Source organism: Phodopus roborovskii, unplaced genomic scaffold (genome assembly GCF_943737965.1).
Source record: "Phodopus roborovskii unplaced genomic scaffold, PHOROB, whole genome shotgun sequence".
Taxonomy (NCBI): Eukaryota; Metazoa; Chordata; class Mammalia; order Rodentia; family Cricetidae; genus Phodopus; species Phodopus roborovskii.
In genome coordinates this window covers 16,023,286-16,145,181 of record NW_026126541.1, presented here as the reverse complement: position 1 = coordinate 16,145,181, position 121,896 = coordinate 16,023,286, and the positions used below count along the sequence as shown (strand labels likewise).

The window sequence follows — 121,896 nt, the reverse complement described above, 5'->3', positions numbered from 1 at the left end:
GGATTAAAGGTGTATACCACCATTGCCCAGCTTACTTTATTTTTAAGGTTTTTATTTATTATGTATACAGTGTTCTGTATACATGTATGCCTGTATACTAGAAAAGAAGGCAGCAGATCTCATTACAGATAACTGTGAGCCACCATGTGGTTACTGGGAATTGAACTCAGGACCTCTGGAAGAGTAGCCAGTGCTCTAACCCTCTGAGCCATCTCTCCAGCCCCTATTTATTAATTTTAAGCTTATTTTTCTATACCCATTTTTCCAGTCTGAACTGCTTAATACACACCTGTAGCCTTCTCTGACTAAGTGAGCCAAGCCTTAAACTTTCCCTGTGATGTGGCTGTGCCCTAGCAGCTGGCTCAGTCCTACTTAGGTCTCTGAGAGCTGAGAGTTATGCCTATGGTACAGGCTGGGAGCATCATTTATGTGCCCCAGCTCTGCAAATTTGCTGAGCCTGCACTGTTTCTATATAGCGCATATATATATATATATATATATATATATATATATATATATATATCATTAGGTTACTAGGAATATATATATATATATATATATATATATATAAAAAGCATTAGGTTACTAGGAAGCAGTGTTTGTTTTTTGTTGTTGGGGTTTTCTTTCTTTTCTTCCTTCCTTCCTTTTTTTTTTTTTTTTTTTTTTAGAGATTTTTTAAGGCCCTAATGTGGAAATACATGCCTGGAGGCTAGGTACCATATCCCACCAGCCAGCTCCCAAATAATGACATGGAAACTTATTATTAATTGTAAAAGCTTGGCTTTTAGCTTATGCTTGTCTCAAATAGCTCTTATAACTTAGATTAACCTAGATTTTTAAATCTATGCTCTTCCACATGGTGTTATCTCTCTTCCATCTTGAACATCCTGTTTCCTTTCCATGTCTGGCTAGCAACTGCCTTTCTTTTTCCCAGAGTCCTCTCTGGCTCCAGAAGTCCCACTCTAATCTCTTCCTGCATAGCTACTGGACATTCAGCTCTTTATTAAACCAATCAGAAGGCACCTTGGCAAAGGCATATCTTCACAGTGTAAATACATATTCTGCAACATGGTGGTCAGCACCTGTAATTGCAACAGTGGGCAGGCAAAGACAAGTGCATACCGGTGGCTCATAGCCCACTCAACCTAGCTTAATTGATAAGCTCCGGGTCAATGACAAACTCTCTCAAAAAGTGGGACAGTATTCCTGAAAATTACACCTCTGGTTCCACACACACGTGCACATGCATGTGCTCACACACAAAGTAACTTCTTCGTGCTCCTATCGTACCATATACCCTTTTATATTTTCTCAATTCATATTAGCCTGTGGTACTACAATCTGCTTTTTAGTAATAAGTAGAGATTCAAAAAACAATTTTAAAATCATTTAATATACAAAGTGAAAAACTAGAATATAAAAGCATTTCACATTTTTTAAAACAAAATAATACCTTCAACATTATTTAACAGAAGGCAGAAATCCACAATCTTTTATCTGAAACCCCTAAGTCCAGATGTTTCAGAATTATGAAATTTTCAGATTTTAGAAAGGTAATTCAGTGCATATACCAACTACATTAACCCTCAAAAGAGTTTGTGGCAGCACCCCCCAATAATCAAACACATTAATATTTATGCAGCAAAATAAATGAATATTCACACTAAGTGGGATAAACAGATTCAGTGTCAGGTCAAAATAGATCCAGAAGAAAATGAATTTTGTTGTCAAGTTTCAGGCGTAACTACCAAATACCTTCTGGCAGCAGAGGATCCGTCTGATCCGGGTTCTGCCCAGAAGTGTTAAGAAAACCGTGTTTTCAGGACTTCTTGGATTTTGAGACTATAATTACAGATAAAGGAATGAATGCAGACCTTTTGAAACTTGTATAAGACACAAAAGATTGTTTAAACAAGTGACCCATTTTTACAAATGCAAAAAAATACAATCTTCAAATACATTATAAATTAACAGGCAGCTCATCTTTGATATTATTAAATGTACACCTTAAATAATATACATATAGCACACAACACAATTCATTATGGTCAGTTGATATCAAAGGCACATGTGCAATCCCTTATGTAAGAAAAGGACACTATTACATGTGTGGTTAAAGATGGGATTCATCTGTCTCCTTGCGGTGCCAGCTAGAGTATCTGCTGAGAGCAACACAAGGGGGCAGCTTAGTCTTCAGGAAGCACAATTTTACTGGTGAGTAATCTCTTTCAGAGACAGGTGGACAGCTTTTACTTAAAATGAACATTGGATCTGGCAGTGGTGGCACACACCTTTAATCTCAGCACTCAGGAGGCAGAGGCAGGTGCATCTCTGAGTTCCAGGACAGCCAGAGCTACAGAGAAACCCTGTCCTGTCTTGGGAGAGCGGAAACACAAACACACACACACACACACACACACACATTAAATATATATATTTCATCAGTTGAACAAGTAGTATTTTGTCAATTTTAAAGATAAGCAGGTCACTAATGATCTCCCTAGATAGCTGCAGTGTAAAAAATAATTAACCACTAATTTGTAATAAAATTCTATCTATGCAGAGGGCGAAATCATTATGTAAAGTCAAGATACTGCTCTTGTAAAGTCATTCGTAGTTTCTGATCACAGCCATTTCTTCCAGTGATGGTATGTGAAGAATAGCATCAGAGAACAAAGATGAATTTCGAAAATGTGCAGGAACAATATTCATAGCTTTGAGGACAATGAACAGCAGGTCATTCTGTTAACCAACTCCAATCAAGACTCTAAAAGCAGGCACAAAAAGTGACAATTAGAAGCTGTCTGAATGTAAAGTTCACTTTTTAGAGTTGTTTTAATATTTGGACATTTTAAAATCAAAATTTGAAAAGTTAAAAACTAGAGAAGTTATAGTTTGAAAATACCTCACCTTATCTTCTGGTAATCTCAAAAGTATTTCAAAGTTCTCATGAAAATTTGAGTAAAAATATTTACTCATAAGTGGAAAGAGTTGATATCAAGATTAAATGCAGCAATGACTTTGCTAATATTTTACAGTAACTTCTTCCAGTTTATACAAATCAATAATTCATAGCAACTACATCTTGATACAATCAATTTTTACTAAGTATTAGCACAAGTGATCTTATACGCATTAAATAAACAATTATAGAGTAAAAAGGTACATTCACTCCATTTCAGTAGTCACATTGTGAAGAAAACTTAATCTGACCAAAACTACTACTATATATCACTGATGATATGATGCTGCAATGTAACAAATAAAGTTAGTTTTGTGGATTTGGCACAACTTAGAATGGCCTGGGAAGAGACTCCCAATGTCACTCAGGATCAGTCTGGCACATCGGTATGTATGCACAGCACCAGTCAAGAGCTGGGCCCTGTGCTGTATAAATATGAAAAAAAGTGAGCTGAGTACTCTCAGGAATGTAGATGTTTATTCCTCTCTGCTCTTGACTGTAGACATTATGTCTAGCTAGTTCTAGTTCCTGCTTTGAATTCTCTACAGTGGTGGTGTGTAGCCTGTAATTTTAAGGTGCATAAACTCCTCACCCCTAAGTGGCTTTTTGTAAGGCTAAGTTATTACAGCAACAAGGATGAAAGCAGGATAACCATCCTTGTACAACAAAGAAGGAAAATTGAGGTTCAAAATATTTCTCAAATATTCTTTCCTTTGAGTTTTATTCCATACACACACACACACACACACACACACACACACACACACACACACATACAATGCCAGACACAGCCAACATGGAAAATTAAACCTTTTGTATCCAGCATACCTAAAACACACACCCATATTCACAAAAAACTTACCATCATACTATGGCTTTGTTCCTCATTTGCTTCACGAATAATAGTACTTAAATGGCCAAGACAGTTCAGATTTTCTTCTATCATTTGTGGTAACGTCTCTCTAATGGAGGAAAGAACAAAACCATTTCAAGTTCAGCAAAGGAGCACCTGAGTGTTGCTTGCCTATGTTCTGGTCTTTTAGGTCAGGATGACCACTTTCTGCAAGCTAGAACCCAGGAAAACTGACTGCTTCCATCTTCAGTTTCTTCATCCCGCCCACTCTTGCTTCTGCTTCATCCAAGCCACCAATTCTGCCTACTCTAGTAAGTCGACTTTACCTCTATCAGATTTTCTTTTGAAACAAGTGGCAATCCTAACTCCTCATTCCTCCCTGAAGAAATGACAGTTGGGAAAGATCCCCTTGGTACAGACAAATGAAATAGCATTCTTGTTTTGTTTGTTATGTTTCTGGATTGTTTTCTTTTCCTTTTACAAACAGTAAAACACTAGCATGCTCACTTCACACACAAAAGAGGGGGGGGGGTTCCCAAAGTGTAGCTTGGTCTGCAGAGTTCCAGGAAAGAGAAATTGATTGGAAACCACAGACAGTAGCAATGCAAAAAGCAAGCTGACTACTGAGAATAACAGAAGAAACCCTGAACCACAAAGTACCCCTGCATACTTGTACGTGAAGAAGGCCCTGATTCCAGTTTCCCCCTCATGCATTCCTCTTCCATGTGTCCTGTCACCCTCCTTCACCCTCAATCCCTCTTCTAACACTGAGGCCGTGGTTAATAGCCACTGCTAGCTTAGAACTAAACATGATTCAGGTATTATCCTGATAGATAACTACATGCTAACAACTTCCTAGTCCTTGGTAATTAAGTGCCACAGGTACATTATAATTAACATTAGTTTTCCTTTATCAGAAAATATATTTTTAAGATACATTACACTGTTGGAAACAGCTACACACTCAAATTGGAAGTCATCTACAGAGGTGATACTTGGAATTATCACCCCTACCAAGCCTAAATGCCTTTAATGAAAACAAAGGGTTAGGATGTGGTAAATTTTACTTCTTTAGTTCTAATAGAGTATTTCCTAAAGTCTACAAGTCACAACCTCTGCTATACTTGTATATGTATTCATATTGGGCCACATATATAATGACCCCAAGATATACGCTAGAACTTGCTTTCTTTATACAATAAAATACCTGATATCAGCTTGCCTTCCTGCCATGTGCTTTTTCTTTCATAAAAGCAGAGTACAGAATGTGCAACTGCATGACCTCCTGAGCAGTGATGTAACATGGGTGCACTTCTGCAAAACTAATTATGGGCAGACTTCCAGGAAATGCTTGGTGCTGTGGAGGTCTCCATGAGTTGTGAGAAAAGCGACAATACACAAGCTAGCAAAGAGCCACTTGAACACGGCACACCTTATGCTGAGAAAATAACAGAGATGGACAGTCATTCAGCTTTTAGCAGAAGAGTAGGAACTAAAGACAAAATGCAGGATGCAAATCTGAGTTCTTATTTGCAGAATGATTTAAAAGAACTGAAAATAACAGATTTAAGAATTACTAAATTATAAAATAGATCTCACTACTTCATTAAAAAGAACTCAGGTACCGAAAAAATGGAAACTGCAAAAAAAGCATAATTTCTCATAGAGATAAATGGTTAAGGAAGGGATATGGTTTGGGTAAAGGAAACTGATAAGCCAGGAATAGAAATGGCTTAGAACTTGAATTGAGCTAATAGTTGTCAGTACCACTTACTGCAATTTAATACCCAAGCATTTTATATACATTGTCCAACTGAAATTTTCACATCAATCCTGTGAGACATCCTCATTTTAAAGTGAAAATAAATATATGAACATTAAAAACAAGAACTAAATTACTCAGCATTATACTGAGTTAATCAAAACTGACCCTGGTCTGAAGGCACTACTAACCACCATGCTCTACTGTCTCGCTCCTATCCCACTCTGAAATATAACTATCTATTGTTACAAAATGAACCCACCCATCTTGAGGAGTTACCACACGTGTCAGAGGATGTTCACGGTCTGCTAACATAGGGGGCAGCCATGCTGATGCTGGAGGGGTTACTGTGCCTTCTAGACTGGATCCTACAAGAGAGCGGGCAGAACTCTGTGTCTGAAGAAAAAAAAAAAGCACATACTCTCAATAAATTGCAGGCAAGCACTTCTTGACTCATACCATTTAAAAAAAATAAACATACTTAAAATTCATAATTCAATCATTATTCATCTGTACAACTGACTATTTGAGAACAAAACTACTCACACCACTACTAACTAACTATATCATTATTGGCCCTTTTCTTCACTGACTAAAACTGAGTGTATCTAACACTGACTAAAACTGAATGGATCTAATTCCTCTAACCTAGCTTTGGTTTGGAGGAAGGCAACAGCTGAATGAAGGCTGACTTAACAAGTCAGATGCATTTACCCCAAATTGGGTTGGGCAACCACAGCAACCCAGGGCAGAGAAAACTATAAAAAAGAGGGACTGAGCTGGATATGGTGGCTCATACTTGTAATCGCAGCACTTGAGGAGCAGAAAAATTGCAGTAAGGTGCAGTCCAGCTCCCAGCCTAGACTGAAGTGAACACTCTTATTTCAAAAGGAACAAATAAAAAAAACCACACACACACCACCAGTACCACCAGGACTGGAAAGGAGAATCAGAATACAGAAGTCCTAGCTGTAAAACAATCTTTGTACACTGTAAGTGTGTATTATTCTCATTGGTTAATATAGGAGATGACTGGTTGGGGGGACGCACACAAAGAGAACATGAAGAAAAAGAGAGGAGGAGTCATAGGAGTCAAGAGAGACATGGAGAGAAGATGAACTTGCCCTGTTAAAAAAAAGGTATGGCCACATGGCAGAAGGTAGATAAGAAATGAGTTAATTTAAAATGTAAGAGCAAGTTAGTAACAAGTCTGAGCTCTTGGCCAAGGATTTCTAATGAATAATAATTCTCTATATGGTTATTTGGGAACTGGATGGTAGGACAGAAAGTCCGCCTACAAGTCCTACCTCTATAATCACTCAGATACCAAACAAGGAACGTGCACCCAATATAAAATACCAATATTCAAAGGACGCACCCAATATAAAATACCAATATTCAAAGGACACAGCTCAAAGCAATAAAAACCCTTGTAACAGAAAGTAACAGCTGCTCGGTATTATATTCACTAATGATTACTTACACAGGCAATTTTAAGGAGGTGCCATATTTCTTTCTGCCTCTTTCCCTGCATAAACATGATGGTATTGTCAGCTTCTTTGATGTTACTGAGAGCCACTTCCACCTTAGGGAGTAGATCAATAATCTTCTGCTTACAGCCCAACAACTTGCTGCAGAAAGTAAGTCAGTGTCAGATACTTGTGACATCCCTCAAGACTGTGTAATACTCCCAAACCCAGTGGAAATGAACCACAACCGCATCATATTTATGACTGATCTCAAAAGCAATGAATATAGGGGCTGAAGAGACAGCTTGGTGGTTAAAGGCATTGGCTGCTCTTCCAAAGGACCTGAGTTCAGTTTCCAGCACCCACATGGCAGCTCCCAACCATCTGTAACCAGTTCTAGATCAGATGCCCTCTTCTGACCTCACTCACATAGGACAAACATGTAATCAAAACACCCATGCACATAAATAAAGTAAAAAGTAATGCATACACTTAGGGCTTATAAATGGCTATGTTTCCCAAGATATTGACAGAACTATTGTTTACCAAAGAAGAGCATATTTGAAAAGGAGCACGAATGTGCTAGTAAGAGGAGATGAAGCAATGTCTCTACCTCAAGTGACCAAACAGCTCCTTGAGAACGCGGTCCTGACTCTGCACAGTGTGCACAATGATCTTCACCATCTCCGTGCTATCACTGTATGAGTGATCTGCAAGAGACTTCAGTTAGTGCATTTCTAACCTCTCGTCAAGAAAACAGCAACTCCCAAACAAAAGTTCCTTAAAAAACTGCAAGTAGCGTAAAAAACATCCCTGTTTGTAATAGAATGCTGTTCTTGAGGTGTGACACTGCTGTTGCCTTGAGGAGAAGCTGTGAGATCCAATAAGACTAATGCTTCTGTCATGGTGCAGAAAGTGGCTCCTGAGGCATTCCCACGACTTATCCTTCAATACTCCCCAAAGGGGGGTGGTGGGGAAGGAGGCAATTAGGAGGCCTTATTCCCCCAGAAGAATCTAAAACAGGTTATCAGTTGCAGAGAGACAGAGAAGAGAGGGGAGACTCATTTTCTTCAGAAAAAAAAGCAACTTAAGCTTCTGTAAGTAATCCTAATGAAACTCAGATTCACCAAACAAGACTAGGGTTGAATCATTACTTTGTCACTGGTACCCCGTCTAATGTTAACAGACTGTTCACATCTCCCCATGAAAACTTTATAACACCATCCAAATTAAAACAGATTTTAAAAAACTTAAGATTATCAGAACTGGAGAAATGGCTCAGAGGTTAAGAACAATGACTGTTCTTCCTGAGGTTCTGAGTTCAATTCCCAGCAACCATATGGTGGCTCACAACCATTTATAATGAGATCTGGTGCCCTCAATGCAGGTAGAACACTGTATTCTAAATGAATAAAACCTTTAAAAAAATTTTAAAGTTACCTATAAATAAAGTCTAAGGGGTTGGAGGTATAGTTCAATGATACTTGTACACAAAACATAAAGTTACGGGGCTGGGTATAACTGTCAAGAGCCCTTATTGCTCTTCTAAAGGACAGATTTGCACCCACATTACAGCTCACAAATGCCTATAACTCCATCTCCAGGAGGGCCTCTGTGGGTACCACCATGATGGTGATGTCCTTCTGCATACTGTGAATATATGTTTCTCTTATTGGCTGATGAATAAAACTGTTTCAGCCAATGGAGAAACAGGATTTAGCCAGACAGGAAATCCAAACAGGGAACAGGGATAGAGAAAAGTAGTAGGAGAGTCAGGGAGACACCATGTAGCTACCGGGAACGTAGGATTCTCACGTAAGTCAAGACCATGTGGAGACACACAGATTAATAGAAATGGGTTAATAATTAAGAGAAAGCAAGTCCAAGCCATTGGCCAAACAGTTTATAACTAATATAAACCTCTGTGTGTTTATTTGGAACTAAACAGCTGTGGGACTGGGCGAGACAGAAACTTCCATCCATACCACCACACATATAGCATACACCACACCCTCAGACATCTTTTCTAAAAAGTAAATTTATGCATGGTTGAGGGCATTTAATCTTTAGAGACGTACGTTGCTGTGTTTTAGATGAATAGTCCGGTTGATCTTTAACCTGTACAAACCCAAACTCAGACACAGATGCAACCTTTGGTCAAGACTGACTTTCTTACATGATTGACACTGCTTACTTAGAACAGTAGGACAATCAGGCTTTCACTGCCCCAACCAGGTTGCTTGGAATTTCATGCTAATCCATCTGTTTACAACTCACAAAAACTTCACCTGAAAAAAAGCTGACTTAAAACAAACCTAATATAGTAATAAAAGAGATCAGTGGACACCTGGTAATTTCCCCTAAAATGAACTGGCACCTGGCAGATGTTCTCAAATAGGATGGTTGGTTGTTAATTACACTGAGTTCCATGGTTTATAAGTGATGCCATCTCAGTTTTTAAAACAAGTAGCATTAATTTTTGTATTTCAGAATGTGGCGATTTAAGTTTAAAAGAGCAAAAAACTGCACATGCATCATCATTCTGGCAATTTCTTGGGTAATAAGCCTGAAAGCAAAAATACCACTATTGCTAATACTTGCTATTTACTGCACAGTTAATGTTTTTCTGTGTTACTCCCAAAAAAGAAAACTATGGAAGAAGTTTTAAAAGAGGTTTGAAAGGCTGTGGGAATGGAGCTTAGAGATAACGATAGTGCCTGCTAAGCATATACAAGGCATATATATGAGATCTCCAGTACATCAAGAGAAGGAAAAAAAAAAAATCTGTCTTCTGTAAAAATCATTCCATGAAGCCTCTCCCAAAGCCCAGCTACATTCCCAGAATTTCTGTCTCTCTTGCTCTGCCTCCCTGACACCCTCACCCAAGCAGATACAAAGCTCCAAAAACACTTTCCTCCAAACAGTAGTCCTTCATAAATTCCACAAACCAAACCCAAGAGGTTTCCCATAGAACTAGCTCTTTTAATGGTAAAGGCCTCAGAACTTCAGCCTTTGCCACAAGAGGGCAAAAAAAGTCAGTGTCCACTGTTTTCAGGTTTTACCTCCTGCAGGGACCACTTCTAAACAACCTGACCACCAATAAAGTTAAGTGCCTATCTGACATGTATGTCATGATATTTATAGCAATAAACTGATCAAATTCTACTGCAATAAAAACCAGCATATGGAGTTGGAGAGATGGCTCAGCAGTTAAGAGCTCTGGCTGCTTTTCCACAGGTTCAGAACACCCACATGTCTACCTGTAACACCAGGTACAGTTATCCAATACCCTCTTCTGGCCTCTGCAGGCACTGCATATACATGGATACTGATATACATGTAAAACACCCACACATATAAATTAAAAATAAATCTCAAAGAAAAAATTTAAAAAACAGTGTTTGAGAACAGGCTTTTATTTTATTTTAAAGATCATAAATATTATATAAAGTTCCATATGTTGCTATATGCTTATAAATTTTCAAGTATAAAACTTGAAAACTTTATGGAAGTTATAGAAAACATTTTGGCCAGGCAGTGGTGGCGCACGCCTTTAATCCCAGGGAGGCAGAGACAGGTGGGTCTCTGTGAATTCGAGGCCTGCCTGGTCAGCCTTCAAAAGCTACAAAGAAACCCTCTCTCAAAACAAACAAGCAAGCAATAAATAAATAAATAAATCTTTTTAAAATACTATATATTCAGGAGCACAGATACCCCTTTATTATTTATGTAATCCTTTAAAATAAACATATTTTAAGTAAAATAAAAGTGTTTTGCATATATATATATATACTAACTTACTGTTTTCAAAGCATTTCATAAGCACTCTCTCAAATATACTACCAAAGCTTACTGAGTTTAGAAGGCTAGGTTTCGACTTGTTTTACAAAAAAAAGGAAATATGAATAGGGAGAAGTGTTGGAGATTATTTGAACAGTAAAATACCCAATTTAGAATACAAATCTTCTGGTTTTCAACCAGCATTCCTTCCAGGAGACAATGCTCTCTGTATCTGCCAGATGTTCAGTACAAATTGTTGCCCCAAGGACCTATGAGCAGTGAGTGACCTGTGCTGGTGCAGGCATGTTTTTTTAAGACAGATTGCTTCTGAACAGACTATGGACTCATTCCATCCAGAACCCATTGCATTGAATTCTTTCCAACCTCTTTAACTTAAGCAGTATTTCCCCCCAACCTTTTACACTTTTTTTTTTTTCCTCTTTGGCTCTTTTTTCTTGGGGAGGGTATGTATGTATGCACAGAGATCCAAGGTCACCTTCAGGTATCTTCCTTGATGGCTCTCCTCCTTATTTGTTGAGCTAGGGTATCTCACTGCACCCAAAGCTTGCTATTTCAGCTGGACTGGCACTGAGTCCCAGGGTTCCCTCTGCCTCCACTTCCCCAGGACTACTGCTGTCACAGGAGTATGCTGCTGTCTGTGGCTTTTATGTGAATGGTGGAGTCTAAACTTAGCATCTCATGTTGTTGTAGAAAGCATTTTACCACTGAGCCTCTTTCCCCATTCCTTCCTTTTTTTCTTTGAGTTTTTTTCTCCTTTACTTTCCCTCACTTCACTTTAAAAACTTTTCTACTTCAATATCCTCATTACATTCCCTTTCTATTCTCTTAAATTCTTATAAATTTAAAGTTATTATGACATAAACATTTACTTTGTTAAGTTAGGGAGTGTCCTAAAATACCTCTAAATATTGTGATAGAAGTGTCTTACCTGTAGGTCTGTGCTTTAACTGCTTATAGAGATCAATGGCACGCTGTTCCCTACAAAAGAGAAAAACAAAAACTTCTCTGTATGTAGAAGTAACTTAAATCAGCAATAATACACAACTTAAATAATATTGATTATTGGGACAAGATCTGATTTTTATGCAAGAACAGATCATCAATGCATATTTTACAGAACATTTCACTGAATAATAATACAAGTCCTTAAGCCAGGTGATGGTGGCACACGCCTTTAATCCCAGGAGGTGGAAGGCAGAGGCAAATGCATGCCTTTGAGTCTGAGGTCAGCCTGGTCTATAGAGCAAGTTCCAGGACAGCCAAGGATACACAGAGAAACCTCGTCTTGAAAAACAAAAAAGTCCTTAAAATGTGGAGCTTTAAAAAAACAAAAACCAACTGTGCCTGTGTGTTTGTGTGAGAGGCATGCTTGCATGTCCTGTGTGAGGTGGTCAGAAGCTAATATGGGTGTCAGTCCTTACTGTCAAATGAGACAGTTCTGTTGTGTGCTGCTGCCTGTGCTACGTCAACTAGCCTGCATGCTTCTGCTTCTGTCTCCTTCTTGCTGTAGGCGCACTGGGATTGCAGACAAACTACCACACCTAACATTACATGTGGGTCCTGGGGAGTCAAAGCTCAGGTCCTCAAGCTTGGGCAGTGAATGCTTTGCCACCTCCTTAGTCTCCAAAACATGAAGTTTTTATAGACTGTGTATCTGCTCTGGTCTTCCACCACAAATGTACTAGAAACAGTGAAATGGGAAAAAATTATGGCTCATGATTAGAGAAAAAATTTGAAGTTTGTAATCTAGACACTTAGGAAATTAACCTCAATAGAATTAAGAGATTATACCTTGGACCAAAACAGGAGTAAATGGCAAATCATTTGTAATTTAAATATTCTTTAAATAAATACATGAAAGAGAAACTTTTTTTAATAGTAAAGAACAATCCAAATTGTTATTTTCCAAACTCACTATTACTAAGAAATAGTTTCCTTTTAAGATATTGTAAGGGCTGTAGAGATGGCTCAGTGGTTAAAGGCACTTGCTGGCAAGCCTAACAATCTGAGTTCAATTCCTGGGCCCACCACAGTGGAAGGAGAGAACCATCTCACAATTTTGTCCTTTGATCTCTACATGTATACATCGTGATGGTGTACTCCCCACAATGAAATAATGTTAAAAAATCATACCATAGGAATATATTAGGGGTAAGAAAAATCATAAACTAGACCACTCAGAGGCTTAATCCTGCCAGATATAAGTAGAAAGAACACAACAAATTATATAATGAAGGCCAACAGCACAGATACATTCTTACAGAGATTCCATCAAGTCTCCTTGGCGTCTTCCATAGGGGCTCTTCTGAAGCTCCATGATTTCAGTGTGCAAAGACATAATTTGATCCTCAAGGTATCCAATGACACCAACCTGAAATATGATACAAGGAAAATGACAGGCTTACCACCATATAAAACAAGGCTCAATGGTGCCAACCCTCACCACAGGTGTGGGAGAGCTGGCCCCGATGGCACGGACCTAGCTGGCTTTGTCCCTTGCCTGAGGGGGTGGTACCAATGGCCCAGACCAAACAGCTCAGTTACCACCCAGATCCACATCCTGGGCCTTGGATTGGCCCACCTTAACAGCTGCCCCATTTAGGCCTGCTGGAGTATGCACACCATCACAACACAATACCCAAGAGGATTTCAGAGAGGGTCCAGTGATGACAGGCCAGAGGCCTTGAACCAGACCAATGACTCATTGCAATGAACATTTTGCTGGTGGGTCTGTTTGGACAAAAGGGGTATACTGTGTGACACACTGCAGCTCCCAATGCCACCAGGATGAATGAAGATGTGCTGGAGGAGCAAAGTAGGTTTTTGTTTGTTTTATCTTATTTTCAATTAATTTTGGGGAGGGGCCACTGCAGGGGGATGAGCGGATATGGAGGGGCTGGGAGGTGAGCAGGATTGGGGTACATGATATGAAACTTCCAAAGAATCAATAAAGAACTATGTTTAAAAAATTTTTTTAAAAGGTTTAGATCTTAAAGGTAGAGAATGATCTGTTATGCCAGTGGAACTCAATATTTTACTACTACAAAGTAATTTGTTAAAGCTAATGGTTTGTTTATTTAAAGAGACAGTGGTATTATACATCCTAGGCTATTCTTGAACCTGTAATTCTCCTGTTTTACTTTCCTGAGTGCTGGGATTATAACACCAAACTAGGCTTGTTAAAGCTGTTCAAAAAACAAGACAGGATGATTTTCTTTGACAATTTCATAGTTGCATACAATGCATTTTGTATTTACTTTCCATTACTCCTTCTAACCTTCCCAGACCCAGCCCCCTTTCACCCTCCCAACTTCACATCCTTTTTTCTTTTGTTTTTAAATAACCCACAGGCTCTGGATCTGGGATGCTCATATGCCAATGAATGTGAGGCCAAATAATAGGGCATGCTCAAACTACTTATGGTCACCTCATGAAAGAAAACCAACTCTCCCCACCCCAGCAACCATAACTGTTAATAGCTCCTCAGCTATGGTGGGGACTTTTGTACGTTGCTGACAATCTTTCATAAAAATCACCTTATGCCAGGTACAATGGTGCATACCTTTAATCCCAGCACTCAGGAGGCAAAGGCAAGTGCCTCTCTGTGAGTCAAGTCAGCTTGGTCTACAGAGTGAATTCCAAAACAGCGTTACACTGAGACTCTGTTTCGAACAACAATAATAAATAACAACATTCTTATTCCTGTGTTTCCCTTCTGACCATGGTCAACTAGTACTAGCATTTGCTCTGGCCTCTGGAGAAGCAAACTAGTGTAAGTGCCATTCACAAGACAATTGGCCACTAACCCACTGTCATTTCTTACATATCAGCCCATGATACTAACTGACCTATCCACATGGATTGGTACTAAGGAAAGCAACAGTCTGGGACCATGGACATATAGGATACAGAAGAAATTTGCAACCTAGGGAACAATCTATACGTCCCTCAGAGACTATAATTATGGAACAACATCAGGTATAAATAAAACTGTTCCATTTAAACAGATGTGAAGCCATCTTATCTAAACCAGTCAGAAAAATAATAGTAATAATACATTCCATTTATTATTGATTTCCATTTAATGTTCATAAGCCTATTAGAAAAAACTGCTGCCCCTAATATATATATATATATGGAAACTGGAGTTTGGTGAAGCTAAAACTTGCCCAAAGCCTTTGGTTTTAAAGTCCATACCTTCCTCTCTCTATAAAAAGCATGTACTATTTGTCTGACTTTCAGGAATGACATAAGTATTCTTTATATGCCAAAACCAAAGGTATTTTCTAATGGAGACATTAAATACACAGAATGAGTTCAATGATTTTACCTCAGCATAGTGAATGGCCTTTTCCTCCATTTCTTTCCATGCTTTCAGCATTTTTTCTGAAGCTAAAGAAAAGAAAAATAAAAACTCAAGTCTAAATTGGTTTCCTCTGAAACAACTGTGTCTTTAAACATTAGCCTGGTTATTTCCTGCTCTGTCAACATCAAAGATACATGATGGGTTCAAGCGCGTCTCTCAAATGGATGGATATGCTGTACTCCTAAGCCCCAACACCTTGGAAGGTGACCTCACTGGAAATACGATGACTTATAGAGTTAATCATCTATGTATGTACTCACACTAAACTAAGCTAGGCCCTTACTTTAGTGTGACTCTGTTCCACTGTCCTTAGAGAACAGACTTGGGGGAGAGGGGTATACAGAAACACAAAAGGAGAATGAACAATTATGTGACAATAAAGCTATAAGCAAAAAACTGGCTGGTAGTCTTAGAACGTTAGGAAGGATTCTTTCTCTCAGGTTTCACAGGAATCATGGCTTTGCTAGCATCTTGATTTTAGCCTTGAAAATTCTGAGTTTTTATATCTATGTTGTTTTAAGCCACAAAGTTGTACTGGAAGTTCTAGGAGGACTAGTATATAGTTTTTTTTTCTTTTTGTTTTTTTATCCAAAAATGTTATCTTAAAGCAATACCTAGACATGTTTCAGAAAACTTAAACATGGACTGTAGCTCAGTAGTAGACTTGCTCTACATACACAAGGCTCTGAGTTTGGATACATGTAGTTGTGCACACATTTAATCCCAGCACTTGAGAGGCATAGCAGACAGATCTCTAGAAGTTTGAGGCCAGCCTGGTCTACATAGTGATCATGTTGCAGGCCAGCCAGTGCTACATGAGATCTTGTATCAAAAACAAAAGCAAACCAACAACATAAGAATCGGGGTTCAATCCCCAGTAATGTAAAATTAAACAAATAAAAACTATAAAAGCATATAAAAAAGAAAAGACTCTCCCCTATACTCCAAGTGTTCTCGGTAATATAACTGATCTCTCATAAGTAAGACAGTCTATACATGCTTTCCCCATAACTTAGTATCACCATGGGGTTTAAATGAGAATGGCTCCCACAGGCTCATATATCTGAATGTTTGGCTTGTTGGAACTGTTTAGGACGGATTAGTGGTTATGGCCTTTCTGGAAGAACTGCCAGTGGGGGTGGACTTTGAGTTTTCAAAAGTCCATGCCAAGTCCAGCTTTGCTCTTTCTCTGCCTCCTGTCTATGGATCAAATGTAAGCACTCAGCTACTGCTCTGGAGCCATCCTGCTTGCCTTCCAACCAGTCACTATGCTTCCCACCATGAAGCCCACAGATTCACCCCCTGAAACTGTAAAGAAGCCCCCAATTAAATGTTTTGTTTTGTTTTTATAAGTTGCCATGTTCATGGTGTCACTTTACAGCAACAGAAAAGTAACTAAGACAGTCACTGTCAAATATTCCACGGATATTTTAATATCAGCACACCTAGATCTCTTTCACCATGTTAATGGCTGTATAGTGTGCCTCTGACAAGCCAAAGATGCTCTAATGAAATAATTATGCTTTGTCATTCATCAGACACTAGACAGAAATAACACTAGAGAGTAAACATACTCAGTAACTGACACGTCTGGTCACTTATTCTGAGATATCCAAACTTATGTCAAGTACATATATCAACAGTATCTACTTCCTTTAAAAGATATGTTTCATGAAGTAAACCATCTGTTTATTTAGATTTTAACTCTTTACAAATCCTTAACACATCTGAAGGGAGATAAAGTTGAAATGAAGAGACTGTACAGTAAGAAAATAGTAGCTAGAATTCCACAGCAGATGGATTAGAAAAAAAATTTTGGTGTGTGTGTGTGTGGGGGGTGTGTGTGTGTTTAACTAAAACCAACCAAACAAACAAACAAACAAAAACCAAATTATTTAAGACTCCCCTGGCTGTATTATTCCACTTGAGCTGCTATACTGCAAGAACAAAATCAGAAAACAGAAACGAAAATACCCTAGGTGGCAAATAAACAATGAAAAAACTTAGTTCTCACAGTTTTGAAATCTGAGAAGTTCATGATCAAGTTCTGGTTCATAGATGGCTGCCTTCTGTGTCCCCTTATGGCAGAAAAGGTGGGGGAATCTCACTCAGGCCTCTAGTAAGTTTCCATCATGACTTAATAACTTCTCAAGGGTCTTATCATAATCAAGGATCAGTATTTCAACATACAAACTGCGGGAAGCACACATTTCAGTACAGAGTAATGGCTAAGAAGTCACCTCAATATAGATTCTGTGTGCATTTTAAAATAAGGCTTGAAATTTAGTCTTAAGGTCACTTCTGTATTATTTAGCTTTTCTAGAATTTCTAGAATTACATAACTACAGGATTAAAAGAGCTAACCCTGAAAACAAAAACATATGATAACTTAAGTTATCCTGTGTGTTGTTCTGCTGTGAATTTAAATCCCTGGCTATGTGTCAACAAGATAAAAGAGCAGATGGTTTTGAGAGACCAGACATTCCTTACAAATACATTATAGCCAGACACTTACATATCCCATAAGTCATCTGCTCACTATATCTCTCCAAGTCAAGCTGAATGCTTTTGTGAAAAAACTCCAATTTAGCTTTGAGTTGCTGTGATGCTGAGATCAAAGTATTCTTCATTTTTGTCAAGTTAGCATTATATCTAAGAAGACTTAACCTAAGCCATAGCAAAACAAAATAAAATTATGAACATTCAGAAACACTGAATAACAATTTGCAAACATACAGTATCCAAACTCCAAAACCTACGTTTCTATTATCAAATCCTGACAAACAGCTGACCTATTTCCACACTGTGATGTCTATGATAAACAATCTTCATCAGCTAAGGATCCACTCAGGAATTAGAATTTTCAAGGCATTACAGCTGAATGATTTTAGACCATTAATAAGAAATCTGTAAGTCTGCATTTCAATGGAGTCAGGGTGATGGCCCAGTGGGCAAAGTGCTTGCTTTGCATGCATGAGGACCTCAGTTCAGTACATGGCAGCCTGTGCTTGTCTCGACGGTTCTTGGAGGCATGGGGAAACAGGCAGATAGATCCTTTAAGCTCACAGGCCATTCAGTCTAGCTGAACTAATGAGTTCCAGGTTTAGGAAAAGATCTTGCCTCAAAAATTAGGTGGGAAAACAATAAGGGAAAGATAGCCAACATCAACCTCTGGCTTCCATATGTGCATCCATTCACACGCTCATAAACACATTATTAAAAAATATTATATTTCAAAAAAAGTTCAATATTTTAGCCTTATACACAATTCTGCTCAGTGAAAACTGGCAAGAATAATTCTTTAGTACATGATACAAGTGTTTTGTTAAAAAACAAAACAAAAACAACACAACCCACTTACATTGCTGCTCTTTGTCCCTGAAAGAGCCTGCTGTAGTCTTCTTTTAATCCAGATACATAGTGCACTGCTTCAGCCCATACTTTACGCAGCTGTATAATTGGAAGCTGTATCTTGCTGTCTTGAACTATAAGCAAAATGGTAATAAGGGTGGTAAGCTACTTTCAAAGACATAGTTCATTCTTTGTGACTTCCTTTCCAAAATCTATTCCCACAAATGTTAAAAAGAATCTACTGCCTTGCTCTTGATATAAGGATTGTGTGTTTGAATGACATAACCACTACTCTCAAAGAATTTGAGATTATTCCTGTATGTTTTTCCTTTAAACTTGCTTCTCTCCAGTTAAGAATACTCCTTTTCTCTTGCTAATCCAAATTCTTTACTTCTTTTAAGCTTTGGGTCAAGTTCCTTCTCCTCCACAGTCCACCAGTCTTTGCTACTTCTGAACACCAGCTCAGCTTTAGGAAATTTACAGGCAAAGCCATGTGTAAATATCTGAACACACCGAACAAAGGAACAATTAAAAAGTAGACACAGTGCACAGTGGGCTTTCATTCTCCTCTCTGTAGAGCCCTATCCTCAGGAAGGGAAATCTCCTCCCAATAGAAGGGTCTAGTGGTAATTTAAAATCTACCTTTATACCTTCTAAACTACATTAAGTCCATCTTCATTATATAGAAACCTCAAACAGGAGATACTGAACAAAACCACTAAAAGATCATGTTTACTAATCATGTAATTTCAAGATTCAAGTTCAGCCACTAACCAGACTCTACTTACCAATATAATTTACACAATCAGATAAACTTCTGGATGCAAATGGTCCTTCATATACAGTCTTACTTTTATCAAACAAATAAACCATGTAGCTATCACAGCCTCTCTGAAAAAAGAAACAATTAAAATTCAAAGATTCTTAAAACTCTAGGTTGTACAAATACTTAAGTGCCAGATTTCCTCCTTCTTTGAAATGTACTGAACAAAGTCAATGTGCATTCACATATAATTTATAGACATGGGGCAAAGGGTCAGGAAAAAGTAAAGTGATCAGCACACCCAAAATAAGGAAGAGGGTAATGGGGCTCATGTGACAAGAGAGCAAGAGGGAAGACTGAAGACAAAGACCAGCAAAGAAGGGAAAAAGGAATGAGGTAGAAATAAGAAAAACTATGGTGGATCTGTATGCATAAAAATGCCATAACAAAACCCATCACTTTGTCTGCTAACTTAAAAAATTAGGAAAAGCAGAAAATAAGTTTTCTAATCTTAGCAATTAAAAGCCAAAAAAAAAAAAAAAAACACCAAACAAATACAAAAGGCCATATTGGTGAAAGAAACACTCGTAGTAAACAAAAGGAAAAGACTAGGTACTAGAGTAATCCCAACACACACTGTACGGTGAAGAGTATGCCTGGGCTACACAGAAAGACTCTTTCTCAAAAGGCCCAACAGGAATGAAATACCCTTTAACACTGATAAAACTCAAAAACATAATGCTAGGTTGGGGAAATTGTTTATCAGTAAAATACTTGTTATACAAGCATGGAAACCCAAGAACAATCACCAGAACCCATGTTTAAAAAAAACAGGTGGATTTCGTGATTCCACCAGCTTAGCCTAATCAATAAGTTTCAGGCCAATGGAAGAACCTTTCTCAAAACAAAGGAGATGACTGTTATTGTGGAATGGTGACCAAGGTTAACCTCTGGCCTCCACAGACACATATGTACACCTCATAAACATATGCACTCATACAAGCACAAAGCCATACACATACATGCATGCAAATCTACAGAGACTGAAGTAGATAAATGGAACGGGTAGAATGAAAATTTAAGAGTTAATGAACATGAGGAATAGGAATATTGTATAATGATTAAAATGTATCTTTATAAATTCTTTTTTCTGCTTTTCAAGACGGTTATTTTTGTAAATTCTATGAATTATATTTGAGATGGGTAAATTATATGGCATGTAATATATGCATCTATGATGAGAAGAAAACAAAAGTTATAAAAAACTTCTTTTGTGACAGAAATGCTCTCAAACCAACTATGTAGACCAGGCTGGCCTTGAACTCACAAATGCTGGGAATTAACAGTATGCACCACTATACCCAGCTGTGTATGTTATGCACCACTATACCCAGCTGTTTATGTGTGCACCTAAATTTTTCTATAGACAACAGGGTAACCATAGTCTACATAATAGTTATATATTTTAACATAAGGAAAAAGAATTTGCAAATTTCAACACACAGAAATGGTAATAGTCAAGGGGATGCTTAATTTAGTTTAATCATTACACATGTATTGAATTACTATCCAGTGCTCCATAAGAAAGTACAAATATTAGTCAACTGAAAACAAAACAAAAAACCTGTGCAGGTAGCTTAGGCCTGTGCATCCAGTTCCCTTAGGCAGGAAGATTGTGAGTGAGAGGCCATTATGGGCTATATAGCAAGACCCTGATCCATAGCCCACCCTCCCATTACTACACACACACAAAAAAAAATCTCTTACAACTCCATCTAGAACACATTGAGAGGCTGGTTTCCGAGGATCCAGAGAAATTCCTGTCTCTGACAAAAGTTCTTGAGAACCAGTATTTATTCCTGTTTCACGCTCAATACGAGACTGTAGTGAATGAAAACTTTCATCACATGGTAACAGAAAAGAAATGATTTTTGCAGAAGTCATATTTAGGATGTGTACTATCTGTATAAATAAGAAAAAAAAAGATGTTTATTGACCACTTATTATATAAACAATTCTGTGAACAGATATTAAAGGGGGGAATCTAAGCAACAGGCATTATTTCTGTACTAAATAAGGCTCACTCCTCCAAAGTAATAAATTCTTCTATAATTACAAAATGACATTTTACAAGACAAAGCCTTGAATTTGTTTTTGTAAATATATAAGGTGTTTTTTGTTTGTTTGGTTTTGAGACAGGGTCTCTCCATATAGCCCTGGCTGTCCTGGAACTCACTATGTAGAGCATTCCCCTGCCTCTGCTTCCCAGTGCTGGGATGAAAGGTGTGCATCATCATGCCCACACAGATATTAGTTTATCAAATAAAATGTTGAGTTCTAAAGATGCATAAAAATCAAAAAATAGAAGTTTTAGTTTAAAAAACTTACTTCAAAGCCAGGCATTGGTGGCACAAACCTTTAATCCCAGCACTCAGGAGGCAGAGTAAGGCGGATCTCTGTGAGTTCGAGGCCAGCATGGTCTACAGAGCTAATTCTAGGACAGGCTCCAAAGCCACAGAGAAACCCTGTCTTGGAAAAAAAAAAAAAAAAAAAACCTTACTTCAAGAGAAGGAAACACTCCCATCTATGAAGTTTCTCATAAATGCTAACCACAGAGTAAAGAGCTTTCACACAACACCCCAATACTTATACCTTCTAATCTCCCTTTTAATGGAAGGAAAAACCAGGCTTCTAAGAAGGTGAATAGTTTGTTAGGAATCATTCAGCTGATAAGTGGTAGAGTATGGACCTCAACTTTAACCTCACATTGCCTCATGAAACAATCATCCAAGAGAAATAATGGGTTTTTCTCTTTCTCAACAGGAAAAGGCATTATTATTCTCCCAAAGCAACCAAACCCTAGAGTTGTAGTCTGCCTAAGGGTCCAAGGACAAAAAGAACAGACTCCTGCTCACGTACAGGTGCAGTGAAGAAAATGGATGACAAATTTTGGCATAATTAATGATAGAAAAAAACAGCTGTATGTATGTTTGAAGGATATAAGTGTGTGCAGGTGCACTCAGATGCCAGAAGAGGGCATCAGATCCCATGCATCTGGAGTTACAAGTGGTTTTTGAGCTGTCCAATGTAGATGCTGGGAACTGAACTTGGGTCCTTGCTAAGAGCAACACGCACTCTCAATAGCTGAGTTATCTCCAGCACTGAGGAAGAATGTCTGTTTTGTCATTATTTTTATTTTTATATCATTAATTTTATGTTTAAGCCTTTTCATAATAGTTGGAAAAAATACTTATCTAATTAGACTCTCTGAAGTGTTTTCTTAAAGAAAAATGTTTCAACAACTATTTTGTTGCTATGAAATAAGACAGCATGCCTTCCTGATACCTTGTAGCTGAAGATAACTTAAGAAAATACCCATGTGTTTCATAGTTCATGTTTCTGTGTTTTTGTTCATTGCACCCCTGCCTATGAATCTCTCCTACTCTCCTTCCCCCTATTAACTCCAATTCTACAAAATTCAGTCATAGTTCCAGCCTAAGAAATTATGCTTAAAGCCTCCCAAATTCTACAAATAGTACTCCACAGTTTCCTTATTCTGTACAACCTCTTAAGATTGATGCTTTGAGAAACATCAATTTACTCAAGATAAAGAGAAGGTAAATATTTGCTCAGATTCACTGACAGGTAAATATAGTGGTGCTGCAGTATAACACGAGATGGACTCAGATCATTTCAGGGTAGGGAAGATGATGAACACCAGGAATCATGCAGATATTACAGTCATCTGATCAAGGACGCTCATGCACATAGAATAAAATACCTAAGTCTGAAGATAATTATTTTCAAAAGCAGAGGTAATGCTATGATTACTGTAAGTTGGGTGAATCAATTATGCACAACCAAATATTTTTTAGAGATAACACAGAACTAAGAGGCTCACCAAGCCCTTCATTGCTTACACACCAAGGAATGATTTTTCTTTGGCACAATACAAGAAAACCAAATCAAGAATCCAGTATCAGGTTAGATGTGGTGTGCATAACTATAACCCTAGCACTCTGGAGGCAAAAGCAGGCTGTCTCTGGATTAAGGTAAGCCTGGTCTATAGTTAGTTCCAGGACAGCTTAGGGCTACCCAGAGAAATGACTTAGAAAAACAAAAGAAGAATACAGATCTTTTCAATGTCAGCTAAGAACAGTATCAAAATGCCCTCAAAATCCTACTGAATAGGGCATGTCAAGATTAGTTTCCACACATTTATGAGTTCTCAATCTGATTTTAAATCCTGACTATGAACCTCAGCTCTTTAAACTCCATGTAGGAGCATATAGTTGAATATACAGGTCATGAAGAATTTGGTACCATAAAAGGTTTCTGAATGCACAGCTATTAATTCAAAATCAAATACATAATAACTCCAAAGCATTCTTGGCAGTACCCGCCAGAGTGAGACTTCACTGTAGCCTTCTTCTGAACATGATAACATGCAGTTTGCATTGTGCATGCCCTCCCTGAACATGAAGCCAATGAATGCTTCCTGAAGTAGTTCAGCTGAGATTTAAGATGGCTGAATGCAATGGACTGCAGTGTCTTTTACTGAACATATAATCTTCTGCTCTTATAAAAACACCCAAGGTTAGGCCTGAGTTCCTTGGTCATAGCTTACAGAATTAATCAAGGCTCCAGTATGCACCTTGGAAAAAAAAGTTGTAAAAGGGAATTAAATGACCCTACTGTATGTAAAGAAAAATAGATGGTTACCTAGACCACTTGTTTAAAGTTTGTGGAGTAGGAATAGGTGAGAAAATTACTACACTGAAACTGCTAACAGCTGCCTCTAATACAAAAAGAACTAGCTGAAATATACTTGGCTTTTCAAAACTTTGTTCATCAATTGCAAAAGGATCAATGCTTTGGGGTAAAGATGCTATGGTGGAAAAATTAACACAAATAAAAATGTTTACTTGTGGGCTTCTAAGAAAAACGTGTAACGTGTGAACATAATGTGATTTCTTCCTATGTAAAGATTTTAATTTGTTTTTGGAAAATATGTAACTTGTGGTTGTGAGGAAATATTTTCTTGTATAGAATTTTTTGTCTTAGGAGGTATAAAAGGGATTAAGAGAAAAATAAGAATAGTAGAAGAAAAATACCAGGAAAGATGTAGAAGGAAAACATCAGGGAAGAAACAGAAGGAAAACAACAGGGCAAAAGAACAGAATAGGAACAACAGCGGAGAGAAAAATAAAAAGAAGAATTAAGCTTTGGCCCTTAGAAAAAAAGATTCCTGTGTGTGTATACAGTTCTGATACCACACCTCCTTTCCAGTTTCTCTGACCTGTGAAAGCTGGTCTTTCAGCAGCAAAGTATACAGGCAGGAGGCAAATGGGAGCCTTCCTCACCAAGCCAAACCCAGTACAACTAAATCTAAAAGAGGGAATTGGTAATGACACCAATCAATGTAATAAAAGGAAATCCTTGAAGACACTTTAAAAGACTACTTAGACCATCTGAAGACACCTAAAATCCTGGCCAAAGAAACAAAGAATCCACTCTAATATAATGTTCATTTTTAAGTGGACACCAGGAAAAGATCACTAATATAAATTTATATTCATTTTCAACTTGTTAAGATCAATGCAGGTATTCCGAAATGCACCCCATTAAAACTGACCTTTAAGTTGAGAATGTGATCCATTAATACAAAACATCTTGGCTGCTTCAAAGTAACATCAATAGGTCCCCCTCTCTGCTGTGGGTCCCAATTCAGCATCAATTGTAGCCAGCTTTCCATGGGCTCTACTATTAAACTGAAAAAGTGAATAAAAACTGTGTGAATTATCATTATGTTCCAATTAAATAGGCAACTTCACAGGTCATCCTTGCCCATGACTTATCAGTACCATTTATATCTTACTTTCAAATAATTCATGAATGACAAGGAACAAAATTTCTTCCAAAAAAAAAAAAAAGCCCAAATCCCCATGTCACTTTGTGACTGGCAAATCCAAAAGATGAGTTCAAATCTAATCTTCAAAAACCATTTACTTCTTTATTCCTTGGGTTTTCTTGGCATCTAAGGCAAGATTGGTAATAGTTATCAGTTCCACAACATCTGTGTTATCCCAAAGCATAATCACTAATCACAGTGTTTTTTATAATTATGCTCATTTCAAATTTAGATCCTCAGTCACAATAACCACACTCTTCTGCCAGCCCACGCAGCGCTGAGCAGCAAAAACAACAAGCACGCTAAGCAAACACTGTACCACTGAGCCACATTTCCACACCTAACTACCTTTCACGTGCTCAATAAGCCTCATGTGTCTACTGGATAATGCTACTTGAAACACATAACGGCCTGACCTCCCACACTCACCTACAAAGGCTATTTGGTTGAGGTAAATGGCTACTAAACCGAACTTCTCCGGTCATCTCTTCACATGCAAATATACACTTTGGATCTTTCTTCTTAATTTTCTCATGCCTATAAAAACAAGACACCTTAGTTTACAACCTGATTCTCACAAATACTACCAAGGCCTCTTGCCATTTAATTTCATTCAATTCTGTGCTAAAAGACAATTTTATCACTATAGAAAGAAAAAAGGAAACAATTGAAATTTTTCTATTACTATTGATTATGCCAAAGTTCTCATCACTTCTTACCAGGTAAATGGCTGCAGATGATGCAAAAAAGGCCTATATCCAGCAATACATTCAAACACCATGGTCCCAAAGCTCCAATAATCCACAGTAGCTGTGTATGGTTTATTTTCAAAGAGCTCTGGAGCCTTAAAATAGAAAGTACTTTAAGTTCCAACACTGTAAGAAAAGAGCTACTATTGTTTTAAACTACTATATTCATTGCCTTATGAGTAATCAAATTAAAGAAATGTCTCACCAAATACTGTAATGTTCCCACAAAAGATGTACATAGACTTCCTTGATCAACATCTTTGGCATAACCCAAATCAATTATTTTATGCATTATCTGTGAATATTAAGACATAACATATATTAAGTTGTTGAAAGATTTGCAAAAGAAAGGTAGGTTGGGAGTGTAGCTTAGTAACAGATTGCTCCTATCACATGTATAGGGTCGGTTCAATCCTAAGCACAGCAAAAAATAAAAAGATAGGCCATTGAAATGGCTCAGCTGAAAAAGGTACCTGTCACCAAGCCTGATTACCTGTATTTGATCCCCAGGATCCATAGAAGAACCAACCTCTGCCAAATTGTCCATTACCTGCACACAGGTCACAGCACAGACATGCACTCATGCACGCAAAATAAATAAATAAAATAAATGTAATTTAAAGAAAGCAATAATGTTTTTATAAAATTGGAGAGAAGACGGTAAAGAATCTGGCTCTGAACAACACAAAAGTGTGAACTTTGATAGCCTGATCGATATTTAACTAGCTGTGTTAATCTTTTTTGTTAATCTTTTTGTTGTTGTTAATCTTTGAGACAGGGTCTCCACTGTAACTCACACTGGCATCAAACTATAGCAACCCTCCTGCCATGACCTCCAAAAAGCTGGGATTATAGATGTCAGGGAATAGGCTTGGCTAACTGTATAATGTTGATCAAGTTAACTAATCTCTGGCAGTTTCCTACATAATGAGATCAACATTCCTAATCCAGAGATAAGCAAGACAGATGCTTCTCTAGGAGCCATTGTTCTGCAGAGAAGACAAAAATCTAACCACAAACTACAGTTCAGGCCTGGAGAGTTGGTTAAACAGTTAAGAGCACCTGTTGTTCTTGCAGAGGACCTGAGTTCCATTCTAAGCAACCACACAGTAGCTCACAACGATTTGTAATTCTAGTTCCAGGTAATCAGATGTTCTCTTCTTGAGCCCCCCCCCCCCCAAAGGCACCACATGTGGTATACACATACATAAAATATGACAACAACAATAATAGTTAACAATAACAAATCTAAAATTAAAAAGCTCCTACAATTCCATACAGTGAGGGCTACAATCGAAAAGTTATAAAGTACTATGTCTATAGACTGAATAAGGACATTAAAATCTCTAAAGAATATATCAGGAAGACTATAACAAGCATGAAACAGTCTTCAGGTTCCACCTACCTTCCCACCAACATCTTGAAGAACTATATTTTCAGGTTTTAGATCTCGATGTATGATTTTGTTTTCATGCAAATATCGAATTCCAGATCCTAAATAAAATTTCAAATGTATTATGAAGTAACAGAAAATACTGTTTAGAAAATCATCTCACATTTTGTTTATTGTTAAGTATTTCTGAGACAGAGTCTCATGTAGCCCTGTCTGGCATGGAATTCCCTATGTAGCTGGGGATGGCCTCCACTTCCTAATCCACTTGTTCTACTTCCCACGTGCTGGGACTGCAGATATGTATGCACCAGCACACTCAGCTGTAGTGAGTATTGGCTCTGCCCATGACCTTGGACGATCTGGCCCGATAGAGGCTGTGCTTCTTGTCTGCCCATGTGACCTCTTAAAAGGAAATAAGGGAGGTTGGTTATTTGCTTCTCTCTCATGCGCTGGTCAGAAATCAGACTGCTGGTTCCATTCACCCCAGGGCAGAACAGAAGACCACCGAAGCTATTTACCTAAGTGTATCCTAAGAAATCCTTTATACCCCTTTAAACAGGCTCTAGTGGATTCGCCTACACTCAGCTTTTTTTAGACTGGGTTTCACTATGTAGCCCTGGTTAGCCTGCTAATCTTAAACTCAGAGATCCATCTGCCTCCCCTCCCTAGTGTTAAAATTAAAGGTGGGTGGCAGCATGTCCAGCCACATTCAGTTTTTACCTCATATTTTGCAATGATTACACTGATGCACAAATTTATACGTCCAGAGGCTTGGAGATGGCTCAGTGGGTAAAAGTCAGTGATCTGAAAGCATGAGGACCTGAAAGCAGAACACCTGACAAGCTGCTCTGGCCTCCATGTGCCTGCCCCTGTGAGTGTGCACCAACAATCACATCCATGTACTACACATTTAACAACACACACCCCCACACACTGATATGATCCATCACTGCTACATCAGCAACCCTGGAGTGGTTCAGATTTCCTTCTCCAGATGTGCAGTAACATCAAATAAACACTGAAAAATTTATTCAAATGAACATTAAAAACAATTGAAACAAGTAATCTTTAAGAAATAACTGTAAGCCTATATACAGCCTTTTTCTCCAACCTAAATCACATTCTTAGACTACGCTGCCCCTGACCTAGGAAGAGCAGCAACAGCAGACACACAAGGGGACTCAGGTCAGGCTTTCAAGGTTTCTCAAAGGTCTAATTCACAGTTATTTTAGGAATTTCCAGTAGGATTTCTGATTAAAAAAAGAATTTTAAAAAAAGAATTTCATCCCAGAATAACTTGAGGAACTATCTCCCAAAAGATGTAATTCCACTATAAACAGTGTTGGGGAGAAGTGTTAGAGGTAATGAAATAATTGCTGTAATACCTTTTTTTTTTTTTTTTTTTGTTATCATCAGAACATCTATCAGATAGGGATACATAGCCAAAAAAAAAAAAAAAAAACCAAAACAAAACAACAACAACAACAAAAAAAAAACAAACAAGGAGAAACCCCAAATAAAAACAAATGTCAAAAATGTATTAGTTTTAGTTATATTAGAAATAGATTTTTCTTTTTCTTTTTTTTGGTTTTTTTTTGAGACAGGATTTCTCTGTTGCTTTGGAGCCTGTCCTGAAATAGCTCTGTAGACCAGGCTGGCCTCGAACTCACAGAGATCCGCCTACCTCTGCTTCCCGAGTGCTGGGATTAAAGGTGTGTACCACCAATGAATGCCCAGCTAGAAATGAATGTTTTTCTTTTTCTTTCTTTCCTTTTTTTTTTTTTCTTTTTCTTTTTTTTTTTTTTTTTTTTTTGGTTGGTTTTTTCGAGACAGGGTTTCTCTGTGTACCTGTGGCTATCCTGGAAGTCATTCTGTAGAGCAGGTTGGCCTCGACTCACAGAGATCCTCCTGCCTCTGCCTCCTGAGTTGGGACTAAAGACATGCATCACCATCACCCAGAGTGTTTTTTCCTAATTTTTAATAAATGTTAAAAACACACATGCTCTGTAGAGTATACAGACGGTTCTCCTTAACTTCTAAGCAGTACACAGAAGTTTTTGTGGACCAAAGAAGAATTAATTAAATCACAATGATATTTTAATATTAGTTACATACCTATGTCACACAGTAAAGAAAGTATCTGGCTTTCTTTAAGTCCACAACAATTTTCTGGTTTGTTGAGTAGCTAAAGAAAAATGAAAATAAATAAATAAATCTACAATTTTATACTATTGCCAGGTAGCAATAACAACACACATTATTAATCAATATACTGTCAAAGAATATTCAAATGAAAACAACAAGTCACATTAAAGAAATTATAAGGATTGGGGCATAGTGGTACATGTCTACAAGGGTAGTGCTTGGGAAGATGAGGCAGGAAGACCATGAGTTCAAGGCCAACATGAGCTACACTGAAAAACTCGTTTCAAAAATAGTAACAATGACAAGAGACATCGGGGGAAAAAACTAGTCACCAAATCCATAGTGAGGTCAAGTAAATTTCATGAGAAGGTCATAAAAAGTAAAGACAAGGGCAATTGCACTTGGAATTGAAAAAATGCTGACAAAGATAAATACACTTAAAGTTAAATAGAAAAATAATTATAATAAAAGACAACTCTTTTGTTTTCTTCTCCCCGTCTTTCTGTTTACTTGTTTGTTTGTTCGTTTTTGTTTTTGTTTTGTTTTGTTTTTTGAGGCCAGGTTTCTCTGTGTAACCTTGGCAGTCTTGGAACTCACTCTGTAGACCAGGCTGGCTTCAAACTCACAGAGATCTTCCTGCCTCTACCTCCCGATTAAAGGCATGCACCACCACCACCTGGCAAACGACAATTTTTTAATAAGCCTCACAAATGTTGTATTTTCATTTAAAATGGCCAACATAGTCCCACCTTGGAAACAACAATAAAAAAGCATGTGCTAAGCCAGCCACATTAGCACATGCCTTTAATCTCAGCACTCGGAGGTAGAGGCAGGTGGATCTCTGTGAATTCAAGGCCATCCTGGTCTGCAGAACAGGTTCCAGAACAGCCAGGGCTGTTACACAAAGAAACCCTGCCTCAAAAAAACCAAAGCAAACCAAAAAAAACCAAACAACTGACGTGGTAGGGCACAGACCACTGTGGGAAGGGCCACCTGGGGCAGGTGCTGACCCTGGATTGTGTAAGAAAGCAGACAGCAAGCCATGGAGAGTAAGCCAATAAGCAGTGTTCCTTTGTGTTTCCACATCAGTTCCTGCCTTGGTTTCCCTCAATGATGGGCTGTGATCAGGAAACATATAAGCTTTTATTTCCTAGGTTGCTTTTTTTGGTTGTGGTCTTTACCACAGGAATAAAAAACACTAAGACAAGGGTTAGCAAGTATTTTCTGTAAAGAGTCAAATATTACGTACTTCAAACTATGGAAGCCATGTAATCTGTTACACTACTTAGTTCTGTATGGAAGCAGCCATAAATATGCAGTGCTGTGCTTCAAGAAAAGAGTGTGTGTAGCAGGATTATACCTGTCTTTCCTTATTCCTGATGATCCATGCCACATGATTCAGACACTGCTAATGCTTAGGATTTACAATCTCAGTATCTCAAAACATGTACACTACCTTCCGGAGATCTCCTCCAGAACAGTACTCCATTGCTAGAAGAGGCACGTCATTAATTAAAAAATTCAGTTCCTCAGGAACATCACAGGCCTTTACCACATTTGCATGGTTCAACCTAGTAAGGAGAAAATATTACAATAAAAAAATTTTCCAGTGATGAAGGACTGGATTTGAAATGATAATAAGGGATTAACTAGTGAGATAAGACTGGTTTTATTTGTAAAATTATAAATTCTGATTGTACGGCATTTAAACTTAGATAAAAGCTTAAGAAGCTATTTTTTCTGAATTGTCTGATTAAAATAAACAAGTTTTACAAGGAAAATATACCTAAAAATACCATTGCTGTTCTGTGTGCCATGCAACATGTTCTTTACATGATCAACTAATTTATTTATCATGATAATCTTAATACAAGTACATCTGTTAACAGTGTCATCCTTGAGAAAAATGAAGCACAGATTGGTTAGGTAACTTAAGACCTCATGGCAAGAGGTCATGTCAATGATGATTTAACCCTGACAATCTGGCACCAAAGCCTACATCACACTGCCTCTTCCACAACCATAATGGGCACCCTAAATATCTGGACCTTTCCTTCCAGTTTTAAATATAAATACAGATGTGGTTTTTCTCAATAAATATGCTCACATTATTTACTGACTTCATCTGTTCTTAACTTTTTTTTTTTTTTTAAGGTCAGAAGAAGGCACTAGATTCCCCTGGAAACTGAGTTACAGATGGTTATAAGCCCCAGAGTGGATATTGGAAGCTGAGCCTGAACCTTCTACAATAGCAGTTGCTCTTAACAGCTTATCCCTCTCTCTAGCCCCACATCTTCTTTTTTAAAATGTGACAATCTATTATCATCTTTATGATCATCCTCACAATGTAATAGAACCTAAAAATAGTAGAGTCTCAAGTTCCAGGAACTAAGAGACAAGGGCCTAAGGGTCTGAGAATTTATGTTATTAAGTTTTCCTGGTGATTCGGCTACATAGCCAACTTTGAAAGCCAAAATAAAATGAGTTGAGCACAAACTAAAGTCAGAAAATGCTCCTTTCAAATAGAGTACCAGTTGAATGATTGTGTATTTCATCTTTCTTATCTACAAAACAGGACAATACCCAAATACAATTGTGATGACAACTACAGGAATGAAAGCACACTATGACAATTAAAATATTCCCCATCCCCTCAAAAGTTCATTTCTATTCCCCTTAAGAATACACACTATTCTTAGTGACTCATTTCTAACAGAATGCCAATAGGAAAAAATGAAATATGACTTCTAAGGCAATATGTCGTCCCTAAGAATCTGTTGGCTTTTTTCTTATTCTCTCCATTCAGATCATTGACCTGGGGAAGCTAGCCACCATGCATTTGTGGGTGCCCATAAAGATGGCTGTACTCCATCTTGGCACAAGGACAGAGAGTTCAAAGCTGTCAGCAAGTCATAAGACCAAAGGTCAAAGGTGTGGCTACAGAAGGATGTTTTGGCTGTCATAGTCTAAATAACAACAGACATGAATTTGAGATGTGGCTATGCCTGACTCTCAAGGCTAGGGAAGGAAAAGTTGGAGCTAAGGTGTGGTTACTGAAACCTTAGAATAAGGGTGAGGAAGAAAAGTCTGTTTGTTCTATATACATGATACTGTGTTCCCCTTTTTGGTTATGGTATGTAAGAGTGGTGAAAAATAAACTCGTGGCATTTCAGAATTAACTGTGCCCTCCTGACCTTTACTTTGTCTCTCTGTCTTTCTTTATTGTCTATAGCTAGCCTTTCCCTCGTCCACATTCCCCCACTCAGGTATGAACTTGGAGCTGCTTAGCTGGCTCCGATTGCAGCCCCACAAAGACCGCTCCTGACACATGCCATTAAAGCTTGTGCACATCCCTGTGGAGGTTCCCTTACTGAAGAACTGTGCCTCTGGCCAATAATCACATGAGTGAGCCTGGAAGTTAATACTCAAGTCTTGGCCAAGTCTTCAAATAACTACAGCTCTAAAGTCAACATTTTCAGATGTCTCAGGAGAAGCCCTGAGCTAGAACCACAATTAACTCAGCCATAAACTACAGATACTAAATATTCATAGTTTTCAGCTACAAAATTTTGGAACAATTGTCCACAAAACAATAGATTTACTATTTTTAAAAAAAGTTAAGTACAAAAAGAAATGAAGATGTATATACTAGTCATAAAGTTGCTCAATATTCAGAAGAAAGACTTAAAGAGCCAGGTTGAAAATGTTAGCTAGCTTATTTAAACTATAACTTGTCTTAGCCATATGTGAAAAAAACTATCTAAAGTAAAACACATATGTTCAATGACAAAGTCACATTACCGAAAGGTCTTGAGGAAAGTGGCCCTCGTCTCATTCCCTACTATTGAGAACTGGCTGGGCTGTAGGACTGAAGCAATTGAGTCCCAGCACACTTACTTCTTCATGATCTGGATTTCATGGCACCAACGCTCTCGGTTTTTGGTACTTAACTCTAGGCGACAAGACTTAATTGCTATTTTGATATCATGTTCCTGTCAAAATAGAAAATATAAATAAATTAGGTTCTTGTACAGATTTGCTAAAAATCTAAGAAATGTCAACCCAGGAAAATGATACTCTTTTAGTTTTACTAAGCATATTGTTGGCTCTCTTTAGTTTAGTTAGTTATATAACACTAGTTATATAAAACCATATGACTATTAAACCAATAATGTGAAGCTATCAAACACACCATAGTATATAAGCAAAAAGTGAGACAGAAGATCACATATACTATTAATAATTTAGAACTATTAGAAATATACAAAGATCCCATTTCTCCAACAAGCTCCTATGCCATGCTTAATCAAGACAAGAAACAAGGGCCCCAAACTCTAGTATAACCAGAAAGAAAGTAATTCAGGGTTCCCTAACCTCAAAACAGCAAGAAATAGTTTTCATATGACCAAATCTAATGCAAAACAATAACAAACAAAACCCTCCAAAACTAGAGCCTAATCTTTGCATTTCAAATGACATGGAAAAACATCCAAAAAGAGCCGTACGCCTGCTGGAATATCTATAACACAAACCTAAGACCTCTTGATTGTGATTAGTAATTTCACCAATTCTGCCTGAAAATAAAACTATCCTATGCACATTTCAGGAAACAGCCAGACTTCATCATATTCTGACAACACTACTAATACAGTCAGACCCAAACAGGCTATAGTGCATTAAGAGCTCGAAAGAACGTCACAAATGTGTGGTAAAAGTGGTGAGAGCAGTACCCAGGTGCTGAAGGCAGAAGCAGAGACCAAGACAGGACAGTCTGGGTTAGGAACCAGGAGGAGGAAGGCTAAAGGCAGGACAGTTTCGTGCAGGCGCTGGGGGCTAACAGAGACTAAGAGATTGCTTTACCACAGTGCTCACTCCTTTCAGCTTTCGTTATAGGTAAAAAGGTATCTAATAGTAGCCACAACCTACATAAAATTTTGCCACCATGGTGACTCCAGCACAGCTAAAACGGTAAGCCCTAACTTCTGATATGAATGAGACAGGAAGTTATCTACCTTATACAGGTTCCAACCACAAGAGATCCTTCAATGCTTTGGTTATAGTTCACCTCCTCTGTAAAACTCAATCGTCTCACAGACAATATTCTCTGGGAAGTTTATAGCTAGCTGCCTAACAACAACAAAAAAGCCTGTTTGTTTAAAATGAGACTAAGTTGGGTGTGGTAATATGAGTCTATAGTTCCTGCTATTGGAAGACTGAGTCAGGAAGAAAGTCTGAAAACACTATGTTAATCTCTTTACTTTTTGAAGCTTTTAAGTTGGATACCTAATTTGAATGGTGATTCTTCAGACATTTACCCAATGTATTTGAACTTAGTGAAACTGTCCTCAGTATGCAGATAGCAGCTTCTAGGACCTCCAGAGGCTTCTGAAATCTATAGACAACCAAGTCCATTACAGTATTTGCACATGACTTACACCCATCCTCTCTGTCTGCATGTTTAATAGATGCATTCCCTGTGATCCCAAGTCCTACCCGACCAGACTATTTTCAGTTTGTGGCAGGCTGGATCTATAGTATTGAGAACAGAACGCAGGGCCTTGGGCATGTACTTTACCACTGAGTTACATCTCCTTCTCATACACACTTCTTTAAAAAGGGGTCTCTCTGTGGCCATGATGGCTTTCAAACTGCACGCAATCCTCCGACCCCAGTCTCCCAAGTGTCCCCACCACGCCTGGCTTCTACATTCTTTCTTTAATGTATTCATAGAACTAGGTTTTTCAAACACCCTTTGAGAACTTCTACCCTATTCCCTAGCGAAACACTTTGGCTACTCACACTGCCAGTACTTTCCATGTCTAGGTTTACACCGTATCTAGGTTTATTTCTGAGACAGGCAGGCTGGCCTTGAGCACAGTATGAAGCCCATTCAGGCTGGCCTAAACTCAAAATTCTCTTGCCTCTGGACCCTAGGTGCTAGGATTACAAGTATACGCCACCATGCTCATGTGTCTATGTCCATCTCTCTCTGAAATGGAAATTTCCTTCAGGGTGGAAAAATATTGCTCTTGTTGATTTGGGTGCCATCAGTGCCCAATACAGAAATCAGCTAAATCATTTCATGGACTTTCTCCTGTCCTGAGAGGCACACATGAACTCCTGGAACATTATTCCTACAAATGAATACACTGAAAGCAGTAAATGCAACCACAAGACACTACTAAAATGCTTATTTATTTCTAAATAAACTTAATTCCTCACAGATGGTTTTCCAGAAAACCATCTTTATCTTACAGCTCCTTTTTATAAGCCCAGCTAATGAGGGTGATAATAGCTACAATAAAGCAACCACAGGACAGTGAGAGCTATCAGAGGAAAATTACAGTATCTACTCTAGTACTTACTAAAAATCTCTATTACCATCTCACTTAACTCTCAAACAGACCCAGGACATATGTACACATTCTTTCACATACTTTACAGAGAACAAGTCCTATACTGCAGTGATTACTGTTCAAGATATATACCTTACAACATTCTTCAGGAAAGCAAAACCCTCAATGGTAATGTACTGGTTTGTTTGGATATTAATTTTTCTGGATAGGAGACCTATAGTTTTTATTGAATTATCAAAAGACCCATGACTCCAACACGATTAACTGAGGCTGAAGATGTAACCCAGTGATAAACTATTTGTCTAGCATGTGCAAGGCCTGTGTTCCACTCTGACCATCAACAACACTAAAATAAGGAAGGTGACTGTTAGCTTAAAATCTTTTAGAAGTACAAATAACTGCTGTTGCAATGGCTAAACATTTTTAATTAAATCAAAGCAAATTTCCCAAGCCTGATGTTAGTTGTCTTTTACAGAACAAACCCCAGAGTCTATTTCCTTCTCTTTGAAGCAAGGATCATTTTTACCACCTTACTCTCACACTGTTCCTTGCCTGGAATGCTCCAATTCCAAAGTCTGTCAATGTTTCCAAAGGTTCAACTCTGGACACCAGGAAGGACTTCTCTTGTTTACTCAAGCATGCGCACATGGACGGACTGATGGACAGACACTCAACATTCATACATACTCCTCATCACCACACACACACACTGGACAACACATACATACACACACACACACACACACAAACACTCAACAGTCACACACACACACACAAACACTCGACAGTCACACACACACACTGAACACTCGAAGTCACACACACTCATCACACACACAGTGACACACACACACTCGACAGTCACACATACTCATCTCACACACACACACACACTGACACTCGACAATCACACATACTCATCACACACATAGTGACACACACTCGACAGTCACACATACTCATCACACACACACACACACACACTGACACTCGACAGTCACACATACTCATCACACACACACACTCGACAGTCACACATACTCATCACACACACACACACACACAGACACTCGACAGTCACACATACTCATCACACACACACAGACACTCGACAGTCACGCATACTCATCACACACATAGTGACACACTGACACTCGGCAGTCACACATACTCATCACACACACACACTGACACTCGACAATCACACATACTCATCACACACACACACACTCGGCAGTCACACATACTCATCACACACACACTGACACTCGACAATCACACATACTCATCACACACATAGTGACACACACACTCGACAGTCCCACATACTCATCACACATACACACACACACAGACACTCGACAGTCACACATACTCATCACACACACACACTGACACTCGGCAGTCACACATACTCATCACACATACACACACACACACTCGACAGTCACACATACTCATCACACACACACACTGACACTCGGCAGGCACACATACTCATCACACATACACACACACACACTCGACAGTCCCACATACTCATCACACACACAGTGACACACACACACTCGACAGTCACACACACTCCGTCCGTCACCTCACACACTTGCACCCGCTCCCTCCCTCCCTCCCTCACTCCGTCTCTGTGCGGGGACCTCACACACACCTGGCAGCCGGCCACGCAGGCTCACGAGCACAGCATGGCTCGCACTCGCTCCCTGGTCTCGCACACCGCCCAAGGTCTCAACGGCCACCTCTCCCCCTGGCTGACAGCCGCGGTTCCCGGGCCGCCCAGACAGCCCCGGCGCCGCTCTCCCGCCCCCGCCTCACCCGGTGCTGGTACAGACAGACGTTGCCGAAGCCGCCGGTGCCAAGCCGCTCCCGCATCTCCCAGGGGCCGCCCGCGCCCGGCCGCAGCCCCGGGGGCCGCTCCATGGGGCGGGAGGGCCAGCCGCCTCAAGCTTCGCCGCCGGTCCAAGGCCGGTTCCGGGCCGCCGAGGCTCGCGCGTCCTTCCTCTCGCGAGACCCACGCGTCACTTCCGATAACTTCCGTAGGAAAAGTCCCGCCCCCGCCTCCTCCATCTGATTCAGGCTTGTAGCGCTCCCCCAGGCTGACACTAGGGATGCTAATAACTCAAAAGTGTAAGACTAGGCATGGAATCAAATTCTCAGTGTCTGTGTGCAAGTCGATGTTGGGGGTCACTGATAATGGGTGTTACTGGTCTGATTCTGTTACTTTCATGTATTCCTTGGAATTGGAATACCATACTTGAAGGTAATAGCAAATGAGCCTCTGAGAACCTCATTGGCTGTGTATGACAGGTAGGAGTGCTAGATGTGTGTCCAGTTTCCACAGATGGATGTAATTTCATAATTTGCCCCAGGATAATGTTAACTGGATGATCCAAATTGGTTCCTAGTTAATTCACTTTTTAAATACTCTATTCTTAAAACACACATCAAGGTTTGTTGACATACTTACTTCTGTTTGTTTTTGAGAAAGGGTCTATATAGTCCTGGCCTGGAACTCACTATGTAGGCAGGCCTCAAACTCAGGGATCTGCCTGCTGAATGCTAAGACTAAAAGCCTGGCCTTTTGTTATGTTTATCTATAGAATGGGTTACCACAGGCTCCGCACTCTTCAGAGTTCCAATTTTATATGCAAAAAGGAAGTCAAGAGATTTTTGTGACCCAAGTGAAAATGTATCTGGGCCTGAAGTATCCAATAAAGAGGGAAGAACAGTTCTCTTCTGGCTTCAGAAATACAGGTTTCTCCTGCGGTCACATGGCTCCTGCTCCATGGACTTACTGTTCCCTGGATCACTGTTTCCTTAAGTCATAGCCATCCTTAGGTTGCTCCTTACTGTAATTGCCCTATTTTATTTTGTAATTTCACAATGGTCTATACCCTGGTGATCCCTAAAGTCCTATCACCAACCTAGATCTGAAGAGTCTGAGAATTATTTAACAGCGCTCTGGACACATCCATCAGATAGATAATTGTGTTATCTTAAACACCTAAAATGCATTCAAAGCCCCCATCACCAATCCTGATCTGCATGGGTTTCAGAAGTACCTAATGGCAATCTATTGGAGAACTTCAGTATCTAAAACAACACATTCAATGAAAAACTCATTTCCTTAAATCTGCCACTTTCTTTCCCAATTAGACTATAAACTATAACAACAGACACCATGTTAGGGCACTCACTGGATATACTCTTAGAACTTAGAAAGATCACTAGCATATCAGAGTTAAATATCTGAATGATGGAATGGACTCTTTTATGTGAACATGATACTGAGAAAACATTAGCAAAGGCCATGCATTTCCCTTCCCCAGACTGAATTGCCTGTGTTAATCAGGAATATAAAGAAAGTTCTTATCTCTGTTACACACACACACACACACACACACACACACACAAATTCCATTTCAGTGATGATAAGCAACATAAGACATTTATCAACTTATAAAATTATTCCCTTTTAATCACTTACAAGATTTGGGGTCAGTTATTTTTGGTTTTATGGTGGGATGGGGTGAGGGTGGGATAGGTCTCATAACACAGCCCAGAATGGCCTAGCCTGAAAATCAATTTGTAGATCAGACCATCCTTGAATTCACAGCAATTCTCCTGTCACAACTCCTCAACTTCTGAGATTATACGCATGAGCAACCACACCCAACCTCAAAGGTTTAAATTTGGAAGATGTGGATAAACACTGCTGTTCTTAGAAATATGTAGCAGACACTCTTTTAATACACAATTGCATCTCAGACTGACTTCTTTAAAAAAAAAAAAAAACATTAAAAGTCAATGCTAGGTCTCCTGCTGCAGGCAGTTTCCATGGGAATATATGAAGGCAGGGAAGAAGCCCCAACAGGAGACTCCAGTTTCATTTTAAGAACAGCTGTAACAATTTCCTGTGATGTTCATAAAGTGCCTTTCCCTTTGTCTAGTCATCCAGAGTGAAGTCAAAAGGTTCAAAGTCTTTCCGGAAGCGTCGAGCCAGGGTCTCCTCCTCTTCCTTACTGATTTGACACTGCCTCCAGTCAGCCTTGTCAGGAATATTGAGAATAGCTTCACTGGCCAGTACCTCCCTGCAAAGAGAGTAATCACAAGAGAAAAATGCCAGTCATTAACTGAAACTTGACCATCCTGTTCCTCTGCAGCACCTAAAGAGCATGCAGACTTCTCAACACTCATACTGGTCTCTGACCCTGACTCCCATCTCCCCATCCTATCCATTGAAATCACTGCCACACTAAGTGACCTCTCCCACCCCATTTATTCTCCTTCCCTGGAAAAACTTGGAACCACAATATTAGTACTCAAGAAGGACACCACATGCAAACTAAACAACAGGCCCTGGTGTCAGGAAAATCAGAGGCTGAATTTCATTCTAAGCCCTGATATTTGATGTCTATGACACTTCTTGATTGCAGGCTCACTTACAAGAAAGAGCACCTTCCATATAGGCCATACAACCAAAGCACATTCCCAGCAGCTGTTGATCTTGTCTTACACTATAGCTTTGACATCCGGACTAAACAGGGAGTCTGCTGAGGGCATGGTTCAGTCACATCATACTCACTCTCACTTAAAACTCCTTTGCCCTATCCTTCTACGCAACTCTCACTTGTATGAGTACACGGAGAGGCGTTCAATGTGAAGGAAACAACTCATACAGATACATATACATACAGCTTATAATTCCCAATGGTTTATATTTTTACTTGTAATTTATTTTAATACAGTAGAAACAATTCCATTTGACACATTTCAACTTTGAAGATACAATAAATAAAAAGGTGAAAATGAATCACACTGTCTGCTGAAAGTCAAAGGATCTAAACTCAAAATTTTGGTTTACCTGACAAACCTTGAACATGTTTCTTCACATGTAGAATGAAGATATAACCACTTTAAGTATAACACATATCACTTGTATATTAGGATTATGAAAATGTTCAGTGTTGAAAACATAGGCAAGCACTATGATCACAAACCATTTTGTGAACTGTACATGGTTGTGCCTATGGGCAACATATGCTTATATCCCCACTGTGCCGATCTACATCTCTTGCTAAGGCAATTGACCTACTTGCTTTCTTATCAAACCATATTTACTGAACTTATCCAAGGGGGCAATCTCTTGGAGACTTTCCTAATTAGTCTAGGAATGGCTGAAGGCTCATTCAGAGCCCAGTGGCTGAGAATAGCTGCAATCAGAGATCAGCATGGAATCACCCACCGGGTGCATTTTCTACTTCCCTCCATACAGGTTTTTATAACAATGTAGAATAACAAGGTTAAAGACTTCTCACCCTGGGGTCCAGACTAATGTTTGACCCTTCAACTGTGTGACCATGAGCATGCTACTTAATTCACCTTAAGGCACAATATCCAATAGAGCAGCCACTAGCCAGAAGTGGCTATTTAAATTTAAGCACTAATTAATTAATTAAAATTAAAAATCAGTTTTTAAGTTCCATTTTCAATTTTTTTCTTTTTTTTTTTTTTTTTTTTTTTTACTACACACATATTGATGTGTGAGGATTCATGCAAGCCATGGCACCTGTGTGGCCAGAGAACACATGGGCATCTCCTACCATGTAGGTCCTAAAGATCGAACTAAGTCACTACACTTGGCAGCGAGCCATCTCATCTCACTGGCTCCTCAGCCCCATTTTCAAGTCTCTAACAGCTACACATTAACTTGTGATTATTGTGTCAGTGCAGCCTTATAGAGCATTTGTATGTTTGTATGGAGCTCTGCCGGGCACTGCTGAGAGCGGCCTTCACTCCGGTAACTGGGATAGCAGGGTATAAACAACAGAACTGGAAGGTTACACGAGACGACGTGCCTGACCCAGCACATGCTCAGTGGCAGCACGTTATTTTACCAGGAACGCTCTCATCCCATCTCTCCCCCTTTGGTCTGTCTCTTAAATTCACCTTCAGCCCTTTCTTGGAATCTTACATTTAGTAGAAATGAGCCCTTCCTTCTCTGAGTTTCTAAAGTATAATGTTCAAGATTCAATCATGGTACTGAGTGGCGATATATTATTTATGATTTATTAAAGATTGCCTGAAGACCAGAAAAGCAAAGCAGCCAGCCACTAGCTCCTACCTCTACCTCAGCTCGGACCAAGGGGGTGATCTCAAACTGCTCCTGACTTCACTGCTCCTCAGATTCACTCAGACTGCTACGCTCTCCTCAGCGTGGCTGACTCCTGAAGACCCTGCTCCTATCTTTTCTATCTCTCTAGTGCTGGGATTAAAGGCATGAACTGTTACTCTTTTATACTGACTCAATTTGTGTAACCCTGGGTGGTGTTGAACTCAGACCCATCTGCCTTTGTTTACTGAATCCTGAAATTAAAGGTGTGTGTCACCACTGCCTGATTTCTATAGCCTGAGGCTGACTTTGCTTTTTGATAAATCATAAATATCACCACAATTCCCCTTTTATGTCTAATCCAAAAATAAAAACTACTAACATATATCACCTCAGTACTGTTCAAATTCTACATCACAAGACTGTAGATAACACTGACCTGCTCTAAAACTATAGGCTTCCTGGGGAGAAAACATTCCCTAGTTGGTTTTTCATGGATTATGTGTTTATTATAGGTCTAAAATAGAGTGAAAACATACAAACCTTCCAAACTGCAAAGGAAAATTCTTTTTAATTCTGTGGAAAAGTTTTTCTCCTGTGTCGAGTTCAACATAAAAATAGGCTGTTCCCGGCTGTGCAATCTGAAGTAAACAGAGTTGAATGAGGACAAAGATCACAGTCAAAAAGCTCACTGTCTCCTGTAAACTCTAATTTAGCAAAGAATTTGGTCTAGATTTTAAATTAAAAATATGGGACAGTATAGGAGCTAGAGTTTAAAAAACTAATATATTCCCAGTGGTACCCATCCTTCTAAATTCCCATTTTAGGGTGTGTCTAATTTCTCTATTTATCTAATTCTTGTGTGTTTACATATGTGTGTACCTATTCCCATGTATGTGATTACACACGTAGGTGAATCCACGTGCCTGTGGAGGCCAGATGACATTGGATGACTCTTTCAGTTCTCTCCACCTTATACTTGGAAACTGGGCCTCTCACTGAGCCTGCAGCCTTTCAATTTGTCCAGAGATCGGGATCCTCTGGGCTCTACCCTCTCAGTGCTTGGATCGTAGGCACCTGTCCCAGCACTTGGCTTCACAAAACTGTTGGAGCTCAAACTCTCAAGTCCACACTAAGCCAGCTTCCCATCTATGAAATGTCTAATCCCTTATTCTTCCTAGGAAACCACTACGACTTAATTACAATGCTGTCTTCATCTCTATTCCTATCAACATTCTGTATTCTAGTACCAAACGGCTCACTACTTAGTATTTTTGGAATCGCTTGACAGTACCTCTGATTCACCTTGTTAAAACCCAGATCTTAACCCCTCCCTGAACATCACTACCCCTTCCTGCTTTACCTGCTTGATGTCTGAGTGCTCTGGAATTTCCAACAGCTCTATCTGTTGCTCCTGTGCCTGGGTAATGAAGGCTTCTTTAATATCATCCGTAACACAGCAGCTGAGGGGCACAGGAATGACCTGGGTTGGTGTGGGAGGAACATAAGAAACTCTTTGTCTGATTCCAAAGAAGCTGTCTTTAAAGTCTTAGAGGAGTAGCAAATCCATCACTGGGGTGGAGAACACCCCTCAGCATAGATTCTCCTCAGGCCAAACAGCCTCCATCGGCCTGGCTGTAGGACTTAAACTTATGAGAACCAGTCACTTATGGGAGCCAATCTGTCATCAGGAAACTCCCAAGAGAAACTCTTTGTCTCTAAGACTTTGATGGCTCCTGCATAATGTATGTGGCAGAGTCAGGCCCATCTGAACACTTAACAAATGTGCCAAAAAGACGCTACCACCAAAGACTCAAAGCACTCAACTGCCAAACTAACAGCCTATGCTAGCTGGAAACTGCTCCCTACCTCTAAGCCTTCAATCATGCTAGACCTCCACAGCCTATGTCTTTATCTGCCTTGGAACCATCCTTAACTACCCACTCTTACACCATCCTGCTAGTCACTTACCCCCAGTATGAACTTCCCTATGAAATCTCTGGGATTATCAGCAGCTACTCCTTGCTCTGTAAATAACCACTACTGGAATATTATCATGAAAATAAGATTAAATGCTCTAAGTATTAAATTCAATACTGAGGTCATAATTATTTAAATATGTATCAATCTCAAGGTCCCCGTAGTGATTTCCAAGTTCCTGGGCAGAAAGCACCTACCTGAAGCTGGAGGTGATGGCTTCTATAATTTCTTTCAAACAGAACACAGCGCTTTCCCCGACTCTTAAAGAAGCGTTTCAGAGTGGCCTTGTACTTCTCCACTTCTTCTACCACCTCTGCCGAAAGCTCCACAACCGACTGGTAGTGTCCAATAGGCAGGATGAGGATATGGTCATCAGATAAGCCTCCCTTAGCCAGGGCAAGGTAGCACTAAAGAACACAGAGCAAGATAGCAAGCCGACATATATACTCAATCTTCCAGAGAGACCCACACATCCACAGTGAGCCTGACTCACATGAACAAATGCACAAGATGCATTCCTCTCCCCCAACCACAGAGGATGACAGGGAATTGCTATATTATCCAAGGCAGCCTCAAACTCACAATCCTCCTGACTCAGCATCCCAAGTACTGGTACTATAGCCCTGTACCACTACACCCAATCCAAGATGTTCTTAACAAAAATTACATTTTAAAAGATTTGATTTTAAAGGTGGAACAGGAGCTGGAGACGTGGTTCAGTAGTTAAAAGCACTGGCTGCTCATGGGTGGTACTTTTCAGGTTGTAAATGAATAAAACAGATAGATAGATAGATAGATAGATAGATAGATAGATAGATAGATAGATATTACCAAACACTAAACTGTAGTGTTTAAAGTAAAAATAAATAAAATAAAATTGTAAATCAATGAGTTAGCTCATGCCTCCAATCACAGCAGTCAGAAGGCAGAAGCAAGTGGATCTCTGAGTTCGAGGCTAGCCTAGTCTACTTATCTAGTTTCAAAACAGCCAGGACTACACAGAGAAACCCAGTCTCAAAAAACAAACAAACAAACAAACAAAAAAAAAAAAAAAAAAAAAAAGTAGAAGATTAAAGTCCAGCCTGAATCCAGGCCAAAAAAAAAAAAAAACCCCAATAACAATAAAACAAAACCAAAATCATCAAGAATGCTGTACTGGTCTAACAGCTAGCGTCTGAACAGAAGATACTGTGAATGAGCAAGCAAAGGACCAAGGATTATCAACGCATGCAAATACATAGGTCCTTAAAAATAGACTATACATAAACCAAAGCTTGCTCATCTTCATTTATTCAACAGAACTACACACACCCACAGCTGATTTCCCATATGACTTAAGTTCACTAAAACCTCAAGGAGCAGGGCATGGTGATACACACTGAGTTCAGTTCTACCGAGTTCTACCTACTCAGGAGGCTAAAACTGGAGGATCTCAAACTTAAGGCCAGCCTAAGTAATAGAAGGGTCTCATTTCCAATAACCAAAACACCACCCTCCCTAAATCCTCAGAGGCATTAAAAGTTTTTACTAATACCCACTTTGTATTGCTTTTGTTTAAAAAGGTTGCCCTAGAAGCCTTTGTTTTCTAGCCTTTTCTTTATGTCACAGATCACTACCAGGGAAATCAGCTTTTACGTTGTGATGTATTTAAAGTCTAGACTAAATAGCTACACACACCTATAATTAGTATCTCAAGTTCTTGTGAACCATTTCCCCGTGCTTTGGAGCTCTCTCTTAACTGTTCTATACTTGAGTGATCTCTACCAATGTATAAATATATGTTATATGTATAAATGTATAAATGAATGTTCCTCCTGTAGAATACATGGATTTGCAAAAGTTGTTCCAAACTCAGCAGACTCCCCTTTTCCCTGCCTGTGGCCACACCATCAGCATACTTTATGTACATCCCTGAAGGAAGGAAATCACAGCCAAGTAGAGAGAGCCAAGAGGAACATATAATTAAAGAAGAATGGCTGCAGGGAGATTGCAAACCCTTTGCTAGAGTCTCAGATGTCCGGAAAAAGGACAGTGCAGGGCAATGTAGGTTTGACTACTAGGCAGGTATTAATCTAGGATAAAATGCTCTTGTGGCCTTCTACTTGGGGCTCGGTCAAAAGCACTACTGAAGATGCCTTTTGCTGACTTCAGACAGAGGAAAAGGTTTCCTTCATCATTCCCAGGCCAATTTTCTGGGGAATAAACTGAATAAGAAAAGAAAGGACATTTCTCCCCAAGGTCTGGAAGAACATAAGGCCAAGCTACCCACCCCAACCCTCATCTGCTACTGGGGGCTCTTTAGGCTTCCCAAACAAAAGGCAGTTGAAAGTCTGCCTCACCACAGGCTGTGTGAGAAAGAAGAATGGCATAAAGTAATCCAAAGATGAGAAGGCCCAAAGCTGATCTGAAAGAGCACACCTAAAAATCAAAGCCTCTCAAGCGTGTTCTCAGCACTCATCCACAGGCCCAGGGGCCAACAGTGTGTGTCACAGACCTTGACCCCAGAGCACCTCCCTAGACTGTGTGCCAGCCATTAAGGTACAAAACACAAATAGAAAATTCTGGGCCTCCTCCGTATGAAAAGAAGTAAACAATCAACGTGACACTCTAGCTGTTCTATAGGAGGCCACAAAAATTGTCAGGATGAACTGAGGAATGTCACCTTTAGAAGCCCAAACTGGAAGAAATCAATGAAAACCAGAAGCACTACACGTTAGGCAAGCCCCAGAGAACATCCACTTCTAGTCATGGGGGCTAGAGGGTAACTGTAACGCTGGTGATGAAGCGGGCTTCACAGAACGTAAAAGAAAAAGACAATTATCGTTAAGGAACCTGAATATTTAATGTCTAATTGAGCCCCCCCCCCCAAGGAAAAGTAGCTGAGCAATGTGACACTGATGACTTCCCTAAGACACGTGATGTTCAATAGGGATTTGTCTAGCCCAGTTACCACACTCAGGGTCATTAGCTCCATAGACTGATTCATTTGCTCCAATCATGTGACTATAATCATTATCCTAAAAACATCAGGCATGGTATATGGTTACAAAGCTACATACCCGTGATGGCTTGATTGTCAACTTCACTACATCTGAAATTAACTAAAACCAAAAAATGGAGGGCACACCAGTGAGGGACATTGCTTAATTTTAAGTGGGAAGATCTACTTCTAATACGGATCTTTCAGCTGAGAAGACACACTTATAATCTAGATCTTCAATCCAGATCTTTGGAGCTCAGAAAAGCCATCTCTAATCTGGGTCACACCATCTGCTGGAAGCCTACATAAGGACATGGAAGAAGGAAGCTTTTACTTTTTGTCACCTTGCTCTCCTCTTGCTGGCAAGGAATGCCTTTACCGGCATTAGAGCCTACTGCTTCAGGGTTCTAGTGTACATTGACGATCAGTTGTGACATCCAGCCTTATGTACTGAGCATTTAATGGACTTTCCATTCACAGTCAGCCATTGTTAGATTAGCGGGACAACAGCCTGTAAGTCAGTCTAATAAATACCACACACACACACACACACACACACACACACACACACACACACACACACACGTATATAAATATACAGATAAACAGACAGATCCATTGATGGGAGATGTCATTCTGTATATGTTTCTCATACTCGTTAATGAATGAAGCCCTGTTGGCCAATAGGAAAGGAAAACAGGAGGGCCTAGGAGACAAGGAGGAAAGAGGAAGTAGTAAGGAGGAGTCAACATGGAGAGTCTGGAGAGAACAGGACATAAGCCGGCTCTCCGGTAAGAGCACATGGAAATATTAGATTAACAGAAATGGGTTAATATTTAAGACAGATCTAGCCGATAAGAAACAAGTACCTGGCCAACAGCATTATATCAATACAGAGTCTCAGTGTGTTAATTGGGGCAGGCGCGGCGGTGACGACAGGACAAGACCAGCGGCGGGCGGAAAAACCTTATTCCTTACAATCTATTCTATACGTCCTGTTACTCTAGACAACCCTGACTAGTGATAAGTGAATAGACAAAAAATAGTTTGACTGTATAACACTAATTGTCAATAAAAAGGAATGAAACATTTATATATGAACTACAATATGAATGAACCTTAAGAATATGCTAGTCAAAAAAGCCAGACACAAAAATACATGTATTTTATGATTTCAGTTAAATGAACTGTCTAAACTCCACAAACCTAAAAATACACAAAGTATGTAAGTGGTGGCCAAGGCTGGGGATGGAAACTGAGATCACTGTAAATGTGTCTAAGAAATTTTACTGAACTGATAGAAATGTTCTAACCCTTTATTTTATATATATATATATATATATATATATTTTTTTTTTTTTTTTTTTTCTTTGAGACGGGGTCTCTGTGTGGCCCTGGCTGTCCTGGAACTTGCTATGAACTAGAGCTGATTGGCCTTGAATTCAAGAGATCTACCTACCTTTGCCTCCTGAGTGCTGAAATTAAAGGTGTGCACCATCACACCTGTCGTCTAAACCTCTATTATGTGATGGTTACATAATTTAATAAGGTTACTAAAATATCAAGCAACTGTACGCTTAGAATGGGTAAATGTGGTGGGAATTTGTTTATGATCTAATAAATAAAGCTTGCTGAGGATCAGAGTGCAGAGCTAGCTACACTAGTCAGTCTTAGAGGCCAGGCAGTGGTGGTGCACACCTTTAATTCGGGAGACAGAGGCAGAAAGATCTCTGTGAGTTTGAGGCCAGCCTATTCTATACAGTGAATTCCAGAACAGCCAGAGATATGTAGAGAGACCCTGGGGGAGGGAAGGAAGAAAAGGGGATAAGGGGAAGGGAGGGGAGGGAAGGAAAAAGAAAGGAAGGAGGGAGGGAAGGAGAGGAGAGGGATAGGGAGAGAAAAGAGTAAGTTCCATAAGCAGATCATATACTATGCAGTTAGTAAAAACCAAGTCATAGGCGTTTTCTTCTCTGCTACCTATCTATGGAAGTAACTTACATGTGTGCCAATGTTGACCACCAAATGCTTTTCCACTTCAGGGCTGGCAAGGCAAAACCAACAAGGTCCTGGAGGTTGAGCTTCATATGAAAGAAACAGACATAATCACCCTACAGAATTCATCCTTGTAGCTGGCGAGACGGCTTAGCAAGTAAAAGTGCCGCCACACAAGTCTGACAACTTGAGTTCCATACCCAAACCCTCAGTGGAAGGAGAAAACTCACCCAGAGAGCTATCCCCTGACTCTCACAAACACGCCACAGCAGACATGCATGCACACTCATACACAGCAACAATAACAATAATTACAAACCTGAAGTGGAAAATTCATTGTTGCCTGATCTACACATACTGCAAAGACTGCAAAGGGGAATGGACCTGCGTTTCTAACTCCGAATGCCCAATGCCTGGCACCACTTTCAATGAAGCTAAACCACTATTGAATCCATCTGAATTGACAATCAGTCCACAAATAGATGACATATTGACAAAAGCAGCATGCGCCTGGCAATGGGCTGCAATGAGAGCACTGGTCTGGGTGGGGCTTGTCGGGCACCCCAGTTCCAGTTCCAGCTGTGACATCAGCTGGTCACACAACCATGGCTTTACCTTCCTGAGGGCAGATTCACCGCTTTAAAACAGCAGGGTGGAGAAAGGAGGATCTCAAGGAAAGCTGGCCTGAAAGTCCTTCCTCTCAGCTGATTATTCTATTATTTTATAACTCACATCAGTTTTATACACTCTTACCATGTTTTACAGAGACAAAAGGAGCTTGCTCTATATTCTTATAGGAAGAGTCTCAAACAGCCTGAAAGTCAGACCATTTTCATATTCTATTTTCACTTTGCTCCTAATAGCACCATAAAATTTTTCTTTGCTGGCAGACGCTCTTAGCAATGCTGTTTTCCAAACAATGCCCCCCACCCACCCAAAGTTACCGCTCCCAAAGGTGACCAAGGTACTTACGAGGCTTGCGTGGCTGCTTGGCCTGAGGAGGCTTGTTATCCCTGCCTGTGGATGACCGTTTCCTTCCCTGCTTTTCATTCAAATCGAAGAAGAATTGACAGGCTGGTTCTTCCTGGAATGGCCAGTGGGGAGGAATATGCTATTCAGCTCCTTTACACAGTGACTGAACACCAAGCAAAAGGGAACGTTCCTGTCACTCACATCTACGTGTCCTCTCAGCCCTGCCCTGCCAATTCTAGGGAGGAGAAGTATCTTCTCAACCCTGACGCCTGGACTCCCAGTCCTGTACATCAGCATACCTACCCAACCACTGCCACATTCACCTCTTCTGAAAGATGAGAACCTATAGAGCGATTCTTCCCTGAAGCAGAGCAGCATGAGCGCGGTTACATATTCTCCTCTGTCTCAATAATGACATGGAGTAGCCCTAACATTTCAGAGATGAAACAAGTCTGGTCCAACTTCAACTCAAGAGACGAGAGGGTCAAAGAGCCTTTAGGGGCAACGGTAAAAAGAGGAGGCAGAAGACTGCTTCTAAGTGGACAGAAAGGTCTAAGAAAGCAGACCACGGCCCTAACATTAAAGCATGACTGCCCTTGCTTTAGTGGAGAAAAGTTAACTTCTAAAGGTCTGCTACTAAGAAACTTCTTCAAAGTAAATTTCTCTACTAGAAATCACAAATCTCTGCTACTAATTGACCCTTGCCTAAAAAACTGGAAATAATTCACTTCACACAAGGAAAAACAGTATGAATTGACTTAGGCAAAGACTCAACATTGAACTGCTAACCTCAAAATAAAATTAAAAAATTGAGTTCAATTACAATCTATTAGGATCTTCTTCTAAACATTACCATGATTTGCCAAGAGGAAAAACATTTGAGTCTAAAACTGAACTTGTTTGATGTATGAAACTATGACCAGGAAAAGCATCCCTACAGAGGACAACCTGGCCCTGAATCCCAGTCCACAATCAGAATTCACCTGAGAGACAGGAACACGTTTTCCTACAGCTGCGTCCTTCCCAGACTCTCGGTAAGGGTTCTCAGTGACATCCGGAGGCTGTTTCACCAGCTCTGCTACCGCCATTAGCTTCATGGGGACAATACTGAATGCATAAAGATACTGCAGAGCAGAAGAGCATGCGTAACGTTAGGGAAAATACTGTTGTCGCAGTGGGACCAACCCAGGTTAGGGTGACAATTTCACAGAAAGTGTCTGACGTAAGTAAAATCTGAGAATGCACAGTAGTGGAGCAAATGCTATTGTGGTGGCCTCTGCAATGGCTCATGAGGGCCCACACAGCAGTGAGCACCAAGGCAAAGCCCCGGCCCTTAGACAGACTGGTCCCTCACTTGGGTGACCAGGGAACAGTGACAACCCTCACTCCTAGGCTCCGGGGGACTAGCTTTGTAAGCCTTGAAGACAAACTCTGCTGCTGTCACTGCATCTGTCGTTATGCGACCTTTGTCAGCAGAGTCATGGCATTCCTTTCCCTCTTCTCAAGGAACACTGCGACCAGACAAGGTGGGCTTTCCCTCACTGACACTACACAGTCCCCACACGTGCTGACTCATTTCCCTGGACACTAGGCGCAAACAAGAAAACAATTCATTCGTGGGCTAACGGCACAAGATAGGAAACTTTAGGCATAAATATATCTCTACCTCAACACAATATAGAAATGAAACCTGAAGCTAAAAGGATACACTATTTTCCATTTAACTGTACTAGGAAAAACCGATACTATCCAAAGTACAGAAAAGCAGAAAAGAAACATACACAGCTGTTAAGGATATACATGGGAGGGGCTAGAGAGATGGCTCAGAGTTTAAGAGCACTGGCTGCTCTTCCAGAGGTCCTGAGTTCAATTCCCAGAACCCACACGGTAAACCACAACCATCTGTACTGAGATTCGGTGCCCACTTCTGGCGTATATGCAGGCATGTGTACATAATAAATAAATCTTTTTTTCTTTGTTTTTAAAGGTTATACATTGGAACAAAATTTTTAGATGAATGGTGCTTGTCAAATTAAAACTGCCCACGTGCTTTTTTTGACTAAGACATGAGCTGCACTCACATCTCTGAGACTGGGTAAGAGCCGGAAATCACAGAGCACTGCTCAGCCTAAACAGTCAACTTCAAACATGCCAGTGGGCTTCAAAGCTTAAAACACAGAAAGTGCGTACAAGGGCACTTATCTTTTAAACACTGGCAATAACATGCTATAGAAAACAATCAGCTTAGAGAGGAAGGTTATTCTATTTTCTCACTGAAGCGCTTATTTTGATATTAGCTGTCCCTGCCAACAGTCTAGATTTTAGCACTAACAAAAAACATTCCCAGAGAAGTGAAACATACAACCCACTTTGCTGATTTATTTTCTTTCATCATCTGTACTATTTTCTAGATTCTAGTATAACTAATACTAATACTAAAGCTAAGGAAGGTTTAATATACATACATACATGTTTCATTATGTTTATTGCTGCTGCTGTTGTTTTTGAGACAGAGTCTTATTATGTAACCTTGGTTGGCCTAGAACTCACTACACAGACCAGGCTGGCCTCAAACTCACATTGCTCTGTATGGCATTGCCTGCCGAGTGCCAGGATTTAAGGCGTGTGTCAATGCACCAGACTTTAAGAATATTCCTGAGAGGATTTTATTATTTCAGCTCAATGAAGCTGCTGGAAGCAAGCAAGCATTCCACCTGAGGGCAAACCCATATAACACCAGTGGCAACCACGTGATGCGGGCGGAAGGACACCATTTCCTTTGTCACATCCCACTGAACCGTTCTCTAAGGCCTCCACCAAAAGCACTCGAGGAAACCTGTCTTTACAGAGGAGTCCCTGAAGCTGCTGGAAACTTCCAGTTGGAGACCAGAAGGTCTAAATGCCAAGCAGACAATAAAGAGTAATAAACACTCAAATCTTTACCTTTTTCTTTTCTGCATTCCCAACATTCGCCAGTGCTATAAAGCGGGTGGCATGCTGTGCACTTTCTTGTAGAACAACATGGTTTCTAAAATATATGTGAAAGATAACAGATCTCAGTCACTTTATTGCATTTTACAGAACAATGGGTCTCACCATGGCACTTTCATACTTTAACTCATGACCCTACCCTTGCCACCTGCCCTGCTTCTCTTTCTTCTCTCAAATAGTTCTTTCACATGGTCCTAATCGGGACTAAAGATGGTGGCGAGGGTGGGACAGTGGAATCCTTACATGCTGCTGGTACAGCACTAGGGGCCTCTCTCACACCAAGTCTATCAGAGCCACCATACGACCCTGATGTGCCACTCAGTTTCCACTCAAACAATGAGTACATCCATGGTTACGGCTACACTCTGCACTTGGAATAGTGGACTACCTAACTGTGCATCACATGAACAACAAAACAGAACCTAATGATCTACAATGACCACCCAGCATTGTAATGGTAGACCCTAAAATTTTAAGGATTCTTATAGTCAGTCAACTGATTCTATTTCAAGTTAGGACATAAGTGCAGATAAAATCATTGACTCATGAGTCTGGTGTCTCAGTGGGAAGTGTCCTCCAGAGGCTCAGTGCTTTTTTGATGGTAATTTTGGGGGAACCTGGGGAGGTAGAGCCTTGTTGGAGGAAGTATGTCATGGGCTTTAAAGGTTTATAGTCTTGGCTCACTTCTTTCTTTCTCTGCTTCCTATGTATAGATCACATGTGATCAGCCAGCTTCCTGCTCCTGTTACCATGCTATGCCCCCCCCCCCATGATGAATTCTCCTGGAATTATAAGCTTCTTTTCTAACTTGAAATTGCTTTTGGCCTTGATATGTTAGTTACCACAGCAACAAAAACGAAGCTAAAACAGTCAATCACTTGTTTTGGTGCCTTAGCATTAGAAGGAAACAAGATAAATGGCTGAAAGTGAGTAAGAAGATGGAAAATGTGTAGAGAAGAGTCCTGAGATGTTACTCACCGGTACGGAAGTCTCTCGTAATAGGACTTTTCCAAAGCAGCAAAATGATACCTTGGTTTCAAGCTTGAGGCAAGACTGGAGACCAAAGCTGAACCACAATTTTTGGTATCCACTTCTCCCTAGTAAATGGGAACTTGGTTATCCACACAGACTCAGGAATTATGAACAAATGCAAAGAAACAAGAAAGCCTTTTTGAAATATCTTTCAAACTGGATTTGTAGTGAACTGCATACCTAGGACAAACAAACACATAAAAACACTGGAATATTACAATTACAGAAACAGCACAATTGTCGGAAACCAGCAGGTACGAGATGAGACAACCCCTCCTATAATGACCTCTAAAACACACATTAAGAGCTCTTTTGAAGACAGGTCTCTCCCTACAACTTATAAATTGCGTCCCCATAAATATGCTTCACAGTGTACCTATATATCATGGTCAGTGTAGAAAATGAACTTAAATACTAGCATTCAGAGCTCCCAGCGTCCAGCAAACATTCAAGGGCCTCATAGGCATATAAGCCTTTCTTTTGTTTGAGTCAAGGAAGTGTATAACCATGCTTTTGTTAAAAAAACTTTAACCCCAGCACTAAGGAGGCAGAGGCAGGCAGATCTCTGAGAGTTCAAGGCCAACCTGGAGTGAGTTCCAGGACAGCCATAGCTATTAGTTACACAGAGAAACCCTGTCTTGAAAAACTAACCAACCTACCAAACAAACAAAACCTTTTATGGTTATTTATAAACTCTGACTCAAGTTTCCACCCCTACAGCCCCATGGTAACTTTTAGCTCTCTCCAGAATAAGGGGCTTCCTTTCTAGAAGTGGAGTGACCATGGGTCGGCAGATGGAGACATCAGTTGCTCTTCCTTTTGGCATCCTCCTGAGTGTGACTGACATCTTGCTGACTTTTGTGGTCATGACACTTAGTGCTGAGTCAGCAAGGACACGGAGACACACACACACACACACACACACACACACACACACACACACAGAGGACACACTCTGGAACATCTTTCACAGTTCTATTGGGAGAGGTTTATTCTCCAATTCAGTCTTATCTTTCCCCTCACTGAGGCTCAACTGAGGCTTCTGCCCTTAAATAATCTTTCCAGGGTCTCCCTTAGGCCATGTCTATCTGTCATAGTTTACTTGTAGCAGCCCCTCCTCAAGACTATTTATAATGGTTAGATGGGTTCTAGGGCATCCATGTTAGTGTTGCAAACAGAGACTTAATATTTAGCAGCCTGTTCCCATCTGTAAATATTTACATTACTAGGCTCAGTCTTACAATGGCCCAATTTTAAGATGCATTTTGATGGCCAAAAAAACAATACTCTGGAATGGAGAAAGGGGAAAATGAATGCAACAGGAGAGATGCCAATAGCTGTAAATCTTTTCACTGAGAATTAATAAACTTGCAAAATATACAAAGAAATAGGGAAAGGGACGATACTTATAGAGGAATAATTTCAGGAACCATTCATTTATAATTAAGATTCAACAATATCATTTTAAAGTTATATTTTTATGAGATCAACTTCTGTTTTTGTCAGTAGATGTAGCTTTCACATCTTGAAAGTTTTCACAAAACATTTCTAGTAAAAGGTACTAAGAGTTAAAACATTCAAAATAAAGAGAAAAATGTTAAAAGCCCAACTTAAACCAGTATAATCTGCTTTAAAATTTTCAACTGAACAAGCACTACTCACAGAGGAATTCCCAAAGCTCCCCACATACTTGGGCCACGGGGACGTGAGCAAGATGTCAACACCCTTAAACTGGGATGCCGAACACAGCATTGTTCTCAGGGAAGACACATCCTTGGAACTAAAACTGTAACTCGGGGCTGGTTCATCCAAGGACTCTGTCCCACTGAGATAGGCAATCTGCAGCCCCGAGCTTCCAGTGAAGACACCTTTTCGACCTGGGTTCAGAGAAGGAATGAGCTTTAGTCAAAACTGTACAAGGAAATGTGCCACTTACATTGCTTGCCCATACCTCCTGGCTCTCTGCCTTTCTACACACCTGAAGGGCTGTAACTCCGACAGCCCCTCCTGGCTGCCGTGGATCCAGACTGCCTGGTTTTGACATTATTCCTGTCCCTTAAGTATGAACAGCTATTCTGTGGTGGCCGCTGGTCACTGACTGAAATTGCCAGAGGCCTCGTACCCTTCTCTCAGATTCTACCAAGCTGGTGCCAGCTCACTGAACTGTCCTCAAGCACCTGTTTCCCTGACTCCGATGACAACCTCTTACCAACTAATAAAGATGAAAAATTTTAAAACAATAAACACAGGGACTATAGAGATAGTTCAATGGCAGATCATACACTTAGCAAATGTGTGAGACTCTGGGTTTAATCACTAGTAACACGTAATAATATAATAATAAATTTTAAATCAGATAAAAAATGTTTTCCTCAACAATTTGCCTAAAGAAGTTTCGTATGATTGGAGAAGGCTGAAATTGCTTCTGTGAGGGCCACACTGCACAGAGGACTAAAGGCAATGGCAAAGTATGGTGGCAGGGGAGAAGCAGGGCACTTCTAACAAAGGAAATACAGAAGCTTTCACGAGATATGAGACCACAAAGAAGTGTGAAGCAACCATCTTAGACTATAACAATTTGTACCGGCGTTGGTGGCGCACACCTTTAACCCCAGCACTCGGGAGGCAGAGGCCGGTGGATCTCTATGAGTTTGAGGTCAGCCTGGTCTATGACTTCCAGGACAGATTCCAAAGCTACAGAGAAACCCTGTTTCAAAACAAAACAAAAAAGAATATAAGGATCTGAATGATCTGGGACAGTAAACTAACAGCAAAACTTGGCAATTGCTTTTATTATGACACTGAAGAAATTCAAGGGACTATGAAAAGTTTTAGCCCTGAATCAGAGCGGCCCTAAAATAGGAAAAAAGACAAAAGCAACGAAAAAGCCCAAAGATGAACGCTAAACATTTGAGTTGCCAAGTCTTAGACTGAAGCCTACAATAAAGCTGGTTGGCCAAATTAGCAAGAAAGGTATATGTATACAGCAAGACCTACAATAAGGACGGAATTTCTTTCATTTGAACGTAATGAATACGTTAAGTTCTCCATACATTGTGGGCAAGGCACTGGTCACTCTAGCTGGCTGAAAAGTGCGTACAGAGCTGTAGGAACGCAAGGAGACTGGGGGAAGAGAGAAACACTGAAGAAGGACCACTGTCCAAAGGGTAGAGATGCAGACCTTGAGGGGAAAACTTCTCCAGAGGGAAAAACCAAAATCCTTACTTGCTCAAGCAGCAATGGCAGAACACACAATCCTCCTAAGAGACTGATCCCTGGGAATCTTTTACTAAATTCATTACAAACAGCAAATATTAACTCACCCAGGTAAGTTATGTTTTCAGCTAATTCACACCCATCAGCATCCTGGAAATACTTTACTGTTTCCGGGTTGTTGGCACCAAGCACATATGTCTGAATAGGAGCTAATGAGGGAAGAGACATAACACCATATGGTTACTGGATCTGCTCTGAAATTCCAGAAATATTTTCTCATAGGTAAAATAGTCAGAGCAAGAGTAAAGAGCCTGTGAGTTCCTTCCACAGCCATCCTAAATGTAGAACATGCTCAATACTAAGGATTCTTAATCCAACCCTGTGGCTTGTACTAAATGATATTGAGGCCAATGAATTACCATCTTAAAGTAGATGGTCAATGTACACATAAGAAAACAGAGCCTAAAATAAAAGCACTGGTAGAGATGGTTCAGCAGTGCCAGGCAGCGGTGGCACACGCCTTTAATCCCAGCACTCGGGAGGCAGAGGTAGGCAAATCTCTGAGTTCGAGGGCAACCTGGTCTACAATGCTACCTGTCCCCAAAAAACAAAAAACAAAACAACAACAACAAAAATAGTATTATCTGCTCTCCTTCCAGAGGCCATGGGTTCAATTCCCAGCACCCATATGGTAGCTTACAACTGTCTGTAACTCTAGTTCCAGAAGATCTCGTACCTTCACACAGACACACAGACAAAACATCAATACACATAAAAATAGTCTTTTTTTTTTTTTTTTTTTTTTTTTTTTTAAGTAAGCTAGGAAATCGGCTCTCTGGAAATAAAGGAAATGAAGTAATTTTTTTAAAGCACCCTGCAAACAATGCTTGGCTGCACTTACTCCATTCTTGCCTGTTTAAATGAGTGTCCTTTTGGATTAGAATGAGACTCAATGAAATTCAAAATGTGAAAAAAAAAAAAAAAAATGGATTACACCATAGGCAGTCTTCAGCTCAATGCAGAGCTCAAGAGGGACATACCACTCTTCATTATCTTGTTTTGTCTTAGGCAGTCTAGCCATGTAGCCCAATACGACTAGTTATGGATTTATGATACTCCCACCTTGGTCTTTAAAGTGTTAGCACCACAGGCAAATACCAACAGGGGCAAGAGAGAAACTCTCAGAGAGCATCCATGCTCACCAATGCACGAGAGAAATCTTCAGCAACTAATGTGTGAAAAGCAACCCAACAAACACAGCCCCTGACATTTTGTTAGAGTACATTAAATAATAGTGTCTGTACCTTGCTTTTTGCCAGTCTTATACTCCTCCCACTCAGCATCTTGGGCAGAGCCAAAGAAATTTCCTACACACAACAGCAGCTAAAATGAGTTTTTTAAAGATATATGAGATTAAAACAAACAAACAAACAATTAAATATTACATTATGGACTATCATATTCAGTTAATTACTCTATTTAGTCGTCTCAAACCAAGCACTTATTCTTTGTTAACTTGTAGAATTTCAAAGTATCTTTATGAAAAGTTAATTAACTGACAATTCATCGAACTATTAAACTCTGATGCACTGACAATCAAATCTCAGTTGGGGTGGGGAGAGAGGGGAGGGTGTGAACTTCGGGAAGGCAGAATTTAAGTGCTTTCCAAAGACTTCCAGGGCCTCTTTATCCTTCTCCTTCCTTTCCTTGGAATACACAGTGGTGTTGAAACAGACACTTAAAGAATCCTGCTGTGAAATACAAAACTTAGATATTAGACTTCAGAGATATGGAGCATGAGAACACCACATTTGCTACCCACTATTTTTACTAACCTTTAACACAATGAACAAATTCTCCCCGAATCCACCATACTCTTCTGTATTCTATGGACTTAATCCACTTGGCAACCATATACAACACTCATTTCCAGCTCTTTCTTTTGTGAAGCATTTGCACGTTACCTGATTTAATTCCTAGCACACACTCAGGAAGTAGATCTGTGCTTACCAAACCTAGGTGTCACAACTGCCCAGCTGTGTTCAGTTCGTTTGGTTTGATTTGGGTTTTGATACAGAAAGAAAGACTGAAATTCATACAGTGTAAAGAAGTGGACAGTAAAAAGCTCTCCCCTCTATCGGTTCAGAGATTTCATATTTAAAAAATATTCAACCTAACAACAAAATGGAGGGTCCGTCGTACATTAACAAAGGATCCCACACTTTAACATTTGACGATAGAAGTAAATTATCAGTAAAAATGGTCATCTTACATCAAAGTTCCCACTTTTCTTCTGAATTGTTCGAACTCTGTTGAACAAGACATCAAACTTTCCGTCAACATCTCCACAAGCCAAGCTGCAAACAAGAGATAAAGACAGCAATTCAGGAGACACAAATGAATGTGCTAGGCTTGGTATCCACGTACCTGTCTTCTGGACAAGAGATATGACGCGGGCTCTGCAGCATCTTCTACCCTTGGTGCGTTTTAACGATTCCTGAAGATCTCAGCAACACCTCCAACTACCCATTACTAAAATTTAGCTTTTCCTGTCTTCAAAACTGAGCCACCTCCTTCTCATTCCCAAGATTTGTAGACAGGTTTATCACCAACATAGCCATGAGGAATCAACAAGTCCTTTATTAAATTGGAATCCAAGTAAATCTCCAAACATTTCTGTAACCTTTCTCTCCTTCCTTCCGCCTACTACACAGCTCCAGCCATACTCCAGCAGACACAGACTGAACAGCTATGCTGTGCAAAAGCTCAATATGCTAAATGCTATTCTAAGGACATGTTAGAATTGTAACAGGAGGAAGGCTTTTTTAAAGTGGCAGAGAGTTTACAATAAGGGATTCTCTGATCATAAATGCACATGGAAGATGCTATGATGGGAGAAGACCATAGCGTTACAGAGCTGGAAGGAGAAAATGACAAGGGCTGAGGTTGATTAGGTGAACTACCGCAAGCTGGGAAGTGATGCCCTGACATCTAATTTCTGACTTTCAAATTCTGGTTTTCATGTTGGGGGAGGTATTTTACTGGGGATGGCACATATGTGCCACAGTGCTCATGAGGAGGTCAGGGGACAGCCAGAGAGTTAGTTCTCTCCCCTGCCACCATGTCTGTCACCAGGGATTGTACTCAGGTCATCAGGCTTGGCAGTAAGTGCCTCTACCCACTGGGCTGTCTCACCAGCCCTTACTTATTTTCTTAACGTCTTTTACCTCAAAATACCAGAGTTTCTATGGTTTTGTCAGTGTGTCTCTCTGGTGTTCTTTTATTGTTCCTACCACTAACATTTCCAAGCAGCACAATGATATGACTATACATGCTTCATCAATGCTTTTAATAACAGTGAATGATGGTCTGGAGGAACTACAACCCAAAAAAAAAAAAAAAAAAAAAAAAAAAAAAATGCAAACATGGGCAATGGCCAATGGGAACAGGGAAGAGAAAAACAGATGAGAGACTTAAGAGTCTGAACACAAATTGAAAAGAGAAGCAGGAATGGAGGAGAACAAGGCTGAGCAACTGAGAGTTACGATGCGGCAGAGGCAGAGGCAGGGTCAGACAAACCTAGTTATCTTGGCTGGGATACAGGGTAGACTTTGCAGATCCTCCAGTGCCTTCTCCTCTTTCTACTCATTCAATGTACAGCCATCAGCTTAATGTTCCTTCCTCAGAATCATCTCAAGGTGCCCACTTCCTATACAAAGTTTCCCTCAAGCCCTGGCCTGTCTTTCCAGTGCTTTCTCTTAGTTTTCCTAACTGAGCCACCCCCAAACTGCCAAAGGATCACTCTCTGTCTCTGCTCTTCTCTAGGGAGGGTCTCTCTAACAGCCCCACTTACCCATCCTCAAAGCTTTCCCCAGCCATCAAGGCCTAGTAAATCTCTGAAGCCTTCCTGGTGAGCTGTGAAAGCCACACTTCCTAAAAGTCTCCAAAACCTATGTACCACTCCAGAACCAACTGTCATAACCATTAAGTAACCTGATTTATTCTCCAAACGTCTCTAGGAATCTTTCCAGCCCCCACTGATTATCAATTTCTGGGAGACACATTCACTATTATCTGGTGTGGTCCTTTTACAGCGTTTTCTGGTCCCAGTGACTAAGACTGAAGCCTGTGACCTTACAGTGGGAGTTCCTCACAACCAAACATCTCCCTACTGATCACACCTGTTTTAACAAGCCATCAGTTCCTGAACGTCCCTCTGCCATGGCTCTAACTAATCCTACCTTCCTTCTACTTCCTATTTCCTCCTACCGATTTGTTTACCACCTTTCAACAGGATCACTTTCCACAACGAAAACTGGATCACGCTAAGGAGTTTTTAAACATTTCAATGACTTCTCTGGGTTGAAGACAATAATATTTACCAGAGTTAAATCCTCACTTTCTCAGGACGGCCTTAACTCCTTCCCTCTAAGCTAGATATCATTATATATCCTCCAGAACCGTCGACCTTTTCTCTACATTTCTGCATTCGTTGACACCTGTTCTTCTGGTCGAGACCATCAGCTATCAAGACAGGCGCCCGTCTGTGCAACGCTTGGCGCCATGAAAGACACTGCCGCTACTCAGTAGCCTTTCTAAATGAAGTCTCGTCTTCGCTAACCGGCCACACCACAAAGGTACGCCGGGGCAAAGGCAATGGTTATCCTCACTGCCAATACCCACCAGTGCAGCCGATGTCTGCAACTATTTGGCTAATTAATAAATGCCATGAGGGGAGAAATGAAATGGAGGTGATGTGTAGCGGGCCTTAAAAAAGAAGAGAAAAAAAAAAAAAAAAGGAGGGGGGAATGTGGCTCCGCAAGCTTTTTATCTCTCCGAGAGACCCTGAAGACACTAGGGTGGAAAAACAACAGGAGAGCAGGAAGACTCGACTCCAGCTCCCAGCAGCCCCGCGACCTCCCCTCCGTCTTCCCCTTCCGGTCTGGAGAACGACCCCAGCTTCTACGCCCGCCTCTCTCCCCTTTTCCTTTCCCCACTAGGTTCCTGAGTCTTCCGATGCAAGGTAACTCACAGACGCAGCGGCTGCTGAGCCATCGGTGATTACAGCCTGTGCTGGGCCAGTCACCCAAGGCTGGAAACAGGGACACGCGCTCCAGGTTAGAACGCCAGAGCGCGGAAATATGACGTCACTCGTGTCGGCCAATGAGAAACCTCCCGCCTACAGGGCGTGCAGAGGGACAAAATCTTTACTACGAGGTTTTTTGCTTTGAAAGGCAAACTATAAAATTGAAAGGGGTGGAGAAATGAAAACATTTGGAGCCTGGTGGCGTTAGCTCATGCCTTTAATTCCAGCACTCGGGAGGCAGAAGCAGGGGGATCTCTGAGATCGAGCCACACAGAAAAGCCCTGTCTAGAAAAAAAAAAAAAAAAAAAAAAAAAACCTCAAGTCTGTTCCCATACACTTTATTTCTGCAATGCTTTTTGGGGGACGGGGAGATATCAAATTATTTGCTTCATACATACTAATACCTCTGCTTTATTGGCAACGTAAACCTTTTACTTTTTGGATAATACAGCACTATCCTAAGAGTGACTTTCAAGACTAAATCTTGAAGATTGGATAATTTATCAAAATGAACAGCTAACAATTTCAGAGATGATAAAACAATAGTAAAATGTTTTACTATTGTTTTAACTTGTCTATGAAATTCTGTATTATTGTTGCAATTGTTTCTGTAGGTTCAAATCTATTCTCAAAGTGAACATTCATCCATAGGAATGAAAGGTAGCTAAAAATGGCTTAACACAGTCTAAGTGTAGGAATAATACGAAAGAGATTTTTTTCTTAAGTGGGGCCCTTGTATACATATGGATTGTAATTTGTGGGGCTGGAGAGACGGCTCCATGGTTAACAGCACTTTTGCTTTTGCAGAGGAGCTGGGTTCCATTCCCAGCACTCACATGATAGTTCATAACCACGGGTAACTCAGATTCAACACTCTTCTCTGACCTCCATAGGCACCAGGTATACATATGGTACACATACATACATGCAAACAAAACATACATATACAAAAAAAAATCTTTTATTAAATAAGGATAAATGGTGATAGTCTGTAGCAGTCAGGAGAGGTAGAAAGAGAAACAATAATGTCTTTTAGTGCCGTAGTCAATGTTCGGTTGCTGTGAGGAGACACCATGACCAAGGCAACTCTTGTAAGAGAAAGCATTTAGCTGGGGCTGGCTTACAGTTCCAGGGGTTTGGCCCATTATCATCATGGTGGGGAGCAGGCAGCAGGCATGGCAGACATGTGCTGGAGAAGTAGTTAGAACGGTACCCTGATCCGCAGGCAGAGACTTGCAATGGGCTTTTGAAACCTCAAAGCCTACCCCCATGACATACTTCCTCCAGGAAGGCCACACCCACTCAAACAAGGCCACACCTCCTAATAGTGCCACTGCCTATGGGCCAAGCATTCACACATATGAGTCTATGGGGGCCCGTACCTATTCAAACCACCACAGGTATATCACATTTCCAAATTAGAACAGATGTTAAGAGCGTCATCTTACCACCACACATCTGAATCAAGTAAAAAATGGAGCCTTGCTTAAAGGCCAAAGAGCTCAGCTTCTGGGGAGACTGAAACAGGAGGGTCAAAACTTTAAGGCCTATTGTATACCTCACAACAGGGGTTCTCAGCCTTCCTAATGCTGAGACCCTTCACTACAGCTCCTCATGCTGTGGTGACCCCCAACCATACAATTATTTCATTTCTCCTTCATAACTGTAATTTTGTTGCTATTATGAATTTTAATATAAATATCTGATATGCAGGATAGCTGATATTTGACCCCAGAGGGAGCCAACGACCCACAGGTTGAGAACCACTGCCTTAGAAGAGACCCAACCTTAAAATGAAAATGACTGGGGAAATAGTTCCCTGGTTGAGCACTTGAGTAGGAATACTCAAGGTCTAGGCTAGCTCCCTAACTGGGGTGGAGGAAGCTCTCACATCCTAAGTTATGAAAACACTCCTTCATGCCCTCTGCTCAGTCTTTAGGACTGGGCTTGGAGTTAGTTTAGGAGTTTCTGTTATTGGCAGTGTTATGGAAAAAGCAAATTACTGACACACACATTTGTTTTGTTTTCCTTTTTAATTTAGAATCTTGTTAACAATACATTAGCATCATCAATAGAAAACAAAATAGAACAAAACAAAAAGCCCCTGGCCATTTAGAAAATAATGTGCTACCTGACCACTTCCAGGGAAAGCACTTTCACTTGACTCTGGTGGCAAGCCCAGGTACACTCTGGTTTCCCTCTTGAATGGATGACCAGGCATTCAAGCAAAGGGGGAGGAGGAGTTCTGGTCTGAGTTTGTGAGGTGCCGCATTGGAAGAGACTCGGGAGCGGCCACAGCCCTCCAGTTCATCCAGCATTACATGGCTTTGGGATTAACCCCCACAGAGTTCTTTTGAGGAGTTGTGATGATTCGTCAGCCTCAAAAATTAGTGGTTATAAAACATTCTTCCATATTAAAACAAACAGACAGACAGACCACCTGATCCATACGAACATGTTTTCATCGCCTCTCCAACTTCTTGTACTTGGCTTCTGTTTGGGGAAGAAGAGGATTGCATCTTTCAACACTAGCTCTCACAAAAAAGATACTTTTTAGTTAGATTTTTAACCAAGTTCAGATCTACCTACTATACTCCTAAGAAGGCAGCAGCTCCCATCTCATCATCTACTCAAATGGAGTAGATCTTAGTCCTGCACAACTTGGAGGAGTCGATTGTATACACCCTGACTGAGTACCCAAACCAGTCACTAGGTCTAAGTCTATCAATAACACATGCTTAGATAGCTCAGACAGAATGAAGCAAGATCTACTACACTTGCCCTGTTGGGAGCCTTACAAAATTTGGGAAACTTCCCTTCCAGGAACAAACGCGAAAACTGAGTGGAAGTATAAATACATGTTTTGTTTTGGTATTTTTTTTTTAATGTCTATTTCTTTACTCTTCTCCCTACCCCTCAACCCCACATCAACCTAGCCTAGACAGGTCTCACAAATCTCAAGCTGAGCTGGGTGGTGGTGGTGCACACTTTTAATCCCAGCACTTGGGAGGCAGAGGCAAATGGATCTCCAGGTTGGAGGCCAGCCTGGTCTATAGATAGAGTCCTGGAGGACAGCCAGGGCCACAAAGAGAAACCCTGTCTTGAAAAACCAAAACCAAACCAACAAAAGGACGAGAACAACTCTAAAGCTGGCCTCAGACTTGCAATGCAGCCAAGGCTGACCTTGGACTTGTGAATTTCCTGCCTCCACGTCCTGAGTGTTCCAGTTACAGGCACACACCCCAGTGCCCTGTTTGTCCAGTGCTGGGTCAGCACTTAGCATCCCTAGTGTTCCAGTGGTTACGAGGTGGTGCTCTTAAACCTAGGACTTCATACCCAGCAAGCAGGCACTGTACCAACTGAGCTGCATGCCCAGTCCTTCTACGTCCATCTTACATCTCACTTTAGGAAAGCAATTTGGAAAAATACAAAAATCTAAAGATACAGAGATTTAAAATGTCATCGAATAAGCCTTTACAGTGCGTTTCTATTCTTTTTCTTTTTTCTTTTTTTTTTTTGACAAATTTTCAAACAGCCTGAGGTAGGGGGAGGGGGGTTGTCCTGAATTCCTGATCCTCCTGATCACCTCCCAAGGAATTAACGGCATACATCACTACACCCAACCCTTTTCTTGGCTTTTAAAATCTCAGTAGCACTTGGTATGATACCTTTTATGCAGTGAGGTTCACAGCAAATATTTACTAAATGTAACAACTGTGCATAGTAAAATTGACTGTTGATCTCTACTCCTATTAAACGGCCACTGACGATCTACTCTCTTGACACAACCAACAAGTATCAATGGTAGAAATAAAAGAACTTGGGGTAAAGACATGTTCATTACTCTTTACCAAGTAGATAACAGCCAGGGCCAGCAAGCAAGCACTAGCCTTCCCCTGAAAGAAAAAGCAGTTCTCTGGGAAACACATAGCCAGCAATTTCATTTTAAAAGGCATGTGCATCTACATTACTAAGGATAATTCAGCATGTTGAACCACAGTCAAGACCTTGGTACTAGGAACTAGAGAGATGGCTCAGTGGTTAAGAGCACTGACTGCTCTTCCAGAAGACCCGGGTTCAATTCCAAGCACCCACATGGCAGCTCAGAACTATCTGTAACTCCAGTTCCTGCATAGGTACTGCATGCACGTGGTGCACATACATACGTGCAGGCCAAACACATAAAATAAACCCTAAGTGATCACAATAGAAGTAAAAATAATTACCCAGTTTCTTTGAATAAGCATCCAGCTTGTAGGCTGCTTGCTCCAGAGCTGCCACCTGTTCCTCAATCATATTGATCTGGTCCAGATAGGGTTGTAATCCAGCATCTTGAAAAGCAAACCAAATGTCCATATATCGTCAGCAAGTATAGAGAAAGAGTAGAAAGTAAGAAAGCTGGAGTTTCTCCTGCTATGCCCAACAACGACCGGGGTGGGTGACATGAGTGTCGCTGGCAGATGCTCTGGGAAGACGCAGCTGGCTTATCGGGCACATCATTGACGCAGCTCGCGTTAAAGTTGTTCTTCTCAGATTTCCTTCCCTGGAAAGTTCTTACTCCTTAAGCAATGTTCCTGCTACTGACTCAGCATCTTGGGCACGCCCATACCAAGGATGTCCTAGTGACAAAGGGCATTTTTCAGTGGAAAAATTAGTCAGACCACTCTAAATTAACATTTCCAATCTATAGATTTTCTGCTTCTAGAGCAGTCCTTTGGGGGTTTCACTGTTAAATCAATTCACTAGACTCCTACCTGCCCACTCTCCTTCTAGGAATGTACTGACTAAAATCCAGGTTTAGAAACAGAAAGAACCATCCCACCAAAGAATGAAGAAATAGCCCTTGGTTGGTAATGCTTTCTGGAACTCAGGCTCCCAGGAAGCAGGGACTCCCTGTTCCCCGAGCACTGGAAACAAACAGTATTTATTCAAGTGATGAGTATTAGTACTCACATTTCTGGTTTAAGTCCTTTAGGTTTCTGCTGATGTTTATAGCAATATCTTTCATTTCAAGGTACTTCAAGCTTGTTAGCTTATTCATATTTTCCAGGAGTTTATAGTCTTCACTGGTAGCTGTAAAATAACAGAGAATGGGATGCCTCTAGGGTTTGCCTGAAGTTACTGGGATACAGACTTTTAAGTCAAAGGAGTCCAGGGAGAGAATACAGAAGTTCAAGGGACGACCCCCAGGTTACTTTTAATCTGTGACATTTATACTTAGCTTATACCCTGAATTTAATCTGTGACATTTATACTTAGCTATATCCTGAATGTCTAAGTAGAAACTCAGGCAGCAATCAGCAAACTAAACTAAGCAAGGTCTAGAAGAGTTTGTATTATAGTCTGTAGTGAGACAGTCCTTCTGTAGCACTGACCACGCCCACTGGGGGGTGGAGCCATGGGCGGAAGTGACCTGTGGAAGGAGGTCGGAGGGGGCCAGGAAGGCGCTCTTTCTGGCGTGACAGGAAAGGATCGGGTTGAATTTCCTGGTGTTCATCTGTCTAGGTTGTAAGTTATTTCTCCCTGAATAAACATCTATTCGGCCTATTTGTTTATCCTGATCCTTATTTACCGCAATAATAGTCAGAAAAGGAAAATGGCAAACTCTTGTCAAAGAAGAGAGAGGTGAAACAGTCTTGGTACGTCTGTAGAATAAAAAAAATTATGTGGGTGGTGGTGGCACACACCTTTAATTCCAGCACTTGGGAGGCAGAGGCAGACAAATCTCTGAGTGAGTTCCAGGACAGCCAGTGCTACACACGGAAACATGTCTGGAATACATATGTTAAATATATTTCATATATATATTAATATATCATAATATAATATATTAATTAGAGGATTTCATCATATTATATATCAACTAGAGATATAAACCTTCTATGTACATATGTGTATGAGTATATTGGGTATCAACTTGTGTGTGTTTGTGTACATAGGTGTGTACAGGCTAGAGGTCTTTGCTATCTGCCTTATTTCTTTCTGCCTTGCTATCTGCCCTATTTCTCTCATATAAGATTTCACTGAAACTGGAGTTCACCAATTTAGCTAGACGTGCCAGCAAGTTCTAGAAAACCTCCCCAGAATTCAGGTTCTCATTCTTGTGAAGCGATCAATCCAGATGGTGAAAGGTGAGAACTAACCCCCAAAAGCCATCCTACAACCTCCACACATGAACTATGGCACATGGCTATGTACACATGCATGCGGATGCACACACATGTGCACACACACACACACACACATTAGTAAATTAAAAATTTTCTTTTCAAAAAGTATTTGTACAAGAAAGAATGACCAGAGTGGAAAAATAACACTGGCTTAACATAGTTTTATAATCACTTAGAAACTTTGGAGTAATTATCTACAAATAATTATCTACAAAAGTTATTTAAAGCTTCGAATGTAGCTCACTGGGCAAAGCAATGGCTTTGTATATGCAAAGCCCTGGGTTCAGTCCCTAGCAATTCACAATGAACTGCTCCATCTCCTGAGATGTCAGTCTAGGCCCTAAAGAGGTCCATCTGTAAGCTCTTCCTTGGCAATCCTGTTTGGCATAGCCTCCACCCCTACACCCGATGCCTCCCCTCCCATCAGACCATGCCTCTCCTGCAATGATCACTCTCTGCGCTCTGAACTTCTATACACGAGGCACCTGAGTGTCCTCAGAAAACCCACCCAAGAGTGTCAGTAACAGCTAAAAACGGGCAAGCCAAACTGAAACAGTTCCCCACATAAACACGGTTCCTCTTTTCAGCTTCCCTATTTTGGTTGATGGTCCTACCCACCCTTAAAACCTCACAAGTGTCTTAGGATGCTCAATACCCACCTCAACAAATCCTGGGAGGTCTACTTCTGTCCTGTGTTCACACCCATACTCTCCATTTCGTCCTTTTTATCTCTTGACTGTTCTCAGACTCCCATTACTCTCTGAAAACTGCTCCCCCGTCCCTGTCCTCCTCCACACTTGCTCTTACACTGCTATCAAATCATAATCTCTCTAAAACAAGGGCCACACACTCGGAAGCCAGCAACGGAATGTGAACGCAGGAACGCAAGGGTTCATATAATAAACACAAGGAAGGCATTCGCTTCACAGAGCAGTATCTCCCCCCACTCAGCCCAGCACCCTGCTAACTAATTGTACAGCGCTGATAACAGAAAAACCAACCCAAAAAGCAACAAATGAAAAACCCCAGCAAAGAATGGTGCTAAACCACAAAGGACGCTCAGTCTCACTAAAGGAGAGGGACAGGCCAGTGGTGAAAGCAAACCACAGTCTTTGTAAGCGTCCACGACCCCCCCCCCCAACTTCTCTATTAAGCCTTTCCTAGTAGATTCTGGTTCAAAAACTGGGATCCCAGGCAATTGGGGGTGGGGGCTACAAATGGCTCAGCTGGGAAAAGCACTTGCTACCAAGCAAATGTGAGAAATGTGTGATAATCACGACCTCGCAAGCAGTCCTATGACCGTATGTGTGTCCTCTCTCTCCTCCCTCACTCCTCTCTCTCTCCCTCTCTCTCTCTTTTTCTCCTCTCTGTCTCGCAGTACATGTAATTAAAAAAAAAATCTGAATAAGTGAAACAGTGTAAGTTCTTCTGACAGTGCAAATGACCCACACGGTGCAGGCACACTGAATTAAATCTAACTATGTCCCAAGGGTGGATCTCCAAGCCTTCAGACGAGCCTTCTGGTCTAATCAAATTGCTTGCGGATTCCAGCTCTTTTACTAATTGTACCGTTTCCCCCTTTCGATTTCCTTCAACAATCACGCTTAAAACACACCTCCCGTAGGGAGGCACTTCTTAACTAAAATAGAGCGGGATTTTTGTTGTTAGCTATCGTTACTACATTAGAAGAGGCCTGCGATTTGTGTTTCTAAAGTGGGTCCTGAGTTCCCCTAGGGAAAGGGGTGGGGAGCTCTTCTTCCCCCACCCAAGCACTGACAGCGGCTGCTAAAGCACCTCTCAGGTTTCCGCCAAGCCAAACGCAACTCCACAACCGGATCAGCCAGGTCGGCGTCTCACCTGTCAGTTCCCCAGTCAAGTATGTGGCCATTTTGGAGAACATGTCTCGGCAGAGCTCATTGATGTCAGCTTCGGCGGGCTCCTTTGCTTCCTCAGCTGTCTCCACCGCAGCATCATCTGGCCGAGCCGGCGCGATGGGGTAGGGTGGAGCGGGTTGGGGTGGGAGTGTGTGTGTGAGCAAATATTCTATACCCAGACCTAACCCAGCCAAAGCGGCCTCTCCCTACGACCCTCCCGACCTGTGCTCATGCGGCCAGCAGCCTTTGTTCCCCACCTGCCACGATCTCAAGCTCCCCACTTGGCACTCGCCCGCCCGAAACGCCTACTCCTCCATTCCCTTGCTCAGGGGCCAGACCTTCATCTCAGTGCCCTGACGCGGCAGGCAGGTGCACCCGCTCCTGCATCCGGACCCAGCCCCCGAACTAGCCGCTTCGTCTCCATCCACGCCGGGTAGTACCTCTAGCCGGCTCCTCGCGTCGCGTCGCAGGGACGCCGTCCGCAGCCGCCGCCATGCCCGGCCCAACGCTGCTTCCGGTTCTGAAGCGTCTGCGCGTGCGCAGCGCGAGTGCCCCGCCCCGCCGCGCGCTTGCACCCTCCTCGCTTTGCTCATTTTGATCGAGTCACGCCTCAAAAAATAACTTTTTATCAAAGTGCAAGCATGAAAGCGAAACTGAAGCCATGACATGATTGTGAATCAACCCGCTGCTGAGAATCACAACCTGGTGTTGAAGAAGTGTTCATTTCTGCAGCCATACCCTACAACTGTCTCTTAGCTTGTACCAGCACAGCCACCTGTCCTGGGTGGTGACCCCACAGTGAACTTGTCAGCTGAAGTTACTGGAGACAGGTCTTCTTCCCAGACACTAGCACACTGACATGTTTTACTCACCAAAGAATAGCGGCAGGGAATGGTGGCTTTTGTAAGTTGTCTCCCACAAGCCTTCAGCCTGGATTCTTGACCATAAATATTCTCTCCTTTCCCCTGCCCACAAGCCTTGAATTAATATCTTATCAACTCTCTGGGTCGTGCTTCTTAAACTGCAGGCTAACCCCTAATGCGGTTTAACTGAAAGCACGTTGCTTGAAGGAAGCGTCCATCATAGCTGACACATTGGTTACCTCGATTGCATTTAGTTGTTACACAAGTCTCACATACTTAACAGGATGTGAGAGCAAGTGAGAGCGAAGGCATTGAATGAGAAGGTATACTGGGGAGCAACGGAAGGTGTAGAATGTAGGGGAATGGGGTCACAGGGGAGGACGCAGAGGTATAGGAGAATTTTCAGGATGCAGGCTCCCGAGCATCCGAAATCTTGGTGTAAGAGTTTCTTGTCTTATTCTTGGTTATCCTCCACCCACCCGTGCTTATGCACATTTACACACACACACACACACACACACACACACACACACACACCACAGTTCCCCCTCCCTCCCTCCTCTCCTCCCACACCTGCTCCCTCTCATCTATCCCTGTACTCAGTCCACTCCTCGGTCTGCACTCAGAAAGGGGCAGGCCTCCCATGGGCTTTAGCAAATCATGGCACATCAAGTTGGGGCAGAACTGAGCTCCTCCTCTAGCATCAAGACTAGGAAACATAATCCAGCAAAGGGAACAGGTTCCCAAAAGCCAGCTAAGCACCAGGGACAGGTCCTGCCAAAAAGCCCTACAAAGAGGTCAAGCTACACAACTATCATGCACAACTATCTGTTGGTCTGGAGTCCTTTAGCTCCACAAGCTCAGGTCAGCTGTCTCTGTTGGTTTCCCCAGCATGGCCCCCTGAGCTAGGGTTTCTTACTTCAGGGCTCCTGGGACAGCCAAGATCCTTGACATTGGGATGGCTCCCACTCCGGTACCTTCCAGAGCATGCACATGAACATGAATGTCCTACATTCATAACCTCCTGACTTCTCTCTAACCCCAGAAGCAAATACAAAGACCTGTTTCTCTAAAGAGTTTTATTGATAGTCACCGTGGAACCCCAATAAGAGAAACATATTCACCACATACAGGACATCCCCCATCACAGAAGAGTAAGATTTACTGTGAAGTAGGAAGACATATCTATTGCCTACTCTTTGGGCTTCTATCTTTTGACCAATCGTGGCTGTCTGAGTTCTTTAGGAAAGTCATAGTGGCCTCTTCCTTTTTCTTATTTGTTATTGATGTTACTCACTAAATAGCAGAGGTAAATGCACAGGAAGTGAGAAGCCAGGAAGGAAATGCTACTTTATGGAGCTGTGTGACTACATAGAGAAACACCAAAGGACAAGTCTAAATATGCTACCCAGTCACACACAAAAACATTGGCTCAAAAGGCCAGCCACAAGGTGGAACTACACAGCAGCTATCATGAGACATGCTGCCCTAGAAGGTGGGGGGGGGAGCATATGGAGAAGAGACTTCTGGGAAGGCATAGAGAGAGGAACTTGATGTCTCATGTTTTAGGATCCCTGTTCCATTCTCCTTACTAGTCTGGACTCAGGGACTCCCCCAAGAGGCCTGGAGTGATAACTAGGACTGGTTACAGGTTCTTCCAAACAGCTAGCTCCTCCTGTTGGAAGAAAAAGGAATAGCTCATTTGAAGGAGTCGTTTATTTTTCTCTGAATCTAACTACAGAGAACCTAGATTGCTATAGACTAATGTTTGTGTCTCCCCCAGTCTCTTGCTGACATGCTAATCCCCGGTGTGACAGTACTAGGAAACGGAGCCTTTGTGGGTGATGAGGTCATGAGTGTGGAGCCTGTTGCCATATGAGAACATAGCAAGAATTGAACAGTCTATGAAGCAAGAAGGCTTTCAGCAGGTCCTGAACCTGCTAGTTCCTCGGTCTCAGACTCTCCCCATCCTCACAAACTGTGAAAAGTGTATTTCTGTTGTCTATAAGCAGTCTGATGTAACGTGTATGGTTTTTCTGCCTGCCACCGCTGGTCTTGTAAGGCGTTTGGTTTTTCCTCCCACCACCTGGTATTGTCCTGCCACCGTGCCAGCCCCAAATAATACACAGAGACTATGTATTAAATATTATACTGTTGGCCAGTAACTACTTTCTTATCGGCTAGCTCTGTCTTAAGTATTAACCCATTTCTGTTGATCTATGTATTTCTCTTACCGGGGAGCCGGCGGCATACTGCTTTCTCCAGACTCTCCATCTTGACTCCTCCTTACCACTTTCTATTTCCTCCTTGTCTCCTAGTCCCTCCTATCTTCCTTTTCTATTGGCCAACAGTGCTTTATTATTAACCAGTATGAGAAACATATATACATAATGGCATCTCCCATCATCCTGATCTTTGATAGTTTATTATAACAACTCAAAGAAACTAAAACAAAGGCTCCCCTAAAAGATCAAGGAACTCTATAGGCCGACTTCAGCAACTTCCGGGTCTGCTCTCCACCTCTACTGATCTATGACCACTGTGAGCATGACTCCCCAGGTCTTTCCAGAATGTCCTCACTAACTGGGAAATAAGATGGATTCCAACTGTAAAGAACTCAGAGGACCTGGCCCTCACCATTCCTGGGGAGGGAGCCAGGTCCCCTCTCCTTTCCAGCATCTTCAGCTTTGAGCCCACAGCATCAACCTGGGACACGACTCCTTCCAGAACACTCTCCAGCTGCAGAACCCTCTTTGTGAGCCTGTAAGAGACAAAGAAAGCAGAAATATATGTCCGGGTGTGGGCAGGGGCTATTGTACTAGAGATAATACAGTGGTGCTTGTCTGGTTGGGAATGAGGAAGATGAGGCCCAACCTTGTAGGTAGAGTCACAGAGGACTGGAAATGGGACTAGCAAAGGGAATTTGGAAGGTGTGGAAAGATTCTCAAGAGAAGATATCACAGCCAGCCCTGGACCCCCGCCTCCACATACGTGTAGAATTCTTCTCCAGAAACCCAGCCTCCTCCTCCTCTGCCACCTCCTCTGACAGCTTCTGTGCCCAATTCACCTGGTGGGCTATAGCCAATGGACTGGCCTAGGTTCTCAATCTCAGCACTGAGGGCCACCTGATTAAGAAGATGGATGTTAGAGGGGATAAAATACACTTTATATATCTTTTATTTAAATTTATTTTATGTGTATTGGTGTGAAGGCATCAGATCTCCTAGAACTGGAGTTACAAATAGTTGTGGGTTCTGGGAATTGAACTCAGAACCTCAGGAAGAGCAGTCAATGCTCTTAAATGCTGAGCCACCTCTCCAGCCAGGAAAGCTTCTAATCCATTCTCTACTGGGTTCCCTTTCTCATGGCTGTCCCTCCCTCTCTGATAGCCCTGTCCTTGAATTTTTTTAACCTACACTGAATAGGGGTGGAGCAGGCATAGTAGGGTCCATGTCAAAATTCCAAGAGAACAAGCTCTCCTAGATAATGCCTACAAAGCAATGATTCTGAAGCTTGGCTGTGTGCTGAAATCGCTTTGGAATTTTTAGAAGGCCCCAATGTTTCAACCCTACCACCAAGAGTTTGAGGGCATTTAAAGGCTCTCAGGGGTATTTAATATGCACTGTTCTTGAGAGTTCTTTTCCGCTCATGTTTGAGAAGACATTCGAGGTGGGTTTAGTTTGGATATGCTGGGGAAGGAGCACACACAGGTGAGGGATGCGCTCACCCTGCCTCCCCACCAACTAGCCCTGCTTACCCTCTCCTCTTCCAGACCTTGTCGCTTCTGCGCCTGCTCCTTCTCGTCCAGAACGTGATTCCCTTCCTGATCAAACCTGGTGAAGGCAGCCTTGAGCTCCGAAGTCTCATCCTCTCCGAGTCTAAGGAAGAAGGTGAAGGAGTTACCGTAATCATTTAAATATGCCCCCCTTGCCCTTTTACTAGACTCTCGTTAGAGTCTTGATCTCTGGGTCTTGCTTTCTGGGGAAGAAGAGGATCACACAGACAAGCTAGGATCTTCAGGGTCTGGTGATTCTATCCCCAACAAGTTCTTTCATTTCTTTTTCGTATCCTGAATCTTGCTGGCTGGGTCAGGCCCTCAGGATCTCATTGAGATTATGACTTTTCTTTGCCCCTAGATAACCTGCTGCCACAGTCACAGCTTCCCTTCTACTCCATAATCTTGAAATCCATCCTCTATAAAGAGAATAATCAACATTTTAAAATGCAGGTTTAATACTGAACATGGTGGAAGATGTCTTTAAGTCTCAGGTACTTGGGAGGCTGAGGCTAGAGGAAGATCAAATCAAGTTCAAGGTGAACCAGGGTACTAAAATGAAACCAAACTCAAAAATAATAAAGAAAATGCACATCTAAGAGCACCAATCCCTTGCTATAAAGTCCCCCTAAGCACCCTATTCCTTGGTGATGTTCAAGGTTTTTTCCCAACATGGCCCTTGGCCATGACCTTGATTCTTCCTATAATTCACCATTCATTTGATATCTTAGCAATGCTCAGCTATCACACCTGCCTTCCTCTGCTTGTTCATGTGTAATCTAGACATTCTTTAAAACCCTTTTAGTCTTCACCTCTTACTGGAAGCCTTCCTTTGTCTCAAAGAGGATTGAAAACTCTTTTATTCCATGCCTCCCTCTCTTTAAGTCACTGCTGTTCTTGAATTTAGTCTGTCTTGGCTTGTTTGCTTACACAACTTTGAGCTTCTAGGAGACAAAGACTTTTTTTCTCATTTAATTATGTCATCCCCTGCTCAAGCCTGATCCACAGATGGTCTTCACAATATATTTGTCCAATTTTTTGGGTGGGGCCTATGGAATAGTAGGATAATTATACTGTTACATTAGGTATAAGAGTTGTTCAATAAGGTCCAGAATATGTATAGACTATGGTCAGGGATCTGTAAAGCAAGGCCACAATTCTAAAGGTCAGGATTAGAGACCAATGAGTCAAGGTCAGGAACCCATAAGTCAAGACCACAGGCCCATAGACCAAGGCTTATTAGCAATGGATATATAGTTGAGGGCCACAAATTAGATCAATTTGGAAGAAGGTTGGATTTCCAGTTGCTCACTCCCTCAAGGTGTTGGTGAGATCTTCAAACTGGATCTCAGGTTCCCCACCCTTCAGGACTTTCTGCACATCTGAAACCTGTTCCTTCCTCAGGCGCAGCTTTAGTAGGGTCTTCTTGTAGCTCTGAAAGAGAAAGGGAACAGACAGAAGTCCTCACCACCATCGGCCCCCACCTCCACCTAAAGATCTCAAGCCTCCAGGAACAAGTCAAAGGCACTCAAGAGCACAGATGCCTGCCTGCGCCAATCAAGAACAGACTGCATGGCACAGTGCCCCGGAGCCAAACCCAGAGACACATGCTGCTCAGACTGAGTAGTCACCTGTTTCAGGAGGTCAGAAAGCTGTAACTCATCCTCCTGGCTAGCCAGCTCCTCCTTGACCTCTGAGTATGTGTCATTGATGATGGCCAGGAACATGTTCTAAAGGAAAAAGAAGAGACATGGGTTTTTGTTTTGTTTTGTTTGTTTGTTTGTTTGTTTTTAGCAGGATCTTTCTATGTAGCCCTGGCTATCCTAGAACTTGCTATGTAGACCAGTGTGGCTTCAAAAACAGAGATCTGCCTGACTCTGCCTACCCTGCTGGAATTAAGGGTGTGCACCACCATGCCCAGCTTGTGACCCAGGTTTCTACCTTCAACCCCACTAAAAACACTGAGCCTCCTACACATGTGTTCTAAAAAGACAGGTGCTCTGCACCCACCCATACCTGCTTCTCAAGAGCCTAAAAGTCTTCCTTTTGGCACAATTCTGTTAAGGACAGACAATGGTCCCTTATTGATCTGAGGTTCCTCATTCTCAGATGCTGCAGTGACCTTTCTAAACAACAAGCTATCCCAGCATATGCCATGGATCTCCCGGTATATACCGCAGTCTCCCCTGCACAAAGATCCACCAGTTACTGAAGTCGATGCTTCAGTACAAGTGTGCTCTCTTCTTTACCATCGATGGACCTCAATTCCGTGTCTGTGCCTCCATCAGTTAAACAAGGATGCTTTCTGTTCGAATTCATAACAATCATACTCAGGGGATTTTTGGAGAGATGGCTTGGCATTTAAGAGCATTTGTTGCTCTGTTGTGATATTTTGTGTTCTGACAAATAAAGCTTGCCTGAAGATCAGAGGGTGGAGCTAGCCACTAGAGGTCTGGAGGTCTGTACAGACAGGAGACAGGAAGTGATAAGATGCAGCATAGACTGGATCTTAGCCCTCGGTCTGAGGAATTGGAGAGGTAAGAGGTAGGTGACTGTGACTGCTTCCTTACTTCTCTGATCTTTCAGCTTTTACCCCAATGTCTAACTCCGGATTTTTATTATTAATACTAGGATCAAGCATCATTGCTCTTGCAGATGACCAGAGTTCAGTTCCCAGCACCCACACCATAGCTCACAATCATTTGCAACTCCAGATCTGGAGGGTCCAACTCCCCCCCCCCCCGCTTTTTTTTTTTTAATATAACCTCTGCAGGCACCAGGTACATACACAAGGTGCATATATGCAAGTAAACACACATAGAGTAAAATAAATCTCAGATATTTCCCAGTTGGCAAGAAGAGAGAAAACTACCAGCAAACACTGGCAGTAGAAACCATCATAAACACCTCAGAGGAAGGAACCCAGGGAGAACAGGCACAGAGGCTTCCAGAGGTCTCTAGCCCTCCTCATGAGGTATTTCTACACCCTCTTTCTATCCTTGGAAGAGGAACAGTTGGTTTTCCTGGGATAATGTGCAATTGCCTTTATGTCCCACACGCCACCTGGCCATCTGGTATCATTGCTACATTAACTGACTCTCAGAAAACCCAAAAGAACCCTGCCTCCACACACTTGCCCCCATGTTGTGAGAAACCCCTTATAATCCTAATTGGGAGGCATGTGGGGTCAAAACCCCACTTTGAAGGCCTCTAAGTCACCATCCCTCAGGAGGACCCTCACCAGGAGCACGAAGAAGACGAAGAAGACATAAGTGACGAAGTACACCGGGCCCAGGATTCGGTTGGCATTGTCGATAGCATTGTAGTCAAAATCACCGAGGATTATCCGGAACTGAGTGAAACTGGGAGACCAGATCTGGGTTTCACCCAGAGCCTAGTCAAACATTTGCCCCAATTCATGCCCCATCTCACTTTCCTAACCACGCACGGACCCCTCACTGCACCTAGAGCAATAAATGCAACATAATAGAAGCAGATGGCCTATACATTACTTGAGCACAAACCTGAACTTTAGGAGACTCTCAGACATGTTAAGCATTGACGCACCCACACACATGCCCCTCTACCCCAAGGTGGCACACACCCGGGGCGGGAGGGCTGGAGAGTGAGGGGCCCAGGGTGGGGACAGGACACACACATGCACTTGACGAAAGTGCTAAAGTTCTCCACTTGGGTCCCAAAAATCAGGTAGCCAAGCTGGGCATAAGCGAAGAAGACAATGAAGAACATGACGGCGAAGCCCAGGATGTCCTTGGCACAGCGAGCCAGCGTGGAGGAGAGCTGCGTCATGGTTTTGTTGAAGCTGATGTACTTGAATATCTGCAAGAGCCGTGGTGAGACAAGTGGAAGAAATAGTGGCAAACGTGGAGCACTCCGGGGACCGCTAGGGGCCCTGGGAGGCGCCAAATCAGACCAGGGGGACAAGACCCATGCCAGAGAAGGTGAGCGAGGGCACTGGGGTAGAGGTGGGAGGCAAGTCCCAGGTACCTTGATCCAGGCAAAGAAAACATTCACAGCATTCATATTGTTGTACTGCGTCTGCCAGAAGGCCAGGAACTCAAAGTCTGCATAAGTGTCTGGCTGCTGCAGGAGCTTTCCCATCAGCCGGTTTACTTCCAGGGTCCGGAATATGTGGAAACCCACAGCCACAATGGAGAGCTGTCACATAGGAGTCATGGGGAGTGTCGGAGAAGTCAAGGGAATCTCAAGGCAAGTTCAAAGATGAGCTCCCAGGGAAGAGCCAGGGCAAGAAACATTCCCTGCTGAGATGTTCACTACCTGAGGTTCAGATGGAACAGGGAGGGTGACCAGGGAACACCTTAAATGTCCTATAACCCAAGAGAAGGCTTGGGAGCCATAGGAAAGAAGGTTCTAAAGAACTACATGGAAGTGGTACTCAGGAACATGATGTCTCTCCATCCCTATTATTCCCAAGCTTTGGTCAAAAGAAATACATGTGTGAGCCAGTGAGATGGCTCCCCAGGAAAGGGTACTTGCTGCCAGGCCTGGCCACCTGCGTTTGATTGATCTCTAGGGAAGGAGGGAACCAACTCCCATAAGCTGTCCTCTGACCTCCCCAAGCACACTATTGCATGTGCACAAGCACACATGCGTGCACACACATCCACACAAATAGATGTAAAAATAAAACAAGTGTGTCTTGTTAGTAGGAAGGAGATGACAACGAAAGGACAGAGTATTCAAATAGGAAAGAGAATGGTAGGGTTCTCAAAAGGTCAGGTCATGGAACAGAAGGCAGAAGAGATTCTGAATAGAGTTGCATAAAGGAGAAAGGAGGGCCCACTCACAAGTGAGCAGGAGGGGCAAGTTTTCCCAAGGTCTGAGCCAGTGGGCATCAACCTTTCTCTTGAGGACACTTGGCACAGTGCTTCTACTAAGTCAAAAGGAGGGCTTGAGCCTCAAAGAGGAAGAATTCGGACTCCACCCCCCCATCAAAGCAGAGGTCTCTCCACCCTCCAGTATGTCCCAAGTCCCTCACCAAGATGATCACCAGGTCCAGAATGTTCCAGATGCTATGGAGGTAGTGAAACCGATGCAGGTAGATTTCCAGGATTTCCTCCACCACATAGTAAAAGATGAAGACACAGAAGATGACCTCACAGCCCACGATGAAGAAGTCCCAGTTACTCACATAGCGGATCAACTTAACTGTGCGGATTTGCCAGGATGGGATGCCCCCTCCTGTGGCTGGGAACTCTACCACCAGTCTGTGAGGAGGGTGAGATGGTTAGTGGGGACTTGGCTGGGACAGTTCCTCCTACTTCCCTGGCTCCTCACATCCACCATAGGGCACCAGGCAGGCAAGGAAAGATCTCAAGCACATCAGATGGACCAGGAACCAGAGACAGAGAGGTGCAATGGGGAAAGGGTGCTTACCTCAGAATACAGAAGAGATTGATGTTGGCATTGTAGACTGAGAAGTCAATGAAGACCACCCGAGTGCCCCTGTCTAGCCATAACCCCTCCCGAAGACCTCGGAGGACCTCCGCACTGGCTTGCCGGGACCCTGGAAGGTCTAAGTAGTAGCCACCTCCACTGTAGCTTGTGAGCCTGCCCCAGTGGGAGGAACCCCCCAGCTCATTCTGCGAGTGGTATGTCCACCTGGTGAAGGAAAAAACGCCATCTGAGAAAAGAGGTCAGAACCAGACAGAACCCCTAAGGCAGTTATGAATGCCTGGCCTTACAGGTCCACGTGCATTGTGTATCTCTACATATTTACTACGCTATACGTGACGACTATGTGTGCATATATTATATGTGATACAGAGAAGATATCAATATAGGACTCTGCCTTCCAGGGAGGATGGAAGCATTGCCTATGTGTGAGAACAAATCCAGAGAATGTGTCTTTTCCACTAATCTTCCTCCTCTACACCTGAGCAACACAAACCAAAGAGTCATTGTTGGGATTTAGGGAGCAGTCTCCAAGTCTCCTAAGATGCCCATCTTAAATATTTCTTTTAAGTTTCCCACCCCCTGGACCGATGGCAAGCTCAGAGGGGGTGGCCCTGCGCTTTCGGCAGGGGCTCACTCACGCTGTGCCATTGAGAGGCCCAAAAGGGAGTTGATCTTCCTTGTCTGGAGAGTAGACATCATAGCAGTTCCAAATCTCCTCGCGGAAGTCCTCATGAACAACACAGGAGTCATTGCGCACCCGAAGTTGCCGCAACCTCGGGACCCCCAGCAGCAGGTTCTCATAGTAGATGAAGGAGTGGGAGCCACGCCCCAGGCTCTGGCTGTTGTACCACTTTGACCAGTACAGACTGTCCAGGAGTGGGCCCTGAGCAAACTGTACCAGCATCGGGGCTGAGCCTGGTTCAGCTCCTTCTGACCCCAGTGCATGACCTTTGTCCTCATTCCCTGGCCCTCAACTTGCCTCTGACCTATTTTTTGGACCACCCCCCCCCCACACACACACAGCTGACCTCCAAAACATAATCACAATACAGTTTAAAATATTGTATTTTGAGGTTCAGCTTCCCTTCTGACTCTACTGCTAGTCCTGCTCCTGCCGGTCAACCCCCCACCCCCATCAACCTCCACCTGCATTCTAACCCAAGCTGTTAATTCATCTTTATCCTTTAATTTGCCCTGGTTCCAAACTGACCTCCTTGGACTCTGGCCTGTGTCTCAGACCATTAAGAAGGAGAGGGAGGAGTAAAGGCAGTGTCATACTTACGTCCCAGAAGTCTGCCATGCTGCTGATGGTCTGAAAGGAGACTCCAGAGTCTGATGAGGTGTGTAGGAACAGCTCAGACATCACTTTGGTGTAGTAATAGGCACTAGAGCTTGTCATTCCATAGGTCACTAGAATACAATCAAAGAGGCATGTTCTCAAGGTCTGTCTCCCCAGAGGAGTCAAGAAGGCCCACTGCCCCGGGGTCAGATGTGCACGTTGGTGGGAGCTCACAGCCCTTCCCTCTAGAACTGTCTGTGGAGGGTGATGGTTACACTAGGAGAGCCAGGGGATGCTTTCGGGAAGAGTGTGGCTGCAAGCTCACCTAGAGCAGCTGCACTGCACTTGGTAATTCTCTGTTGGCTCTGTCATTCTGGGATTTCACTTTTCTGCCTAGACTCATATCAACTGCCTAGCCTTTACTTGCCAGAGCAAAAGTCGCCTGCACTGGGAGATACTTCCCTTTATTTGTTCTCGATTTTTGCCTCTATATTCTCCAGTAGGACTCAGGCTAAACATCTTGCAATGGAGAGGAAACCTCCTGACTTCTGGAGTCATTGGCTCTACAGCCGTGGGAGTAGCAGATAGGGAAAGCGTGGGCACCGGTATCTCCTGGGAACAGGACTCATTGCACTGTGATCAAAAACAATCTGGCCTCTGCTCTGAATAATGGCACCTCACTCAGCCACGCTAATGCCCACAGACAATCCCTGTGTGACCATAATAGAGAAGCTCTATGTTTTCTTGCTTAAAGGCAGGATTTAAAATGTATATACCATTTATTTCATAGGTTGTCCCTCGGTTTGGGCTTGTCCGGTGTTTCTCTGGGATTAAATTCAGGCAGTGGGTTTGAGGGAGGCATGCCTCACAAGTGATGCAGTACCCATCACAGTGTGTCATGTCAGGAGATACTACTGAAGTCTAACTACTGAAGTAATCCTGCTCCCTCAAGATGATGTTTGCAGGGCATGGTGGCTCACGCCTTTAATCCCAGCACTTGGGAGGCAGAGGCAGGTGAATTTCTGAGTTGGAAGCCAGCCTGGTCTACAAAGCAAGTTCCAGGACAGCCAGGCCACAGAGAAACCCTGTCCTGTCTCAAACAAACAAACATATGGTGTCTGCTATGATTCTTCATTATAAAATTATGATTTTCATTTTTAGAAATAATACACATTTGGGGACATAGTTTGACACTATATAAATATCTTATTACTCATTCATCTTTCGCCTATGAGGTTAAAGTCTTCACTGATGAATTTTGCCTAATTATTACCAAGGTGACTATCAAATGGTGAGTTTCTTTACCACCAATTATTTCTTCCACATGAATCAGCTGATTCTGGTGGTATGAATAAAAATGGCCTCTAGAAGTTAATGTATTTGAATATTTCATCACCAGGGGATGGAACCATTTGAGAAGGATTAGAAGGATTAGGAGGTGCGGCCTTGTTGGAAGAATTATGTCACTGAGGGTGGGCTTTAAGGTTTCCAAAGCCCATGCCAGTTTCAGTCTCTGTGTGTGTGTCTGTCTCTCTATCTCTCTGTCTCTATTTCTTTCTCTCTGCCTGCAAATCAGAGTATAGCTCTCAGCTATTGCCCCAGCACCATATGCCATGATGCTATATGACGATAATGGACCAAACCTTTGAATCTGTAAGCAAGCTCCCCATTAAATGCTTCCCTTCATAAGAGTTGCCTTCATTATGGTGTCTCTTCACAGCAATAGAATAGTGACTAAGACACTGATTTTTTTTTTTCAGGAAGAGATTTTGTTTATCAGTTTGCACTTATGAATGCTTGGCTCCCCCCACCCCACACACACACCTTGTGGGTTCTAATTTGACATTATTATTTATTTACCTTGTTACTTGGTGCTTTTGTTTGTTTGTTTCATTTTGGTTTTGAGACAGGGTCTATGCAGTTCTGGCTGCCATGGAGCTTACTATGTAGACCAGGCTGGCCTTGAACACACAGAGATCTATCAGCCTCTGCCTCCTAAATACTGGGATGAAAGACATGCCATCACACCTGGCTGGGTTTTGAGGATTTTTTGTTTGTTTGTTTGTTTGTTTAACAAGGTGAAAGACTAAAAAGATAAAGATCACTTTATATTGATTAATAAAATAGTTCATTGAGAGGCTGTAACAATTCTAAACACGTATGCCCCAAATATGGTTGCACCCTATTTCATAAAACAAACATATACAAAAGCATAGATTGGCCTCAACACAATAAAATGTGTAGTAAAAAAACAATGATTAAATGAATGGAGAGGCAGCTTATAGCAAGGAGGGAAGTCTTTATTAGCTGTATATCTAATAGAATACTAATAGCTAGAATACATAAAGAATTTTGAAAAGTAAATAGTGAAACAATCTAATCAATAAATGTGCAAATGAAATGGACAGACAGTTCTCGAAAGATGAAGTACAAATGGCTAATAAACGTGTGAAAATATCCTACATCTTTAGCATCAGGGAAATGCTAGTCAGAACTACACTGATATTCCATTACACTCTAGTGTGGAAGGCCATCATTAAGGAAACAACAACAATAAGTGCTGACAAAGAATGAAAGTGGGGAAAGAATGCTTATATACAGCTAATGGGAACACAGATTAGCCCATCCACTATGGAAATCAGTATGGAGGTTCCTCAAAAGATTAAAACTAGAACTACAAAGTGATCAGGCTATCCCATCCCTAGGGATATCTTTAAAGGGATGCTGTTGTGGTTTCTTGTCCTGCCAGGTCCCACTACTTCAGCCCCAAATGAACACACAGAGACGCTACGTTAATTATAAACTGTTGACCAGTGGCTAGGGCTTCTTATTGGCTAGCTTTGTCTTAATCATTAACCAGTTCCTATAAGTCTATGTATTTCCATGTGGTCTTGGCTTACTGGAGAATGCCTGGACCTGTTATTTCTTTGCCAGCTACATGGCAACTCTCTTTTTGGTAGGCTCCCTTTGCCTACCTTTCCCAGAATCCTCCTCATCTCTTCACTCCACCTATCTTTCTTCCTCTATTTGCCAAACAGTGTTTTATTCTTCAACCAATAAGAGAAGTACATCCTACATCAGGATCCATCAGAGTCTGCTTCAGATGCACGCTTATTGTCTCAATATTACATGCCAAGTTACACATCACCTTACACATCCATCAACAGATGAATACCTAAAGAAAATACACATATATAATAAACTCAGCTGTAAAGAATGAAATTATGTGGTCTGTAGGAGAACTGATGGAACTTGGTATATATAATGATGGATCATTATACTAAGCAAACTAGACCCAGAAAAAAAACTATTTAAATATTTTCTCTCTTATGTGTGTCCTAGGTTGATTTTACACACACACACACACACACACACACACACGTGCGCACACACACACACACACACACACACACACACGGAGGGGTAAAAGGGGAGAGGAGTAGAGAAAGAAGGGGTAAAGGGGGAGGTTGTTGGGGAGTGCATATAATCAAAGTCTTTGATATTTTTGAATGAAGGTATTTTTATGAGGGTTTGGAAAACATTTCATAGGCCAAGCCTAATGACATGAGTTCAATTCCCATGACCCACATAGGAGACAGAGAGAACCAGCTCCCACAAGCTGTCCTTTGACTTGCACTACATGCTGTGGCATGTGTAGGCATGCACATACCTACACACAAGTGAAAACAGAAATATCTTTATGAAACATGCCACCATTAAAAAATAATAACTTTAACTTTCAGATTTTGGAGCATATTTTTCCTTTGCACCCAATTTAGGAAAAGAAGGATTTGGGTAAACTAGAGCTTGTCAACAGTGATCCCTGGTTACAGGGACATCACAATTCACCATTGAGGGCCATCAGCAAAGAAAAAAGCATCAGCCCTCTATTATCCCATTCCACTCTATTAAGAATGCCCAAGACACAGCTTTATTCCTAGTCGTGTCTGTGATTACCCATCCTTAGTATGTGGAGGAAGACAGGCAATGATCTGAGATGGGCTGGTGAGAGCCCACCTCACGGAACTTATGGCCCAGTGGACTTTTCCTGCTGACCTTGTTACACTGCTGAGTAGCCACTAGATGGTACTCTATGCTCTGGCTTTTCCTAGTCTAGTCTACATTACAGATCAGAACAATTGTAGCTCTGAATCCTTTGACAACTATTTGTCAGGGAATAGCTTCAGTCTTTGTTGTTTGTTTGCTTGCTTGTGTTAATGCAATCTCATGTAGCTCAAGCTGGCATTGGACTTGTATATAGATGAGGCTGGTCTAGAAATTAGGAACTTCCTGCATGCACCTCCTAAATGCCATGATTATAGCCACACATCACCATCAGGGAGTCTGCTTTCGTCTTCGTTTTTTTCGGTGCTGAGACTTGAACCCAAGTATAATAGGCAATAATCTACCATTGAGTTACATGTCCAGCCCCATAACCTCTGATTATTATCCAAGACAGTAAAAATTGTGTTTTCTAAGAAAAATGCCTTCACCTGGTCAAATGCTTGTTAACACACAGATATACAATATTTATTCCCCTTTGTGACTCTTTAATTAAAGTTTATATGCATAAAAGGACCAAGATAGAGCCTTAAAACCTTTCTAGATTAAAGTTCAAGCTCTGTCTTCCCACTCAGACGCTCTGAGTTCCTGGAACTTGGGAGACGGCTTGGGCTTTAGAGCGTTTATTTCCCTCTCAGATAACACAGGTTCAATTCTCAGCATTCACAATGTGCCTCACCACTTCAGTTCCAGGGATTCAAATATCCATTTTGACCTCTGAGGGCACCAGGCATACATGTATGTGTCATACATATACATACATGCAGACAAACACAAATGCTCTGTATTTCTTATTAATTTTTATTTATGAACATTGTATACTTTGGACAAACATATGCCTTATGATAGGAATGGTGAAATATTATACTTCAGTTACTGTCAAGTACTAATATGTGTGTTTGTGTAGAGGGAGGAAAAGAGAGATAACATGATACAATTAATAAGAGGTATTTTCTCTCACTATAGCCAAACTATTTCAAATATCATTGATTTTGATGTGGCGTATTATCAACCCAGATAATTATAAAGATGCCTTCTATATTAATTAGACATCAGCATTTAAAGTCTAACATTGTACAAAATGCTTTGCTAGGTGTCATGATTTTTAGTCTCAGAAAAATTCTATTGAGGAAAGTACATTCCAGAATAATACCTTTCATTAAGTTATAGAATATGAAGGCAACACATTCCGGGTGCATGGGTATAATAGCTGCTCGCTAAGCATCTAAGTCGTTCTACTTACCCTGACTGCATGTCCCCAGGGGTAAGGCCTTTCTTTCATTCATTTTACATAGTCCTTGGGTTTTGTGTGTGTGTGTGTGTGTGTGAGAGAGAGAGAGAGAGAGAGAGAGAGAGAGACAGAGAGAGAGAGAGAGAGAGAGAGAGAGAGAGAGAGAGAGAGAGAGAGGATCTCACTGTGTAGCTGTGTAGCCCTGGAACTCACTGTGAAGATAGGGCTGGCCTCAAACTCACAGCCTCTGCCTCCCAAGTGCCGAGATTAAGGCTTGTACCACCATACAGATAGTACTCAGTATTTAACAGGTTCTGAGTCACTGTTCATTGTGCTAGAAAAACAGTGGAAGAGGGGTTATTTATTTTATTAGTTTTAATTATGTGTATCTGTGTGTGCCTGTTGTGCGGGTGCCCATGGAGCCAAAGGAATAGGATCCCTTGGAATTGGAGCTATAGGGGATTATAAGCCACTTGATGTAGGTTCTGGGAATTGAACTCTGGTCCTGTAGAAGAGCAACCTCTTTAGACTTCCGGGGAAGATTTTTTTAAAAACACCAAAATACAGAGTAAAATGAAGTGAATCATTTTCAAACTGTATTTGACCTATGAGTAGTGTAATCAAAACAATTGAAGATAACGTTTGCTTAGTAGCCTTGAAAAGAACCTGGACGATCCCTTAATTTAAAAGAGAACAGTAATTCGTTCAAGACTTGGGGAAGATTGGTGAAGCCAGACCTTGGCTCACCTAACAGGAACTTCCGTTAACCAGCAACTTCACAGTGTGAGGTCAGTCTCATGGTCATTCATTCAGAAAACTGAATGAAGGCTTGGGCCGTTGCTGAATGGTAGAGCCCTGTCTAAGATGAACCAGGCCTGGGTTCAACACTTAGCATCTTCAAGGGCTTGAAGGGAAACACGGTTTTAAAAGTGAACACCAGATTTGGAGGCTGCTGTGTTCTGAGTCCAAATGGAGACCAGAGAAGCCCAGAGTTGCTCCAAGGGGCGGTGATTTTAGTGCCTGTCGCTTTCGCTCTTTCCATGTCCTACCTGTGAGCAACCTGTAGTGTGTGACATATGGGAAGCGTGTTACAGAGCACGTTGCTGTAGCACTGTGTGGGCCTCAACATGCGTTCTTCTAATAAGTCCCCCTGTGACATCGATGCTACAGGTTCAGGGGCCACATGTGGAGAGCCACCGCTGTGACCTGTTGCAATCAGGTGGTCAGGCACGCTTGTCTTTCCTGGAGACATCTAGAGGCTGTGGGTTTCCCCTTGTCTATTCCAGTGAGTCTTCAGATTAGGGATGGAAAGGAATTGTACCTTCCCCGGAGCTCTTAAAACCTCCCTGGAATTTGATGAGCATTTTCCCCAGAGGAAAATCACAGAGTCCATTGCCCATCTGAACCAGTAGATGCCACAGCATCACATCCTCAGGGCCACTGGGGTGGAAGAATACTGAAAACAATGTGTTGGTTTTTCTTAGAGTCTCTCCATTGCCTCCCATCGGTTTCTGTCCAGGTAATATAAATCCCAAGTAGACATTCCTATGAAGAAGCAGCTTGTCTACCCGGAACACCTGGCTCAGAAATTTCTGACAAGGACTCCACAGGTCCATCTCATCACCGTCCTCTTGTATCTAAGAAATGAGCAGAGTGCTCCCTCCTGCCTGTGCCCACCAATTCAGTGTGTCCCCTGGGCTGTGCACTTAACATGCTCTTTCACTTCATTTGACAGCAAACTATATGGTGAGTGCCAAGATGATCTTCATTTTCCAGCCTCAAGAGAGGTTGTCCCTTTCCCCGGGTTAAAATAATAACAATAATAATAATAATGATGATGATGATGATGATGATGATGATGATGATGATGATGATGATGATGTCAAGACTCAAACACAAATTTGCCTGCCTCCATAGTAAGCTGATTATGAACTGCTCTGAGAATGGAACTACATTCAAGAGTGAATTTATGAGGCAAAAGCTCAGGCTCCATAGGACAGCCCTTGTGAGGCACCACTGTCTTCTGAGGTGAAATGGTCAGGGTTTAAACACTCCTCTCACTCCCGAGAGTGTCAGCAAAGGGCTGTCTGCTGCCCTACCCGCTCTGCGTGGGGCTGGCCTATCTGGGGCTCTGGTGAAAGAGTGCATCGCTCTATGGACCTCAAATGGTGACACAAGGTCAGGAATGCTAGCAGTCACAGTTGTTCTCAGAGCGCTGGATGCAGTATGGTTTATTTTCTATAACATCAATCCGGGCAGGGTTTAGGGACTAGATAATGAGTTCATGAGATGCTGTGGAAAGATCAGAGACCAGGAGAAGGAATTACAGTCCAGCACCAAGAGTAGATAACATCTTCCTCCTCCTCTTCTTGACTGTGATGCATGCTAACTAATATTTCATTTCCATGGCCTCAGGATAAATTCACAGTTGACCAAACATAGTTATAAAATAATCACATTGATAACTGGTATCCTCCAAGCTGAGTATGCATTATCTACCACAAAGCTTACTAAAACTTGGGAAAGTAGGAACTACCATCTCCATTTCATGCCGATAAACTAAGGTCAAGAATGCTGTTAATAGGGCTGGAGAGATGGCTCAGGGGTCAAGAGCACTGCCTGCTCTTCCAGAGGTCCTGAGTTCAATTTCCAGCAACCACATGGTGGCTCACACTATCTATAATGAGATCTGGGCCCCCTTCTGACCTGTAGAGATACATGGAGTTAATAGTGAGTTCCAGCATAACCGGAGCTACATAGAGAGACCCTGCCTTAAGAAACAGAACAAAACAAAATAAAATGTAGTTAAATCACTCCTTCAAAGATCACAGAACTTTACTAATGGGACCCTGCTGAAATTCTAGGACATGCCTACCCTTCATCCTGAACATTCCCAAGCTTCTTTAAATTGGTAAAGCCAGACCTTTAGAATACAAAAACAAATTATAGATATCCATATATATGTGTGTATGTATATATATGTATATATGTATACATATATACTTTATGAGTATTAAACATGGATTAAGAAAGACAATTATAAGAAAAGTATCCCATTTTTAACATTTTAGGATCAATTTATAGTCCATATGCTGCATGTAAAAATGATCAACACCAATTCTCCTGAGGTTTACATCTCGTTGTTGACTGGAGTACTTCTCTTTTTTACTTCTTTAACCAACAATGAAAACTATGTAAATTGTTTGTGCTTTCTTCATTGCTTTGACTTCCCAAGAGCTTCAGGATTTGTTCTCATCAGTTGTTAGTTTTCAGGTACAATTTCTCTTCCTCGCCTATCTTTTCCTAATCCTTATGCTATGTCCTTTATTATAGTCTAGAGGGTTATATTTTATTATAGCTGCGTGTTTAATGTATTTATGTATGCCCCACCTATGTTCCTTTCAGATATAGGAGGGGCCTAAAATACATTGTTGTTAAGAAAGTCTGGGTGTTGAAATCATTATTAATCATCATCATCCGGAGCTTGGTGATAATCTGATTTGTACCCACTCCTGTGCTTGGAGAATGGACAATCTAGTCTTTTCTTTTGAACTGCTGGGAGATGAGCCCCACGCAGAGCAACAAGCCTGTGCTTCTCTTTCCCAGGAACTGCCATATAAGCCACCGAGTGCCACCGAGTGCTTTCTTGTCCCTATTTATGACTGGGTGGAACACAGCTGTGTCTGTCTAGCCTGTCTCTCCTTGGGCAGGATCAAGGTCTGTTCCCTGCACTAACTCTCAAGACCCTTGGAAAGTTGAGTCACCTCTGGCAGTAAATGTGTAGATCTTTTATGAACCCACTCTGTGTCAGAATCTGGGTGTTTTAGCTGGGGAGATGGTGTTGTAAGTTAAAGTGCTTGCTGCAAAAGCCTGATGGTACTGGCTGTCTCCTGGGTGGGATAGCAACCAGCCACATAAGCTTTGACCTACAGCCTGTCCTGCCTACATGATGTGCTAGAGTAAGAGTGGCCTAAATTCTAGAAATTTTTTTTAGAATTTATTGAAGGAGTGGCCAAGCAATGACTGGTCTAGCCTAAAAACCCATGCCAGGAGAGTAAGCCTACCCCTGATGCTGACTAGAGAACCAGGACCCACAGGCTGGTTGACCCAGAGACCTAGGATAGAACCAAACATAACTGGAGGAAAAGAATTTCAATGTAATGGTGCCTAACGATACTCTACTATACTCATTGATTGGTGCCTAACCCAATTGTCATCAGTGAGGCTTCATCCAGCAACTGATGGAAACACATGCAGCCCAGAGACAAACGTTAGGCAAAGCTTGAGGAATTCTGCAGAAGAGGGAGAAAAAGGGTTATAGGAGCCAGAGGGGATCAAGGAACCACAAGAAAACCCACAGGATCAACTAACCTGGGCTCATAGGGGCTCACAATCAGGGAGCCTTCATGGGACTGACATAGGCACTCTGCATATAGGTTATAGTTGTGAAGCTTGGTCTTCTTGTGGGACTCCTAACAGTGGGAGCAAGGACTGTCTCTGACTCTTTTGCTGGCTTTCAGGACCCTATTCATTATACTGAGTCATCTTGCCCAGCCTTAATACTTGGGGAGGTGTGGAGGTCCACAGAAGTGGCTCTACTCTACTTGACTTAAGGTCAGAGAGTTTGAGCCTTTTGAGCCTATTATTGCTCCGTCAAGGTTAAACCACAGGATGCTTGACCTAAGGTGTGACTACTCTTAGGTTCAGTCAATGGTTGTCTTACCTAAACAAGATATTTAGTTTAGGGTGAGGTTACTTGAGGCTTTGTATATTAAGGAGGTAATTGCATTTGTCTGTTCCTTGTATCATGGTAAGGAAGTCTTTTGTCTTCCCTCCCTTTTGATTGGGGTATATAAGAACTTGGAGTATTAAACTTGGGGCTGGTCACAGGACTTATTGGATGCCCTCCCAACTCTGTCTTCTGTGTCTTGTCTATTCCTTTCCTCAATCCACACTCCTCCTTTCAAGCACAGATCGGACAAGCCTGCTGGACCTGACAACATTACAAGGCTTTTATTGTATTTAAGTACAATTGACATTTAATTAAGTTCTAGGAGCAGGGTGGGAATGGAGGGAGAGACCTCTACTTAGAACTTCTGTTTCATGTCATAGACATGAAGGACATGTGTCCCTCTCTAGTTTCCTGCTTCCTGTGAGCCTGGCTGTGTGGCAAAGGTCTTGCATATTCATAGCTTGCATCCTTAGTGGCTAATATGTCATGCTCCAACAAATTAATACACCCAGGCAGAGAGCACACTCTGTTAGAACAAACAAGCAGGCAGATGGCAGTGACTTTCAGCATCCCTGACAATGTTTCCTCACACTTAAGTGGATATTGGCCTCTGAAACCTCAAAGACTCCCAGGTCTCCCCCATATCTTTGTCCCCTCCATCTTGTTGTGGTTCTGGACCAGTTTTCCACTGTAGCATCCATTACAATGGATGTCACCACTGATTACATGTCAGAGACCCTTGTTCCTTAAAGGCAAATGTGTCTGGTATATTTCGCAGCCCCTAGCAGCCATTCTAGGGCCTAGTATATCAGTGTTTGAGTGAACAAGTGTGTGAATGACCAGGGTCTCATTCTTGCCTCATCTGCTTCCCCCTCCAGACTACGAGGTACTCTCACTTGACCGACAGGCTGGGGTTGTAGTTTGGTGGCAGAGCATATGCTAAGCAAGCATAAGGCCCTGGGTTTAATCCCTGGCATTAAAAAAAGAAGATGATAAACATAATGCATGTAAACATAAATGACATTTGTACTTACAACTAATACATTTTCTAAAAATAAAAACCAATTTTTAAAAATAATTAATTTATTTTATTTTATTTGCATTGGTGTTTTGCCTGCATGTATATCTGTGTGAGGGTGTCAGATCTTGGAGTTATAGACAGTTGTTGGCTGCCATGTGGGTGTTGGGATTTGAACCGGGTCCTCTGGAAAAGCAACAGGTTCTCTTACACACTGAGCATCTACCCATCCCCAAACCAATTTTTTTTTTTTACTGAAAAATACAGCATTGTGTTAGAATTTACGTGTGCCTGAGTGCTGAGCTGAGTAGAAGATTGCTCAATTCTCATATCAGCTTTCGTAGTCAGTGTGTGGCAATCTGTTGCTTTGACTGAGGTGGAAGAAAATGCGACCTTACACAATGATGTCATTGGGTAAGAGAAGCCCTTGCACTCTTCGTGAAAGGGTCATAGGAAGCCCCAGGCTCCTCTAAACACACCTTTAAGAATTGCTGCCCTATCCCTTACTTCTGGGGCCAGAACCTCCACCCAGGCCTGGGACATCACCTGAGCCCGAGGCTGCTGCCACCACTCAGAACACCGAGTTTGTTATTAGAACTCCTTACCTGTGAACCTCATTTCATAGTCTCAAAGATCTTTCTACAGACTAACTCCCAACAGCCTGCCATTCACACTGATGACTCCATCTTACCCATTGCTAGAATCCAGCCAAGACTGGGGCTAAGGCCAAGGTGCCTGCAGCAGGCTACCTTTCTCCCCCTAGCATTCCAAAAAAGCTACCAATAGGCTCCCGACCAAGAGCCTGCTGCTGTGACTCCCTAGGTGCCCAGATGTCCCTTTCTGGAGCGAGGTTGCCAGACTTCTAGCATCAAAGGGTCTCTGCTGCTGTAATTAAACACAGCAACTCCTTGGGGAGGAAAGGGTTCGTTTCATTCTACAGCTTGTGGTCCATCATCCAGGGAAGTCAGAGCAGCAACTCAAGGCAGAAAAGGAGGGAGGTAAATGCTGTGGAGGGAGGCTGCTCACTGGCTTGCTTCTCATGGTTTGCTTAGCCTGCTTTCTTATAGCACCCAGGACCACCACCCGGGTGTGGCACCCCCTACAGCGAGCTGGGTCTTTCTACATCAAACATCAATTCAGAAAATGCACCCCAGTCTTTCTCACTGGCCAGTCTAATTGGGGCATTTTGTCCCTTGAGGTTCCTGCTTCCCAAACAACCCTAGATTATGCCAAGCTGACATAAAATAGTTAGTACACCACCCTACCACCCCACCACCACCCTATCGCCCTACCACCCTACTGATGGTGACACATGTCCCCTTTTAACCCTTTCCCTGCTGCTTGCTGTGAAATCAGAGGCAGCCTGGCTGCAGACTCCTCCAAGATCTGTAAGAGGCTATACTCTACCTCATGGACCTGAATTCATCAGAGTCCCTGCCATGATGTCTATGGCACTGAGGCCTGAACTCTCTTCAGAGCATCCACCATGCAGTTGTCCGTCTGTCCATAGTGTTAATTACTCTTCTAATAAACTTCTTTGGGTTTTTGCTTTGTTTTGTTTTTGAGAACTTATTTATTCTTATTTTATGCGTGTAGATGTTTTGTCTGCATGTATGTTCTAAGCACCACATGCATTCAATGAATGTGTGTTGGGGCCCCACATTGAGGGACCATTTGTCTGGTCCTGCCAGCTAGTCTAGTCCAGTCTGTGCTTACAAGGAGGAGTGTGGATTGAGGAAAGAATTTGACAAAAGACAGAGTCGGGAGGGCACCTAGTGAACACTGGGATCAGACCCAAGTTTAATACTCCAAGTTCTTATATACCCAATCAAAAGGGAGGAAAGCAAAAAGACTTCCTTACCAAGACACAAAGAACAAGCAAATGTAATTACTTCCTTAACACCCAAAACCATGCCCTAAACCAAATAGTCTATTGTCAAGGTAAGACATCCATTAGCTACACCTTAGGCCAAATATACTGTTGTCAAGGCTAGACACACAATAGCCACACCTTAGGCCAAATATACTGTGGATTTAATCTTGAAGGAGCCAAAACAGGCTTGAACTCTCTGACCTTAAGTCAAGATGGAATGATGTCATTCCTATGAGCCTGACATGCATGGAGGTCAGAAGAGAGAGTCAGAAACACTGGAGCTAGAGTTATAGGCAGTTGTGAGCTGTATAATGTGGGAGCTGAGAGTTGAACCTGGGTCCTCTGGAAGAGTAGCCAGTGCTCTTAACCACTGAACCATCTCTCCATCCCCAATCATCTTTGACTCACAAAGATAATCTGCTTCAGTGTCCCTCTCAAATGTTAAACTCCAGACCTTTCACTCATGAGCAAAGTTCTCTGTGAGTTGTGTTGTTCGGTTTCTGTCCTTTGTTTAGCATCATTTGGCAGGGTAGAGACTCACACTTGTGCTGTCTGATACTAGCAACCTCTTTTCTTTCTGGCCTCTGTACCAGTGGGGCCAGAGCCTGATCTCATCTACAGCAAGCCAGACTATGGAGATTTCAGTACCTGCCTGACTTGCACCTTAACATAGAATGGCAGCTGATATTGGTTGAGAGCCTAAGACAGACACTCAGCATCTTCTTCTTTTTTTTCCTACCAAATTCAGATAGGCAGACATCAGCCTCTCTTGAGTAGGAGATTAAGGCTCAAAGAGATTTATGCGTCCTAACCTATTTGGCTAATAACCTGTAGCACTATTTCTTGAATCAGGTGGCCTTATTAGGCCACCATAACAACCACACAGGGGCTCACCAACAGACCTTAGTTGCCTCTCCCATATATATTCTATTTCTTTCATCATCAATTCTAGAAATGTGCAGTTAAAAAAGAGTTTTTCCTAATATCTTGAGGATGCAAGAATCTACTTGAACCTTGATTCCCACTAAAAGAAAGCAGAGTGATGGATTGGTGAAATGGTCCAACAGGTAAAGGTGTTTGGAGCTAAACCTGACAACCTGAGTTTGGTCCCTAGAACCCACATGTTGGAAGGACAGAACTGACTCTGACAGGTAGACAGACAGACAGAAAGAAAGAAAGAAAGGAAGAAAGAAAGAAAGATAGATAGGAAGGTAGATAGACAGACAGACAGATATAGATAGATTTTTTTAAGGCAGAATGAGGAGAGGCAGACACACTTCTCTATAACCAACAGTGACAAGGGACAAATCAATCCACATTTATTGATGGGTAGACATGAGTCATGAAAGGCTGAGGTCCATATACTCCTCCCCAACTCCATGGTGACCAGATCCAACCTAGGTCATGGCTCAGAGACTCTCCTTTATAGGGACAGTCCCAGGTGCACCTTTGAGATAACAAAAATGTTTTCCAAAACAAACAGCCATTGTTTCCATACAAAGACCTTCAGTGTTTCCTCCATCAACAAAAGGCCACAGACATCCCTCAAAAAAGACAAAGGGCTGGAAGCTCTTTCATAAATATCATAATGGAAGGCGGGGAGGCAGAGAGAGGGTCAGGACCATCTGCTGGACAAGATGGACTCCACTAATATGAGCCTTTCTAAATGGCCAGTCATTCCTACACTATTCATAATGACAGGAATGACATTTTCCTCATCTTTTGACACGGGAATAATGATATCTATTCCTTACAGAATTGCTGTCGTGGTCAAGTGAGGTCATAGGTGTGAATGCTCTTTTGGGGGTTTCCAGGACTACATAATAACATTATGAGGAGATTGGTTGCTCCCCTGTTGCCTGACTAAAGACGATAGCTCTGTGTTAGCCAAGTGAGTCACCAGAGAGTCATCAATTTGCTAGAGCAAAACGTCAGGGAGAGGGCGTTGGGTCAGCTTGGCTGCCTGCAACACTTAGTTCACTGGGCTCATCCAGGCCCAATTGCTATGCAGGCAATGTCCAACTTCATAGGCAATTCTTCCCACTCCCAGAGTTCCAGGTTCAGAAATAAGGGCCCTAGTAGATGGTTTCCATCACAGATCTAACAATTCTTTATTCCTAAAATCCCGCTCTCCTCCCAGCAAATCTCTCTTATGCAATTCGTATAAAATGGATATGAATCACAAAGTAGACATAAGAAAATTGTCTATCCCCCATTATGAACCAAAGACAAAAAAAAAAAAAAAAAAATCAAGGCAGATTGATGTATCATTTTATACCTAGTTAATACTAAAAATTATTGATGAGGATATCTAGTTTTGATGGAGTCCTATACTGGTGTGATCTTATAGCCATTGTGCTATAATAAATATGTATAATACTTAACAGAGGCCAACAGCAACACACAGTACCAAGAAGATGGACCTATCTTTGGGCTTAATCTTAAAAATGCCCAAGGAACAAATTTAACAAAATCAAGAGAAGGCAACAAGTATGGACATACTTACCCATAACAAATACTCAAGTAATAAGATAAAATTAACTGTGATGGAACTGTAATCATAAAATTAAAATACATCAACTACTTAGAGAGTATTGCTGATGTAACTATATACAAAAGTGTAGAATGTGTATATGTGCAGATAAGTGTTGGTAGTATTAAAATTCTTTTATTAAATACCTTTGGACAGGGTGGAGGTGACTTTATAAATAAAAATGTTCTTTGGTGACTTTACCTCACGTTTTAAGTATTGCAATAGAAGAAAGAAATGTAGATAGCGGCATTCTCTTTAAGATTTTATTCCTGCTTGGGTAGGGAAGGGAGTTGATTCCAGCTAGATGACGATGGGAAAGTGCTTGGTCATGAGAAACAACACTTCCTAATCACTGAGCTAAGATGTGCACAGGTATCAACAAAATAACATTTGTGTCAAGTACCTAGTGTAGTCATTCAAAATCTCAACCTTGGAGAAGGCCCATCGGCTGCTGAACTGGCTTCCTGCTTCCTCCTCTCACTTCCTGTCCCCAGGGAGGCTCTTTGGCACACTGAAACTTTTCCTTGTTTGTGAAATGGAAGTAATAATTGAACTAGCGGTTGGTGACACTGTTTGTGGCTTGGGAAACTCATCAGTAAAGCCTTGCTGTTTCTGCTCTCACCAGTGGGGGGCGGTAAACAGAGGCCTTCTGGAAAATGGCTAACTTAAAAAGTCTTGTGTCTGGAAGGAACCAAATATGATACTTAAAGGTGTTTTCATATGTATTATTTCTTTGTTTTTATTTTATGTGAAGTGTTTTGCCAACAAGTATGTAAACGTAGCACATGTATGCCTGTGATGGCCTGAAGCGGGAATCAGCTTTCCTGGACTGGAGTTACAGACATGAAACTGTGAGCTACAATGTAGGTGCTGGGAACCAAACCTGGGCCTCTTCGATGGCTGCCAAGTTCTTAACTGCTGAGCCATCTCTCCAACCCCCTTCTTTATTTTTAATTTGACAGATAATACTTGCATGAATATATGGGGCAATGCAATGTTTCCTTCCATATCTATGGTGACCAAATAAGATGAATCAAAACAGCCATTACCTCCAATACTCATCATTTTTTGTTGTTAAACCTTCTCTTCTTCTTTAGTCATTTAGAAGTTTATAGTGCTTTCCAATTAAGTGTAAGGGTTATTTTTGAGGTGTATTCCATCACACCCACCTGATTTTGTTTTGGGGGGGGTTGCTTAAAGCAGTTTTAGGTTCACTGGGAAAATGAGTTTCCCATACTCCTCTGGGCCCCATTCCTATATAAAAATCCCAACCAGAAAGATACACTGGTTATAAAGTGAAGCTACCACTGTGTAACTGACACAAGGAGACCACCCAGAGTCCTTCAAAAGCCCTCTTTACTTATCTCTCTCTGCCTTCAAGCCCAGGCAACCACTGCCAGCTCTTAGTCTCTTCCAGAATGCCATGTAGATGGAATCACACATTATATGTTTTCACACTGACTTTTTCCTTTAAAGATTTGCGTTCTTATTCATTTTTAAAACTAGGCTAGGGGATCACGTGAAAGTGTTGTGACTCCACTAGAGAATACAGAGATAAATTACTTCCAGAGATTGAGTGAAGTTCCTCCTGCATGATAGCTCCAGAAGTAATTTTGTTATAACCTATAGAAAGGCAGGCTTGTAAAAAGGAAGTGGAGATGAATTTCCCTTCAGATAAATTGTGTCTGAAGACTCCCAGCGTCATGGCCTGAGGTGGGAGAACAAGGCTTAAGGTCTACAGAAGCACTTCATGAGGAAAGAGAAATGCATCATAGCCATAGGCAGCCTTGAAGGTAGGGGTAGGGCAAAGGGTAAGGGCAGGGGCAGGGGCAGGCAAGGCAGCCCCTTCAGTTTATAGTAGGTTTTCAGGGGGCTGCAGGTATAAGTACCATATCATGTGGCCTCTGAGGATCAGTGTCATATTTCAAGGTTACCTTGCATTTGGGTTGTAGGGTGTGAGGCAAATGGGTAGCTGCACGCAGGAGGGAGAGAACTCAGCTCTATGAGAACTGTCACACTGTAACATGCCTGCTTACACCAGAGGTAATGATGCCACAGGGTACTGTGCCAGTCAGATGCTCCTTGGTACATTTCTTCCAGTAAAGGGCATCAAACTGATCAGGGCTGACATTAGGCAACACACAGTAAGCACCCTGAGACTGTTGTCACAACATGCCAAGCTGAGCCAATGGCTCATGTGATGGCCACATAATCCTGTTGGATCAGGTAGGTATAGATGGAGATGCTTAGACTCAAAGGGGTTAAGCAACTAGTTCAAGGTCCCCCAGATGAGCCCAGACCTGCAAATGAAAAGCCCAGACTTCAATCTCTACATAAGCCACCCTTGGTCACTGTGTGGCAATGAATCCTTTCATGAGAAAGCAGTAATTCCTGGGCTTGGAGAACAGGCTGTACTGCACATTCACTCCAGCATTGGACACTGCTGCTTTGGAGCTGTACTGCACATTCACTCCAGCATTGGACACTGCTGCTTTGGAGGGTACAGAGAAATGCATCATAGCCGTAGGCAGCCATGAGGGTAGGGGTGCAAGAGAAGAAAGGTCTAGAAGTGAGGTTAGCTCCTGGAGTAGGAAGTCACATATATGCCTTCTGTCCGATACCAGGCACAGAGAAGGGGGGCTCCATAAACGGAAGAAAGTAGAGCTGTCCCATAGAATGGGCTTTCTGTGAGACAATGAAATCCTTGCGGGTATCCCCAGGGCGGGACTGGTGGGTACCAAACAGAGCCCTATGGGAGGGGTCATGATGAAGGGGCCCTGAATCATCTGTATCTTTGACCTTCACACTGTCTGAATAATCCTCTAGGATTCTCCAATAGCAAATAAGCTTGGCCCAGACCATTGGCCCACACCGGCAGACAGGGCTCAAGCTCCCATCCTTCCAGGAGTCAGGATAGTCCACTGTGACTCTGGAGAGCTGGAAAACTGCTAACCCTGTTCAAAGCTTGTGTGGCTGAATGACAGTTATTTGCAGAGAAAGGCTTTATTTGTGAGCTTTGGCAGCTGTCGCGGGTATAGGGAGGGGAGGAAGCTCCTGCCCTAACAGATGGTGACAGCAGAAAACACATTAAAGAACCAGTCCCTGGTAGTCATGTGCTCAAAGAGCTTGCATGGGGCCCACAGCCCTTGTCCTATCATCTCTGTCTCATGATGTGCTGCTCGCGGTAGGAGGGAAATGCTCCAAACAGCCCAAGCAAGGGCATCAGCCACCAAAGGAATGCACAGCTATTGGTGGCTGGCTTAGGTGAGCCGGACAGCAGTTCCCATCAACACCTGCATTATCAGACCTGCACATTCACTTGGCAATGATTTGTGCATCCTGAAAAGTGAAATGCTGATCAGAGGACCTAGTTAGGGAGGTGCTGCAGTTGGGGGAGTGCAAGCTGCAGCTTTGATGAACAGGCAGAACATTGCTGCATGAGGCCAACAACAGCTACTGGGCAGCTCTAATCAGTGATGCTGCACTGATTTCCTCATCCGTGGGCCAAGTAGTCCACGTGCTCCAGCTTTCTCATCTGGCATGTTCCTTGACGCCATCTTTCCACAGTCTACATCATGGTCTCTCCACTTACTTCTCCGAACCCGATCACCAAAGCGTCCAAGCCAGTGTCTCAGACTGTACCAGCTGCCTGTGTGTTGCAGGCTTCCCCACAGGACACCACCACACCATTGAACCCCAACCCTCTTCTTGGGAACCCTCTAGGACCTGAGTCATTCTCTTCCTGTCCCTAAGGAAATATGGATCTGATGTTATACAATAACCAATCACACAAAACCCAGTAAACAGAAAGGGCTTGAACATGCCCACCTGTCAACACATCATGGCTGTTGGCTCAGCTTTAGGAACTTGAGTTTGAAAACTGAGTTACCCAGTTATCTAGGAGAAGTGTCCTTTCATGAACAACCTCTCTACCAGCTGGGTTTCCTCCATTGCATTCATAGTGTGAGAGCTGTATATTGGTGTATATACAGAATTCCCAGGATCTACGCACCTCTCACAGATGTTTAAGCATTGCCTACATAATACTTGTATACAGACATTCCGCACATGCGTGCCTCTCACAGGTAGATGCCACAGGACAGTGTCTACTCACACAGGCAGATGTCCACGAGGAACACGATGTACACCACAAGCTCCCTCAGAGTGGTCTTGACATAGAGTTCTCTGTTCTCAGCTGTATTCTCAGTCAGGGTTGTTCCCCAGAGTCCTAAGGGAGTGGAAAGATGCTCAGGGTTCCCAACAGCACATCCTTCCAATTTTCCATTCCTACCTGAGCAGGACCTCACCCCATCTCCACCCTTCCCCATCCTATGACCCCTGGGGCCTGGCTACTCCACCCACACCCCTGCCTACCCTTCTACAAAGTCCCTGTGGGAGACAGGCTGAGGATACTGGATCAAGTGAAGCCAGGAAAGGGGTGGGCATTGTTTCGGGGGGTGGGCTCCACCTCAGTCTTCCACACAACACACTCCCCCACAACCTCAGGGTCCCCAAATGATGACTCTGCCAACTGACCTTTCTTATAGACCAAGAACCTAGCTTGCGTGTCCTGGGGCAGGCAACTCTAACACAAACAATTTGTAGACACCAAGATGTCTCCTTCTTGGGGCACTTTTGTCCCTCACCCCATCAAAACTTTATTGGTTCCTTTTCTGACTCTAACACCCCAGGGGAGCCTTCCCTCATGCCCGGTACCTCTGATGCTGTGACAGATATGGAGACAGCAGCTGGACACCAATGTTCTCTGTGTCTTCTCCTGGCATCTGTCTTCAGGCATCTTGGGTTGAGACTGGGGGAGTGCCCCACGGGAGACAGTGCAGATCCTCAGGGTCCCATTCGGGGAAGGGGGGCTGCTGTAGGCAGGATTGTCCCAGGCTCCACTCCCCAGTGTTTGCAGCTCTTGCCCCTTGAGACAGTCCATAATATTCACAGGGAACAAGGTAGGGACCTGACACCACAGGTACCCGCTCTCACAGGAAACACAGGGACAAAGGCCCCGCCTGGCTCTGGCAGCAGAGGACCCAGGGGATGGTGTCCAAGAGCAGCTGTTCTCACTTAGTCTCTGCCTCCTGTCTGGGGGGGGGGGCTGAGCTCACGTGGGGAGGGAGCAGGAAGGATACGGGGATGGTCATCAGTCCTGCCAGACTGAGAGAGAGAGAGAGAGAGAGAGAGACAGGGGGAAAAAGGAAAGGAATTGTTAGGGAACTAGAATTGGGATTTAAAGAAGGAAGAGAATGAGGAGTGAGGATATTATGCAGGCAAAGTAGAAGGAAGGAGGGAGGGAAGGAGGGAAGGAAGAGGGAGGGAGAGAGGCAGAGAGTAGTGCTGGGGGCAGATGGAACCTGAAATGGATGTCTAGACTTCCCACTGTTGAGATGATCAAAGGGCGGTGTGGGAGCTAGGGGAAGGGAGGGCTGCAGAACTCTGTAGTGGGTCTGAGTTGATATCCACTAAAGATAGATAGATAGATAGATAGATAGATAGATAGATGATAGAGAGATAGATGATAGATACACAGATAGATAGGTAGATAGATAGATGATAGATAGACGATAGATAGATAGATGATAGATGATAGATAGATGATAGATGATAGATAGATGATAGATAGATGATAGATGATAGATAGATTTTAGATGATAGATAGATGATAGATAGATGATAGATAGATAGATAGATAGATAGATAGATAGATAGACAGACAGACAGACAGACAGATGACTGGTGGAGCAGGGAGGAAGACTCACGTGGATTAGGGTGAAGACCAAGGCCATGGATGGGCAGGGTGGGAGGTGTTCCTCCCCACCAGTTCAGTCAGTGATCTCAAGCCCTTCAGTGTGCCTCCTTGAGCTGTCCCTTAAAGATTGGAGAAGGCGGATCTCCATTGCACTGTTATAGCTCAGGGAAAGATAGAGGCAAAGGGAAGCACCGCCCCGGATCTCAGAAGACCAGCAAGAGTCTCAGCTGGTGATGGGGACAGGGGCAGGACTGTGGAGCTCCAGGTTGGTTTTGCTTTCCTGAAGTTTGGCTTCATGGCTCATTGGTGGTGACAGAGAGAGAAAGAGATGTGTATTTCTTGAGAATGTGGGGCTCAGTTAAGGTAAACAGACTATGGTCTGGTAGGGAGGACATTTCACAGAGCCTAGGGAAAGGGTGAAATGACTTGGGACCTTTAGAAAATCTCTGTACCAGATGATCTAGTCACATTTTTCTGGGACATGACTTAGTGCTAGGTTTAGACTTCTAAGCTTGAGCCAGGCATTGGTGGCACACACCTTTAATCCCAGCACTCAGGAGGCAGAAGCAGGAGGATCTCTGTGAGGCCACCTGATCTACAGAGCTAGTTCCAGGACAGACTCCAAAGCAATACAGAGAAACCCTGTCTCCAAAAACCAAAAAAAAAAAAAAAAGAAAGAAAGAAAGACAGAGAAGAAAAAGGAAAAAGAAAGAAAGAAATGTAAGCTTGAGCATGAAGTGGGTAGGAGAGCTACCAAGCTTGTTCTGCATTCCCTCTTCCTTGGCTTTCTGAATAGAGACTTGGCACGGACCTCTGCTCACATGCCTGTACCCAGCTCCAGTTTTTGCTCGATCACCCAGGTTTACCTATAAGCAAGAGCTTTGTCCAGAACAGGGCTAGTACTGATAGTATCAGGGTTATTCTACAGGCCCTTATCAGAGATGGCTGCAGAGGACTCTTCTGACCATGGTCCTTTACCTAGGGCTACTTTAGTCACATTGGCTTGAAGCCCACCTTCAGGTTTAGAAAGTATAGCAGCCTGGATATCTCCAGCCCTAAGTATTTCCAGGCAGAGATCTTGACCTGTGGAGGCTCCACTCCTTGATTAAACTGTGTCTCCTAAGTAGTTCTAAGACAGGGGGGAAGGTAGGTAGATGTCAAACCCTTGAACCTATCACACGAATTTCCTGCCCAAGGCCCCGGCACTGGAAAGGGGTGACTCCCTCCATAGTCTACATGTGAGGACTGTCTGGCCTCCCGAGAAGGACAAGTGTCCATCTCTCCCCTCTACCAGCCAGTGAGATGCACTGAAGTGACCGCTTTTCTTGGAGAAGGGTGGGGAGCTGGGCCAGGGCAGAGCAGCCGAGTAAGGAGAGAGGGAGCTGCTGGCTCTCAGCCAAGAGCCTTTTAAACAATTGCACAAGGACTCCAGACTTATAAAACTGGACCCTGGGACGGGGTCAGGACGGGGTGGTAACAGTGCGGTGCCTGCAAAGCAGAGAGAGGGACACGATGGTTTCCCATTCCCTTGGGCAGTTCTCAAATCTAGAGGAGGCCTGTGACTAGCAGGGTCTGAATGGACGTTGAGGACATTCCTCAGGTGACAAGTCTCCCCATTCTGAGGGCTCCAGACCAGGAGCCACTGTTTTATTCATAGTCCCCTCCCTGGGACCCATCCGATTGTTCTTCCCTGCTCGGTCCTGAATCCCTGTGTGTGGATCAGACCACACCGCCCCACAGGGCAGCTATGCAGCTCGGGTTGAGAAATCTCAGAAGGCATCTTCATTCCTCTGCTGTTCAAACATAATCAGAAGTCACAAATCAAATAGAAATCTCATGATATTTTGTTTGACATTTCTCCAAGTTCTCAAGCCTTATGTGCTCTTGACTCTCCTTGTTAAAAAAGGGCAAACAGGCTGGGCGTTTGTGGTGCATGCCTTTAGTCCCAGCACTCAGGATGCAGAGGCAGGCGGATCTCTATGAGTTTGAGGTCAGTCTAGTCTACAGAGCTAATTCCAGGACAGCCTCCAAAGTTACACAGAGAGACCCTGTCCCAAAAAATCAAAAAAAAAAAAAAAAAAAAAACCAAAAAAACAACAACAACAAAACAAAACAAAAAACAACAACAAAAACAGTGAGGATGAGGGAAGTGGGAAGCTTCAGCTTCAGGTTCAGGCTGCCTCTTGACCTCAGACTCTTGAATGTGAACAAAATTCCTGGATCTGATGCTGGCTTTCTAACTCGCTGTGGTACATCTCTGAACAAGAAGCTATTGAGGCTAGTTTACTGCAGTCAGAAGTTTCTCTCCCACCTGCAAGTTCCTGAATAATCACTCACAGGCTTAACATCACTTATAGATGCTTGACTGATGGCTCAGGCTTGTTACTAGTTAGGTCTTATATTTATTTATAAATTTTTTTTTGTTTGTTTGTTTGTTTGTTTGTTTAAGATGGGGTTTCTCTGTGTAGCTTTGGAGCCTGTCCTGGCTCTAGCTCTGTCGACCAGGCTGGCCTTGAACTCACAGAGATCCAGCTGCCTCTGCCTCCCGAGTGCTGGGATTAAAGGCATGCACCACCACTGCTCTGCAGCTCTTACGTTTAAATTAACCCATTTCTACTCATCTGTTTATGTCCATGAGGCCAATGGCTTACCAGTGCTCTGCCATCTTGCTCCTTGGGTGGCTGCTGACATCTCCCAGACCCTGCCCTTCTTCTCCTGTATCTCTGCTTGGATTTCCTGCCCCGCCATAGGCCAGAGCACCTTTATTTATCAATGAGAGGAACACATATTGACATCATACAGAAAGACATTTCACAGCACTGTGTACCATGTGCACAGTTTACCGTCTGCAGAGTGTTGAAGACAATAGCATCCCCAGACCTGGAGGGGTTTTCAGGCCTAAGACACCAGATGGAGACTTTATAAACTGTATTCTTAAAGCACAGCCAGACTTCATGTCTTCCTATAGCATCGGCACCTGTGCAGTCCACTCCCACAATTCCAATCAAGATGGACGCTTTCAGCCAGGACTATGTTGACATTGTCTCTGGCTGACATGGAGAATTGGCTGTGTCTGTGCAGCTCTGTCCTAGCAGTTAGAACCAGAAGACTGGGGTGATGCCCGTGGGCTGAAAGAGTTGAAGGTTGTTGAATGAGAGAACTGAGTCGACCAATGACAGGCCATGTGGCCCATCAGAACCAAAAGCCCATTAGCCCTCTTGGTGAGTCGGCCCACTGCTCCACGGGCATGAGATTTGGTCTGGTGCTATCCTGTGGTGGAGTGGGAGGATGGCCACCCATCTGTGTCACCAGCATGCTCCTGTTTCTCGCCATGGCCACCCTGGAAACTTCTGCAGAGCTTTCCAGGCTCACCAGACTCTTACAAGCTGGGGAGGGTTATGGTGAAATGTGTGCCGAGTGTGTGAAGAGCTACGTTGAGAGAGATGGCAGCCCACAGTGTTTCCAAGGAAGCAGGGTGAGTGGAGCAGGGCGTGGGAAAGTCATGAAGGGAAAGTGGAGGGCAACCGCACTGAAATGAGCTTCTCTGGTGGGTGACATTAGCAGAGGCAGAAAGTATGGCTACCATGTATCTACCACCCAGAGGTCAAGCACATAACAGCATGTTTCCTTAGTTAACTCTCACAGGAGCTAAGTGTTTGCTATCAGATAAAGATACCCGGGAATCACAATGAGAACCTCTTCTGGAATAGGGCGTAGGGGAAGTGACAGGATAAATTCGGTCCTTCAGCTGAAAGGCACTACGAAAGTGCTTTGTCTGTTGTGACCACCAGGTGGCAGCAGGATGTGGAGGATCCAGAAAGGAAGCAGGAAGTGAGGAAGGCTGTAGACTGGCCAGGTTCAGGCACCTTCCCTCTCCCCTGCTCCTTCCTGTTTCCTCCCCTTTCCCTATGGGGGAACTGAGGGTTCATGTCTGGACCCATCAATAAGTCTTAATCCCCAGGGATTGCTCATTCCAGAAGCTTCCTAGACATCTGTGAGGAGCTAGTTCCTCAAAGAAGCAGACCAAAGTGTAAGGCTTTTTTTAGTCAGGAGACCCCTGTGAGAACGCAGGAGGTGGGCTGAGCTCGCCAGGGGTGGGGGTGTGGCGTATCAGACATGACACTCCTATTTCTGAAGGAAGGTTAGTGAAGGACTGTGGTGTAACTTAAAAAAAAAATGGTTGGTGGAAACTTCAGGGAATCAAAACAGAGCACCTAGGGTCCTGGGCTCAGCAGTTAAGAGCACTGCCTTCTCTTCCAGAGGACCCACGTTTGATTCACAGCACCCACATGGTGGCTCACAACCATCTGTAACTCCAGCTCCAGCGTCTTCTTTTGGCCTCTGAGGATACCAGCGTGCACATGGTACACAGATATACACGCAGGCAAAACACCCACTCACATACAATAAAGACAAATAAATCTTTAAAAGGAAATAGACCATCACCAGAGCCCTGCATCCCCCAGGACTGGGCTGAGACCTTCCCTGATTGGCCTCTCTGCTTCTGGCCTAAGAGCCATCAAAGAGAATGTGGCCACAGGTAAAGGATCTTTGTCAGTGGCTCATATTTGGCTTTAGAGAAGGGTCAGTCTTGGGTTTTGGAAGTGTCTACCAACAGCCGTGCCTACCTCCCTATGAGAGGACAATTCATACATCTGCCTTCTGTCAGCTGCTCCCCAAAAACCAGGGCAGAAGTCCCACCCTCCCTGAATGGGAGTCTCCTGTTCTTCTGAACATCCGAGTCCACCCAAGCTTTTCCACCTCTGCCTTTGACTCCTCGCTCATAGTCCTTTAACTGTGGATGCCTGTTAGCTTCAGCCTCTCCACCCAGGCCCAGACACCAGCCTGCCCTAGAAGGAACCTGATTGGCCAACATCAGGTCCTATCCCCTTTCTGAACATCCAGGGTCACAGGTTACTCTGCAGCGGTACCAGAGTCATCAATGAGGTCACTCCCCTGGTGTGCTGGCTAGTTTTCTGTCAACTTGATACCAGCTAGAGTCATTTGAGAGAGAGGATCCTCGATGGAGAAAATGCCTCCATAAGATCTGGCTAAAGGCAAACCTGTGGGGCATTTTCTTGATTAGTGATTAATGGAGGAGGGCCCAGTCTATTGTTGGTGGGGCCGTGCCTGAACTGGTGATACTAAATTCTATAAGAAAGCAGGCTGAGCAAGCCAGAAAGAGAAAGCCGGTAAGCAGTGCCCCTTCATGGCCTCTGTGTCAGCTCCCACCTCCAGATTCCTGCCTTGCTTGAGTTCTTGTCTTGCTTGAGTCCTTCAGTGATGGACTATGATGTGGAAGTGTAAGCCAAAGTGTTTACTTTCATCTCAAGTTGCTTTGGTCATGGTGTTTTATCACAGCAATAGTAACTCTAACGAGGACACCTAAGCAAGGCCAAGTAGTTAATAGGACAACCACAGCTTTTCCAGGTGGCCCGATGACCTGGGGGCTCACCATTGTCAGTTAGGGGTACTTGTCTGTAGAAAACAAAAATCTGTAAACAGGGTGATAGGGGATGAGAATGCGGGGTTCCAGGCTTGTCCTAGGGTGGCCACAGTCAGGGTCACACACTCACACAGGGCTTCCGTGAGTGCCCTTGAGAATGGAAGCTCCATGGTGGGTGGCATCGAGGCCCCACTGAGTGTAGATCTGGATTTAGCTCCTCTCCTACTGTCGGTCCTCAGCTAAAGGGGGAGAAATGAGGCCGACCCTTTGCTGCTTTAACAGAGGACATGGAGAACCAGGACCACGAGACCACAGATGGGCCAGATGATATTGCAAATCCAGAATCAAATAATCCTGAACTTTGAAAGGAAATTCCCTAGCCCCTGCAGCTAAGCAACAAAGCAGAGAAGCCTGGCAATGCACGAGGGTTACAATTGCTTGTGCTTTGGATGCCAAAGGTAAAGCTGGTGCCATGGGGTTTTTCCTTTTCCTTTCCTGAGCAGGAAGAGATTGGAAGGCAAGCAGGGTCAGACGGGAGGTGGGAGGTGGTGGTGGAGGAGATAGAAGATCCCTGTAGTTAGCCTAGAGTGACTTCCAAACAGTTTCTTGCCTTGAGGTCAGGGCCACAGTTTCCAGGGTGTCTGCAGCCTAGCGTGGGCCCAGGGCACAGTGGGTTGTGGGACCAAGAGAAGTGAGACCTAATGAATATACATCAAACTTTCTAGTTAGCAAGTCTGTTCTCTAGTCGGAGAGAACCATGTACTGGGCAAACTATGCAAAGTCCTTGCATATATCTAGTAGATGTTAAATTCTTGTACCTTCTCCCCATGGCATTCCCAATGCCAGGAACTTTTCTGATCCTTGCAAGACAGCTAACATGTAGATAACCACGGGCAAATCTTCAGACCTCCTAGCACCGTGCACGCAAGAAGACATTTTAAAATGCTGCTCCATCATGCTACCTGAAGCCTACTCCCTTGTCCCACCTGATTCTACGTGTTCCTCTACCGAGAAAGCCCCTCTCTCCCTTCCCTATTTAACACACTGCGGCTGCGTTCTGCGCCATTACATGCTGGCATGTATAATTTGCTTTGGGGATTTGTTTCCTTTGTCTTAGAAATTTGTGTGCTCAAGCTGGGTGTGGTACCACATGCCTGTAATAACAGCACTCAGGTGGACGTGGGAGGAGTGGAAGTTCCAGATCAGTCTCAGTTACATAGAGAGTTCAAATCCAGTCTGGGATATATGAGACCCTGTCTCAAACAAACAAACAGCACAATAGAAAAGAAAAAATAGGGACCTGTGAGCTTCCGGGGGTGGCAGTGAACTTGGCCAAGTTGCCCTGCAAGAAGAGCGTCGACTTTCTGCCGGGCACAGGGAAGTCTCCGCCAATATTCACTCTACGGGCAGATGGGCGCCTTGGTGCAGGGGTATGGGATGGAGAAGAAGGAAACTCCCAGCTGTGAAATTCACCTGAGAGCAACCACAAAAGGAGGAGGAGCATTAGGTTAGGCCAGGTCAGGCCATGGCCAGCCGCTCGCTCTCAGTACTGACTCAATGCAAACACCAGACAGTGAGGTTGCTGTACGGTGAGGGGAAATGGGGGCAGTAGGCTTGCTATCTGTACTTCTGTGGCATCTGAGTACATGGAGAGAAAGCATGGGGCGAGGGCGCTGCAGGGGAGTGTGGGGCAGATTGTGGAGGGGGCAAGCCTGGGCCCCTAAAGGACAGCAGTGGCTGGCTTCTGCTTCTTGCACCTAAGGGAGAAAGGGGATTACTGCTTCAGGACTCCAAGAACATCCAATAGCTCTTTCTGGGTTCTGTGGCCACTGTTGGAAACCAATAGGAGATCACTGGAGGCCCAGGGCCTGTGTCTGCAGGCCGAGGAAAGTCCCCTACGGTCCACACAGGAGGGAGGAAGTAGCCTGGGGCCTGGAAGTAAGGGGCTCAGGCAAGCCTTGACCCTATCCTAAGACCTTAGTCCCCCAGGTCTGAGCTGCGCAGCTGTCCCCCCTTGACCACACTCTCTGCTCCCGAGATGTCACTTACCCAGTCACACTGACTCTGGTCTGCAGAGTGGGACCAGGGCTCAGAGACAGGATGGTGGCAGCCTGGCAGAGACCACTCCCAGGCCCCCACACCTGCCCCCACCCCCATCACACACACTCCAGTTCTGTGGTGGACAGGGAAGAATCGGAAAGAGAAGGGTGGGGGAGGGAAGAGAGATTGTGGACGACTCTGCATTGTGTGGACAGACAAATGTCTCACAACTCATGGACTTCACTGACTTCTTCACTATAGGGCCTGAGAGAAGCCACGCACCAGGGGTATTAGTCAGTGTGGTATCACTTAATGTCTTTTCGCCTGCTGGACCCTGAACCATATCATCTATCCTTTCCACACCTAATGCCGATGGCCACTTGGGATTTCACACTACTCTGCCATCCAGAACATCTTCTTGCTTCTCCCATGCTAGTCTGGCCTGTGCAGTTGATGACATCCTGGGCTAAACTCCATCAGGTGGACATGGAGGTTTCCTCCAAACAAGGCCGGTGACAAGTTCCTGGGAGGCTGTAGGAGAAACTGTGACCACCCTACCCAAGCCGCAGTTGCCCTGCGCCCCGCCCAAGCCGGCCAGCATGAGCTTGAGCATGCTCACTTCTTCCCTGAGTTAACCCTGCCTCTACGCCCAGAGCCTGCTGAGAGACACCTGACTCAGAGACACCAATGAGGAAAGACAACACAGCAGAGTCAGCGCCTGAGCCAATCGGACCTTGGAAGGGGGTATAAAGGCGGGTCTAACTCACTTAATAACGGAGTCTGCTGCCCGCTTTGCTACTCACTGACTCCCAGTGCCTGAGTCATTAGTGCTGCGGCTTCTCACCCCTCTCCCAAAGGGTGTCCGAGAATGGTTACTCAAAACAGGAGGCACATTCTTACCCCTGTGGTTGGGATCCCATGGGTACCCCATACTTATTCACAGAATGTCTGATCTGTATGCTCACAGTGTAGAGAGCCGAGTGCTCATTTTGTAACAGTGGGAGTCCCAACTCTGAGAGTTATAGCACATCAGCTTTTCTGAAGAAAACAAACGTAGTGGTGAAAAGATGAGATTTTAATCTGAGTGGCTAGTTTGGAAAGACAGAAATTGAGAATCTCAGCCCATCTTTGGGGTACTGGTGTTGACATTTAAATATAAGAAGACTTGAGATGGGGAAGAAGAGGTGAGTATACTTACAACGCCTTGGTTAAACTGTGGTTTGGTTGATCTGTATGTCCGTTCTAGTTCTGAAAGGTAGTCAAGGATAAGTCTCGGCCTCCAAAAAGATAACCCAGTTCCCAAGAGGACCGTGTCTGCTTAGGGGTGGTCTCAGCATGGGGTCATCTAGATCCACCTCTGCTGTTCCTGGTTTCCAAGATGGCTGTGGGTTTGGGACAATGACTGGAGCCTTTACAGGGATCTGAGGAAGGAAGCTCACAATAAAATACCTTTGCTTCTCTTACCCTTGTGCCTTTGGCTTTGAAAGGTTAAGTATGGCTGGCTTTTTGAAAGGCTCCTTGAGGGACTAATGTACCTCCTGCAGAGTATAGGAGGCACCTCACCAAGGTGACAGAGGAGATTCAGAATGGAAAGCTTTTATACTGTTTTTGTTTTTTAATTGTATTGATTTACATTTTATATATGAGTGCTCTGCACATATACCTGCAGCCCAGAAAAAGGTATCAGATCCTATTATAGATGGCTGTGAGCCACCATTGCTGGGACTTGAACTCAGAACATCTGGAAGAGCAGACAGTGCTCTTAACTGCAGAGCCATCTCTCCAGCCCCTTGTTTTTGTGTTATAGACCAACACGAGGAATTAAAGCTCTTTAGCAAAAGTCGTTCTATGTACTTGTTAAGGGCTGGCAAGGTGGTTCAGAGGGGAAAGACATTTGCTGCTAATCCAAATCACCTGAGTTCAGTCCCCAGGCCCAACATGGTAGAGACCCAATTCCTCAGTGTTTGTATCTGACCATCCACCTTTTCTAAGCCTCGTTTTCATACCCCACTTTCCTGCCACACACACGCACTCACGCATGCACGCACACACGAATAAATAAAGTACAGTTAATTTAAAGAACCTGTCAGCAATTCTATCCCATCTTTTCCGGAAGCCAGTGGGACTTAGGCAGGCTATAGAAAGGGGGGCTAGTCTGCACTCTTTTTTGGACACAGTGGGGCACAATCCACTTACACCATCTCTCCTGGCTGTCAGCTGTCTGGGACTTAGCTTCAATCACCGGAAAGGGAAAAGCTCTGAGTCCCAGGGGTCCATGGCTCGTGTCTCTTCTTACCCAGAAAACTGGCTGGGACTGACCCGGGACAGGAGCAACACTGGCTTCCATCCCTCCTTTCCTCTACTGCCCTCAGGTCCAGGGCAATAAGGACAATTTCTGCAGCTCTAACTTCTGGTTCCAAAGCCATGAGACCATGCTCAGTGTAGATGGGGAGATCTGTGGGGCTGGTTGCACAACACGGGATCTCAGTGTGCTTGTTTAAGCAAATTGACAATCTCAGCATCTGCAATTGCCTCACCAATAATAACTGGAACGGCTTTTGTGTTTGTTTGAGGTGTAAGCTCTTCACTATAGAATTCATCTATTTAAATAAAACAATTTAATGACATTTAGCTTATTCATAGAGCAATCCCCACATCCTCAAAGAAACCCTGCTCCCCTTAGCCAGCACCTTATAGCCAGCACCACCTCCAACCTCCTTCTAAGTTTCTAGAAACTTCTAATCTAATTCCTGTCCCTATAAAATTTCCTTTCTGAACATTTCCTACAAATACAATTGGGTAATAAGTGGTTCTTTACCTGGCTTCTTTCACTGTTATTTGAGCTTTAAGGCTCATTTATGTTTTAGCATATGCTCCATTTTTATAGCAAGTAAATACTTTATTTTTGTGGACACACCATTTATTACTATCCTTTACTTAGTGGATTAAGATGTATGTTGCTTCCATTTTGGATGCTATGGAATTCATTGACGGGGTGTGTGTGTGTGTGTGTGTGTGTGTGCATGCACGCACACACATGTATATCTGTTTTGTTTCTGTTCAGTATATACCTATGAATAAAATTTGCAGGATCATGAGTAATATTTTTAAGGAACAAGTAGAGTAGAAAATGGTTGGTGTGGTGTTTTGAATGAAAACAACCCCCATAGGCTCATAGGGAGTGACAGTAATTGAAAGGGTTGGGATATGTGGCCTTCTTGGAATAGATATGGCATTGTTGGAGGATGTGTGTTACTAGAGGGGGCTTTGGAGTTTCAAAAGCCCAAGCTAGACCCAGTGGTGTTCTGTCTCTGTCTCTGTCTCTCTCTTTCTCTACCTCCCCCCCCCCCGCTTCCTGCCTATGCACCCAGATGTAGAGCTCTCAGCTCCTCTCCAGCGCCATGTTTGCCTGCACGCTGCCATGCTTCCTACCGTGATGACAGTGAACTAAACTGATGGGAGATGTCATTCTGTAAATAGGTTTCTCTTATTGGTTAATGAATAAAGCCCCAGTGGCCAAAAGGAAAGCATGATAGGCGGGATGAGGAGACAAGGAGGTTTCAGAGAGAGGTAGGAGAGAGATTCAATATGTAGGACCTAGAGAGCACAATTCCGGGCCCTCTCTCTGATAAGGCCACGTGGAAATACTTAGATTAATAGAAATGGGTTAATATTTAAGACAGAGATAGCTGATGAGTAATGCTAATAACAGGCCAACAGCTTTATTCATTAACCAATAAGAGAAACATATTTACAGAATGACATCTCCCATCACTAAACCTGTGAACTGTGAGCAAACCCCAATTAAATGATCTCCTTTATAAGAGTTGCCGTGGCCATGGTGTCTCTTCACAGACATAGAACAATGACTTAAACAGATTGGAAAATGGAGAGCAAGTCAGCAGACATTACTATGCCTCCACCCTGTGGCTAAGATCAAGTGTAGGGAATAGCGAGAAGGCTGGGTGTGAGGGTGATGCACACCTCTAATCCTGGCACTGCAGGGGATCAAATAGGAAGAGTGTGCATCAAGACTGCTCGGCCTGGTTTAGATGATACACTCTTCTCCCAGAAACAAATTAAAACAGCAGCAGAGAGAGCAAGAGGGGAACCGGGGAGGAAGAGGGAAGGGACGGGAGGGAAAGGAAGGGATTGGTAAGAGTGGGACATGATGGCTTAGATTCTGCTGAGCAGAGAGGGGATTCAAGTCTGAAGAAGACACTCAAGGTCAAATCATGGAGTAATTTGAAGACCGAAGTAAAGGGGTTTGCATGTAGATGCAGTAGTAACGATCGCCACTCACTGTGAACCTAACTCTGTACCTACCGATCTACTAGATAGTCAGAGCAACCTTGCAAAGCGAAGTATCAGTTCCATCACACAGACGATGAAATTGCAGTACATAGAGTAGATTGCTCAAGGTTAAGCTGGTATCTCAGCAAGTTCCAGAACTGGGAGCTCAGCTTGGTGTTTCTTTTACCTTTCTCCTTCTATTAAACTGAGTTGTGCTATTGGGATCACATAAATACATAAGACTGTGTCCTATTAAGCTAGAAAGATGGCTTGGTGGTTTGAAATACTTTTTGCTCTTGCAGAGAACCAGAATTTAGTTCCCAGCACCCACATGGTAACTCCAATTCCAGGGGACCTGATGCCTTCTCCTGACCTCCTCAGGAACCAAGCTCGAATACGGTATGCATGCATATATGCAGCCAAATACTCATACAAATAAATAAATAAATAAATAAAATCTAAAATTTTTTAAGATTGTATTCTGCTTGTGAATATCACTGTAGAATGAACACAGATGTCTTCTGGTGCTTGGCTGTCAGCTTCCAGAACCTTGAGAAATGCATTTCTGTGCTAACTCAGCTTCACAAGTGGCTGGTGCAGCCACGGGTAAGCTTTTTGATCTCTCCACATCTCTCTTTTCTCCTCTTTAAGACTGATCCAGGGAGTACCCAACCCCTAGAGCCCCAGGGAGGGCTCAACAAAATTGTCTCTTGTGAATTTGTTTGCACGAACTGGTCTATACCTGCTCTCTATTCTTATTCCCCACACTAGTCCTTTGGACTATTTTGGGTTAAAACTCCTGCCTAATGCTTCCTGGAAGTGGGGCTCAGCGGTAGACTCTGTGCTTAACATGTACAATGCCCAGAGTTCAATCTCCAACACCAAACCTTCATCTCAGCAGGCAGAGGAATCTCACTAGCATGTTCTGGAAACGTGGGCACAGCGTGGGATTGCTCACTGGCTCCTGGTGGAGATGATCCCTTGCAGAGCATGCCTAGAGACCATGTAGATTATATGCATTGTCACTAGTAATGTCACTAGTTCATACGCAGACACACAAATCTGTGGGTCTGTCTGAAGATGTTGCCAGAGCCCCTAACCCAGGTGTCAGTACGCAGCGAAGAGCCATTTGAGCCACAGGCATGCAACTTCTGGACAGCAGTAGCTAAGGGGAGAGGCAGGTTCCACCCACACTTTGGCTCATGGCCTGGGGTTGGAGCCTCGGTTCCTCTTCCCAAAGGTTGGGAGGAATGGGAAGGCAGGGTGGAATCAGAGATGACAGGCAGCATGTCGGTTTCCTGTTCTCTCTTGTGCATCTGCTCCAGTGTGTGTGGTGTGTGTGGAGTCTCCTTAGGCTTGGACCCAACCCTCATTGTTGTACTCTGACCCCTCCGTCTCCTAGAAAGGAATACCCATGTGCTCCCGAATCCACAGGCCAAGAGGGAGGAAAACAAGGGGATGACACAAGAGGGACCAGCAGATCACATTCGACCAATGGCAGCAGTGGGGTAAAGTGGGACCAAATTCTCTTTGGCCAATGGCAAAGCCAGGGTTAACAAACATCATTTTCTCATAGCAAATGGCAGGGGTAGGGTCCATTGGGATATTGGCATCTGAGACATCCCATCCCTGTATTCTGTCTCCTGGCCGTTCCCACCCTCACCTCAGCCCAGGGCTGCCCTTACGTCACCCAGCTCAGCACACCTTACCCCTTATTGGCAGCAGATAAAGAGTATATGAAGAAATAGGACTAGTCACTTACTGCCAGGCAGAGGCTTACATCTGCAGCTTTGGGAGGTAACACGTGCACCAAAGGGGAACCCGGACAACCGTCCTGTATAAAAGGCACAGGGAGGGTTTTGTGGCAATACCTAACTTGTTTTTCTGTGTCATTGGGAGCTGGTAGTTCAGAGAAAGACTGACTCCAGACAGACGCCTACTCTGTCTTCCTGTCCCAGATGCCACCATTTTCAGTCCTCTGAAGATTATCTATCTCAGCATCCAAGAGCCAGCATGCCAGGGCACCTGCTAGAAGAAGAGGTAAGCTTCCATTCAGCGGATCCCCATCGGTGCATCTGATGTCAAAGGGTTGCAAACTCTTGGAGGGACTTGTCGGTCTTTTAAAGCTGTGCCATCTTCTACTGCAGGCTGCCTGCCATGCCCAACAGCCCTTATGTGAGTTCTGGAGATCTGAGCTCTTGTCCTCATATTTGTGTGGTAAGCATTTTAATCATGGTATCATGTCTCCAGTCACTGCCAGGCAGTGGTGGCACACGTCTTTAATCCCAGCACTCGGGAGGCAGAGGCAGGTGGATCTCTGTGAGTTGGAAGCCAATCTGGCCTACAAAGGGAGTTCCAGAACAGTCAGGGCTACACAGAGAAACCCTGTCCCAAAAGGGACAAATAGGTAGGCAGGCAGGCAGGCAGGCAGACAGATATTATAACAAATTTATTGGTTTTTTTTAAAGACATGATCTCTCCATATTAGAGTATGTGGGCCTCAAACTCACAGAGATTAAACTGCTTCTGCCTCTCAAGTGCTGGGATTAAAGATGTGTGCCAGTACACCTAGATGAGTTGGGATTTATTAAGAAAAGGTTTTATTGCTGGACGTGGCAGCACACATCTTTAATCCCAACACTGGGAAACAGAGGCAGGCAGATCTCCATGAGTTTGAAGCCAGCCTAGTTTACATAATGAGTTCTAAAGTGAACTAGAGAGAGGGGAGAGAGGGGAGAGAGAGAGAGAGAGAGAGAGAGAGAGAGAGAGCAGTACATCTCTGACATGAGCCTGGGCTTCTTAAGAGTGTCTTAGCAATAGCCAATACAAGTTTGGTTTTACTAAATGAGATCACAGGGCACACTCTGAGGAGCATTGGACAGTTCCATGTAGATAAGATTAAAACAACAACAACCAAAGATGAGTCAAAGAGTTAAAGAAATGAGCCCTTATAGGTCACAAGGGAATTAAGACATGATTTCACCGAAAACAAAGTTCATGATCATGTTAGTGAGATTCTCAGAGAGTTTGTAGCTGGCCAGGAATGTGTTCAGGTTGCATAGAACTTTACCTCTGAACATGGTTCACTGCTATCTATTTCATCATTCTTCTTTGAAATGTCTCTATTTAAATATATATCTATGGCTGCTAGGTGTATTGGCCCACACCAAACCTGAGAGGTAGAAGCAAGAGGACCAGGATTTCAGGGCCATCCTTCAAAATACAGTTGCTTTGAGGCCACTGAGACTCTATCAAAAAAAAAAAAAAAAAAAAAAAGACGATGGAAAGAATGAAGGAAGAAAGGAAGGAAAAGAATATTGACTCTGCATAGTAGACAGTCTTCACAGTGAATTTTGATAGTTCTATTGAAATCTTTAACTCTTAGAGATTTCAGCCAGTCCCTGGAGCCTCGTTTCCTTCCCGCACCTCTGTGATTTTCTGAGTATTGTGATCCTGCCTCATCCTGAGCAGTGAGCAGAAATCTCACTGCTCTACTGCTGCCATTGATGAGGGACTGATAGGGTCTCAAGGACAGCGTGAGACTGACACCTCAATCCACTGTTTTCAGTTTCTTATCCTCATTAAAAAAAAAAAAAAATCAACCAGAAAGGACCCATGAACTGCTTTAGTGACAAAGGGAAAATGCATCCTCCAGGAGTGAGCGCTGGGCTTCTCGGGGTGACTGCGCCCACTCGGGTTTGGACAGAGCCTCTCACAGCCAAGAGTAGTGAGAGAGGACTGTGTTTGGAAGGGTGAGGAGTCTTCGGATGTTTTGGCAAGAGGACTCCCTGGATAAGGTCCACTCCTCTTTTCTGTTCTTATGTGGGGTTTTCAGGTGGGTCATGTGGTTGCATGTATGATTATGTGGGATTTTCAGATGTGATTGTATGTATGATGGGACAACCAAGACCTGGGCTGGGCTCCCAGAACCCACATGGCAGCTCACAAGTATCTGCTGTGGTTCCAGTTCCAGAGGATCTGGAACTTTCTGGCCTCTGTAAGCATTGTACACGTGTGATGCACTTACATACATGCAGACAAACACACACATAAAGTAAAAATAAAATCTTTACTTTTTATATGTCTATTATGTTTTTTCTTATATTACATATCAATCCCAGTTCCCTCTCCCTCCCTCCCATGTCCCCCAATCCCCCTCCCCCACCTCCGCAGGGAGAGAGGATGATGCCTTCCAGGAGGAATCATCAAAATCTGTCAAGTCATTTGGAGTAGGGACTAGGCCCTCCCTCCTGTCTCTAGGCTAAGTGAGTATCCCTCCATGGGTAATGTGCTCCCAAAGTCCTTTTGTGCACCAGGGATACATCCTGGTTCCACTGTCAGAGGTCCCTTAGACTGCCTAGAAATTCTAACTGAGACCCACGTTCAGGGGGTGTGAGTTGGTACAATGCTGGTTTCCCAGCTATCAGTCTGGGGGTCCATGAGCTCCCCTTTGTTCAGGTCAGCTGTTTCTCGGTCTCTGTAGCCTGGTTTGACCCCTTTTCTTATCACTCCTCCCTCTCGACAACTGGATTCCAGGAATTCAGCTCAGTGTTTAGCTGTGGGCATCTGCTTCTGTTTCCAACAGCTACTAGATGAGGGCTCTAGGATGGCATATAAAGTAGTTATCAATCTCATTATCAGGGAAGGGCCTTTCCACTGTTGCTCAGATTGTTAGTTGGGGGTCGTCCTTGTAGATCTCTGAACATTTCTACAGAGTCAGTTTTCTCTTCAAACCTATAATGGCTCCATCTATTATTATGCTCTCTCCTCTCCTCTCCTCTCTCTCTCTCTCTCTCTCTCTCTCTCTCTCTCTCTCTCTCTCTCCCTCTCTCTCTCCTTCTTCTTCTTCTTCTTCTTCTTCTTCTTCTTCTTCTTCTTCTTCTTCTTCTTCTTCTTCTTCTTCTTCTTCTTCTTCCTTCTATTCGTCCTGGTCCCACATGTTCTCCTCTCCTCCCCTTCTCTTTCTCCTAACTCCCTCTCCACTCATTGCAACCCCCACTCCCAATATGCTCAGTGGATCTTGTTCCTTTCCCCTTCTGTGAGGGACCTTGTATGAATCTCTCAGGTTCCTCCTTATATCCTAGTTTCTCTGGCGGTATGAATTATAGGCTGGTGATTCTTTGTTCTATGTCTAAAATCCATATATATGAGTGAGTACATACCATGTTCCTCTTTTTGTGACTGGGTTACCTCATTCAGGATGGTTTCTTCAAGTTCCATCCATTTGCCTGAGAATTTCAAGATTCCATTGTTTTTTCCCGCTGAGTAGTATTCCATTGTGTAAATGTGCCACATCTTCTTTATCCATTCTTCAGTTGATGGGCATCTAGGTTGCTTCCACATTCTTGCTATTACAAATAATGCTGCTCTGAACACAGTTAAAACAGATGTCTTTGTTGCATGGATGTGGATCATTTGGGTATATGCCTAAGAGTGGGATTGCTGGGTCCTGTGGTTGACTGATTCCTGTTTTCCTGATCTCCAAAATGTCTGTATAAGTTTGCACTTCCACCAGCAGTGGAGGAGTGTTCCCCTCTCTCCATATCCTCTCCAGCATAAACTGTCATGGGTGTTTCTGATTTTAGCCATTCTGACAGGAGTAAGATTGTATCTCAGAGTTGTTTTGATTTGCATTTCTCTGATGGTTAAGGATGTTGAACACTTTCTTAAGTGTCTTTCAGCCATTTTGGATTCCTCCATTGAGAATTCTCTCTTCAGCTCTGTACCCCACTTTTTAATGGGGTTATTTGATGTTTTGGTTACTAGTTTCTTGAGTTCTTTGTATATTTTGGATATCAGTCCTCTGTCAGATGTAGGGTTGGTGAAGATGTTTTCCCAGTCTGTGGGCTGCCATTTGGTCTTGTTAATTGTGTCTTTGCCTTACAGAAGCTTCTCGGTTTGAGGAGGTCCCATTTATTAATTGTTGATCTCAGTGTCTGTGCTACTGGAGTTATGTTCAGGAAGCTGTCTCCTGTACCAATTTGTTCAAGGGTACCTCCCACTTTCTCTTCTAAGAGGGTCAGTGTGGTTGGATTTATGTTGAGGTCTTTGATCCATTTGGACTTAAGTTTTGTACATGGTGATAGACATGGGTCTATCTGCAGTCTTCTATACACCATCATCCAGTTGTGCCAGCACCATTTGTTGGAGATGCTTTCCTCCTTCCATTGTACAATTTTAGCTGTTTTGTCAAAAATCAGGTGTTTGTAGGTATGTGGATTAATATCAGGATTTTCTATTTGATTCCATTGATCTATTTTTGTGCCAATACCAGGGGTTTTCAGGACTATAGCTCTATAGTAGAGCTTGAAGTTGGGGATGACGCTGCCTCCTGAAGTTCCTTTATTGTACAGGCTTGTTTTGGCTATCCTGGGTCTTTTCTTTTTCCATATAAAGTTGAGTATTATCCTTTAGTGAAGAGTTGTTCTGGGATTTTGATGGGGATTGTATTGAATCTGTAGATTGCTTTTGGAAAGATTGCCATTTTTACTATGTTTATGCTACCTATCCAAGAGCATGGGAGATCTTTCCATTTTCTGGTATCTTCTTTAGTTTCTTTTTTTAAAGACACAAAGTTCTTACTATATAGGTCTTTCATTTGTTTGGTTAGTGTTACCCCAAGACACTACGTTGTTTGTGGCTATTGTAAAGGGTGATGCTTCTCTGATTTCTTTCTCAGCCCCTTTATCATCTGTATATAGTAGAGCTACTGATTTTTTGTTTTTCGAGTTAATCTTGTATCCTGCTAATTTGCTGAATGTGTTTATCAGCTGTAGGAGCTCCCAGGTAGAGTTTTTTCCAGGTCACTTATGTAAACTATCATATCATCTGCAAGTAGTGACAGTTTGACTTCTTCCTTTCCAATTTGTATCCCTTTGATCTCCTTTTGTTGTCTTATTGTTTTAGCTAGAACTTCGAGTACATTATTGAAGAGATATGGAGAGAGTGGGCAGCCTTGTCTTGTTCCTGGTTTTATATTGCTTTTTAAAAAGAGAGATAAATCACTATTAGGATTATAAGTGGAGATGTAGCCCTTTCCAGTGTGGGAAGCCAGAGACCCGGCTCCAAAGCTGTTCACCAAAAGGGTGTCTTCTACTAAGAAAAGAGAGCCAGCTGCTGTCCTAGTATATCTTCTTGGCCCTCAGCCACAAACAGTGTGCAAGGCCTGTGTAGAGGTGGTGTGGCAACCCTAAAGCTGGAGCCTTGAGCAAGACAATTTTAAGTTCTCAGAAGCCTTCCACTCTTGCTCCCAA

The 121,896-nt window shown here is 42.8% G+C and overlaps 4 protein-coding genes and 1 non-coding gene across 9 annotated transcripts; all 5 read right to left on the bottom strand.

The window, feature by feature from the left end:
- Nucleotides 1-1,374: 1,374 nt before the first annotated feature.
- On the bottom strand, nt 1,375-37,890 carry Chuk (component of inhibitor of nuclear factor kappa B kinase complex). 5 transcript variants are annotated; one of them, XM_051200116.1, is made up of 21 exons: nt 37,712-37,890; nt 33,423-33,517; nt 30,982-31,096; nt 29,496-29,565; nt 27,393-27,481; nt 26,193-26,282; nt 25,958-26,082; nt 25,668-25,775; nt 24,963-25,098; nt 21,095-21,289; nt 19,353-19,455; nt 18,575-18,698; nt 17,729-17,880; nt 15,178-15,239; nt 13,109-13,218; nt 11,776-11,825; nt 7,660-7,756; nt 7,061-7,208; nt 5,840-5,973; nt 3,825-3,924; nt 1,375-2,767 (listed from the first exon to the last, which is right to left on the bottom strand). In XM_051200116.1, exons 1-21 carry the CDS (start codon nt 37,814-37,816, stop codon nt 2,738-2,740), a joined length of 2,238 nt encoding a protein of 745 aa, XP_051056073.1. In that variant the 5' UTR covers nt 37,817-37,890; the 3' UTR covers nt 1,375-2,737. The 5 variants fall into 5 exon arrangements, with proteins under 5 accessions (XP_051056073.1, XP_051056075.1, XP_051056077.1 ...); XM_051200118.1 differs by having other exon boundaries at nt 5,857-5,973; XM_051200120.1 differs by lacking the exon at nt 5,840-5,973.
- Nucleotides 37,891-39,682: 1,792 nt separating this feature from the next.
- Cwf19l1 (CWF19 like cell cycle control factor 1) lies at nt 39,683-62,315 on the bottom strand. The gene is made up of 14 exons (XM_051199792.1): nt 62,204-62,315; nt 59,444-59,528; nt 58,476-58,554; nt 57,279-57,380; nt 55,618-55,832; nt 53,902-54,020; nt 52,876-52,960; nt 50,916-51,056; nt 49,933-50,044; nt 48,967-49,046; nt 44,186-44,395; nt 43,372-43,491; nt 42,552-42,649; nt 39,683-39,987 (listed from the first exon to the last, which is right to left on the bottom strand). The coding sequence occupies exons 1-14, from the start codon at nt 62,224-62,226 to the stop codon at nt 39,843-39,845; spliced, it is 1,614 nt and encodes a 537-aa protein (XP_051055749.1). The 5' UTR covers nt 62,227-62,315; the 3' UTR covers nt 39,683-39,842.
- LOC127233594 (small nucleolar RNA SNORA12) lies at nt 43,674-43,818 on the bottom strand. Its single transcript, XR_007835491.1, has one exon. It is a non-coding gene; the product is annotated as a small nucleolar RNA SNORA12 (small nucleolar RNA).
- A 1,956-nt stretch (nt 62,316-64,271) lies between the features above and the next one.
- Bloc1s2 (biogenesis of lysosomal organelles complex 1 subunit 2) lies at nt 64,272-70,893 on the bottom strand. Its single transcript, XM_051199894.1, has 5 exons — nt 70,742-70,893; nt 70,285-70,401; nt 67,211-67,330; nt 66,484-66,588; nt 64,272-64,750 (listed from the first exon to the last, which is right to left on the bottom strand). The coding sequence occupies exons 1-5, from the start codon at nt 70,794-70,796 to the stop codon at nt 64,719-64,721; spliced, it is 429 nt and encodes a 142-aa protein (XP_051055851.1). The 5' UTR covers nt 70,797-70,893; the 3' UTR covers nt 64,272-64,718.
- A 1,803-nt stretch (nt 70,894-72,696) lies between these two features.
- Nucleotides 72,697-110,963, bottom strand: Pkd2l1 (polycystin 2 like 1, transient receptor potential cation channel). Its single transcript, XM_051200034.1, has 17 exons — nt 110,909-110,963; nt 109,611-109,783; nt 101,823-102,075; nt 101,221-101,334; nt 81,661-81,788; nt 81,017-81,270; nt 80,358-80,582; nt 79,960-80,188; nt 78,948-79,118; nt 78,598-78,779; nt 78,181-78,301; nt 76,571-76,669; nt 76,252-76,373; nt 74,922-75,042; nt 74,156-74,289; nt 73,802-73,925; nt 72,697-72,839 (listed from the first exon to the last, which is right to left on the bottom strand). The coding sequence occupies exons 1-17, from the start codon at nt 110,961-110,963 to the stop codon at nt 72,810-72,812; spliced, it is 2,535 nt and encodes an 844-aa protein (XP_051055991.1). The 3' UTR covers nt 72,697-72,809.
- Nucleotides 110,964-121,896: the final 10,933 nt, after the last annotated feature.

Coding starts and splice junctions, on each gene's coding strand:
- Pkd2l1 (XM_051200034.1), bottom strand. CDS start 110,963: ATGCTCAAGCTCATGCTGGCCGGCTTGGGCGGGGCGCAGGGCAACTGC. Junction 109,784..110,908: donor GCAGGGCAACTGCGGCTTGG/GTAGGGTGGTCA, acceptor GGTTGCTCTCAG/GTGAATTTCACAGCTGGGAG. Junction 72,840..73,801: donor TGGCTCCCTCCCCAGGAATG/GTGAGGGCCAGG, acceptor TTCTTCCAACAG/GAGGAGCTAGCTGTTTGGAA.
- Cwf19l1 (XM_051199792.1), bottom strand. CDS start 62,226: ATGGCTCAGCAGCCGCTGCGTCT. Junction 59,529..62,203: donor GCTCAGCAGCCGCTGCGTCT/GTGAGTTACCTT, acceptor TCTTGTTTGCAG/CTTGGCTTGTGGAGATGTTG. Junction 54,021..55,617: donor GGAGCTTTGGGAATTCCTCT/GTGAGTAGTGCT, acceptor CCCATTTACTAG/GGAGAAGTGGATACCAAAAA.
- Bloc1s2 (XM_051199894.1), bottom strand. CDS start 70,796: ATGGCGGCGGCTGCGGACGGCGTCCCTGCGACGCGACGCGAGGAGCCG. Junction 67,331..70,284: donor CTTGACTGGGGAACTGACAG/GTGAGACGCCGA, acceptor GTTATTTTACAG/CTACCAGTGAAGACTATAAA. Junction 64,751..66,483: donor TGCTTATTCAAAGAAACTGG/GTAATTATTTTT, acceptor TTCCCCAAACAG/AAGCCAAGTACAAGAAGTTG.
- Chuk (XM_051200116.1), bottom strand. CDS start 37,816: ATGGAGCGGCCCCCGGGGCTGCGGCCGGGCGCGGGCGGCCCCTGGGAG. Junction 26,283..27,392: donor TTCAAGATGTTGGTGGGAAG/GTAGGTGGAACC, acceptor TAATATTCACAG/ATAATGCATAAAATAATTGA. Junction 7,757..11,775: donor GTTAAAGCACAGACCTACAG/GTAAGACACTTC, acceptor AGTCTCTTGCAG/ATCACTCATACAGTGATAGC.